We start from the raw sequence: 144,179 nt of genomic DNA on the forward strand, positions 1-144,179 counted from the left end.
GATTCCTGAAACAAAGAAGCTCCAGACAAAATCAAGAATGGATCTATATCACAATAATACTTGCTTGATGCACTAGCATATTTTTATTGTGACTGAAGCCTTTTTCCTAGAATCAGTGTGCTACAGACAGATTTTTTAACCAGAGCAAATTCAAGTGTAGCTTTCAGACCAGACAAACCCAAGAGAGAAGCAGGAGGGCAGCCCTTCCTCAGCTTCTCTCTGCATTAGCCTTTCACACGCAGCCTCCATCGACCTGTCACAGACATCACAGTGATTGACTGCCCTGACAGATGTGCCGCTATAACAGGTAACTTGATCATCCAGACCCATCTGTCTCTCAGTCCTCTTCAATTCACACTTTCAAAAATATTAGAGATTAGGGAGGGGTTGGACTCTTTGTTGTGAATGTTTTTAATGTAGGATATCTTTATTTCACAAAAGGTTATCTTTGGTAAATGAATGATGATGTAGTACTTGAACCATATCCTACTGAGAGAATCTTCCTAGCATTGTTCGGTGTCAGTGTTTGAGATCTGGGTTAACAATATCCAGAGAATTTAAAAACTTGTTTGTAAGATGTCTAAAATTAAGGACATTTTTTTAAAACCACTGTGGTAATAATAGAATGATGTTTCAAAGATAACAGTTCCAATGTGAGACAGATGGGCTGTTTAACTGTGCTCAGTGAGAGGAGGGGATCTGATTCAGTGGGAGTATTTTCACGTCTTCTCTTCAGTGCCCACAGCCTGGCAAATGTTGTGACATCATTAAGCTGAACTGCTGATTTTAGATGGGTCTGGAACAAGAATGGGCAGGGGTAACTCAAGCTTCCTGCTGAAATGTAGTTAACTAATTTACTCGTGTCACTATTTCTGATAATTACTTTTCACCAAAATATTTTGCTGTGCTTGTGTGTAGAGGATTTCATTCTACAAGTCAACACCCTAAGTGTTGTAGCCTCACAGGATCTATCAACAGCTTCTATTAAGACAGAATATAATCTTGGTGAGAGCAGTGGCTAACACTTCTCTTTTCTATTTCTCAGTAAAGTCTACTGCATACTCACTATCAAGGGATGTACATTGGCACAGATGACATAGTTCACAATATAAGGGGAAGTAACATACTGAAGCAAGCAAAACAAGGTAAAATGAATGACAACTGACAAAAAAGCAAGTGAACTCAGAATATTTTTTTTCAAATGAGAGGAATAAAAATATGTTAAGTGTGTACATAAGCAATAACACATGCAGAATAAAGAGAGACAAATACTGGGGGGATGGGTAGAGGACTGAAGAGCATGTAAAAAGCAGAAAAGACCCCTCAGGTGCGCATCTGTAAGGCTTTAAGGGATCATGCTAAAACCAGAAACTGTCATGATTTGGAAGATACAGAAAAAGAAAAGTTTTATGCCTTCCTGAAAATTATATTTAGCATCCTAGATTTAAAGCTTCAGTGAGATTTAAATCTCTCAAGCTGTGCCTACCATTTCATTAGAAAATGACATTGGTAAGTTTTGAGATCAGTAAGTTTTCATGGAGGAATCTGTAATTATGACTCTATTACTTTGACTTTGAGAATGGGGAAAAAACCAGAATTTTATTCATTTTTAGTATGTTACATAGTATTTATAGATTATTTACAATGCACAGTCCTTTGTGCCAAAGCCAGAAAACCAGGTAGTATGACAATCATCGCATTGTCATTACTCATTGGAGGAATCTAACATGCAGCTGAATGCAGACAGCTGAGTGTTGGCCCAGTCAAGGGGAGGTGTAAGGGAGTCATAAGTGATGACTACAGATGAACCAGCCTTATTTTCAAATGTGCATCCGTGAAAGATGGACACAATCTCCTCTGAAATGTAATAATTACTGTTGTGTAGGTAAGTAGGCCCCCAGTTTTTGTGACTGCTTGGTATTCTCAGGCTGGAGATAGGATGAAGAGTTGCAGTAATGTGTCTTGCCTAAATGAACTTGCTACGGACACTTTGTAACAGAGCTGCATGACAGTGTCTGGGTATTACTGTAAGGCAAGATAGGCTTCTTCCAAGAAAGATACTGCTTCATTTAATGCATCTTAGAAACATCTGGGTAAGTAATACCAAAACTGCATTGATCTGGTACAGCCATGTTCTATTTCAGACTTGCATAACACTTTCTGTAGATTTCAGATAAATTAACAAATGGGTTCCTTATGCCACAATGCTTAAATAGCAGCTAAGAAAATTTTAAAAAGTAAATGGACCCTAACTGAATTACTTATGTAAGGGGAAATGTGAAAGAATTTTTTTTTCTCAACTAAAAAGAAAGTTACCTAAAAACTAAACATTGGGACATGGTAGAAATTTCAAGAAGCTCTCTTGAAATTTTATATTAGAAGTCACATCCAAGAGAAATAGATTTATAACGAGATATTGCCTTAGAAAGCTTACAGCTTGATATGAGTCTATTTGCTCACCTAACTTAACAGCTAATGTGTTAAAATAAGTATGTATAGTATGGAAAATATAAAATGCTACATAGATTTGTACCGTGCTTAGAAAATAATGGTATATGCATAGAAGTAAAATTACATATAATAGTAATCAGTATATGACAGTTTAAAGACAATTATAGATATAAAAATGTGAAGTTTGATTATGAAAAAATATAATCAAATAATAATGAACTGTAAGTTCAGTAATGTAATTGTACTTCACATTGTTGTGGAAAATGACTGTCTTAATGTGTCTTTCATAGGTAGATAGCAGTCTTGCAAAGTAAATAATTTGAGCAAATAGCTACTCTCCAAGATTAAGACAGAAAGAGCAAGAAATACTGGAAATGTTGTGTTCTGCATATGATAAAACATAAGTAATAGCACCATAAAACTAGCAGCACAGGCTCAACTGGAACAGGAGTGGAAATACATTCATGCAAATAGCAGGACTCAGAGTATGTTTGTGGTATACAAATTTCCACACTCAGCCCTTTTACATATCTGGTACAATGGAGAAAACATTATTTCAAACTACTTCGCAGTCTTATTTCTTACTCTAGAACATTCAATAACGTTCACTCTATATTATTTTAATGAAGACACCAAAAGATATCTGAAAGGTATGGGAGAGTTGACTACACAAAACTAACAATGAGTTTTGGACTAACAGGTTTTGTTATTACAGAGCTCTCAGATATAAACTGAAATAAAGTTGCCTAGGCATATTGAAAGCCTCAGTCAGCTTCTTCATTTGTAACATAACATTTGCTGAATAACTGAAATGTTTTGTTTGTTCTCTTTTTGCACACACAACAATACTCATAATCTATGCAAACCATGAAGGCATTTAGATATTTTACCACATTGCAATTACCTGAACAATATTTATTTATTTTTAAAAATGTATTTTCTGTTGATGTTTTTCCTTTGAGAATTTAACAATCCACAGAATTAATCCAAACACACACAAGCTGAAGCTGTTTCTACGGTTGTTAAGTTTTAACATGAAATACATAAACAGGATGTGAATTAAGGGAGTAGCTACTTCTCCTAGGTCAACACTAACAGCTTGCCTAGATGTCTTGTTTTCTTATGGTTTTCTCCTCTCAGAACTTCAGTGAAAAGCACAGGAAGTGACTCTCCTACACTCAAGTTGTCATGCAGGTCATCTCCTTGAAATAAGAAAATGCAGGATTAGTCAATACAAGTAATGGAAGAGAAGGAATAAATTGCTTGCATTTTATATGAAAGGCAATTATATGAAAATGAGACCATTTTAAATTGTCTTTTAGAGGAACTAACAGTTGCACTGATGGGTTATATTGCAAGAATTTGTGGATTAGCTCTTGTGTAACTTTCAGGAATCCTGGGAAAGAAATATCTGATTTGTGGCACTGCCCTTGATTTTGGCAGAAGCTCACACCATATTCACCAAAATATGAAGGAGCTCTGGGCGTGATATGATTAAGCACCTCAAGAACTCTGAAGGCAAAAACATGAGGCATTCTCCACAGAGAAGAACTTCACATAAGAACTTGCTTATTTTGGATCTGGCCCTAGATTCATAAAAGAGTATTACATTGTTCACATTACTAGATTTCTGTATTTAACAATAGGATGCATAGTATCTCTGGAGATTAGAAGAAAAATGACTTAAGTAGTCACTGGACAACTGACAAGGTGAAGTGCACTTTAAATACTACCTTTCTCTGGCACTATAAATATTAGACTGGTCTACCATTCAGGTAACTTCCTCCCCCCAAGTTCCTGGTTAGATACAGAAGTCCCTCATTTAGCAAGAAAATGAGGAAAGGGGGGTAGAGTATTCTTTAAAAGATGGTTGGAAGTTTTAAATCAAGGTGACTTCCATTTGTGTAGTCTAACTAGTTAGAACACTCGCTCACGTTGTACACAAGTTCAATTCTGTGTTTGACTAAAATAACTTGACAGATTATATAGAAGGCTTTTTGGGGGGATGTTTTGGGCATGTTGTATCTTTACATATGTGTATTTGGAGTACCTTTTCATTTTGTTTAGAACTTTTCTATTAAGATATAATAGTTGTTGAACTAAAAAGGAAAATCTGAATAAACATATGTATCTGTCTTTTACCTGCAGGCTAGGCAACTCATCTATGAGAAAAGAAACTTCAGTTGTGTTTGCCATTTGGCATTTTCAACAAGTGCTCCAAATTACAGGCTTCTGGGGAGCTTGGCAATCATTCCTGGTGCCCAGAAGTTAATCCAAAATGAGAACTTTTATAAAACTGAAGTTCATAACATTGTATTTAGACACCTCTTACCTTCATTTCCATGCATTATAGAATTACTTCTAGTTCATAAGAGTAGTCCTGTGTCTTTTGGTGAGTAAATAGTTGGACTGTAGTGAAACTATTGAAAAGAAAGTATTTTATCTTTGGAATTTTAGAAGTGCCAGAAAAGGTATCTTCATAAGACAACAGCAAGTAAAACAAGCTAAAACAATAACAAAAACCAGTTTTGTAGTTACCAACTTAATATTTTTCCAAAGGACCTCTTCTGAATGATGTCTGGCTTTTCCAATTTTTATTTACTTCTGTTTTCTGAAAGATTTCTACAGGTCTATGCATATTTTAACTCTTTAAGCCCTTTTTAATGCTATTCACAGCTCATTATTCCAATACAAGAAGCCTAATGTAAATATGATTTTAGTGGTTTGCAATATGAAAAGTATCTATCTTGCCCTTAGTGTACACTAACAAGATCTGCACATACAATTATTATTAGCAAGCACTCCACCTACTGGTTTAAATTATGCCAAGCATGTAATCAAAAAAATAAATCATGTTCTAATAAGCTTTACTGTTTGAGGCTACATTCTGGGCACCAGTACATTAAGTATTTACACAACTCCTGCACAATAAATCAAAAATATGTGTGCCTTTAAGCTGCTATTGAAATTCATTGACAGAATACACCTAATTTATTTTCACAGATGTCTGTCCTTACTAATATTTCCCAACCTTAACTGTGAATGTCAAATGAAGATGTGTCAATAAAAAGGAAAAGTTATGAAAAACAAAATGATATGCTTTTAACTTTTCCTACGTATATGATATCTTCAAACAACTAGTTTAGAGAATGATTTTTTTAAAAATATATGAATAAAAATACAGCCTGGCATAGTAAAAGTAAGCACAAAAAGATATGTAAGAGCTGATTAAGCTCCCAATACTTAATCTTCATAACTTAATAAAGGCAATAAAGAAGAAAACATTGTGATGCAGTGGTGAGCTTTCTAACAGAATTAGGATAAAACAAACCAGTTTTAGCTGATGATTTATTAAAGTGGGCTTCTTGTTTGAAGGTACACATGTGCACACAAAGCAGCAAGCCGTCTCTATTTTTCAGTATAACTTGTTATGCTGCTATTTGCATATAGTCTACATAATGGCTTGATCTTGTTTCTTTCATATACAGATTTCCCACTGAAACCTATAGGACATTTGTGTATTCAAGGGAGGTACAATTGCTTCTATTCATGTATAGTTTAAAACAGCAAATGATAAGGACTTTATAGATGAAAAACAGACTACACATGAATGCAGAAGTAGGAGCACCACTAAAATAGCATTACTTTAAGAAACTGTGATGCAAAAAGGTATGTTATTTCAGGTATAAACGTGTAGCAGAACATATATGTCTCTTAAATGGTCATTTAAATGTTATTATCAAAATTCCATCAAGTACACTATCAATAACAATATATCTTAAGTGTGTTCACTATCACAGATATGAGGTCTTCTACTTTCAGCAATTTCATATGGTGTTAACTGAAACAAAAACTGATACAATATGGTGCCATGTGACAGGAAAGTGATTCACCAAGGACTAAAGATTGTCTCTCTTGCCCATTCCAGCTACTGCTTTTTAGTAGTGTTTAGAAGCACAATAGTATGTGTCAATACAGATGTGGACACAGTGATAGGAAAGATTTTTAAGAGGAAAAAATGTAGCTCACTAAAATAAACTGGAAACAAATAAACAAAAACAAAAACAAAAACAAAACAAAAAAGAATGAAGAAACACAGCACAAATCTACCCAACAAAATTTACCTGACCCTTTAAAGCTCACCAAAACATGACAGAAGGTCCTCTTGATAGTCTGTATCGTATATACATTCTGAGACTGTACTGCCCATATGTTCAATAAAACTGTTGAATCTCAAAGTTATAATAATTTTCAACAAGGTGCCAGAACCAATTATTAAATATCATATGATCCAACAGAGATGAAATAAAAATATACAGGGTCGATTTTACTGGCTCTGACTGTTATGAAGATTATAAAATACTTAGAATTGCAGTTTAACTTAAGGAGAGTATTAAGCACTTCCTTATGCTTAAATTTTGTTCACATCAGAATAGATGCCAAATGCAGATGGTATGTTTTTCTAGATACAAAGAGAAGATTGCCCTTATCATTAGTGATTTAAATATCATCTTATTAAAAAAAAACCAAAAAACCAAAAACAGAACAAAACAAAAAAACCCTAAAACAAAAGCAATAATAAAGATATGTCATTATGCTATTTTTTAATAGCATAAACTTTTGTTCAAAAGAGCAAGTGACAGCCAAAAGTGCAATTCCAGTGAGAAAAAAGGTACAGTGTGATTAGGTCAGTGAATGATAGCATCTCAGCCAAATAGCTGCCTATAGTGTGGAAAAAAGAAGACACTTAGGACTAAGTGTAAACAGTCATTATTTATTTACCATGACATCTCTTAAACATGAATGAGTGAATGTTTTAAATACTAGTTCCCATCTTTTAGCCAAGGTCAACTGTTTCACACTGGTCTGTGCTTTTCCTCAAGCTGTAAAATCTAGAAGATGATCTAAGATTTTCATATATTTTTAAAAATTGTTATTAAATATCGGGAAGGAGTGTCACTGAATTGTATATATGCGGAGTTCTCCATAAAACTACACAAATGTGCTTTCAAATTAACAACAGAACACCCTCCTACTTTATGTCCTTAAGAATTAAATATTGTATGATTCAGTAAGGAAAAAAGTATTTTTTTTCTATCAGTGAATGCAAACTTGATCTTAAAGTATTATGCTTGCAAGCATCAAAATATTGTTGCTTCGGGAGGAAAAGTATTTCTGCCCTCAATTATTGGAGCACTGCAAGAATAGAACCATGTTTGTCTATGTATGTTTACAGCACCTGTCAGCCGATACAGGAGAAACAAGAAGAGTAATGTAAACTGATCCCCGCCTTTTGCTGAATATTTAATGCAGTCTGCTGGAAAGAAAAGCACATACATTCTAGTTTTCCAAAGCCTGTCTTCCTTGCCCTCTTCTAATATTCTCTTGGGAGGGATGGGTTTCGAACTTGGTCACTGGTAGTAACCATTTGCTTCTGGATCTTTACTTTTCAGTCTTGGCTTTCTTCCTGTCTCCTGAAACTAAATTTACTTCATTTTAGCCACATAAAAGACTTGTGTGTATATATTTTCAAGGAAATTTAATTGTCTGCATAGATTTTTAAATCAGCTTTCAGATCAAATTCAGAAATTTGTAAACTGTTGTGTTTTTGCATCAGGCAATAGTGGAATATAGACCTCGAATGTTGATCACTCAATACTATAAAGTGGTCCTTAAATGAGACAACTAAGGCATAAGTAGATTAAAGTGGCCAATAATGGGAAAACAAGTGCCCATTCCAAGAGCAATTGTAAGAAACTTAAGCCTCAGGAAGTTGCATTATACATTTTATTAAATTGAGGGTATATTCACACTTACTGTGGCTTGAAATTTGAACCAGTATTTTCTGTCTTTGGTTTCCTTACTTTAGGATTCCTTAATGGGCCGAAGATGTAATGCATAATATCATATGACTGCTTTAAGTTTGCAAGTTAGTTTCTCAAAAGTTGTAATTTAATTTAAATTGACAACTCTACAATAAACCACTTGTTCTCTCACAGCAAACAGTATCTGACCTAAAACGCATGTAACAAGACACTAAGAATCTAAAAAAATCCTACTTCATTGCCAGTTTAACCTTGTTTGCAAAAGCAAGCATCTAATTTTGAGAAGTGCTACCAGTTGGCAGTATATAAAACATTAGCTTTTAAAAAGATTTAAATCATATTTGCATTCTAAATTTGCTGCTTTTTCCAATAATCAAAAAAAAAAAAAAAAAAAAAAAAGATTGAGAATCCCACTTATGTACAAAGAATGAATTTATACATACTCCAAAGGAGTCCTTTTCAAAAGAGTATCTTAAATGTTATCTGTTTACACAGGAGAATAGAGAAACTGATCAGTGCCAGACAAGATAAACTGTGACAGGGAAAATTACTTTAAAAATTACACACAGTGTACTATGCAAATTGTGAAACATAATTTCTACAAGACTAAAGATTTGATTAATCAAAGGAAATGAAAGAGGTGTGGCCTTTGCATTTTCCTGATGTCAGTGGTTTATGGGCTGGTTCAGCCAGCTTTGAACACTAATGGGCTGGGGGACCCACGGAACCAAGCCCTGGGGAAAGGGGAAAAGTGAAAAAGGGGAACAGGTAGGGAGATGGGCCTAAAAATAAAACAGTGGCAATGATATGAGGAGGAAAACTGATTTACTGAATATGATAGCGGAATGCAAAATAACACAAATATACTACAGTATAAATGCAACTGAAGTTAATAAATCAGTAAATCAAGTAAATAAACAAAAATAATAAAACCAAGACACTTGAATATTCAAAGACTCATAGGCTGCTTTGTCAGTCTCAAGACCAACCTCTCCATGACTGGTAGACATTCTGTAATGTAAAATTAATTCAAAAGTCATACTGAATCTGGTAGATTATCTATAGATGTCACTGCTGCTAGTTCCACATGGAAAATATAAAAAAAATTGTTTCCTATGGGTGCTGGATTGTTTATCATCTCTGTGGTTCTACCTTCCTGTAGCTTGGAAGTCTCCATAATGTATTTTTCTGAAAAGATGTTTTTGCCAGTTCCAATAGAACAGGCAAAAATGATTTAATCTCAGTCTTCCTCCTCTGGTATGTTAGTGAATTCCCGTGGAAAGTAACCTATTATCTTATTTATGCAACAATGTTCTGTTTTTCACTGCTTTTCATCAATATCCATATTGATGATAAATACACTAATTAGGCTTTAGGGGAAAGGTGCCACCAATTTCTGGGTGCTAGAGAGGAATATAGGCTTTTACAAAAGCCTACCTTGTATAGGAAAGATTTTCTTCTTTGAATGTCAGTACACTGTAAGAAAGAAAGTACTATTTCTCATGGGATTAACAGGAGCTTGTTTTTACAAACAATGTGTTTGTGGTCTAATTTCATCATGCAATTTGGCAGGAGTTTGAAGAGCTATTGGAATAAGAGTCGTAAAGGATGAAGAAACTGTTGAAACAAAGAAAAATATAGCACTAATTATATTCCAATTTTGTCTTCGGCAGTATCACATATTAATGATCTTTTCCCACAGTTAGTTTTCTATTATTGAGAAGTTAATCTATTAATGAAAAAAGATTACAAATTCATAGTTACATATATATTATTATTGCATGTTATTAGTTTTATATAAGGGTATGTATAATTTAGTGTCCAAATGCTTTTGGAGTTATTCTAAATGTTCATAGAAATTGACTATTGTGAGTTTTAATATGTTAATATCAAACAATTTATGGCATCATATACAAAATAATTTAAGATAAAGCTAAAGGTGAAAAAAGTCTGCAAATCTTTTACATAGATTTATAGGGATTTCTTTCTAGTATTTACTCAATTTCTGTATCAGTGTTCACTTTTGGTAATGAGATTATGAGACTTTTTTCATATTCCTGGTGAATATGCATAACTTGTGATTTCCGTGCTGTTAAATCCCAGTGTAAATCCCACTATAGGTGAGACTTTCGCTTGTAATAACATTCAAAACATTGTTCAAAGATGCCAGTCGCAGGAATGAGTAATTCACTGTATTGTAGCAAGGGAATCTGAATAGTGACACCCACCTATATATGTTTAGTTCATTTATATTTAGTGGCTGATTTAGGATCCTACCTCCCCATACAGTTAACAGTCTCAGAAGGCAGTTTAAAGTATCTAAGCAACCTCTGTCTTTTAGCTCTGCAGGAGATCTTTGATGAAGACAGCTTAATGTGACTTCCTCCAACTAAAATGAAATTGAGTTTTTACACTGTTTCAGAAAATACACTTTTGATGCTTGGTTCAGGTAGAGGCAAAGAATCAAAAAACTTGAATTTAGGACTTTAAGGAAACTGTTGCAACATTTTAAAATTTTGCTTTTTTTGAAATTAAATAAAATGAAAGCACAAAAACAAAACAAAAACCACACAACAAGACAAACAACTAAAAAACCACCACACCAAAACAATGTTCTTGCTTTTCTTATTTAAGAGAATGTTTTTTTTTGTTTCTGAATACCCCAAATTTATATTACCTACCCTTCATCCACAGATTAAACTGAGAAATAGAATATCCTCATGTGTCTCTAATAAAAGGCATTGACACTGAGATGTAATTGGAACAGGGCAGATTCCATACTCATCTGAGTCAATGGAAAGATTCACTGATTCCAATGAATATTGGTTCAGCTTTATGCTTTGTTTTCACTCCTTTCCTAAGACTAGTTCTCTTCCTTTTATTACTACTGGTAACCAGTAACAGTCAAAGAAAAACAGAGAGCGAGTTGAGAGCAATAAAAGAAAACACTGTATGTTAGAACTGAATAACTACTATCAGCATTATTTTTTTAAGGCTAAATGTTAACTTGTGAAAAATATAAGGAAATCACGCAGGTAAACCATATTTAAGCAAATGTGTTAGCGCTAAGATTTTAAGCAATGGAGAACAAGAATTCTTGTACACTGCAAATTATGGTTGTATTTGCTACTGCTTTTTTGAAACATGCACATCAGTCAAACTCAATTTAAACTTTGTACATGACTGTTTTGCTGAAGCTTGATCTGTGGTGGTAGGGCTTTGATCTGTGAAGTTCGGCCTTAATTGTTTTGGATCTAGTATGTAGGAAAAATGCACACTATTTTCCCCTTTCTGCTTGAAATCTTCCTTTTTGGAGTTCCTTGTTCCAAATACTAAGGTTAAGTCAAAATTTTATAGGGAGGTACGTATCATATCCCTGCCGACCTGCTGCTTGTTTTCTTGTTTCAGACATTTAATTCTAGGTGTGAATAGGAAGAAAACAGTAAGTGTGGAAGCATTTTCACTGGTGAAGGAAGATACTATGGAATCACTAAAATGTCCTTTTTTGGGATGTCATCTTCCTTATTATATTATTATTATATAACATTCCAGTAGGTTATGATTTAGATGACAATTAGGAAGAATATTCACAAAGCTGAATCTTCCAAGCTCTTTTATAGTTAACAGAAAAAAGGGACAGTTGGATATCTAAACTTTACCTTTTGTGTGAGTCACCTCCTGACGATTCTAAAGAAACAGGCCTACAGAGAGTGTTAACTTTTGTAAATACTCTTATAAATTCTTTATATATTAGTATTTGGAGTTCTCTTCTTTAGTGGGTTAAAAGAAAAAAGTATTGAACTTGTAAATGAGAATCTGAATAACAGTGCTAATTGAATCACTACTGCCAGCTTTCCAAAGCATCAGTTTTCTATGGATACACTTCTATGTCATGAAAAGCTTTTAAATTTACACCCTGGTTCAAGGATATTTGTTTAGAATCAAAAGTTTGTCTTCTGCTGAGTTATCTTTCTTAATAGCTTCCATTCTGTTCTGTACGTACTGATCACAGAAAAATTCTTGAACTTATAAAATGAAAAATATCTCATTGTGATATGTACTTTCCTCTCTAGCAATACGCATCTTAAAATAATGTAAGCAGAAATAGGTCTAAATCCATCCTGATGTCCACAAATAATTAGAAGCCAAGACAGCATTCTGCACTACTACTCATGGTCTCAAAGATGTGAAAGTGATCTTTTGAAATAGCCCTATGAATACTTAAAAATTTTACTGGGAACAGTGGATCTGAAAGGACTCACAAGAGATGTTGACTCCTCTTGACCTTATGCTACAAAGTCTTATCAGTCCACTCTCTAGAGAGGACAAAAGAAACAAACAACCCCTCCTTCCACCCCCAAAAAACCCATCAAAACAAAATCAAGTGCTTTAACTCCTAGACCTTGGAAACATCATGGATTTCAAAATAATAATGTTTTTTTGTACTCTTCTGAGAAGAAAAGTTACAGTCACAGATTATGGAAAAATTATATGCAGGTGGGCTGCCATAATTCAAGAATTTGACTTCATTTAGCACAGGAAGCTGAGGGTGTGAAAACATTAATGCTGACACACTATCCAGATGGCTAGTTTACCATGTGCAAGAAGACAGTACGGCAGAGATTATGCTGGAGCCAAAAATTACACGTGGAGATGGAACAAACTTCAAAAAGTCAGTCTCTTAAATGTGCCACTGTACAAATTAATCTAAACTGATATGTTCATCTATTGCCCTACTAAAATATTACCGATAGAATATTACAGACAAGCTGTTCTGAAAACCAAGATACTCTTCTATTTCTATTTTTATGACGCCTAAGATGATCCATCACAACCCCTTTTGTACATCTGTTCTTCACAATGTTGTATGAGAGGCAGCCTATGCACTTGAAATATATGAATACATGTTACAATGAGTATAGCAGGTGAAGTGAATACCAACACATTTTAATAGGCTTTCTAAAGAACACGGATTGTGTTACACTGACAACAAGAAAAAGAATATTAAAGGTACTTACAGATTCCTATAATCACTTGTACAAACCTGATAAGACTTAACTGGAAGTTCTGCTATGAAGCAAAATATCTTCTTCTTGGGCAGGAATGCTTTTCTTACTTATGTAAATAGTTTCACAAACTTAGAAATTTTAAGTTGATTTAGGGTACGTTAGTCACTGAACTGAAGCATTAACTTTGAAAATATTTCCCAGGATTATTCATAGAAAACTTTGAATTGGGAGAAATTCTTAATTTCTAAAGGTCACACTCCAAGAATAATGGTGGGATTGTGAATTGTTTCATTTCTGTTTATGCAAATAACATTTTTGAATATGACTTTATATTTTTTGAAAGGATATTGTGTGTCCACAGCAGAAGAAATAAAGGATACCCAAGACTAACATAATCGAAAGCAGTAGACAGAGGAATTCAGAACACTTGTTTTAGCTATATATTTGTTAAAAGGTTTTTTTTTCTCCTTTCTTTTTCCATTGTTTTGATGTTCACACAAACTTTTATCAGTGCTTTGACTCAAAGGCATCTTTTATTTGTATGTGCTCAACCTAATGGGATCCAATCCCAATGGAGGGATTATCAGAGAAATAAACAGAGTAGATGACAAAATAATTTTCTTTCTTAAATATATGTTTGCAAAACAAATAAAATTCTCATCAATGTAAATAAAATAGATATTGCATCAAGATATTTCACAGCTTTGTCTGATGCAGCCCAAAATGTCTCAATTTAGAGATAAAATTCAGTTACGTGTGAAGCACAGTTACATCAGCTTCAATGAACAAAATTGAGCACAAATATTGCAGAACACATTTCCACAGAAAACTGAAATGCATAGTGCTGAACCTACACTGGATAGTTGGTTGTTTTGGAAATAAATATATACATATTAGAAAGGTATATGATGGACCTGCAAATTTTGAAGATTTTACAAAATATTTGTCCGTAAAAAGCAAGAAGATTCACTTAAATAATCTCAAACGAGAAACTAACACAGCATCCACTGCAATGAAAAGCCTATGGACAGGTCAATTTCCTTAGATTTCTACGTTGCAGGTAAGTATATGGAGACTTCCTCTTGTCCTTTGAATGATGAAATTGTGTGTATACAAAGGAGAGTGCTAACTGGTATTCTGTTTTCCATTCAGAGCATACTATTCAATCTCTGTTTCAAAGAAAAAAAATCCTTTCTCAAAGGTCTTCTAGTAACATTTCTATTTATTTATTTATTATAGAAGACATAATGGTAATACTATTTTTTTTCCAGATTAAAATGAAGCAAATTTAGATTTAATTTACCTTCTAGCATTCTGTTACCTCTGCCTATAATGATGTCCAACAGTCATGTCTCATTGTTGAAAGGTATTTCTTCATTGGTTTCTTTATCTGTGTTTACTGACTTGTTAGAATATAAGCCTCTTGGGGTGGCTTGGGTTTTCTGTTTGTGAAGGACTAAATATAATGTGATTCCAGAGCATGACATTTAGTACAGCATTCAGTAAAGGAACTAAAATTGCCAGAAATTGATGTCTGTTTATCTCCTTGGTTTTGGAAATGTCTAAAACTATTTTAGATGAAATGTTTCAGTTTGAAACAGCTATTCACCATGAAAAATGCATACTAAAATAGTTTGGCAAACTTACACCTAATTCAAAGCAGCCACATAAGGAAAAATGTCAAGTAACTGAAAATAGGTCTAAAAAGCCTAATCAATAATAAGAATGCCAAAGGTTAGACCAGTTGTTTAGTAGTAAAAAATTTCTAGATACAGATTCTGAAGAAAGAATTAAAACTGAGGAAAACTGCTGCTGTGTCTGCCTGAGATCATTCTATCAATTCTAGTATGGCCATTTGCATGTATCTAGTTTAATTGAATCGTTCTCAGTTATTTCTGAAGGAAGTTTCATCATGAAATGTTTGCTATTCATGATTACCTACACAGTAGATATTAGCACAGAACCTTTTGCCATTAAATAGCAGTAGAACCACTGCTGGAAGATTAATCTATGAAAATTATATCACCTTGACCTCCTGTTTCAGGCCAGTGTCTGGGTTGCTTTAAGAGATTCCAAAGGTTTTCTACTGACCATAAACAGGAGAGGGAGCTCTAGAGATGCAAGAGTTGTTTATGATGTTTTATAGGCAATCCAGAGATGTTTAATTTACATAAAGAAAATGCTGCTAGAGGCTTTGGGTTAAATATCATACATATCACAGAAGTCTCATCTTGAAGAGTCAGTTGATTTTGTTTTGTTTTCATGTGCTTCGCCATTCTTACAATTCAAAGCTTGACTATTAACAGAATCTGAAAACTATGCACTGCTGCGTAGTTGCTGCTGATATTGGATAACTGTGGTTATCATTAGAATCATAATATTAATTGAGATGTGTAACAAACTGAAGTTTGTAATGCTTTTCTGTAATGGAAAAATAAATTACACTATTCCAAATACCATAAATTGTTTGATACTTACTTTTCCGGCCAAGCAGTGGTTTGCAGATCCTAAAATCTAAATGGATTTTATAGCTATAATAATTGCTCTTCTCTGTTATTCTTTTCATACACAGAATTAAAGTGTATTTGTTAGATCATGAAGCTGAAATATAGCACAAGAAGGAGATCTAGAACTACTGGTTGTTTGCCACAATGGTGGATCATAGAGAAGTTGTATAATGAAGAATGTTGAACTTTCCTCATTCTCTGATTTGACCCTTTGAGACGTGTCCTTCCTTTGGTTTGTGAAAGTTCTTGTTCTAAGCTAGTTTGTACTACTTTTTTTTCCTTTGTTTGTTTGATTTTTTATTCTAGCCTTTGGGCATAGTGCATTTTATAAATCATAATTGTGATTAGTTATCAGTTTTGCAGGAATAAGCAGGAACAAGTTGCCTTCAGAGATAGAGATCTACTACATAATGAAAAAAATGATAACAAAGGAGTATCTGGGGGGAGGGTAGGGGGAGTATAATTTCAGTGCCTTTTATCAATGTATACTTAGTATATTTGATTTTTCAGTAAAATTGTCACCACGGTCACCACAATTTTTTTGTACAATTCTAGCTTCACAGATCTATATCAAAGGTAGAGGAAAAATTCTAGAATAAAAAAATATGAATGGGAGGAATCCAGGTGAAAGGCTCAGAAAAGGCTTGTATTAAGTAGTTTTTTGGAATAGGGTTATAATTGGACCAATATTTACTTCTCCACCCCTAATTTCTAGGACTTCTTATGCAGTATGGATGAATTCATTCTTTTGAGAAAAGGATTGAATTAATCCTATCTCTCCATATTGGCTTTATGTATAAAACTTACTGAGTAATGGGAGAATATGTTTAGATGTGATGTTACAGACAATATTATCTTCCTACTGCTTTCCGTATTATGTGACATGAAGTTAAGTTTGAAGGCAGCAAATATGACTGTTCATGTTTCTTTACTAAAAATCTAGTGCTACATTAAATCTATTAAGTAAATAAGAAATGATGAGTATGCATCAAAAAACACTGTATATATGAAAATCTGTCATTATTATTCACTTCACTTTCTAAATAGTCAATTTTGCATGACTATTCAGGAAACTAAACCAAATTAGTCCTTTTGACCTCAGAGTCTTACACAGTTAAATATTTATGAAACATCAGAACATGATAGCAGCTATTATAGCGCCTCAATTTTAGCAATTAATTTTATTGACAGAACAATAAGGATTGCTTTTTTATCAGTGTAGGAACATCATACTTCACTTTCTATTTGTTTAAAAAGCTAACAAGCTACTGCATCTTGTTTGTGTGAAATGGGCAATCTCAGTCCTGATATAGTTCTATTAAAAAGCTGCGTGAGGCCAAGTCTGCGTTTGACCATATGTGAGACTGCCATGTTGTTGTAATACACGTTATGCTTTCCTTCTCAACACATTAAAGGTAATCAATATATTTTTTAAAGCACACAACTGTTCTTTAAATCAATTGAAAACTTTTTCATGCCATTTAATTTGCTTAATTTAATCCCACGAAGCATTCCACTGTTATGTTTTGATTTTACTTAGTACATTGAATGCTGTGTTTTGTTTTCAACAGATGTGACTTTGAGTGCACTGGAGAACAATTTATGCATTAGACTCAGACTTTTAAATGAACATACCCTCTAATGATTTCCTCAGTCTATGCAGACACTTAAAAAGTGACACTGAAACCAAGAAAAATTACTTAAAGGATCAGTTACATCTAAAATGATGAAATCAATAACAATATTTTCTCTGGGATTCTTTTCCTTCGATAAGCAAAATCTTTACTTAAGTTAAAAGCCACATTAAAATTTAATTACAATCTGTGTGCTTTAGCAATTGATAATTTCTGGACATCTGTCTTCTGTTTTGTTAAAGTCTTGTAATCCTTCTGTTTTTGTCTTGGTTTTTCATACCAAAATTATATACTTTGGAATTTTCAAAAAGTTAAAAAGGGTGTATTATTAAGTCTTGAAAATGTGACGATCTACAAGCCTTCATCTTCTTTTATAGCACATATAAATGTTACCAATTATTATAAATAAGTATAACCTGAAATAATCGTGTTACAAGATAACAAAAATATTAGCTCTAATATGATCTCCAACAAACAAGATTTTTTTTCCAAATTCTGTTTATTGATTCTATTTATTCTGAAAAGAAAATCCTTCTACTGCCAGTTCATACAAGCTGTTTTCTCTTTCTAAATGTTTTTCTGCTTTACTTTAGACAGTCTTAACAATAACTTAACAGTAACTACTTAGAGTAGTTTTATAAGCATAACAATGATATTAATTGCATTTATACATTTCTGAAAACTTTTGCCTTTGGATGCATAAAATCTAAAGACTTAAGATATTTCATAATTTAAGAGCAGATTTTATAGGAACAAGTACAACAATTACAGCAATCCCTAGCTTCCTCTCCACCTTCTGTTTCGGAGAAGGAGAATAAAGAAAGATTATCTTTCACAGAACTTCCTCTGATTACAGCTCCATTCTCTGATCACCTAACATGTCTGCAGAGACTTGCAATGATAATGTAGTATTTATTATTAGGAAGACTGTTTAGGAAAATCAATATGTTCAATGTAGGCTGTGCATTTAAGTCTTGAAGGCTGAAATAGCTGACATAGTGGTCATACTATAGTGTCTTGTGGTAAAACATTTTTCACTCTATTTCAGTGTGCTTGAGTTAATCAATAAGGTTAACTACATTTGTTAGGATTAGGGTCAGTAAAATTTGTACTTGTTCAATATCAGAAGTAATGTAAGTGCTTGTATTTACTTTTGTCATACTTTGCATCAGCTGTTAATTAATTAATCTTCTGCTGAAATTAATAAATAAGTAATAATTAGATACACACATTAAAAAACATAATTCAAAATGAAGCAGATTGCTGTTTCTTGAAAATATAAGATCCATATAGTATGTCAATTAAGAGAAAAACTGAAATATTCCAAATATGTCCACAATATGTCCAAATATGTCTGCAATATGTCCAAATGTATGCACAATATTACAAACTTCAGACGATTGCATATTTTAGCATATATAGTGTTTAAAATCTGTACATTAAAGATGATTATTCTGAAGTTGTTGAAATTGTCTACATCAATTTCTGAAAATATAATTAGTTGATTTTTTTTTAATTTTATGCATTAAACATCTGGACACTATAGCGTGAGATCTGAAACTGTAGTTTATAATAACACTGTCAACAATCTAGAGGAACGAAAATTATAAAAAAAAAATTGTTGTTCCTCTGCTGTTTTTAGATAATTTACAGTCATTTCTAAAATTAATAGTATTCTATTATCATTTCACTTTCAGCATGTTTTAAAATATACTCTCTTGTCTTAATTTTAGGAATCGTGAATATTTTATTTTTTCCTTTATGTGTTGCTTTTGATAATATTTTTCTTCTGTTTTTTGGAGACATCATACTTTTTCTACTTCTGAATAGGAGTGAAAATCTTTTTTAGAATATAAAATAAATATTGTATACTTATTATGCATTAGAAGAATAGGAAATGTAAATTCTTGAAGAATAATATCCCTGACAGTATTATTTCAAGCAAGCAATCACTGTAGAATCAGAACCTACATAGTCACATTCTAGCTACTTCTACTTAGGCTTACAGTTATTTTTTTTTCTAATACTAACACTTAAAGTAAGTCTTCTGTGTATTATGGTGTTACTTTCCTCTTAATATCTACCAATTTTGCTAATATTTACAGGAACCTTCCTTTTTTACTCAATAAATCTATATCATATTATCAGTTTACACTTTCAGATATAAACACAAACATATATGTTAAATGATTCATGAATACAAATACTTTACCGTCTTGTCTTGTCTTTTTTAAACAGTAAAGGAGACTAAATCTTTTCAAATGAATGCACTGTCTGCTTTTCTGAAAGTAAAAGCCAAATGAGTGGTTAAAAATACTGCAAGTTTGAAAATGCAAATTGTGTTATCCAAATACACAGCCATATGTCCACAAGACACTCACTTTTTGGAAAATTTGTAAAGCTTTGAAGAAAAAAATATATTTAGAGATTCATGGCCCTGCTCTCCCTTCCCCAAATGTAATTAGAAAACAACCATGTTAAAATGAAATGTCAATAGTACTAGTAGTGCTGACTTCATTGAATGTTATGCATTTTTTCATATAGTAGCACTGGAACCAACTGCTACATTATGCTATAAAATTCTATATAAAGATCAGATACTTCTATGGAAAGCATTTTTATTTTCTAACACCTATGTTTATAAACATCTGAGGAACTAATAGAATCTCTCCAGGCTTAAATGCTCACCAAACTTTAACATAAATTAGTTTGTGTAATTTATGCTGCAAAGTTTGTCTAACCTTTAAACAACTTTGCTCTGCTGATCACAGCATCAGTAACAATAGGGGATGTGAGGCCACAACCAAGTGGTTAAACCCCTAACAGGAAAATATCAATTAATCTTTTTCAATGGAGTTGAAGTATGGGTAATCCTCTCATTAAATAGGTTGAACTTTTCTCCCAGTAAACAAAAGAGGGATAATGAGTGATGTGGTCTGACTTGTTTACACGGAGAATCTTCAAGAGGCTTAAGCTCAGCTTCTCAACACAGGGTTCTTGTAGTCACTTGCCACTAATTGCCCTGTTTAAAGACATTTGTGTCAGCTCAGAAATTTAAAAAAAAAAAAGCACATTTTGTTCTGAGAGTGTTAATGAAAAATGCTGATATTTTTTATCAGGTGCACATTAATTTCATTGTTTGCAAATGTACAAATTCATTACTTAATTATATAATTTGTTGATAACTTTCAAAACTACTGTACAACATTTCAGTGACAGCTCAAATATTTTATGTAAATAGCGGTCTTGAAGAGATCCTTCAGGGTAGTTCATTTTCATTCTAAGTATTAATGGGAAAATATATTTTCTGACTTAATTTTTTTTACACAAAAGGACTTTATTTTCAGAAGCACAAATTTAATTTACGCTATTTTGCTTACCTCTCAGACTTAGGGTCCAAGGTCTGGATTTTGCTTTAGCTTCGGCTTAGACAGTTTTTGCTAAGAATTCTGAAAAAAATTGCCAATTGCTTTTAGTTCCCTAAAGGTCCTTTCATTCCTCTTTTGAAGACATATTCTCTCCATCACCAAGCTCAATTACCTTGGAACAAGATACAGTATATTAATATTCAGATATAAGAACAAATTCAGAAACAGTAAAGTTGACTAATGTCACTAGGGGCTTTGCTGTACCAATTCAGAACATCAGAGCCAAGGATCAGTCATCAGTTGCAAATGCAACTTTATAAGAATTTCTTCTGCAACTGCAATTGGTACTTATGGTGCAGGATGCTGTAGACACTAAACCATTCACAAAGTAAGGAGCTTCTCTTTCTTCTAACAATCCTATTTTCTGCTTTTAAAGAAATTAAGCAAAGCAGGAGTCCTTAGCCAATATTTTTTTCATTAGATAGAGAAAAAAAGTTTAGCATACCCTACAAAAAAATTAATATACATAGTTTTGTCTGCAATGAAGAGTACAATGTTAAAGGGGGAACTTGAGTCCCAGGAAGTTTCTCATTTCATGCCACTTTCATATGTGGAGAAATGGAGGCCAGCATATTTTGCAAGTTTCATTTAACAATATTGCATGAATGAAAATTAAATCACATGGGGACATTACATGTTATGCTTTCACAGAAGAATGCAGTGAGTTCATCAAAACTCCTGTACAGAAAACCAAGCCCTGCTTAGATCAACAAAAATATGTGCTCTACCTGTTAACTGTATGTGTTGAACATTTTTGATGTGGCAATGTTCCTTTAGATACATCTGAGCATCTCTAGCAAGTCATTAACATGCTGCACAGAAAGCAAATTATATATAAGTATAAAGTATAAACATAGAAGAAAATGAGTGAAAAAATATAGACACTATATTCCATAAAATTATTATTAACTTTCAGTGAGTTGCAGGAAGAGATTTTTGAGGAACAGTCCTGAGGACCAAGCTGTTCCAACAGCTCTGAAGGCAGCTTTCCTTAACTCTATTTTCAAAGAGGTAAAGGGGAAACTGCCATTGCAGCTTAGGGACTAATTCTTTTGCACTTGTTTAGTGGTGCTTAATATATTGTATCAGTAAGCTCAGAGATTTGAATCTTAATATGAATTGTATTTTAAAAGAATTCTTCTTTAGTAGTGAGCACAAGCTTAACAATGCTTCCTCCATTGTCCAGAAAAACTGGACAGTCCATGTAGAGAAACCAGTTTCCTTGATATGTTCTTGCAGATTGAGAAGAAAAAGCTAACCAGTCATTTAAGTTAAGGAAAAAACGTCACAGCTGTCGTTTTCACAGGGACAAGAGCTGCAGGGTATAACTCCTGCAGTAAAAGTGAAGGTGATTATTCTCACTAGGCAAATGTTAATGCTGTATTTTCTGAGGAAAGGTCATGATCCTCTGTTCCATGTACTTTGAACAATGAGCTCTAGCCTAAAGTAGACTTTAAACTTTCTTGTGTGCTCTGTCTGACCAGAAAATTTGTGTTGAATCATCTTTGAGTTTTGCAAGACAATATACAGATTTCCCTGTAACTGTAGCAGCATTACCTCTGATGGAAAAATGTTTTCTCTTATTCTTGTTCTCCTCCTCTTCTTCCCCTTCCCTATACTTCTTCCCCTTCCATACAAGTCAGTTACAACATGCCTATATTTGAATGCAATTTAATTAATTTGAATAACTAATAGAATAGTGTGGATTTTCAGAGAACAGTCATTGCATTAACCACAAAGCTCCTTAGACAACAGGAGTTAGAACTGCTTTTTGTGAAGACATTTTGCATGTGATATATGTATATTTAAATGTAAGTAGGAATATCTGATTTTTTTTTAAAAAAAAACAACATTAAGATGCCTTCATTATTTAAGTAAATTAGACATCTCCCCCAGTACCTTGTTTTTCAACTATCATATCTTACCCTCCTTGAGCTGCTAGGGTATCTAGAAGATCTCTTACAAGCAGAAAATACATACACTGTCCTCCTTATATTGTTTTACTGATGTTTTGTTACCTGTATTCAGTAGTACCTATACTCAATTTAGAGGGGAAAAAAAGTGAATGAAACTGTATAAGATTTAAGAATTAGATTAATGACAATTAGTCCAATTGTTTTGGGAATCGCAGTTTCTGAAGTCATATTCCTAGGCTAGTTGAGCATTTAACCTGGAATTTATCTACACATGTTCTTGTGTATGAAGAACTAAATATTTATACCACAGTCCAGAACCTTAGTTTTAATAAAAGTAATGAATTAAGGTTGCACAGATTCTTGCTTATGTCAACTGATGTGCATTAACTCATTGACATACAGACTGAGACCCAAGACTCTGGAAAAGGGAAATATTAGCAAATAGTTTTGTAATGGTTATGTAAATGCTGAGTACTCAGACTTCAAAAATCCTTGACTAATCTAGGTTTAGTAGGATTTTTAAATTATTCATTATCTTTGCCTGCTTGCTATTTAATTTAGTAAAAGAATAACCTCTACCCTGCACTTTACAACATCTGTCTAGTCATCTAGCTACACAGTTAGACACTTAGAAAACTGATCTTAACAGTGGTTATTTTATTAAACAGAGGTATAACATTTTATTGTCAGTGTAATTTCTGTTCTAAGTATCTTCTTTTTCAAATTTACTTTTTCAAATATACAATCTCACTTGCAGCATATGCTCTTAATGAAACTGCTTACTATAACAGCTCTTCTAAGGCTTTACTCTAAAACATAAAATAAATATTACAATAATTTCACCTTTTTCCTAAAAAAAAGATAGTTGCCTAAATAAAAGCGAATGGCCTACTCTCTTACCAACTGCAATATATTTTACTTAATCTACATAAAAGCAAACATTGAAGCTAGTCTTTCTGCTGAAAAATACTTGTCATTACCTCGATTTAAGGTAACAGACATGGTTACCAAAAATTTGAACATGAAAACTATGATGATGACCAGATGCAAAAAGATGAAGTCCCTCAGCTGCCCACTGGTAATATCCCATAAGCTTTTCCAATCAACTGTGACACTTAAAATTTTTGCATTGAAAAAATTGTTTACTTAGTCTGGCAGAAAATTTTACATTTATTTTGTTGGGTTGGTTTTCAGCTAGGCTGGTGAATTGAATAAGCCCAAACCGGAGCATGAAAAACTCAGGATTCAGCAGAGGGGAGAAGCAGATGTGAAGTTCATTTCCCATCTTTCAACCTCTATAATCTGTCATTTCACCCTGAGTAATAAAAATATTTTACATATTGAAAGCAATGATATATTATCATAACTTCAAATAAAGTTAAAGAAAAGAACTAACCTGATCATCATCTTTCTTTCCAACACTAGTTTGTTAGAAAAATACATAATTCCTGTTTTGTGAAATTTTGGAAAGAGATCATGAGATCAAGAGATCATTAAGGAAAAGGATTATTTCCAAATATTCTTTGTGCTATATCCTGAAGTATAGCATATGTCTGAAGACAGTGTTCAAAGAATGCATGCCAGTGATGTTGTATTATAGCAGTGTAACATAGCCTGTTCTATATCCTATGGAATGATCAAAATGGTAATGTAGAGACTTGAGCTCTTTTCTGAGTTCTGTCTTCCTGTGGTTCACACCACAAGATTAAAATTTTCCTATCACAGACTAAAAGAGTTTGTTTTTTTTTTTCTGTAAAACTGCATACCTATTCACTCTCCAGATCCACAGGAGTCTCTCAAGATCAGTTCACTGATTACATGATCAATTTTCTTTATTCATCATTGAAGAGTAGCTACATCTATTAGATCGTTAGCTAGCCAGATATTCCACATCTTCCTTGGCTCTTGAAGTATTGGCATAAGAGATGTTAGTCAAATAAAATAAGAAGTTAACTCCTTTCAAGAAGCTTATTCTGGCTCAGTGACTACCAATTTGCCCTTTTTCTTCTGATGGACAATGTTCAGTTTCATAATCTAAAATGGTCAGCAAAGGACCACATAGATAAAAAGCTGATTTCAAAGGAGAATAGGATAGCTTCCTATCATTTTCAATTCATTTCTGTGTGAATAAAGCCTTAGGTAAATCTTGTTTATAAAAACCAAATGAACTCAATCCCAGAATGCTCATTCCACCCTAGTAATTAGAGTTGCTGATTAACACATCACGTTCACAGCACTTGCATAAACATAAACCTGAGCAACAACAGAAAGTATCATTAGGACAATCTTAAGAACAAGAAACCTGTCACCTGCTGCTGACACTGGAGTTTGTTGATTGAGCTAAAATATGTTTCTAGTGTACAATACTGCAAAGGTCTGCTGCAGATGTGAAATTGTAAGTCACTGGGGGACTATGGATGAACAGTAAAAGAAATTCTGAATTTGGAGCTGATTTTGCCCTACATATTCACTATCCTTGCCTATCTTTACTTTGAAAAATAATTGAGAATATATGACATTTTGAGATCTGCCTTTTGCCGTTACTTCTGAAAGCTTTCCCTTGGAAAAAAAGACAGAAACTGATACATCCTTTCTTATGTCTAATAGACTTTTCTCATAATATGATCTCTTTTGCTAGTTGAAGTGGGAGCATTGTGAAATCAGGTCCTTATCTGTGTCCTCCTCAACACACTAACAAAGAAGAGATAGCAATGCGTGTCATTGAATGTCCAAAACTACAACATAGATGGAGGATATGCAAAACACAATTTATTAAATTTGTTTGGGCTTCTGGTAACCTAATTGCATCCTTTTGGTACCTGAAGGGAGCCTATAAACAGGAGGGGAGGCAATTATTTGAAAGCGTAGATAATAGCAGGACAAGGGAAAACAGTTTTAAGTTGAGGGAGGGAAGATTTAGGTTGCATATCAGGGGGAAGTTCTTTACTATGAGAGTGGTGAGGTGCTGGAACAGCCTGCCCAGAGAGTTTGTGGATGCCCCATCTCTCAAATGTTCAAGGCAAGATGCATTCTCATTATACTCAAACTGAGAATGTTTTCTACAAAATGAATAAAAGCTTCAGGTAAGAAAAAATGAGTACATCTGAAGATCAGAAACTAGAAGAGCACACAGCTTAAATCACTGAAACTCATCCCAGAATAGTCCACACCAGACTGCAAGGTTGTTGTATAATGATAGCAGTGGTTTTCCAATATAATCAAAAACACGTCAGGGTAAATAACTCAATTTAACGTAAGTAGGGAGGAAGAGAACAGACAGAATCATAGAATCATTTGAGTTGGAAGGGAAGTTAAAGATCATCTACTCCAATCCCCCTGCAATGAACAGGGACATCTACATCTTGATCAGGTTGCTTAAAACCCCTATCCAATCTGAACCTGAATGTCCACAAGGATGGGGACAACCTGTTTCAGTGCTGCCCTAATTGTAAAAAACCTTTTTCTAATATCCAATCTAATTCTCCCCTTTTCTTAGTTTCAAACAATTTCCCTTTGTCATATCACAACAGTCCCTGTGAAGGAGTCTTGTCCCCTTCCTTCTTGTAGCCTTCCTTTAGATACAGAAAGGCTGCTATCAGGTCTCCTCAGAGCCTTCAGGTCTCCATGTTGAACAGCCCCAGTTCTCTCTACCTATCTTCACATAGGAAGCATTCCATTCCTTGGATCATTTTTGATGTCAACTATGTATGTCAACTGTACCACACAGCTGGGTGTCATTCACAAACATGCTGACTGAATCCCACTTTTGATGGTGTTAATTAAGGTGTTAAAGAACACTGGTTCTAGTACTGACCCCTGAGGGATACCACTCATCACTAATTTCCATTTGGACACTGAGACAGTGATCTGCACAGAATTTCACAACCAGTTCCTCATCCACCAAACATTAGACCACTAATCCAATTCATATCTTCCAATTTGGAGAGAAGAATGTTTTGGGGGACTACATAAAAGGCCTTACTGAAGTCCAGATAGATGAAATCAGTGGCCCTTCCCTTGTCCATAGATGCAGAAACACCACTACACACCACTAAGTTGGTCAGGAAGCACTTGCCCTTGTTGAAGTCATGTTGGTTTTCCTGTATCACCTCTCTCTCTTCCACGTGCTTTAGCACAGATTCTAGAGGGATCTGTTCCAATATCCTCTTCAGCACAGAGGTGAGACCGACAGGTCAGTAGTTTCCTGGGTCATACTTTCTCCGTTCTTAAAAGTGCGGCATAGACTTTTTCTCAGTCACCAGGGACTTCACCTGATTGCCATAACTTTTCAGATATCACTGAGAGTGGCTAGGCCATAACTGAGATGAGTGAAAGAATTTGATAAATAGTCATTGGCATTTGACTTTTCTGCTTGCTTTCCAAATTCCTTTCTAAGCTCTTTAAGGATTGTTCTATTTAACTTTTCATAAATTCATAGGAAAATGACTCATATTCAAATCTGAATTTTTAATTCTAAGAATTTTGAGATGCCTTAAGAACCTTGTAATTACCTTAAAACTTCATAGGTTACCATGCTAGCTGCCCATCAGAAATCTAATTCTGACATTTACAGAAATCTAATTAGAGCAACCTGGTATCAGTGGGAATTTCACCGGTAAAAGGCAGGACCCATTTACTATTTCTAATTTACCTGTATATCTCTTGAGTTAAATTACTGTCGCTCAATGGTTCAAATGAGAGGTGAATTCCATTTCTGAAACACAAAGGGTAAAATAGCAAATAGGCTGCGTATACAGGTAACTCTGGGTTATTGGACATAATAAATCCACACTGAAGAAAAGTCAGAATAAAATGTATTTTCTAATTTTAATTTTGATTCATATTCTGATTTAAACTAAGATTCTTTGAGCCTTTCTTTTTTTTAAATTATGAGTAAAAATGAATTGAACCACTTCTGAAGTAGCGTTTATATGGGCTTTTTTGTCTGTTTGTTTTAATGGACTTCAAAGTATATAATAAAAATTGAGGACTCCCCATATCACATGACAGAGTTATTATACTCACTTTGAACGTAGTTAAGTAAAAGGAATACATATTTCAATCGAGGTCATTCAATAAATAGATGGCAAAGATACAAACAGGAGCTGGGAGTTTCAGCAATTAGTCTTTCAAGCTAAAACCTACTTAGTTGTCTTTCCAAATTTTCAAGGTGAAAATATATGAAGGATATAACATACACATTCTTAAATAACAGCTTGTAATCTTGTCTGTTTAAAGGTTAATGTAAGGATTGATGGTTTGACAGCTGGTTTTTTTGGTAGTTTCTTGTAATCTTCCTTGTTTGGAAACCTAAAATAAAGTTTCTCACCAGCTTTACTAATTCCGTTTCAATCTCATAGCTAAGAGAACTACAGTCAACAATGACAGTTATACTACAGTATGGGCAAATATTGTGGAAACAGAGGTGAAAAAATGAATTACTTTTACTCATAGAGCCTCTTCCAAACCACATCTGAAATAGTAATGAACACGTTTCTCCTATAATATTGACTCAATCAGATCATATGGTGAAACATTTCCAGACATATTGATAAATTCATTGATTCTTCCTAATCTTTTGGTCACTGGACTATAGAAAAAGAGATCACTAGCCATTTGACCTTCATTGTGTATTAAATAAACACCAGATGGTAAGGATTCATTCAGTAAATCTATTCTTTCTTCCTCATAGTCATGTTCACACTGTTGCTTCCCACTGAGTCTTTATCTTTATTTGTCATGGTGCCAAAGCTGCCTCTATAGCACCTTTCATGCATCACAGCTTTCAAATCTCATCCCATTAGTTTCATTTTGTTTCTATCATAAATAATCTACCACTTTCTCATACACTCTTTCATTACCTAATAATGTTCAGTCTTTGTACAAAAGGATAAAGCATTAAAAGGTTAGTGAGTACAGTTTGCCCATTAGTATATACTCTGTGTGACACTTTATTAAAGAGAAAAAATGTAAACCACAGGTAATAATTATGAATGCTATGAAATATCTACTCTTTCAATAACTAGGTATATTTTTTTTCAGCTTGAGTGACCCTTCAATTTTAAACATGTTACTATCTAGAATTTGATGTCAGGAAATTTTACCTAGCTACAGTAAGATAACTGGAATTAGCTATTTTTTGTATCTGTCCATTCAACATGTTTTTGAAAGATGTGCAATTAAGAAGGATTTACAAAATCATAATTAAGTGCAATTTGGATCCAGTTTAGATTTTTAATGACCCAAACTTGGAAATAAATAAATAAATAAATAAATAAATAAATATTTTGGTTCAGAATTATTATTAGTTCAAATAGATGAAAAAGCATAACAATGCAATTCAAAAAAATTCACAGAAGTGTAGTAAGTACTCATGTGAAAAAGATGCCCATGAATTTTTTCTCCTTGACTACACTCAAGAGATAGAAGGGAAGCATCATGTGTCATCACCTCTTAAATCTGTTACTGACTAAAATAATCCAAACATTAAATAGAAGATATATAGCATTAGAATTGTATTACTAGTAAAAAGTGTATACAATCTGAATCATGAGAACAGCTTTTCCATATTGTGAAAACAGCCTTTTGCATAACTTGAGCAGATATTAACTGAAGGGCTGAGGCTTGTGTGAATGTAAGCTCAAGAACAGAATGCAGAGGTGGCCACAGAGATGGTTGTCAAGTGAAGATGGGAAAGTAGAATCAGTGTCCTGTTGTTGAAGACAAGATGGCAAAACAGATGCCTCAGCTCAACATAACATGTGTGGGAACTGGTTTGGGCTACCCCCCCTTAAAAGGTTGGAAACTTACAGCGAGAATGCATTCCATGATCACCAGAGATCTTAATTATTTCTTTCTTGGAATTTCCGCCCATGTCCTTGGAATGTAATGAATATGTGGTTACTGCTTCTCTCAGCGTGCATGTTTGGTGGGAGCAATCCCGTATGCACCCAGCACTGTAATAAAGGGAATACCTGTTTGACATAACTTACTGTCGTGTCTTTCATGTCAAATTACTTTGTTGGTTTTCTCAGCCTCAGCCAAACTCTGGTGGTTATCTCAACTGTGAAAGCATTACCTCTGCCTGCAACTTGAAATTCTGTGCTCTGAGTCATAAAGTTCACTAATCTTTATGGGTTAGTTTTTCTGGTGATAGTTCAGTTGTATTTTTGTTTGTTTTTGTTTTCCACATTTAGGAATTGTAGTGCAGATATACTGAATAGGAAAAAAAAATTATTGGGAAAAACTTCTGACTCAGTAGCTTTCTGATAGTAATCAAAAAACAGACAACTGTTATCACTCCCTGAGCATGAACACCAATGCTGCCAAAAGCTCCTGATGCTCCCAGGATTTCAGAGTGTATTCTCTAAATTTGAGAGTAGCGTTTTTTTGTTTTTTTTTTTTTTTCCCCCCACATAAATAAAATCACAGCAAATATTCCTCTGTCCCATCAATACTGAATCTTTTGGCATTAGGAAACAAACACTGAGTTCCATATGGAAGCTTGCTCTCTACAGCTGAAGCAGAAAAAACAATAACTGAATTGAGTGAGAAAAGGAGATATGCTTTGTGAAGAGTTTTTTGTTTTTTTCTTCTTCTTTATTTCCTCCTTATTCCTACCTTCCCTTTGGTACTGCAGGAGTCTAAGAATAACAGAAGAGAGAGATAAATGACCAGCATGTATAGGTCATACCTATCTTACTGTCTAGGTGACACTAGTGTACAATTGTCTGTTTTCAGATGTTCAGTGAATGTAATGACTCAGCTTACCTGCAGCAAGCAGTGCTTAACACTCTGAGCAGAGTTGGTAGAGCTAGGTAAGTTAGCAAGAACAATTAAGTTTTCAATGCATTTCTTAATCATGACTTATTACTGTATTACCACTACCGAAGCTTAGAATATTTTCGGGATTAACCCGAGGAGGCTACATTTTGAGGGGGGAAAACATGTTGTAAATACATGCATCACTGTTAATGACCTGGAAAAATGTTTTGTTTAATAGGATAAATCAGTAATGCACACTATGTCTTTGTATGAACATTTTCAAGTATTACTTCCTAGGAACTGCTTATAAAATCAATCTATATTACAAGGAACATAAATATGACATTGAACTAAATGGAACAGAAGAAACTGAGACAGTGTCATTGATGTTCTCTATTGTCTAACAGCTGTGTTTTCTTCAAAAACTTGACTAGAAAGAAACACAGGTTTTATTCTTATCCTAGCACCAATACAGAGATAACAATGCAGTAGTTCTGTTTATTTTATCCATTGTGATGATTACTACTTCAAATCTGTTTAGTCTTGGGGGGGTGGGGAGGAGCTGTGGAGGTGATATTAGTCATTCTACTTACATTTTATTTTCAAGTTGCTAACAGAAAGAAATTATGCACTTAAAACATACTATTTGTCCTATGGAACATCTCCTCTGATTAATGTTTAAATTTAATACCTGACACAAATGCGAGTCAAAATTCATATTTCAGCTTACATTCTTGTAGTTACAATAAATGTAAATAGTATCACTCGGTCAAGATTATGTTGTGTCCTTAGGTAACAGAGCAAAAATACTTGGTGGAGGAGGAATGATGTCACTTAAACCTACTATTTAGATCTAAGAGCTGGAAAAGGCAGTGTAACCCCCTCATGCATAAATATATCACCTTAAGTTTATATTTCACTACTTTTAAAAAGTACCAAAGAATATGCCACAATATGTCTTGTTCTAGCAGCTGAAAAATTATGCTATGACTAAAATGACATCATTCTGCCTCCCACAGAATGTTTTGGCTCTGAAAGCTCAAGGAGCAGATGAAATTAACATAAAATGTCACTCTCATAAAGAAAAGAAGAAAAATATATTACCATCTTGTACGTATCTTTCACAGGTTTGAGTAGGAGGTCAGCATAAAGCATGTCACAAGAGCTTGAAAGATGAATGTAGCCTTTTGCTGAGGGTCAGTACAATGGACATAGTTGATGTTTTCAAAATAGGGTTTACTCTTAATCAAGATACCTGTAGGATTTGTATTTCTCCTTTTCTCTCAGATTTGCTGCACAGAAATTTTTCACTTGTCTTTTTAGCCAGTTTTAAATGGTTTGAAGTTCAGCACAGAACAGTCACTATCATTCTAAAACTATTTAGTTCACCTACATCACATATTTCTGTGTTTGATTTTTTTAAATTGTTTGTTCTGTTGCATCTCAGAATTGCTTACAAAAATTAAGTGCCTATTGTAGTAAGTTATTCTATGGCCAAGCAGTAAGTTATCTCGGACCTAAGGAGTTTAAATCCTAGATATCAAAAAGGACATGGTACACTAGAAAGAAAAACAGACAGAAGGGCGGGAGGGCAAAGTAGGAAACTAAACTTACAAAGAAAGACTAAAGCCTCAGCTTGCAATAATTAACCAGTGTGAAATGGAAATTTTTCTGTGGCTATCACAAAAGACTTGTGATTTGAGAGTCAATATTCCTTTTCTTTTTAATTTTAACAGAATTTGCCATGAATAAAGTCGATGTATTCAAATCTTGATGCTGCTTAACCCCTTATCAAGAGGTGGCCTGGATGTGAATAGAGAACTGAGTAAGCAGGAATATATATAAAATGGAAATCAGAAAATCTGTTCTAATCATGCTAATCTAAAGTGCAAGCTACACATTTGAGAAAGAGCAAGAAGGTAGGTCACAGTCTTGGATGTGGGCAGGTGTTCAGTCAACAGCTAAGATTGTGAGATCCTGACATAAAGAATGAGGTGCAGAGAGTGAAAAATTACTGATCAAGGGCAGAGTAATAGGGGAAATATACTGAAAGAGCGAGACTAGAATAGGAGGGGCCATCAAAGTTATTGAAGGAAATATGAGAAATTGGGAGAGAATCACTAGTGAAGGAAAAAGATGGTAAGATTTTTGATGCATTTTAAAATAACCACATCATGGTAAAATGAAGCAGAGTTATACCCAGAAAAAAAACTGAACGGCGCAGATGGCATCAACCAGGGACTTATTGACAGTATGTTTCTCATTATATTTTACTGGTCTAGATAGGACTGAGGAAACAATATTAGCCACCAAGTCCAAAATAGTGTTGACTTGATTGGGTTTTTACAGATGTTTTTCATCTGTTTTATGGAAAAATAGTCACTACTAAGACAGGGAAATAAAATGAGACTTGTTTTTTATAATTTCCTTTACTGATAATTTTGATAATTATTGTAGGATGACTGCAGTTACAGAAAATGTAATGCAAATAAAATGCTTCTTTAATAATTAGCTTTTAACCTAAAAGTCAAAATTATTAGAAAATGTCATATTTTATTTCCTTGGTACAAACTTCCTCCCTAATTGATTTTATTAATTAGTGATAAAGACAACTATTTCCAATGTAGCTTCTATTTTTCCTTTTTTCTTTTTTCCTTCTTTTTTCTCCTTTCTACTCTACCTATATCCCCTCTAATGGATAACTATGTTTAGGGAACTAAGTTACTGAAACTGGGGCAACCAAATTCAAAAAATATACACTAGCTTGACCACATATGCCAAATATGCATTTGAAGAGAAGTTTTGTTGTTTAAGTTCTTCCTCGACAGAGGCAGAAAATATTTATAAAGAATAGAATTACAAATCAAAGTTCAAGGGATTGGTCAGGAAGGTCACCCAAGTAAGCAACATCAGTGGCATATATGCAGTTTTTTGACCTTCCAATATGCTTGCTCAGCAGATAAATTATGCCTAATAGGAGGGAATAAATAAAAGTTAGATATAACATTTCACAGAAGAACAGCACGATTTGTTCAGGTATCAACAATGTAGAGGGAGTTTCATATACTTGCTGAGGGTTATGTACATGGTAAGAAAGCTGAAATGTTGAAAAAACATGAGAATGGAAGACAAGGATTGAGCCTCAAGAATTTGATGGAAATCACAGTTATGCTGAGAAACTATAAGATGAAGCCAGTAAAGAGAAGTGAAAGTAGAGAGAAACTGGTCTTTGGAAAATGAAGTTGACCAGGAACTTAACTGATTCCTAAAACTGTCCAGAGTGTTTCCTGATGAAAGATTCAATATGAGTCAGTGATGCACACCTGCAGCCCAGAAGGTCAACTGTATCCCTGGGTTGTATCAAGAGAGCTGTGACCAGCAGGTCAAGGGAGGTGACCTGCTCTCTTGAGGTACTCTGCTCTCATGAGTCCCCACCTAGAGTACTACTTCTGGGACTCCCAACACAAAAAGGACATAAAGCTGTTGGAATGGGTCCAGAGATGTGCCATGAAGATGACCAAAGGGCAGGAGTACCTCCACTGCAAGGACAGGCTGAGAGAGCTGGGGCTCCTCAGCCTAAAGGAGAGAATGCTCCAGGGGGACCTTAAAGTGGCCTTCCAGTACCTGAAGAGGGCCTACAGGAAAGGTGGGGATGGACTTTTTAGAAGGGCATGTAGCGACAGAACAAATGTCGCTACATGGAAGAGGGTAGATTTAGACTAGATATCAGGGAGAAATTATTTATTGAGGGTGGTGAGGCACTGGAACAGGTTGCCCAGTGAGGTTGTGGATGCTCCCTCCCTGGAAACATTCAAGGCAAGGCTGGCTGGGGCTTTGAGCAACTTGGTCTAATGTGAGGTGTCCCCACCTATAGTGGGGGGGAGGGGCGAGGAGGGGTTGGAACTACATGATATTAAAGTCCCTTCCAACCCAAACCATTCTATGATTCTATGGTTGCTTGCAATGCTTACAAAAAATAATAATAATCGTCATCCTACTGGATATTCATTTGTAAAATAAATGGTATGTGTCATGTGATTTCACATGAGAAGAAAAAAAAAGAGTCTTTCCTAACTCTAGATTTATAGCAATAATTAAAAAAATCTATTCAAACTCAGGATATTGAGGATGGGTTGAACAAGTTTTAACACTATCCTGAGCCTGGAGATCATAAGTCTAGGTTACAATAGCTAGGGAGTAAACAGAGGTATGATGCTAATCCTATATTTCTTGGTGACTATGGCAACACTCTACATCAGGTTTACCTTTTGTGATGGAATGTACAGTTTGAAAGTAATATAGCAACATCTTCCAGGATACTAATTATGACATTTGGCCTCTATTGAATACTTAAAATATTTTTAGTACTGAAGTCATTATTTGAATAGTAAAATTAAAACTCTAGTGATATCAATGCCTGAAGATAGGTAAGGAATATACCAGGCCCTCCAAAAGTTCCCTGTTTTAATTTTGTCAGTGTCATATCACCAAGAGCCATGCAGAAACAATACAGATTGTGAGCTCATCCAAGGGCACACTCATGCCACATCTGATTTTTTTAGCTATTTTAATATTCCCTAATTTGCATTATATAATAAATATTTCAAAGAGAATATGGGAAGGAAACAGAAGCACATAGACTGTCATAGATAGTCTTTTAGAAACAAGTAGTTCTAAAATTATTTAGATCTCAACAAATGGGAAGCATGGAATATTTCTCCATTGTCTTATACAACTTTGAAAATTTACCACTCTTTATAACGTTTGCTTTTTCAAGGGTTTTTCGTATCTGATATTAGTCTACTTTAGCATGATTAAGTTTCACCTATATGTATACATTACAAGACATACACAGGTTGCCAGATCCTTTATTTAAATATTTCCTTGCTTTTAATTAGCTAATAGGGAAGGATTTTTTTTTTTAACCTGTGAGAGAAATCACAATCTGATCAATTGGGTTTATATATTACTTGAAATCATATTAACTATTTTAATTTTCTAGAGAAATTTTGAATTAGATATTAAATTGAAATTGTTTAAAATTTTGCTAGCTATTATCCTTTATCATATATATGACATACACAACATAGCACATGAAATATTTAATATTGTAAGACTTGGGAAGCTTAATTTTCCAATTTTAGAATGAAACAGAATAAGGAACATTACAGGAACATTACTGTATGACACTGAAGTCAAATTATGCACTGCTACTTGGCAAACCACAAGTTTAAGGAAAGTCTTCACAGTAATCCAGATCATTTTCTAGAAGCATTGAGAACTTTATGAAGTGGTTTGTTTCAGAGCTCACAGAAAACTCTATGCCAACAAACAAAATCCCTTTTACCATCACTTCGTGTCACTAACAATTTCTAAAACTATTACAGAATGGGATGGACTGATTAGAACTGAGAGGATCTTTTTCCCAGCCAGAAATTTCCCCTGAGACTTCTCCTCCATGTGAAATTCCTAATGATTAATGGGAAGAGAACAGGATCTCCCATATTTGCTGCGTGCTTAATTTAGGAAACATTATTTATATTTGGTGATCTGTTTGTATTAGAGGTTTCAAAGTTAAATATTAACTGGATGATTTTTTAAAAAGAGGCAGCAAAATAAAAAACAAGCTATGAAGTCTAATGCTCAGTTTTTCCTTGTTCAATATTCACTTTTTAGTAACTTCAGTGTAATTCATATAAATAGTGCTAAAAGACTAAAATGTTTATCTTCTCCTCACCACACCTCCTTTCTATTGTGATGTTTTTATTTCTGTAAGTGAAAGCTACAGCTGGAATATTGTTTTACTACAAATCTCACACCAGCACTGTCAGTTGTGATGTGACACCAGAGATTCTTATCTGTAGGCTGGGTTGGAATTATTAAACATTCTCACATCGTGCAAAGTGTTGAAGATGAACAGCAGTGCAGTGAGGTGCATCCAACACTTCTGTGCTTTCCACCTGATCCTTGAAATATAACTCCTTTAAAAGGCTAATATTTTCTTTACATTGAAGTGACAATATTCATGTTTTAACATGTACTAGAAATATTTCTGAATTTCTGCTACATTCTTTTTCAAAGCGATTTTTTTTTTTTTTTTTTTCCGATTGAGGGGATTGGGGGGTGGGGGGAAAAACGAGGATCTTTCAAATTAAAAGGTATCATTTCTACCAAAAATATCTGCAGCAGTTTTATAAGAGGAGAATTTTCATTTAACCTAAGTGATAATCTTTCTTGGCAGTGACATATTTTACTGTCTTTAAAGATAAGGATCTAAAGAGGGAAGTGAAAATACATTTCTGAATGGAGTATCTTATTTTATCTGGCCAATATCCATCTATTCAATCTTGATTTTCATTATAATTATAAAAAACACTATAAGCATAGCTTCAATTTGAATCAACTTGAATAATAAATGTGTACTGTTTTTATGGAAACATCAGAGTAACGTGTAGAAATGAAGCGGCAATAAACTAATGTTTCTGCTTTAATTATGTATACTTAAAATGCATTAACTGAAGTTAGCTCATTAATTCAGTTCTACTGAGCAACTCTATACCAAATCTCATGAATCAGATCTTAAAAGGATAAAAGGGCTACAATAAAATAGTTATCATGAACATACATAGTAGAAATCTGGCAGAACACTTAGATACTGCAAATGTTTGACAGAGGTGAAATGATTTGTTTCATCATGTAATATATTCAAATTCAATAAAAGGCTATGGGAACAAGACAGAGTTCTCCATCTTTCCTTTATATAGTACTGCTTGGAACTGGCTGTTTGAAAGAGAATAATTGAGATGAGAAAGAGTGGTTAGGGAAATGATTGCTAAAAAACCCCAACAAAACGAAACAAACTTTCTCCATTGTTCTCTACAACATTTGTTTGTTTGTTTATTTGTTTTCCTAGTCTGTGCTTATAAGATTTGCAAGATATTGTAAAAAATATTACAGAACAACATCACAGTAATTTATCCTTCCTCTTATATGTACATCTTCTGGCATAGCTACATCACCCAAAATAGCTGAATAATATTGTACTACTTTGAAACCTGTATCAGCTAGAAATATAGAAAAAAAGTAAATCTAACACAATGAGCTGGACATAGATGAGATTCTCCCCCCTCCACTCTTGTTGGAGTTTAATCAGCAGCTCAGCATCACATAGCCATTTACTCACTACCTCCTCAGTGAGCAAATGGCTGTGTCTGTCATTAGGAACAGAATGGAAAAAAAAAAAGTAGAACTTTAGGAATGAGATAAAAGCTATTTACTAAAACAGAAAAGTTTAATGAAAACAATATACATCCATACTTATCTGTAATGTATTTACTTACCACCTGCTGATGCCCAACTAACAATACAATTGTCTATGAACTGGTAGACAAAGCAGCAGCACCCACAGCATTATGACCTTCAGCGTAGTGTCACACCATATGGAATAACCTTTGGTCTAATTCAGGCCACCTGTCCTGGCTCTGCTCTACACCCTGTTGCCAGGCCATAAAGGCAATGACTTCTGATTGTTGAGTGGTTTGGTTCTTGGTATGTCTATCACATGATAGCAGCCAATTTGCTATTAATACTGTTTCAACTGAAGCTAGGATAGTTATGAGATCCTACCTGGAAAGACTTTTGGTCAGAGTCTGTAGGATAAAAGGCAATTATTTTAAATTGAAAGAGGGTAGAATTAGTTGAGGATGACATTTTTTTATAATAAAGATGGTAAAATGCTGGAACAGGTTGCCTAGAGAAGCTGTAGATGCCTAATTCTTGGATGTGTTTAAAGTTGTCCTGGATGAGATTTTAAGCAGCTATATCTAATTAAAGACATTCCCCCATTGTGGGGGTAGATGACTTTGAGAAAAACTTTCCAACTGAATGCATGATCCTGGGAATGTTTTCTGAGCATGTTTGCCTTTCACATGAGATGCACTACTATATGCGTAAGTATGACATTTCCAGGGTTTTTTCATGAAAAAAAAAAAAAGAGGCCATGAAGTGAAAGGCAAAGCACTTCAAATTTACAACCAAGAGCACATAAAAATGCAAGTGAAAAGCTCTAAGTTATACTGCAGTGTCATTTCGAGAATATGAATCCAAACAGCATCGCACTTTAAAGTTTACAGTCTATATTTCTTAAATCAGTCTTGTAAATATTCAGTCACTTGGTACTTTGGGGTACATGCTATTTTTAAGAAAATTAGTGTTGTCATGGCACTGGGAAGTTCTTAATTTTAGATTGTGTTGTGTTTTAACCTGGCAGGCAGCTAAACACAAAGCAGCCTTCTGCTTGCTCCTCCTCTCCCAGCAGGGTGGGGGACTATTTACTATTTACTAAGACAGAAAAGGAATAGAGAAACAGCAGTAATTATAATTAAATACATATTAACAAAATAAGTGATGTTCAAAGCAAGTACTCACCATCTACTGACCAGTGTCCAGCCAGTCCCGAAGCCCCTTGCTGCCCCTGCCTGGTGAACACACCTCAGATTTATAGTTTTTTCAGATGAGATCACATGGTATGGAATATCACAGAATCACAGAATCACAGAATTGTAGGGGTTGGAAGGGACCTCCAGAGATCATCGAGTCCAACCCCCCTGCCAAAGCAGGGTCCCTACAGCAGGTATCTCTTTGGCCAGTTTAGTTCAGCCCTCCTAGTGTCTTCTCCTAGCTCCTTGTGCTCTCCCAGGCCTCTGGCTGGCAGGACAGTATGAGAAGCTGAGAAACTGAAATGTCATTGGCTCCACAGAGCGCTGCTCAGTAGCAACTAAAACATTGATGTATTACCAACATTGTTTTTCTCCTAAAGCCAAAACATTGCAATATGCCAGACACCCTGAAGGAAAAATCAAGTCTGTTCCAGCTAAAACCAGAACAGAGTGCAAACAATTCATAGTTCAGTTTAAATCATTAATTCAGCAAAAAGAGTACCCTTGAAAATAGTTTTGTGGCAATAGAATTTATAATCAATGTTTTTGACAATGTAAAGTTGAGCTTAGTAAATGGAGTTGTTTGTTCCTTGTATAAGCTTACTCCTCTTTTACTGACTTCATCATCTTCTGAGCTTTACCATTCTATATCACAAATCTCCTTCTGATTTATGTTCCTGGGTGGGTGGAAGATTCAATTTGTACTTTGCACTAGTAGCAATACCGTTGTTTGAATATGTTTTTGTCAGGTTAATAGTTCTGTTTTCATAAACAGTTGGTGCCATAATACTACAATTGGTCCTGGTGAACTAATTTATCCACATAAATTGGACAGACTTGAAGCAAAGTGAAGTAAAGCTGTAAAAGTGGATTGTATCAATTAGGTCTATTCTAACCTTAGGAAAAGTAATGTCTGAAAAATCCTTTTTTAAATTATTATGTAGTCAAGTTCTGTCTTCTAATTTAACTTCAGAAACATACCTTTCAAGGGGATATATATTGTATGCACTCATTAACATACATAGAAGAGCTATCAAAGACAACAAAAGGAATATATATGGTAAGTTAGTCTTTTGATATTGTCACAAATCCATGCCTGTTGTTCTGTTACAAACATGTGAGAATGTTTCAAGAAAATGGCTGAAACTTATAAATTAAAGGTTCTTCAATATTGCATCTGGCTGTAACATCTAATTAACATTTTAAAGGCTACAGTTTAATTTAAATGAATGGCAGGCCTTTGACTGCATAAGACAGCTCATGAACATGATTACAACAAAGTAATTTCCTTTTGTCAGATAGAGACTTTCAGTAATAGTGTTCTCTTAGCTTAATAAAGTTAAGCACCACTTACAATCGGCACTTCATTTTGCTTCGTTCTATTATATGGAATGGTGGTTGTTCAGTTCTTATAGCAGCCATCTGCGTAGGTGTTCATTTGTACTCTCCTGCTGTGTGGGTACTCTGTCTAATTCTCAAGCTTCTAGCTTTATAATAGTTTCACAAAATGCTGTTTGAATTTTTATAAGCTAGTTTTCATTATCATTAGTTGAATGTTCCAAAGCTTTATACTGCCCAATATGGTTCTATTTTGACTCATGTTTGTATGCATTGATAATTTCTCTGTGCTGTAATATTAGTGTTACAGTATCCACTTGAAAAACTTGTTGTATAAGTGAGCTGAATTTTTAACATTATAATTTATTCTATAATCTTCCCTATCCCCCTAAATTAAATAAAATTAGAGATATACTTCAAAATCATGATATAGTTTTCATTTTGAAGTTCAATTCCTTTTCAAAACAGCTGTGAAATTTGTGCAGGTTAAAGATATCCTAATGAGTAATGTATAAGCTAATAAATTGGAACATTCTGATATGATTTGTTGCTATCCAAGACCCCTTGTTGCTGTTCCTATAATTCTGCCTCAGACAAAAGGGAAGAATGTGATGGAATGGTATTCTGCCATTTTTACTATATTACTTTTCCCTCCTCTCTCAAGTGAATTCAGCCATTATTACCCCTTAGCTTCAACTCTGTAAGAGTATTCCACAATAGAAGGTTCCCCTTGTGTTTCTCAAAAATGTCTTGCATTCCCTTGGAGAGGCATATTTGGAAGAGCAATTAAGCATTGTTGTCTGCAGTAGAAAGTAAGGCATCTACTGGTGTTCTCTACTTACATTAGGCGCTGCTTCTTAGAGTTGATGGATGTTTCAGAAGTACTCATTAAGTTTACAACACTAGCTGAAGTATGTACTTTACAGATGCATATTATAGTTATGGCATGGACAATCAAACAGATTCCTACAAAGAAAAAATGAAAATTACTTTTCGTTAGTTTTTCTTTTAAACCGAGTGGCAAAGATGGATTGGAGTTCTCAGGGCTTTTGATATTTTCACACAGACGTGCAAGAGTGAGTCATATTTTGCATTAACAGTTTACTGTTGGGAGAACAGATATTTTAAAAATGTATTACTACTCAATATAGCGTTTTAAAACATCTATCTGAAATAGATACAAACTCAAGAAAATTCAAAATTAAATCAGTGTTTACATTTGTGAATGTTGATTAGTTGTAGGCATCTATCTAATTTATCTTTTCCACCCTATGTTAATTCCGTGACTAAAAAAATAAGTCACAACTAAATTGGAGCACAAAATACACTCTTAAAGATAAGATTTAAGATTTATCTTAAAGATAAAATAAAGATAAGAGCCTGTAACAAGCTCTTTTGCTATAGGGGAAGGCTAGAGGAGACTGTAGAATCTATTGGAATTTTGGTGTAAGTCTCAATCATTAATTCTGTAACTTAGCTGAGAATCCATTTCACCTATATGTGTGGAGTACATATGGGGAAAAATAAAAAAAAAGAAAATGGAAGAAATACAGGTTTCTGGATGAATTTGAGTGAAAACAGTATTCCTGAATCTCTCAGTTATTGTTTCATGCTATGATCATAGCATAAATTTTCTTCAGTATAAATTCCTACAGGAAATGATACCATATATCTGTTAGTGATATTGAGAATAATCCTTAATTTTTTACACATTTTCAGAACATTAATGTTTTCGTTTTCCTTAAAATCCATCATAGAAATTCCAGTCCTTTGTTTGTCACTGCAGCCCAAATTTTACTTTGTGTTCTTCACTTTAATATCTGAGAATTAAGTTTGCATCTGGTAATAAGCACTACACAGTTTATCCTGAGGTAAGAAGTTCTGTTAAGATTAGATCTTCATTGGTCTGGTTTTTTAAAGAACAACAAAAAAAAGAGCTCTGTAAATGAGCCTGAAATTGAGCAGATTTTTTTGCTCTAGTTCTGGATTCAGTTCATGCTCACTAATCTAAAGAACCCTGCATGAGCTCGAGTCTAATTAATTCAATGATCTGCAAACTTCACAAGTCTTATTGTGGCAACAGCTACAGAAGATGCTTCTTGAATGTACATGCTCTAGAGTGCACTTAATAGCATCAGAACAGTCACAGAGAAGAATACTCAGTTATGAAATTTGTTTCCACCAGTAATCGAATTGAGTATGATACCTACCATAGCGGACACCTGCCGTCAGAAAAAGAATATTTTCTTATTGAGCATTATATTTTTCCTGAAATGTGTACAAAATGATCATACAAATAAGAAGGTCTCAAGGAGGAAAAACCATGTGATGCCGGGTTTAGCACAAGACAATTTATGCAAATAGCTCCATGAAGAATGATGGGCATTTTGAAAATAAATGTGGAAATATGTACTGCAGCAATCTGACTGCCTTGACTTAAAGTGAAATGCTCAGGAGTCTTTGTGAGTTATTTTACAGCACAACTGAATTTTTGTTTCAGTCCTTCTAATTAATTCTTAAGCTTTCGTTCGTAATAAAAAAACAAGTTACACTTAAATTTATTATTTTTTTTAAGTGTTTGCTGAAAAGGACTAGGACAGCATCCAAATTTTTAAAGTACCAATGAAACAAGTACACTTTTTTTATCTTAGAGTCTACTCACAAAAAGTGCAGATGGCACCACCAATAAATGACTGTCATGGACCAAGATCTTTTCTATGCAAATGACTAATGCATCACTACAATTCTGTCAGAGCAATAGAAAGAGGCTGCCAAAAAAAAATCATATTATAATCAGTGAGTGTTCTTGATTGTTCACTGTTTGTGGCACATATGGATCTTCTGAAATACAGAACACCTACCTAAAAGAAATACTAAAATCATTATGCATCATGAACTTTTGCATGTGTTTAGAATGTTTTAAGGAAACTATTTAGTCTACAGTAAACAGACATATTTTCCCAGTGTCATTACAGCGATTGCTGTGTTAAAAAAAGAAACAAAAAAAAAACCCCAAAACCAGCAAAGCAAAACCAAAACAAAAAAAAATAAACAGTACATTCAAATTCATGTTTTAATTTACAAAGCAATAATCAGGACACAGTTTGAAACTGAGCTGTCTCAAGCATTTCTCATACGCTTCTTGAAATTCTGTACAGCATGAAAACTAGATATGTAATAAATATTTGAGGAACTGGAAGGGAGAAGGAGATAATTATTGTAGTTTCTGTTGTATTGATTAGGGAACAGAGCTAACTTCTAACAATGCAATAGTGTCCAGTGTGAAAGATCACAAGACCCCAGTGTCTACACAGAAATTAAAACCAAATCAGTTCGCATAAAAAACAAATGCTTATCGAAAACGGCTTGGAGAGCAAACACACTCAGAGGGAAATAAAATCACAGAATATTTGAAAATTATCTAAAATAAAAAAGAGAAAACCTCTGGCAAATTTGGAAAAAAAAAAAAGTCTCAAAGCAAATATTGTATAAAATGGCTCTATTATTTTTGAACAATTATTTAAAACTGAAATTTATGCTCAGGTCGACTGTGAGTCCCAATAGCACTGTGAGAAGAGCTTGACACTTCCTTTGAAGGCAGCAGAGTTTCAGAATAGATGGGTTTGATTAGAGAATGAGCCCACAGGCTTGCTCTCAACATTAATACTCTCGTGGAAATTATACCAACTTTGGAAAAGAGGTAGGTGATAGTTTGTTTTCCCCGGAATGACAGGGACATGGGATTTAAGAGAGTAGTAATTACTGCTGGCAGAATTAGTGCGCCACAATAGATCACATAACTGTATTGTTCTCTGTAATGAAAAGACCATTCCCCAATAATTGTTGATATCTTGAGTCATCTGAAGTTATTGCAGTCAGGCAGGCCTCTGAGATGGAAGAGATTTTAAAGATACTTAAAATAATTTTGCCAGAAGTAACCTATTTTTTTAGATTATAGCATATTCTTCAAAACGGTATCGCATCTTTTTTTAAAGATTTGAAGCTATGAAGAATTTCTTTGCTCCAACTGTGTTACACTTTCAGTGTAGAATTCATGTCCTGTCTGGATACGTCTAGTTCTTCAGTTTTCATTCACTGAATCATGTAGGATTTTGTTTTGTTAGAAAAAGAAATCAACTATTTTTTCATGTTATATATTCCTCTTAGCAAATACCTTTTAAATCTACTTTTAGATAAATAAACAAGATTTAGCAGTTTACATACTGATGGAGAATGCGTCTGTATCTCAACCTGTTCTTCTGCTATGTGAATTCTTTCCTTTAATATTTATTTTTTATAAAATCAGAACATCTGTAGGTAGTGATCCACTCATGTCTTCATTACTGCCATGTAATGAAATTGTCTTCCTATTCGTCTTATCTAACAATACTCAATATAAGATGAAGTATCTGTTCCAAACTGATCATGGTTCTCTCAGAAATTAAATGAGAGGGAAAAGCAATTCTACAGTGTCAATCATTCTGTTTTAAGTAAAGATGACTCACCCGCTTGAATATTTGTATCTCTCTCTAAACTATACCAGGATCCCAGACTGCTGGTTAAATTAGATTTTTACCTTTCAGGCAACTACAGTAGGTGAAAAGACTCCCAAATATATGGTGAGTTGTTTAGTTCTTTCACATGAGATGTAATTTGATTAAATGAATTAAATACTATAATGAAAACAGATGGGAAAAGCCTGCTTTGAAAATCTTTTTGAGATTTTGGCTGTAACTGCTCAACAGCTTCAGGACTTAAGCAGTTGTGCATACTGCCACCAATTTGTATTGAGGAAGCTGGGGCACTTCACGTGAGAAAACACACGTGAAGGCAGATAGTTTTGTGTGCCTGCCTCTTCAAGGAGCTATGCAAAATAATCGTACAATTGATTTATCTTTTAAATTTTTATAGCTTAGAAAAACAGAGATAATATTTCTCTTGTGCCTTTTGCATTTGTTTGGTTACTTAAGACTTAGCTTATACCTATTTTGAACAATGGCCACCTTTCTCCTCTGTTTTTATGATACCTGAAGGCATTAGAACACAAATAATTGCTATCTATATTATTTGACTATTTAGACTTTGACATATGTTTTTTTACAATATCAAGTGCAAGAGAACTCTAATCTCTTTTGCTACACACATATTGGCTGTAATGCAAATAACGATAGTATTAAGGAGGTTTCTTTAGAGGTCTGAGTACCTGCATATCAACAATGCTGGCGTGTGACAGACCTACTCACTCAAAATTTTTGTGGTGTTCCTCTCTACTACATATGTGGGTATGTTTCTTTCCATGATTATTCTTGCACTGGTTTGTGCCTATCAAGTTCTTGCAGCATATTAATAATACAGCTAACTAATTTATGTTCTAGACTTGAGTTTCATTCAACTACCTGCATTGGTCTTTTTTTTTCTTTTACCAAATTTAAGCATTAGATCTGTATCTGTTAATTTATACCTATGAATCAAAATCCTTTATTGTTGAATGGATTTTGATCTTTGAGAAATAGAAAAAAGAAAAGCATGTTTTGCGCTGTGAGTTTGAGCAACCAGGTTTAATTATACAAGTTCTCAAGCAATCAGGGAGATGATCAAAGTAGATCTGCAAGTATGCATGGCTCTGGGACACATATACAAAAAAAAAAAAAAAAAAAAAAAAGTAAAACCAAAACATTCCTAGCATAACCAGTCCTGAATGTTTTAATTTCTTAAAAATTATTCTGGAAAAATTCCCAGATCATACATCTGCCATGCTAATTTGCAGAGGCTGTACTCTAAGGAAGAAGCACTGAAAAGGATCATTCTTCCTCTCTTCTCTCTCTGTTCAGCATGATTATTCTCTACAGCACCCCTCCAACATTGCTCCCCCTCCCCCACCAGAACAAAACAACTACAAAAAAAGATCCACAACAAAAAATAACACAAAAGTTTTTTCCTGGCTAGCTGGCAAGTTTAAGCATGAACACCTGCATTCTAGTTAGAATTTGCTGTATGGTGATAGGTGCCATTGTCAGTCCATCTGCCCAACATATTTTTTAATGCAGTGCCTAAAATCTCATGGTTAATATTTGTAGATGGAATCTGTGAAAGAGAAGGAATAAGAGACAACATATTTGTTTCCCACCTCACCTGTGGTTATTGCTTTAAAACTATTTCTTATAGTTTAGCTTATTCTTGTCTTCTCTTAAAATGCAGTTATAGCATTGTAAATGAAAAGTCATCCTCAGTCATCTTGAAATCAGTGAGGGTTAGTTCTGATCTCATTTACATGGGTTCTGTGTCAAATATGTGTTATTCTTGATTGACTCTGGTTTCTGCAGCCAGAATAGAACACGTAGTTTAGATAGTTATAGATCCTCCTAGTTTACAAAAGCTGCTTGAAAGGTGTTATTTTCTTTTTATCAGTATCCAATCTGGCTGGTTGACAATCCAGTATAAAAAGATCTGTCCATGATCACTTTGTGAATTCTTTGTTTATAATTGTGTATTTTTATTTAAGAAAACTAGTTACTAGTTACTGATAAAGATGTAGTAAGTGTCACAATGCCAGGGAAAATGTTCTAACCCCTATTACAAAATGTAATAATGTTCCATCTTAACACCAAATTAATTACACTTCATTGGCTGACTCCTAAATCAGATTTTTGTGTCATTTTGTTGTCAGTCTAGTTCAACAGACACAGAAATATCTCAAATGAGGTTGCCTGATAAATATAGAAGTTCAGTTTAGTATTCCAATTTTAATCATTCGTAATGCAGTTCTTAAGTAGGCTTAAATTGCTCAAAATAATTATTCTTTTTTAATATTACTAAAATTTATTCTAATATGATAACACAAGTTGCAAAACTAATGTCAGCAGAAGAGCTTTACTTCAAAAAAAGTAAGTTGTTTTGTACTCAGAGCTTAAACTTTGATTGACACTGGAGGCTTTGTAGCATTGTCTGGTTAATGCTAGAACGGAAGGTTTTTATTATTATTATTATTATTTTTTTAATTTAATTAAGTACCTTAGAAGAGTAGATTCTCTTTTATAAAACATGTTTGAACAAATCTGGAGACATGTCCAGTTCTGATGTCTCTAGTTTAAGAGCTGCAGCCTTAAATGGGACAAAATACCCTCTGTAGAATGATTTGAGAAAATAAAACTATTTTCAAGTGTCTATGCTTCCTATGTAAGCAATATGTACATATCTATAAATACATATATAAACTCCACACACTGAATGCTGCCAACAGTCACTATGAATGAAATGCAGTGAGAACAAGTGAAAAAAGCCTGGTTGCTGTCTTATGGTTACCATTTTGTTACACTCACTTTTTTTTAAAATTCACAGATGTACTCTTTCATGATGAATTCCCTTAAGTGACACACACTGGTAGAATTTAGACATTTAATTCCAAAGCTGTGTTACTGAAATTCCTGTTCACATGCCATGTAGTAAAAGAATTTGGATTTCAGTGGTGCTTCAGTTCTGACCATGCTTTTACCTGCAGCTCTGTTTCAGAAATTGGAGCCTACTCTGTGCCTAAAAAAAAATGAAAAACACTGGCATTTCCTATATGTTTGTTCTGAGAGTTTTAATTCAGTGGATTGGGGTACATATACTGAACTGGGGTTCACACAAATCTCAAATGGTACTTACGTTTTCAGCAAACGTTTCTAGGGCTCACTACAGAAATGGAGTGCCTGAGCTTACAGTTTCACCATCTATTAGGATCCCTTTGAGAAACTGCCCTTTTTGTAAACGTAATTAAATGAAAGCTGACAACATAAAGAGAGTATCCATTTGCACTAAATAGAGAGCCATTCTATATGCTATTTCAACATTTGCAATGCCTTGCTTCTCATTTATTAAGAATTTCTACCTGTATAATAATAATGTATCAAAGTTTTAGAGATGTACTCTAAAAACAGCTCTAAAAACAATGGAAAAACCTTAGAACCAACAACTTGCTGGCATTGAAAAACAGAAACATTACTACGTGTTGCTTCGTAAATGTTATATTAGAACACTGGGTTCAAAACATACACATAAAATTAATTCAAACGCCAGTATTTTCATTATTAATAGAATGAGTGAACTGATGTTTGTAACGTTCTGCTTTGTATGTAACTTTACATGGCAACAGATACAATATTTATAGTAAAGTCTATCACCGTTTATTAATGGTATAAATTAGAGTTTTGATACTTCAAAGAATGATACGTTAAAATAAAATGCTGAAACATTTTCAAATAAAACAAAAGAAAAATCTAACAATGTATTAATTGTATTTTATTGTTTATATGATAGAGCATCATAAAGCAGTGAATGAAGCAATGTAAATGTATTGATTTTACCTAGGCTAATTGTTGTAAGCTTTTAAAAAGCCTTAATGAAGCCTCAGGGGAACAATTTTTTGCATTCTTGTCTAATAAATATCCTACTTATTTGAAACTTCTTTTTCTGTTAGCTTAAAAATTCTCAGAGAATGCATGTTACATGCATTCTAAAAATATTTTTTCCAGATATTATTTATTAGTTTTAACTATTGAATGAACAATCTAATTTTCCTTGAAATGGGTATACCAAGCAAAAAAAAAAAAAAAAAAAAAAGCAGTTCTAGGGGCTAATAATGTACTGTAATTGTAAGATTTAAAACAGCTGAGCACATTTCCTCATAATCAATTCTGGAAGTTAATCATATAATACTAACACACTAGCAGTCAATTTTCATAGGAAAATGGCTAGGGTTTTATTCTGAGGTGTCTTTTATGTAGAACTTGAAATAATTCTATTTCAAAGAGTTATTATTTCTATTTTTTAATTAGAAGATGATTGATAAACAATCAATTTTTTTTTTTTTTTTTTTTTTTTTGCATTGGCTGCACAAAATATAGCTAACAGATATTTGAGCTGGACAACACCTGTAAAGTAATGACATGCAAAATAAACAAGGTTTGTAAGTAGTGCAGATTGCAGGGAAGTCCCAAATCACTTTCAGTCAGACGTTTGATTTGTATTCTCTATGGAATTCACTCAGGCTTGACAAGGAATAACCAACCTTGTAACCCAGCAGGATTTTATTTTTCATTTATGAGCTTCCTGAAGCTCCCTTTTGCTAAAAGGCCATTCAGGGCATTTGTAAAGATGAAAGTTTAGTTGTTGATGAAGAGGATGCAAGTTCTTGCAGCTGGCATAGGGGTGGAAAAAATAACAAAAAAAACAAACACCAAACCACAGAAGAATGGTTAGTTGCTTTAGAATATGTTCTTGGAACGATATATTACAGCTGCTATATAAACATCTTCAGTTTTAAAATGCTATGATTTAGTCCTAGTTGGGAGAACAGCTATCTATAATCACCATTGGAAAGTTGCATATTATTTCTTCATGTTTGAACATCTAATCTGTCCATTTTTCCCTCCTATTTGTAAAGTCAACATTATATATTCTACTTTCAGTGTAAATGTCTGGTAGCAGCATACCAATATAAATAAAGATCCTGTCCTGAAAATACATATTTAGAGGCTGCAAAGATATCTCTTTTATGGACCTCTATGAAGATGCAAAACTTCTTTCAGAAACAGAAACTTAGTAAACAATTTGTTGATGACTTGCAAGGTAGAATATAATATTTTCTGGGGCTGCATGTTCTCTTCATTGTTGACAACAAGAAAAAAATAGTAGAAACTTGCATTATAAAATAAGTAGAGCTGGCTGAGAAAATGAGCAAGGTTAAATATTCTTTTCATTCACCTTTTTTCTCTATTTTAGTCTATGTATTCTGCTGAAATAGTCTTGTGTCAGTGGACCTGATAATCAAGCTAATGTTATTTTCATTTATGAAATAATTGATGACTTTAAAATCTAACACAAGGCATTATAAAAACTCTCACTTCTCAATAAAAATACTTCTAAGATTATGAGGGAAATACTAATAGGTTTGAATTAATCATTTGAAATCACTTCCAATTTTTTTGTTTTTGCTCTTGTAGTGATTACCACATGGAAAAAGTGGCTTGCAGTTATTGGTTAAATTTGGATCATAGCTGCAATGTGATGGTGTAGCCAGATAAGACTTTTCTTATTGCTAGACAATAGATATGCAATTTATTTCTGTAAATCATATGACAAATTTATTTACTCAAGTTCTTAGTTTTATGTTATTTTTCTTAAAAAATTGATGAACTTAATCATTATTACTCTGGATTTTGGTAAGATAATTTTACTCAGAAATTTGAAAACAAATGCAAAAATTAGGAGATTAAAACTTATTGCTTCAGCAAAACCATTAGCTCTGCGGGATAAGTAAGAAAACTATTCAGGAAAGCATAATTTGAATGTAAATGAACAACTACCTAAGTAAAAATAGCTAGTAATGCAGCTGCCATTGTGTTGACCTGGCAGCCTGCTATCAGCGGCACTTGCTTAATTCTTCTTTTCAAATCTTTTGAACAGGTCTATTAAACAAAATAAAAATTATCCAGAGTTAGTGAAATGAAATCTTTAAAGATTTTAGAATGAACAGATCTCAGCATTTCATAAATAATCTCTTTACCTTTTAAGTTTCTCATCTTGAGCAAAGAAAACCAAACACAATCATTCTCCTTTGCAGCCATTGAAGAAAGTGGCTTTTTACTTCAGAAAATTTAGATTCAGGTGCCTATTCAGTTTTTCTCAACCCTATTGTTTACTCAAAAAAAAAAAAAAAAAAAAAAAAAAAAAAAGTCAGAAGCTACTATATACGTATTGAGTAACATTCTTATTTAAATGATTTCCACATGAGAAAAGTGGATCTTGGAGAACAGATTTTGTGACTATGCAAATAAAGAATAGAACATTAATATAAGAGTTGTTTGTGACAGATCTGGTTCTACAAAGATGGCGCACTTGCTTACAAAGTCAGATTACCAATTGTTTATATATTATTTGAATGCTGTATAAAAAGTAGTTTATAGTCAAAGTTCTCAGATATGTATTAAAATACACTCTTCTCCAATCAGGTGAATGTTGTTTTCATGTATTTTAAAACATGATGATATTTAGGAAAGCTGAGATACTTCAACTCTCAAAAGGATTAAAATAAATCTTCTGTTTTGATCAAGAACTTAAGTGTAGACAGTATGTGCCAGAATGGAACGTCACCTCTTTTCTGTTTAGTTCTTTTTGTCTAGTTCTGAAAATGTGCATTTAGAGTTCAGCCACTTATGAAATTCATACTAATTGCAAATCCTATAGGCTCTGGTGATTTTCCAAACACGTTTTTGTGGGGACTGAAAGTGGAAACAAATGAGAAATATTAAGACTGTTGGATTTAAATGCAGTTTGTGACAAGGTACTCTGCTTTGCAGGTGGCTAGAGAATAATCTTCAATGTTTGATTTCAGAACATCTATGTACTCTTACTTTCATTCAAAAATTAACAGTTGAATATCACCAATCAGCTCTAAACAAGTTTTAAATGTGAAAAAAATCAGTATCAAACAAGACTAAATAATGATTCGAATCTGAACATTTTAAGGGTGAAATCTGCTTCCTGTGAAGCAGAAACTTCTGTGTATGTTTTTCAACATTTTTTCTTTGTTTGATCACAGTTCTCCATGCCCCCTTCTGAATTCTATTATCATTTACAAAGGTGTATTTATGTGTGTTTTCATTCCTAGGCTCTCTGCTCTTCTGTAGAAGCAGATTCAACTATCACATTTGTGAATGTTACTAACCTAGCATCAGGTTACATGATGTAGGAAAGTAATCTCTAAAACTATTAACAAAAAAAAAAGAGAGATAAGGACCTCCAAGTCTGGTTTAGTTTGTTGGAAATTGCATTGTCATAGTTGCAAGACCATGGTGCAACTTGAAGCCAGACAATTTCTGACTTAAGATGAAGCACCCATCTTAAACAACGAGAATATGCAACTATTCAAACAACTTGATTGGAATGGAAGTCTCTTTTGTAGTCAAATGGATTGTTTGGAGTATTTTTGTAAGCATACTTGGATAATTTTCTGAGACATGTTTTTAGTTCCAATACATCAACTTAGAGAAGTCTGTAGTTAATACCTATATTGAAGTTAAGAGAAGAGGACCACAGTGATCTCTTTCTACCTTATATTTCCCTGTAAAAAAAGTAAAATTATTCTGACTTTATTACTCTGTCAAGTTTTATGTCACCTGGAAATTTTATCAGAGTAATGTATTTTTACTTAAATATTTGTGATTGTCTTAGTTTCATCTGGGACAGAATTGTTTTCTTCAGAGTATCTAGTATGATGCTATGTTATGTATATAATGAGTGATGCACAGGCAATTGCTCATTATGCTCACTATTTCCAGACTGATGCCCAGCCAGGCCCCCAAGCAACGAAAGAGAGATGAACTCCCTCCCCCTTCAGTACTTCTTCCACTTGATGTCGTAAGATATGGAATATTCCTTTGGCCAGTTTAAGTCAGCTGTCCTAATTCTGTTCCTTTCCAGCTCTTTGGGCTCTTTGCTGCAAATGGCCTTGACTCTATTCAACATTGCCTAGCAGGCAACTATAAACATTGGTGTGTTATCATTATTGGACATCAATATTCAATAGAACTAAAACATAGCATCATACCAGACATTCTGAAAAAAGCAATTCCGTCCCAGCTGAAACTATGACAGTGATGAAAAGCAATTGGACTTGTTCCAGTCCCCATGGAACTACACTGGAAATACTCTATTTTTGGAATCTATCAGTTGGCCAGTTCATTAATACCTAACCAAGTCTAAAGTTTATACAATTCATGCTAATAAGGAAACTTGAAATCTTGTCAAAAAATGAAATTGCTTTTGTCTGAAAAGACATCTTTCTGATAGACTCATGCTGACTGTAGTTATTATATATTAATTCTTTGACAACTGAATTTCCTATCAGCTTTTTCATAAGCTTTCTATATTTTAAAATATTAGCGCTTTAACGTAGTTTGGGTTGCTTCACTTCTCCTTGTCACAGTGTTATAATATTCCTACACTTCCTGAAGATCCATCCCATGAAAAGTAAGCTTTAGGAAAATGGATATGTGCCTGGATCATGGAAACCTATATGCTGATAAACAAAAACCCTGAAGGTTTTTCCTTGTACGAGTTTCTAGCACAGCAGACTAGAAATACTCCATTACTGCTTTATGAAAAATAAGGTATCAGACAGCTTCTTTCCTACATATTAGAAATATTGATATAAATACTTTCCATGGTCTTACTCTATTGGTCAGTAATATTTCCCATATGTAGGTATCATTACTATAATTTATTTTGTAACTAATATGCTTTTAATCCTCACATTTCATGGAGTCATGCCAGATATAGAATTTTCTGTGATGTATTTTGCTCCATAGGTAACTTTTTTAATTGTCTGACTTCTAATTTGCATTAATTGCATTATTTCTTCCATTTTACATTTGCCTTTTATTGAAAATTCGTAAGTCAACATAGCCTATGAAAGTTTGTTACGCTTGTTGGACTGAAAGTGATAGCTTCCTGGTTTACATCATTATCAGGGTATCATCACTACAAGATGGAGTCAGAATGGCAGTCCATGAGGTGGTGATAAGTGAATTCCTTGATAAAAAAAATAATATTAAAGATGCAACCATCAGTGGATAAAGTGATGTACACTGTCATTTAGGATAGGAAAGGGGTAATCCTTCTGAATTTTCTTGTATGTGGACAAATCATCAAATCTGACAACTACATTGTGATGCTGACTAAGCTGAAGGTCTGAGTGTCCAGTGAAGTCACAGAGGAAAAAGACTTTTCTCTTTCAACACAATAATGCCTATATCATTTTGAAGACTGCACATCAACAATCATGGCTGTACTGGTAAATCTCTAGCAAGCATCTAATTTGCAGCCTGGGTTTTTAAACTCTGACAAAACTATTGCAACTGCTGTCCATGCAGTTGTGTAAGTACAAGGAAATGGTGAACACTGTTTGTTTTAATGTGTCATCATAGGTGTAACAGGCTGAAGACAATTGAAAGGTAAAGCAGACGGAGATATAGTAATCAGTACAATTTTACTGAGATAAACTTTGGCAAGCCTGCCCTCTTGTTATCCTAATTATCTGTATTTATTACAATCTTAGTAGGCTTTACATTATTCTCAGAGAAAAATTTTTGATCACTCCATGTTACTGACTGAAATTAACAAAATAAAAGAGACTACCACTTTACATTTTAAACTTAATTTATTCATATAAAGGAGCACCACATTGAATACTGAAAAGTCTTAATCATTATCCTTTCATATAGGAAGTACAGATATATAGGTGATTTACATTGAAAACAGAGACAATTTAATGTGTTTAAGTTTTCTACTTTCCCCCTGTAACCATAGGCAGGAGATTGCTTTAGTAAGGTATAATTCACCAGCTTTGGATTGTGACTTCTAGCATTTTAATCAGATATGGTAGGGTGTTTTGCATTTGCTGGTATAAAAGACTGGTCAGTATTTGTATGTTTCCCTATTTTGTTAAGCTCAGTATGTCTAACATGGATTAGTATGCACATAATCCTATCCTTAATATATTTATTAGGTATTAAACATTAAAATCTTTATTGATTATCTGTATTAGGGCATTGAGCACACCCTCAGTAAGTTTGCATATGACACCAAGCTGGGAAGAAATGTTGATCTGCCAGAGGGTAGGAAGGCTCTACAGAGGTATCTGGATAGGCTGCTGAATTGATGCACTGAGACCAATTGTACAAGCTTCTACTTGTATGACTGAGTGTCAGGTCCTGTATTTTTGTCCTAACAACTCCATGCATGGCTACAGTTTTGGGGCTAGAAGGCTGGAAGGATGAAAAGGATCTAGGGATGCTGTTTGACATCTGGCTGAACATGAGCCAGCAGTGTGCCCAGGTGGCCAAGAAGACCAATTACATCAGAAATACTGTAGTTAGCAGGAGCAGGGACGCAATTGTCTGACCATAGTCAGCACTGGTGAGGCTGCATGTCAAGTACTTTGTTTAGTTTTGGACCTCTCACTACAAAAAAGACATTCACGCAATGCAGCATGTCCAAAGAAGAGCAGTGAAGTTGGTGAAGGATCTGGAGCACAAGTCTTATGAGAAACAGCTGAGGCAATTGGGATTTTTTACTCTGGAAATAGAGGCTCTGGGAAGACCTTATCACTCTCTATGACCTGAAAGGAAATTGTAGTGAAGCTGTACTCAGCCTCTTCTCCCAGGTAATTAGCAATAGGACAAGAGATAATGGCTTCAGGCTGGACAAGGGGAGTTTCAAGTTGGCTATTTGGAAAAATTCATTCTCTGAAAAAGTATTGGAACTGGCTGCCCAGGGAACTGATGGGGTCACCATCTGTTCAAGAAACAGTAAAACAGAGAACTGGTTTAGTGGGCATAATGGTGATGGGTTGCCAGTTGGACTAGACAATCTTAGGGGTCTTTTCCAACCTTAGTGATTCTGTGATAATTGATTTGAAAGAAAAGAGACCATGTTACTCTATCAGCAATAACTATGTGTCTGATTTTTTGCTACCTTAATTTTAAGTACTCCACTTGATTAAGCGTACACATAATGAAAAAAAAAAAAAGCATCATTATGTATACACTTTATACTGATATAACAGTTCTGCAAGCAGAAAGGCAGGAAACAATAAAATTTGTTCACTTTTACTAGAACTTACATCCCTAAGAGAACTGAAACCAAGCTGGCTTTCCATCTAATCACATTTCTTGGCACAGTCAAGAATAAGTTGACTGTAACAGAAAACAGATGAATTTTTACAAAGAAGGTATTGCTTAAGATATGAAAGCAAATAAGGCAGCCGGTAGCACCCAGGTCATGTTCTGTTTTAAATAAAAAAGTATTTTGTTTATGTAGGGATTCTTATCCTTCGGACTAAAATGAGCATCTTTAAAGAAAAATATTATGATACAAACTGTTTAAACATCTTGTTCATTGTTATATATCACAGTAAGATTAAATTCAGAGCTCAAGTCCATATGAACTGTTTAAGACAGTGGCATTGGAACAGGTTGCCCTGAGAGGTTGTGGGTTGAATTGTGTGAATGCCTTGGAGGCATTCAAAGCCAGGCTGGATGGGGCTTTGAACAACCTGGTCTGATGGGAACTGTTCCTGCCTGTAGCAGGGGGTTGGAACTACATGATCTTAAATGTTCCTCTCAACACAAACTTTTCTATGATTCTATGACTCTTTATCAGCATGGCATTCTATCTTATGAAAATGATTTATTTAAAAGCAGACAATCAGAAAGATTTCTATATGTATATCCGTAGATTTTTATTTACTGCAAGACAGTATAGAGAAACAAGTCTTGGAGCTTTTCTTCTGCATTTAAAGCTGAATGAAAAGAGATGGAAATTTGTTTTGGGTATGTGGTAGCAAGGCACACCACTAAATGAAATCTGTAGAAACTGGATATCCTTACTTGCATGTTTAGGATTTGGTATTTCATTTGCAGTATGCTTTGCAGGAAATAGTTTCTTGTCTTCAGTACTAAGAGAGGAAAATATCTAATGCTATGGGTAATGGCAATGGCAGTAACATGCCATTTCAGAGGTTAAAATTCCATCTTGTCAGGAAGAAGTAGCTTTTGCTGTAGAACTTAATTCAAGGAATTCTTTCTGGATAAGAGGAAACAAGAAGTGTAATTATTTCTTCAGCAAAGCAAAGAGACAGATTCACTATAGTCTACTTGGTATGCCCATTGGTATTTGCCCAAATGTCTGTTGTTTGAGTATTGCTTCATGTGTGAGGGAAAGAAAATAGTCATCAGAACTACTTGCAACATTTTTATAACCAAGTATAATTTACTAACACATTTATAATTAATACAATATGTTGGGTACAGATTACATATTAATGTCTGAAGAGAAAAAGTGCACTAGATTAGAACATGTTAATTAAGTCAACATCATCAAAAAGCCGAAACTTTAGTAAATATATTTAATACATATTTTATAAACACACTAATATGTGTTTTGTATTGGTTTTTTTTTGTTTGTTTTGCTTGTTTGTTTTTTTTGTTTTGTTTTTTAAGATGGAGCACTCTAAACTGTAAAAACACTATATTGAACAATATTTTTAAAAGAATAAATTGTCCACAACACTTGGGTATGAAAATAAGATAAAGAAAAGGTCATCTGATCACAACTTCAAATGCTGGTATTGAAAAACTGATACAGAAAAGTAATACTTAATTTTACTACCAAAATATTGCTTTACAATTTTTTATTCTTCTCCATATTAGATCATTTTCTGTTTTTCTGTTGTAATTTCTCAGAAATCCCTTAAAGAAAATCCTTTATGTAGTGTTATATATGCCATAAGACAATCTTATTTTACTGTCTCAAAGATGCTTGCACCATTTGGAGCACATCTATCATCAAAACTCAATTAAATAGTGCCTATCTTCAGCTAAAACAAACTGTTTACTTATATTTGTTCAGTGTTTAGTTCAGAAAAGGTAGAAAACCCAAATACAACAGTAAAATAGGTGTCTTGGGATATAGTATGGGTCAAAAAATTTAACCCAAGGAAGAAGCTCTAATCTTTTGGTTGCAAGTGTGCACTTTTCCCCCTGCCAAGTAAATGGCAGCACTATAATGTTATTCATACCTCACGTGGTGTCCTAACAAATGCTCTATTCAAGCTGTAAGGGCTATATTCCCTTTGTTGCAAAGTATTAAATTTGTCCCTTGAGATTAGCATGTAGGCAGTTTTAAAGGATGAAACAGGATTAGATAAGGTTACTCACTGAGAACGAGTTCTGAAACTATGCTGCAAAAACCTCTTGTGTTACAAGTGCTGAAAAACATCCTTTGTTTTAACAGTGAATCAAAAGTCAAATTTATTAAATCGTTACTTGACAAAACGTTTCTTTACAATGGTTCACGAAAGGCAAACTAAGTACAAATAGGGAGAAAATGGCAGTTGCTATAATAGTATTTGAAAAATTGTAAAAGAAATTTATTTGACATTTACAATTTGAAATATATTCCAAAATATAATATAAAGAATTATTAACATATGTATGTTAAAAATTAGGACAGATAAATGAACTGTATGTCGCTTTTACTTAATAAGCTGACAAGAATAGGAAGTTCCTATTCTTTATCCCACAGATTTTCCACAGGCTTCATAGACTTTGGTCCAATCCTACTTCACATCCCTGCTCTTGATTATTACTGCTGCAAGAAGACTGTACAATCTCACTTTGGTATCCACCAATGGCCTTCCCTCTAGTCCTCAGAAGAGTGAGTGATATTACAGAGTCCCATTCAAGAGAGAAGTGCACTGAACTGCAGGTTTTAAAGCCTTCTTAGGTTATGAATGTTGACTTTTAATCATCCTTCCTTCTTTTCCTACTGTACAGTTCTTCTCTGTTCATAGAGTCTACTGAGTATATCCTGATGGTAACTCGTGAGCTATCTCCTTGTCCTTATCTCAGCTTTTTTCATCATATTTTCTCCCCTTCTTCATATGACGAGGGGAAGTGAGTGAGCAGTTGTGGTCTAGTTTAGCTTCCCTTCAGAGTGAAACCGCCACACTCTTACATCCAGCCATGAACTGGAGTTCATCATTCCTGATTCTGAGTGCTAGGCATGATCAAATGAATAATTATAGCTATAATTATAATTATAGCTATGTTTTATTGCTCAAAAATCATTGTATATTCTATGTATAGAATATCTCAGTGAGCTATTCTGACATAGTAGCATGACTATTTAATCCTTTAATTTTCCCCTTTTAAATGACAATAAAAAAAATAACTCCAGCAGATTAAAAAGAACATCACCTGCAATTAGTTTTTTTGCACCAACACAAGAAAAGATGGTGCATTGCAGCCAATGCCGTCTGCTGCTAAAATGTATTCTTCATAATATGTATCAAATAGAAGTTAAAACTATAAATATTATTGGAGATTGGAGAGGAAAAGAAAAGATGTTCAGTTGTTCAGTGTTCCATGCATTCAACAAAATCATAATACTTTAAAATTAGTTGGATGACTTGCACCTTTTTTCTTTATGGTAGACAGCAAAATGGGACTCCTTCCCACACAAGGCTACTGGATCATAAAAATGTATAGCATTAATGAAGTTAAGTGGCACTGGGTTTGTAATTTTCAAAACACAGATAGAAGTGGTATGCTGTTATAATTCATGGAATGTAATAATAGATATATTACCTTAAAGTACTGCTCTGGAATTGCTATACCTTCAGTTTCTATAGCTGGAAGAGAGCTCTTAAAAAAAAAAAAAAAAGTCACCTAAGAATATTTCCAAGTACATATATAAGGAACTTTTCTTTGCATACCATCAAGATGACATAACATCATTAATAGGGAATGTCCAATGTGCAACAAGCATTGCATGACAACATGCTAAAGTAAAGGAATAAGATCTTATTTGATTGACATCTTGTATTGTAGTGCTACAGTCTTTGTATATTTCAGTTAACCACTTCAGAGAAATCCAAGTCAGAATATTTGAGAACGTATTATTTTTCAGACAATGCATTTCCTCAGAACATTTAGGCAAAAAGCAATCAAAACAGTAATCGGGGCAGGAACTGTGGGATAAACGGCAACCCTAATGGATGCTCAGGCTCAAACTCACTTGGTTTGCATCATTTGTAATGTGATTATCAGCATTGATAAAGTTTGGACTGCACGGTGAACCAGTCCCTTAGTTTAACTAATTCCCTCTTTGTCCTCAGGAAATTCAGCTTTATGCTACAGAAGTATTTTTTTTATATCCAAAATGAGGCAGGAAATGGTGTGTTACTAGGAAAAAGTGCCCCAAATATACTCTTCCCATTGCAAATGCATATAGAACAAAACAAAGTTAGTTGATATTCACACTATAAATGTCTGTGCTACTGTCATACAGTGCAGTATGTGAACAAAATAATAAAAGATGATCTGTCAACAAGCTGCTCCCTTAAGTTGGTAATTATTTTGAATGACATCGTATCACATCTAAAATAAATTTAAACAGTATCAGCAAAGTACAGATACAACAATATCACACAGCTAAGATTAACAGCATTCTAGTCAATACTTTTTGTAATATTTAGTTATTGTTTGGAAGAAAACCATTACCACCCAACAGTTTTCACATTAAATGTAGACAAATAGTTTAAATTAAACATATGATATTTCATCATTTTACACAGGAAGTCATATATTTAGGCATTTAATTTCTTGAATTACAGGACACAATGAAAGTAAAGATATTCCTATATTTTCAAGTTCTCTTTTGATTGGTAAGGGACAGTGGAGGCCCATCTGTTTTGCAGCAAAGAAAGCCCCAAACCATCTGTGTAGAACCACATGCCAGCTAAAACACAGAGATATGCACAGTTTTTTGTTATGAAAAATTTTGCAGTATTTTTTTCCTGTATTAGTGTGAATAAATTAGCAACAACTAAATTAAAGAAATCTTCTGAGAACATATTAACTTTCTAGTGCATACTGGAAAATGTATCCATTTAGAAGTCATGAAACATTCATTGGCAAGATGTGTTCTTCTGACTTTCTTCTTTTTTGATTATTAAGACAGAGAAACCTTTATTTTTTTTTAATATAAATATTTAGCATTGTAATGAAAGTTAATGTACCTAAATTTTATCATTTATCTGCACTGTCTTTCAAGAAAAAAAAAAGAAATCCCCATGTAATTACAATCATGCTTATATATATAGGCCTAATAATAGCAATTAAAAACTTGGGTCCGTATGTTTCTCTTCTTTGTGAAAATAGAAAAACAACAACAACAAGAAATGAGATAGAAATGGTAAAATTATCCATAAGCAACTACAGCACTGGCTCACCTGCAGATTTGCATCACATTTAGATGAGTGAAAAATGAAATCTGAATGTAGAGATTAGTCTCTCAAATATATTCATAAAGACTGTTGTGCAGAGATCTGTCCCTCACTCGCCCTTACACAGGCACAGAGTTCTGTGTCATGTAGAGGTAACCCTGGGAGCTTTGTTGACAGTTCATTAATGTTCAATATTTTCTTGAGATTGGAGCAATCTTAGCCAAGTGGCCTACAGTAGTCCTAAGGATGTGATGTAAAGAGAAAAGTTTTTTTTTTTAAAGTTAACAAGGCCATTGGTTTCATTGTTTTTTTTTTGCTTTTTTTTATTTTTAATTTTTAGTGACAAGCCAAATGATATCAGAAGCTTCTAGCAAAGCTTCTAGATTTCATTAAAGCATTAAAACTTTCACCTGAATAGTGAGCACTTCCATATATGCAATAGGAGCATCCTATGAAAATGGCATGATGGTTAATATTTCTCATCTTCCTAGAAATCTTGTGTGATGATTTTTTTAAATCTGTTTTTACCCTGGGCTACTGAATACCCACTGTAGAAAAAAAAAACAACCCATAATATTTAGAAATCTGAATTTGGAAGACTTACAATAGAACTAAAATCTTGTCTCCATATATGTGGTTTGCATCAGCTCTAAGCAAGGAAGACAGCATTTCCAGTTCTAATATTTGTGATTAGAAGGCTACTGGATTACAATCCTAATTCCTTTTGGCAACCTTTTTTTCTCCATTTATGGAGTAATGGATGCTGACTGTATTTATTTTGTTTCAGAAAAACAATGTCTAAATTCTGAATCTGGAATGGCATGTTTTATTGCAGCAATTATTACATAACTGGTTAAATATTCATAATTAAAGTTACACTTAGTAATACCGCATCTCATAAAGAAGAGAAATTACTCTTAAAGTAGAAAACAAAAACAAGAATAGCAACAATTTTCTAATAAAGAACTCTGTGACATAGAACTTTTTTCTGATGTATCTGTAGGTAACACCTCATAGATACGATGTCCAGATGACTTGGATGGTATTGTAGAGAATTTCCTCATCTATGTGAATCAGAAGGCTCCATCTTCTTATACTCTGTATTATACCCTTTTTTCTACTACAATTACATCACTACAAAAACTGTGGCTTCAGTTGACTTTGTGCCATGTGCAGCTCTTAACAAATCCACAGATTTGTGTTTCGTAGCTGCTATCTACTCTTAAGCTTTCTCGAAAAGGCAAGCTTTATGTACTGGTGGCCCAATGGTCAATTGCAGATCATTAAACTTTTGCCTGATAGCAATACATAATTTCTATTACAATTACTGGTGAGAGATGAAAGTTTGTATTACATCGGTATACAGAGTTGTATTTCAATACTGCATGCCCTCCTGCATATTTAAATTATACAGAACTAGGTGTGTTACTAAATTTTTCTATTCCATTAATTTAGAAATCAAAAGCTCTATTGTAATTTTATTATACTTCAAGGTAAAGATTCATTCAGATTAGACTCAGTCATCTTTGTGGGTCCCTTCAAGCTTAACAATTCTATTCTATTTTTTCTACTAATAAAAGTAACAAACTTACTTTACTTACCAGACATTCAAAACTAGACTCAGCAATTAACAAAAAGAAGAAATATCCCGAAACCTTCAGTTCAGTAGCATAGGTTACAGACTCAAATAATAACAAAATACTGATTGTGATTTAATTACTTTGTTTGTAGCAGTTGTTTTACACTTAGCTGTGAAAACTCATCCCAGGACTTAACAGTGTGAGTACTAAACAGCTCGATCCATTCATGTGTGCACATATGTCCTAATACTGCAAACACTGTCAGATACTAAATGGACTTTCATGTTAGAAAGCAGTGTAGAACCTTTCAACATTATCTTAAGCTTCGAGTAGCCATTTTGTGTAAGTGAAAAGTAAAGGAAATATAAACAGAAATAGTGGCATCTTTGAACATACAGTTAGGGCAATGATAGGTCACCTGCCTCCTACATCCAATAGGATGAATTTGTGTAGATGGGTGAATAGACAGACACAAAGTGTGTAAATTTTGTGACTTTTGTTACTATACTCCAAGCAAATTGTCAATAGAGTAAAAGACTACCAAACGAACGTCAATTTTTGTAGTTCTTCATAAAGAGAAATGGCACCAATTCTAATATGATAAACTAAACTGAATGTATTTAAAAATATGTATTTTTCAATCAATAGGTACAGTACTGTCATCTTGTCTAACACTTTTCATTATGCTATACAAGATAACTTTGAGTTCCTATAATTATTTTTACATTCATTATTTTAGAATGCACAGAATTTTCCCCTCTTGCTAAATAATGAATGACCTATTTTGAACTGTACAAGAGTTTTGAAAGGAGAAACTATTCACACATGAAGGAGTTGAAAAGCTGTGTTTTTCTGTTTGACTTAAAATCAGTTTATGATTCAGTTACAAGAAGGTTAATCAATCTGAACTGAAATGGAAAAGAATATACTTAGAAATACAAAAATAGATTATTATTGTTTCAGAATAATAAATTTAGATGCATACAAAGTGATGAGACATTTTCAGTTTATTCAGTTTATCTCAGTCATGAAACCTCTAATTTTTTTGTAACATCTTTGGTCATATATAACTGAAAGACTGCTTTCAAATTAGACCCTATTTTGCAATATGGCAGCTCATGAGACAGTCTTACACAAAAAAACATGAATTAAATAAGGAAGCAATGTAGCACTTGATATTATTGCTTTAAAAGCAAATCTATATAAATGATTTCAAAGCAAAATTAATTAATAAGCTTGATATATAAAACAATAAGCCAAAAATATACAAAATATTTCTATTTTAGAAAGCAAACTTATTTCAAATTTCAGGTTCCATTAATATTAGCTCTCCTGTTTGAAGAAAATATAATTATTTTTCAAGTAAGAATATGCTGTCATGCTTCAAAAAATTCTTTTCAAAGTTGTTCTTTGAAAAAAAAAAGTCGAATTATATATTTACCTGTATTAGTCAAGACTGTACCCACATACCCACAGTATTTGCTTGTAAAAGTCTCCCAGTCATTCTAGTCTTAGGGAAATAGTGCCCAAATGTACCATATTTAGCATCTATCTCAAATCCTCCCGAGCTGTCAATTTAGGTGTTAAAGGGACCATTTGTAAAGCTTGGCTGGGAATTGCCATTATTGACTGGAATGTGTGTTTATCATTACATTCAATGATGAAAGTGGAACATGTAGCATATGAATAAATGTCAGCAGATGTTTCTTTTAAATGGCCTGATTTCAACCTCCTGTTGTTTGTCTTGAATACAAATATTAAAAAAGAGAAAAAGGCAGAATTTTTTATGACATAAGTACAAGGGTAGTTTTATTTATAAAAAAAAAAGGATGAAAAATACTGAAGAACAAGGAAAGTATAATTAATAAGAATTATTTTGAAGCTCTCATGCTATTATCTGGTACATTATTAAAAATTTCAATGTGGGCTGTATCATTCCCTAGTCACTCCATAGGAAATCAGGCAGACTTATGGAGTCTGATCCCAGGGAAGAATTGTTTGAAGTTCTATTTTTTTAAAGATCTTTAAATTTTGTAGCATTGTTAGAAAACTCCTCAGTAAAACTCAAATCCACATAGAAAAGTGGGTCACATGGAAAAGAAGTCTCTACAGACGTTAATTTATACTCTTAAAAGGAACATTCCTTTTAAAACAATCATAATTGGAACCCATGAAAGTAGTTACAAGTAGGACTCACCACCGAAAAATTAAAACTGGAATGTGTCTTCTTTAGAGAGCAGAAATGCAAATAAAGGATTTACATAGATCTCCCATTTTTCTTCTTTAAATATATATATATATATATATATATATATATAAAGGAACAATATAGTAAGGTTACTATGAAATACATTATACAGCTGTCTGCTACAAGAGTCATATTGTGCTGCCCTACTTCACACTGACTACCCTAAGAGTAAAATGATGCTCAGTGCGAGCAGTGGATCCAGATTCTGGAAGGAATTAGTATGCATCTCTGTAAACTCAGCAGCATTCCAAATAAATCAATAAAGTGAACAGAGACAAAATTAAATCAGCCTTGTGTTTATTGGCATGTGTTGCATTTTGTATCATCTAAATCACAATATGCCATCGAGGTGTTGAATATCTGAGGCTCTCTGCCTTCACAAAGAGATACAGGTGCAAAATGCCACTGTAAATCCAGTTTTTTAATGCCTTTACCATGATTACAGTATGTATTTGGATGCTATCAGAAATCTAGTGATTAGAGAGAGGTTTTAGGAAAATCAAACTTACTTTGATGCAGGACATTGTTTCAATAAATTCCTATGAAAGTATTTTGTACTTTGAAGTATAAAATAGTAAGTAGCTGAGAAATTTCTACGAGACCATATCTAATGACTGTAATGGACTTGTGTTTTGTAGTAATATAATGCTGAGGAATATCGCCAATTCCTCTACTGCACAATATTATGCATTTACTAAGTTTCATGAATATGAAGTGTGAAATAAGACAGAAAGCCTAGAGTATCCCCCCTTGCTCTGTATTATTCTGTGCTGATCTTTTGTGTTGATTATGTAATTGGAACAAGTGGAAAAGTATTTCCCATGTTACATAGGCAAGATAATGACTTTTACAGGTATGAATGTATAGATAGGTAACGCTTAACATACCAGTAATACGTATCTTTAGCAATGTATAGCCTATGATTCTTAATATCTTCAAAGATCAAGAATCAAGAAATTTACCAGTTTGTCTGGTAACAGTAGTATTGGCTGGTTGCATTTTGGATCTGGTAATAGTAATACTGGCAGCTGCTTACTGGAACTAAGAGAAAATTATTTTACATTTATTCATTTTCCTTCTGACGATGACTTCCTCAAATCTCACTTCAAGGAAATTATTTCTTCACCTAAAACAAAGCAGTGGGAATGCCTAAAACAAAGGTGTGGGAAGAAGTGAGATTAGAGCGTACTTCCTTCCACCTGCAGTCCTTTCCCAGTATTCATGATGAGCTGAGAGATGAGCAAGTATCTGTAGGTAAATATAGAGTAATGGAAAAATATGGTAAAGGAATGCATGAGTAAACATAAAATACAATAACACATTTTAAATGAAAATATAAATACATTTGATAATATTCAAGACTAACCTCAAGTAATGAGTAAGAAAGTGGAGGAAGGATTCCAATTTGATAATTTTGGTCTTCATTCTGGAATTTAATAATGATCTCATTAATATTATCTCAAAAATTGTATCCCAAGATTATCATGTTAGTTGTTTTTTCATTTTAGCATTTTCTCTTTAGATGCTTTCAGAATGTTTTCAGACATTTCTGTTCTCCGGCTTGGATTTATCAAAACATTAAGCTCATACTTAGCATTGTTTCTGTAGCATAAGTAGCATGTTTATAAGTATGTATAAATATTTTTTGGAGTATGGTTGATTATAAGCATGTGAAATGATTTGATGAATTTGAAACAAAAACTAAAAAAACAATGTAAATTGACAAAATAAGCTGTTTCTTTTGGAATATTCTCAGATCAGAGTATTTGAACATGAATGAAATCCATGATATAAAAATATATGAATTAGGATATGTTCCCTATGGATAGAGAATATTTAATTCCATATGCAGTATTGAATGTAGTTTTCTTTCCTGTTTCAACTTCAGAAACCTATAGGTAGTGTTCACATACAATCAAAAAATAAGAAAGAAATAGAGAGACTCCATTTTCCTTATCTGTTTAGATCTTGGCACATATTCTCTTCAATTGTGCCTCACCCTTCAGATAAGCTTGAAACCAAACTTCAGCCTTTCAGCACTATGCACACTTTACACATTCCTTCACTTCAGCAGTTAACTCTTGCCTCCTTGAACCAAACCAAAATACATACACAAAAGTCCTTCCATGTTCTCACTTCTAAAGATGCACTCTAGGTCAAGGTTACTTCAGAATGACTTAAATTTCTCTTCATTTTTCCTTTTTCATAAATTATTTCCCTCCCTCTTTTGCCAGAGAGGCTTTGGAAATATTTGTGTGCATTTCGCACAATTCCCCTTTAATATTTTAGACTGCTAAATAAAATATCTGAAGAAATCGTTTTTTCTTTTTCCTTTTCATAGAGTACTGGAAGTGACAAGGACTGTCTTGTGGAGTTGTGGAATCTGTGAAAGCAATAGTCTGATCTGAGAATACACCAAATAAAGCATCATCTTTACTGGAGACTTCCTTGCGTTGCCCTGACTAAGTACACTAGATTTTGCATCTAAGCAGTCTCAGATACAAAACAGCAAAGGTTTTGGATGATGGGTTGAATATTAATTAAACAGCTTGTTATTGGGCACAAGTCTAGGAAATCTCCTTCCTCTGTTTCTCCGTCTGTGCCCTCTTGAAAGGCCACTAGCGGTAGAATATTTAGTTCCATTAAATTTGCTGAGTATTCCAGTTCTTCTCAAAAACTATTCCTACATAATGCTTAGCATCCTGATTCATAGTCCAACAAAAAGTATTTATATGCATTATTGTGTAAACCGCACAATGCATACAATTTATCTATGAAAAACTAGAGATTTATTGTTACAATCTTTCAGTCTTTGTCCAAATCTTAGGATCTTAGACTCATAGAAAAGATCTTCAAGATCATCAAGTCCAATTGCAACCTAAGCATATTACCCTAACAGCCCTCCACTAAATCATGTCCCTGAGCACCACATTCAAATGGTTTTTAAGCACATTCAGGGATGGTGACTCAACCACCTTCCCGGGGAGCCTACTCCAGTGCTTAACTACCTGTTCAGTAAAGAAGTTTTTCCTGATATCCAAAACTTATCCTAGTGCAACTTAAGGCCATTTCCCCTCATCCTGTCACCTGTCACCAATGAGAAAAGACTAACCCTGCTCTCGCTGTAAGCACCTTTCAGATATTGGAAGAGAGCAATAAGGACTCCCCTCAGCCTCCTTTTCCCCAGACTAAACAGCCCCAGTTTATTCAGTTGCTTCTCGCAGGGTATATTCTCCAAGCCTTGTGAAGCCTTCTTCACAAGGCTTGTTGCCCTTTTTTGGACCTGCTCCTGCCCCTCAATGTCCTTTCTAAATTGAGCTGCCTAAACACAGTATTCAAGGTGAGGTCTCCCCTGTGCCAAGTACAGGCACAGGATTACTTCTCTGTCCTACTCCTGTTTGTATCCTCTTGTACCTTGTGAACACTTTTCACAAGAAGTGACTTTTACTATTCTGAGTATATACAATTGTATTTATAAAAAAACACATATACACACACACTCAAAAAAAAAAAAAGAAAGAAAACCTAGCCAATGTTTGATATGCATATGTATATACTACTTTCATAATATTCAAGATACATATTGTTCTTCTTGATCTTGGCTTCTGTTTAAAACTGTGGTAGTTTAAAATAGTTACAGTAGAGCTAATGCAAAAAGGCAAAAGTAAAAAACAAGGGCATCCACTCCTTTTTTTCCCCACATATATCAGCTTGTTGCTTGTAAGTTGCAAATATCACTTGCATCTTTAAAGCCTATGATTCTTCTGCAGAGCCTTTCAAATTGTTATAAACTAGCTGAAAGTTGCAGGACTAAGCAAAATTCACCTATATTCCTACTATATTTCTATTTTTAATGGCTGAGCCAGAATTCAGAACTACCTGAAAATACCTCCTGAAATTCAGGTGACAGTTGCAGAGAGAAGGATTTTCTGATATTAAGAAAAAGAGCTGAGATTCTGGGTCTAAGATATGCCTCTTTTCTCAAGTGGCAAGGGATAGAATCCAAAGATTGGATATCAGGAAGATTTTCTTCACAGAGGTCATAACAGATCGTTATGTTTGCCCAAGGAGGTGCTGGAGTCCCCATCCCTGAAGGTATTTTAGAGATGTGTGAATGTGATGCTTAGGGACATGGTTTAGCAGTGGACTAGTAGTGTTAGATGACTGGTTGGACTTTATGGTCTTGGAGGTCTTTTCCAACCTGGATGATTCTATGATTTGAGACATCTACCATGCTAGAGTATTCTCCTAACATGGTGGATCTCCTGTTGAGAACCCATTTCCTAACTAAAAGTTCCAAGCAGCTCTGTGATCTATGGGTAGGAAGAACATAAAACAGATTTACATTTTATTCTTGGAAACATGCACAGTGTTATAATAAGCAAACAATCTAATTCTTACATATGTTAAGTAAATAATGTGGACCAGAGGAAAGGAGGTCTAGAAAAAACTTAATCAGGGATATGACAGTTCAGCCTCTCTGTAAGAGACAGTACTGAAGTACATTATCCCTTATTTTTTGTGCACATGGCCTGATGAAAGTAGTTTTATGTGAATCAGTACGCTTCTGTTTCAAAATAAAATTAACTATATTTTCATTTGTTGTAAGCCACATATTTGTCAGTCTTGTTTTGAAATGCATAGATATGTCACTCATGCACCCTCTCAAAGTAAAAATGCCATTACATTACAGTGTTTCTATGCAGGAAATCCATAATCTAACTTTGCAGGAATTTTTATGCTCTTATGGAATTACTATCATTTTCTTGATACATTTGACTTCAAATTGTAACTTTTCTTCAGTGTGCTTTAAACTTCTCCTCATATACATTTGAGTGTTTTCATCTATCTTCCCTGATACCTGACTTGTAAGGTTATTTTATCCTATTACCCTTATTTTTCTTCTTTGCATATGCTACTCCCCTCAACACAGAATAACTGTACTGAATGAAGAATAGACACCTTAATCCTGCTTGGAAAGATTTCCCCTTTAAACTTAAGTCCTGACCAGGCATGTGAAGTGTTTGGTGACCTTTTGAACCAGGCCAATCAGTCCATTGTAGTCTAAAGTAAGACTTCCTTTTCTTGGCAGGCAGCAAGGCAGAGTTTGTTCATGAGATCTTTGAAGTACGTCTGAAGTCCTGAGCAAAATAACTGCTAAAGCATAATATTAGAAGTAAAATTTGCTACTATTTTTTTTTTCAGTGCAGTGTAATTTCAAATACATTGAAGAATTCTGAATGTTTAAAAATTATGTTCCGTAAAAGGCTTAATGAGTAAGACTCCGAACATGGATGTGTATTTCCATTAGATTTGATTCTCCACGTTAAATTCAGAAGTAAAATGTTGATAACTTTATAGGTCTATTTTGAATAGGATCAGTGTAAGAGTCAATGTCATTCTTGTGTCAATATGTAAAGCACAAACCCTTTTTAAAAGTCAATTTAACTCCTCAAAAGGTCTTAGTAGGAAGAGATTTGGTTGCTTAAGAATTGTTAATGTTAATAAGCCCATTGCTTTCAATGCCCTTCATTAATACAACAGAGGTCTTAATATCCTGGGAGACAAAAAGGAATAATTATCTGTGAGATCTGTTTCATACTAACTAATATAACTGTTCCTCTGCTTTTTTTTTGGAAGAAGGTAGGAAAACGAAATTAAATATTTTAACTTTCACTGGGAATGTTGTCTATATTGTAAAAATGATTTCAAATAGTCACCACCTTCAAAAAAGAAATGATCTGGGAAAGAAATGCAAAATACTAATTTATATGAACAAATTGCTAGAAGGAGTCTAATAGTTTTCATTATCTCTTCATGCACTTTTAAGTTCTGGTGCTCAGAATGTTTTTTGTGAAAGAAAAAAGCAAGAGTACAGAATCAGTTATTTGCAATATTTTTAGAAAATCGTCACAACTTACTACCTTGCTTAAAAACATGCAGTACAACAAAACACAAATATGATTAACAAAACTAAAATGGTGAAGCTTAAAAAAATAGCTTGGTACCAATTCAATATAAATACAGTTGGTGTACAAGAATGTATTTTAAGGATATATGATCTTGTCTAAATGGGCAGTTTGCAATGTAAGGATGGGACAAAACAGTTGTGGGTTTTTTGTCTCTGATTCACAGCTCTTATTCAATTCTCCTTTTCTTCTCTCCTAGATCTCCTTCTCTCTGATGATGAATTTACTGTCTAAAGCTCTCCTACTTCCTGTTGAATGTCATTCTACAGATAGTTCTTGCTATTTGATCATTTGATTTATTTCCTTTACCTAAAAAGGATTTCTATCAGTAGCTCAAGTTATACTGCAAAATGGAGGAACTATACATAGAAAAGAAAGACTAAAAACATGCCAAGACAGTACAGAGCCTGTGTTACTTCTCTCTGTTAGTTGTAAATACTTAGGATCCAATGGGGTGTGTACAACCTAATGAAACAATAAAGGGGTTCTTTCTGTGTAGGTGCCCAGATGCTGCTCTGGGCTTGTAGTGAATGATATTGCATAACATTATTCAAAATCAAAACTATTGATTTTTGTGATATAGCAATGTGTGACTTCGTGTTTCACACCAGATAGTCTGAAGATGGTGTTCTTCTGTCATCCTACATGAAACTTTTAAAACTGAGCATACCTGCTAAACTACTTGATTACTCAGGTCTGTTCATCTCTGGGATAATGCACAATGGCATTATGGCAAAGATTATTTTAACCTCTTATTTCTATGAACTATCATGAAAAGCCTATCACGTTATACCAGATGTATGGAATATTTGGTCATGTTTTTTGATGGGCAGGAGGACCAAAGAAGGGGAAATGGAAATGGAGTTAAACAAGCCATTCCATATAGAATACAATTCTCTGATTTTCTGTAAATCAGTATTTTCCTATAAACTTTTCATGTTTGTGGCTATAAAGATATGTTTTTCATACAATAACACATTTTGTAATAATAATGAGATCCTCAGATCATTTTCCTCCCTATTATTGGATAGCACTTCCAGCACTTTACAAGTACAGTTGGCTACCCACGGTCCCTGATGCCAAGTTGTGGAGGATATTCTGGTAGCAGTGACAAATAGCTTGCTGGTGGGTTGTGCAGAATGTTGTTCTGGCAGCAATGAAATTGTCTATGTGTCTGTCACTTGGTTAAGCTATTTCTCTGCCTTTGGAGAACTTAGCTTTAAACTTACATGTTTCTGATGAATTAGTAGGTTTGACAGCAAGGTTCTTAGCAGACCCCTCACAAGTGTTACATGTGAGTACCTATACGATGAAAGAGAGAAAAAATCTTCACAGTGCCATACTTGTTTTCCATACAAACCTACATGCTGCCATTACAGCCACCCACATACCGTTTGACAAGTCACTTACGCATCAGGCATCTTAATGAATCAGGACTAAACAACGCAGTGTCCCTGCGTAAAGCCACATATTTTCAATGTTATTCTGACTTTATGTCTTTCCGTTGAAAAATTTGGTTCAGCTGTGTGATGTGTAAACAAGAATTCTGGGACAAGCTCTGTTTTTATTCTTTCTCATATTGACAGCATTTTGTCCTATTGATTACATTTTAAAAACGTGATTAGTAAAATCTGATTATTGTAGAAGAACACAGCAAATCTTACTAGATAAATTAGCTTGTAGACATATGCAGGCAATTTATACAGTGCCTTTTGATGTCCTAATAAGTATATACTAGACAATTTATGAGTAAAATAAGAAGCTGTCACTGCTAGGTAAAAAAATAAATACTCTTCCTATTGGTACTTATGTATATATATATATATATACATGATTTATAGTATTTTGAAACAGGAAACAAAAGTAACAATATTTGTATAAAAATGCAAGAATAATTTAAAATTCTTTTGAACAATAGCAGGTCTACTATACAGAAACTCTAATGAATGAAATAAATCTAGATGAAGTAAAAGGAAGTAAATGCTATTTTCATGCAAGTCAATATACAATGGCAGTGTTTTAAAAGGGCCTAGCACACTCTTAATCTTATAAAGGAAATAAATGTTTATTTTTCTTTTTTCTGTGTATATAGATGTATTTGCTGATTTGAGTATTCATATTGGCAGAGTGAGTTAAATGGACTCTGAAACAATATTGCATTATTTTAGTGCATTAAGTCACTGTATTGGTCTTGCATTTACAAAAATCTTTCTAATACATTTTTCCAAACTCTCTAAATGAAAAAAAAATTCTACTGCTGTTAACTAGAAAAATAATTTCAAAAATCTACATGTAAGAACTTAGAATAAATGCTGAAAAGTATTTTAACATCTTAATGGTTGAGAGAGGAAATTTCAGCTAAAAGTGATGTTTGAGCTAGTTTGTTTTCATTATGACTGGTGCTAGTACTTAAGTCAGCCTTCTAGACTACATGGGTATTACTAAACTAAACTCATCAAATTTACAACTATATCTTTGCCAGAAACATTTTTGAAAGGAGCCGACAACAGAGATTTTCTAGCTTTCATCACTTAGAAGCACTGAGTGAGGCTATTGATCCTAAAATTGCTGGGATTTTCTAAGTAGACTGCTTGTTTGTTCTGTGCTGTTGTCACTGAAGTGGTTAAAGCTTTGTTTGTTTGTTTTGGTTCTGAATGGCTCTTAATGGATTAAGCTTTCCAGCTTTCACCAAAGCTGAAACTGTTTATTAAAGTATCAAGATATAAACTAACCTCTAAGAATTTTAACTAACTATATAAAGCCATACTGTCCTAATGACCTATCCATGTGGATTCTTTAGAGGGCTTTGATGTGTTTGTTTTTGCAACTCTTACCATGCCGAATTACTTTAGTTATTTTGGGGAAAATGTTTATCTGAGACTGGACATTGTAATGAAATGCTTTTCCTCACAGATTCTATGTGGATTCTGTAACTGCATTATCAAATCATCATCATGTGTACTGTAATGAAATATTTTTAGTGTTTTATATGTGCTAAATGTTTTGGTATTTATGTTATTTATTCTACAAGTGACCAAAATAAGACTTTGATTGTAATTGACCCAACATACAAGTCCTTTCTTTCTAAACAGTCAAAACCAAAAAGCCTCAGTAGACACAGACAGGGACACTTCAGAGCTAAGTAGAAAGTAAGGAAAAATGAAAATTTGCTTACGCTTTTCTTTCTAGTTGGAAACAGCTGGCCCCAGAAGATATCCCCAGCAGTATTCTGTGCAAATGGGCTGCCATTAGGCTTCTTCACTTCTTCACTATTGACTATTGTACAGTACATGTTATGTGGAGTCTGAAAAGAGACCAAAATAAAGGTGTATAATGAGGAATCAATACATCTCTTATTAAACACTTGTATAGCTGTTCAGTTCCTGCTAGTGGTAGTTTTATACAAGACAACATCCAGATATGCAGCACTTTAAAATGTCAGCACAAGGTGGATTTGAAAAGATAGTGCCCAGGTAAGAATATGTTTATATGGGAAAAGTTGTTGGATATACACTATTCAATGAGATTATCATTATTTTTAATAGTATTTCACCACACTTGATAGATATTTCCAATATCTTCTGTGAATACTTTCGCATTTGCACAACTTTTAATATGTGTACCTTTATATTCATATCCACATCACTGAATGAATGTATCCAACTTCTTTTTCTCTTCTTTATCTATTTAGTTGTTCCTTGACAACTGGAGTTTTAGAGTTCTATCAATAAATAGTTTATACATATATTTGGAAAAACTACGGTTTTTTATATATGCACATTGCACAAAAACCTTGGAATTGTCAAGAATCACTCAAATGTCTCATTATTATCAACTGTCAATTGAGTTCAAAAAGAAAAACGTGGAAGACTGGCATAGGCAAAAGTTCTTTTGAATGAGACTATATTTGAAGACTTACTGATTTCATTGTAGGCAAATGATGTTATGACGCCTCTTATTTTAATATTCATTGTAGTATGGTCATAGCTGAAATACTGTAATATTTCAGATCATAATGTTAAGAGATGTTGGTTGAGTAGAGTAGTAGAGTGATGTTGCATAATTACTTTTTTTTTTTGCTTGTATAGTAATTCAGGAAGAAAAAAATAATTATTCCTGAACATTTTAACAGAGGCAACATCATAAAACCTCTCATTCCAAACTTGTTAAAAACTTTTGAAACATTAAAGGCAGTTTTTCTTCATTTTTATTTTTTATTTGTTTTATAAGAAATATTAACAGCATTAGGATCTGCCATCATTTCTGTGTGCAACTACTGTCAAAAGACCGTTTATTACAGATAAATCATTACAAACCCTCTAGAGGGAAAGTCTGAAACAGAACAAGATGTAATCCATATGATCTATTGTACAGAAAATACACAATCTGAAATCTCTGAGTCAGGAAACTTGAGGAAAAAAACAGGCTTAGAACCTGGGAGCTCTTACAAACTCATATTCTAAGTGAACCATCAGATGATGCATGTTACACTGAATGAGTTGCATATCCATAAGTGACACAAGGAATAGGAGAAAATAATAATGAATAGAACCTAAAGTTTTGCAGATGTTATTATCAAAACAAGTGATTTGCCGTGTGAAAAAGAACTTGAGTGCAGTTATAGGACTGTGCCACTAGAGAATCATATTTTATGATTCCATTTTCTTCCTATCACACAAACCTACTGTTTTTAAGAACCTTTAATACCAAGAAAAATGTGCAACAACCTTTCTAAAAATAGTCCTATAATTTTTTTTTTTTACATCATTCTAATCTATTATCAGAGAATATAAACACAAGCAGTTTTATTAATTTTATTCTATTAATCTCCAGGAAGATATAGAAAATACTTTGTTAATGTTATCAGAGATGGTGAGAATTTTTGAAGCAGCTATGTATATTTATTATTATTTTTTTATTTTTTATTTTTTATTTTTTTGGCTACAGCATTAGTTACAAACTTTTGTTTGGCTTATGTTCAAAGTACTCTTGGAGAGTAAATGTTGTAAAATGAAAGAATGAGAAAGGGAATAGAAGTATGGTCTGTAGTTCAAGCAAAATGTTAAAAATATACATTTATCTTTCTCTTGTTTCACAGAATCACAGAATAACATAATGTTTGAGGTTGGAAAGGACCTCTGGAGACCTCAAACTCCACCAGCCTTTTATTTGCACTGTCTTTTTTTTTTTTTTTTTTATTTGATACTGTCTTCTGAACTTTTTCACTGTATTTGTGCAGGTGATATTGCAAGCACTGTCCTTACACAGTTCTGATCTTGTGCTTTTCTGATCTACATTACTGCTTGATCTGCAATTCTCTGCCACTTATTTAAACTTGCAAGACAGAAGTCCAAGGCTTTTGAAAACCAAGGAAAGAATTTGATGTTTGAGGTATGCTGGGGAGTATAATCCTGGTTTTCTCTTCTAATTATTCTAATTAGAAAATGTTGCATTATATATTGAACATGAAGTGTTCCCTGTTCCCTTAATCTAACGTTCATATTTTGGGGGGAAAAAAAGATGAAAATAAGCCTCTCTTGAAAGACTTACATAGAGTGGAATATGTACTAAAGTGGATTTCTATTTGGCAGATAAGCAGAGAATCTCTTCTTCAAGGCTTTGTAACGTATAAATGACATTCAGTCAGATATTTGTGTTCCCACGCTGAGTGATATTCCCATTAGCTATATTCATGTTACATTTTCCATATTGCTTAGAAAATATCCCTTATATACTGCTAGGCTTCTTTGTTCTGTTTAATTGTCCTGCCTAGCATATTGCAATTGGTAGAGTTTTCTTAAGATCATGAAAGTAGTAGAAACAACTGCTTAGTTTTCTGTCCTTGTTTAGGACATGCAAAGATAGAAATATTACCCTAGCAAATAAGAGGTGTAGCAATCTTGGTTATATAGTATTCAATTTCCTGAGACAAATTTCCTGTTTTTCTTATTATGGACATGGAAAATTCCTAAAGAATAACTGTTTTGTTTTCTTAGATGTAGGATTTTGTTTTGTTTTGTTTTGTTTCTGATAGGATGTTTTTCCTGTGCTCATCAGACTTAGTTAGGACATGGGAGAGAGCATAGGAGAGAGAAACAGACACAATATGTTGTAGCTTGAACCAGCAGGTAGCTAACAAGCACTGCACAGTTGTTTGCTCAATCCTCCACCTCCCAGTGGGATGGGGGAAAGGACCAGAAAAAAAAAGTAGAAAAAAACACAAGTAGTGGGCTGAGATAAAAACTATTTACTAAGATAGAAAAGGAAGAGGAAAAAAAGGATAACAGATATTATATACATATATATAGTATATATATATATAATATATATACACACACTCACAAAAAAAAACAACCAAACAAACAAACAAAAAAAAACAACAAACAGATGATGCACAAGCAGTTGCTCACTACCTGTCGACTGATGGCCAGCCAGTCCCCAAGCAGCAGCTACTCCCCTGGCCAACCATTTTCAAGTTTTTTTCACATTATGTCATATGATATGGAATATCCCTTTCACCAGTTTAGGTCACCTGTCCTGTTTTGTCCTCTTCCACCTCCTCATGCCACCCTCAGCCTGCCTCATTGGAAGACAGTATGAGAAGCTGAGAAACTGAAATGTCTTTGGCTTTCTACTGCACTGCTCAGCAGCAATTAAAACATTGGTGTGTTGTCAACATTGTTTTTCTCTTAAAGCTAAAATATAGTTTCATACCAGACACTATGAACGAAAAATCAACTACATTCCAGCTGAAACCAGGACAAGAAAAATGAAAGACTATTTCATTGCATATGTGCTAGACGATTTTTTAGGTCCCTTCCAACCCAAGCCATTCCATGTAAGAAATTGGAGTGTGAGTGCAACAGAGCAAACACCGTAAATTTACATAAAGCCCTTTCTTTTCATCATGCAGCTTTAACTGCAGCACCATGTTCATGCATGGTTGTAAAAGAGGATGCAGTTGAAGCTATATAAATCTGCATCTTTATGGTTTTGGCCATTGATATTTACATGGAGGCAGGACCTCTAGTTGTTACCTAGGCACTGGAGGGAGAAGAGCATTCACACTACCCAGCTCATGATGTTAGCATGCTACTGATCAGATTCCCAACATAGTCAAAGGAGTGTTACAAACTTCTTCAGAGGATGTTTCAGGATATATAAGTTAGACTGCTTCTCTGAATCACCATGAAGAATTCATCGCCATTACCTCCCACTCTCCATTTCTATCCAAGGATCTCAGGAAGAGATAAAAAAAGCTAAACATAATTTCCCAAATACTAGCAGAGTGTGTAGTGTAAACATTGTGAAAGGATCATCCTATCATCCCAGGGACCAGGAGTTAATTATTACTACTGTATTTCCTTAGTAATTCCTATTCCTTATATCTAAAGAATTGTGAAGAAATTAAAAATCCTTACTCAACTGGTTTCCATGCTCATCCAAAATACTGTGCTATTCCTAAATAAATCCATAGGTTAGTCATACCAGCAGTCAACACACAGATGCAATTCCAGCATTATTTCATGGTGAGAGACAGGAGCATCAAACTTTCTGATGCATAATCAAAAGCCTCTTAGAAGACAAATAAAAGTGAAGTGACTTCTGGAAACAATTGGCTTCCTGGTCTTTCTCCAAATGCAGAAATTAAAATTAGGAAAAGGGAAAAAATTTATTATTCTCATCATCCTCCTGTTCATGTACTTCTTCTGTTTATTGATAAAATGCTAGGTAACTCTGAAGGCATGTCTTATCCATCCCTTCTTTACTCCAGTTCTGATCAATACATCTTAATATTTTTACTAAGATTGCATGGGAGAATTGGGTTTCGTGTTTAGCTACCAGTGGAGCTTGTACATATGAGAGGAAGCAAAGCTATATACTGTGATTAGTAGCTAAATATGTCAGAAATATTCATGAATACATTTTCTCTACTAAACCAATTAGTGTGGATCCCAACATAGGGGAAGAACTAAATAGCAAAACATAGGAAACACAATGAGGAAGGTTTATCTTTTAGATTCAAAATCAGAAACATAATTATTCTTCATGTTTATATAGAGTTGACTTACTAGTGAAGATGTAATTAGTAAATTTTATGAGATTCAGGTTACTAATTCAGAATTTTTGTGGATTAATTGTGAAAATGTCTGTGAGAATTTTGATTGCAGTGCGAGTTGATCGTGGTAGCAGTCCAAGCCTGTACATTTATACCTGTTCATTTATTTGCCAGTTTTCTGAAGAAACTAATAAAAATTAACCCCTCAAAAATACGCTTTTATGAACATTATTCTCCTAGTTTAAAAAAAACTATCATTGATGCTTGTCCAAATTTTCTTTAGTATGCTACCCCCAATAGATCAAACACATCTTTAATTGCTTCACTCTATTTCAATATATATATTTCTTTACAAATTGCTATTCCCCTGTGACTTTGGACATTTCTGGCTCATGTCTGAGGTTCTAGAGTACATGCAAGCTAGTAGTTGCCTTTTAATTTTGTGGCCTTAAGCCTTTGACCAAATGTAGTGTTTGGTGTTCACTAGATTGAGATTAAATGGAACAAGCACTTGTACATAATACCAGACCCTGACCTTAAATCTGTAAAATTTGAAAAATGAAAAAAATGAATTGGCTACTGGCTATCACACTGTTATGACCAGACAGTTCTCCTGAGTAGAATGGGCAGCAAAAAAGTAACACAGTTTATAAGCACTCAGGTCTGATAGCTTTTGTTTTTTTCAATGTTTTTGCTTTTGTATTTTTATTTTTAATTTTATTCAAGCAGGTTATTTCTTTGACTTTCAATCAGGTTTTGATTACATACATTTGATTACATACATTGAATCTCACAAAATAATTACAGGTCACTGTAGGCACTTCAATTTTGTTCTTCATCATGAAGGGTAGGACTTGTTTCTGCTGAGTTTTTCCCCCTCCCATTCTCACCCTCCCCAAGTATTTTCACAGCAAAGTAAAAAGACAAGGCTATAATATAAAATGAAAATAGGAATGATATAAGGTTTGCATTTTATTGCTGTATTTGAGTACATTTCAAATGAATGTTTGTTAAACAGGGGGAAAAATCAGACTAGCATTGTCACGATTCTAAGAGAATTGGGTGATGCAGGAACAGGAAGAATCTGAGTAGCTTGCATTTAATTAGCACTTACTGGTTCAAAATAAATTAGACAGATTTGTCTTGTTTTATGAGCAAGATCCTGTTTTTCTATTTCATTTTCTTTGTGCTTTTGGTAAGGACAGATCTGGCTCTTTGGATACTAAATAGGCAACTAATTCAATTGGTGCTTTCTCCTAGGGTCTGCTTGCAAACCAGTGCCAGGCTCACAGGCTCTTTGTGTACTGCCCTCCCTGCATGAGTCTGTGCTCCCCTGGCTAGTCAGTTTTTTTGTCTCTGATGGTTAATAAGCTTTGAGCCCAGTAGTCAAATGTGGTGGGAACGGGGACAAGACGAGGGTCCTTAGTGAAGGTGTTTGTTGTTAAATAGAACAATTCAGCTGTCTCTTTAGAAAACTTGACAAAAGGAAATGCTCCCTGCTGAAAATTTTCTTAGCCTGTTGCACAAAAGATGAAGTTTGTTTAAGAAATTGCTGCTAAAGAAAGCGTCAACCCATTAAGGTAATTATATGGAACCTGTGCCGTATAACAGCTTAATTGATGTTAATGTTTGTCTAATTGGTGATTGGGAGAGTGCAAAGGACTAAAGGTCTTCATAGCACTTTCAGTCATGGCTCTGAAAGGGGTTCTTCTGGTTTTCACAGTTATAACAATGCCTGCGCGTCTTTCTCAGATTACGCCTTGTTTTCAACCCCTTACAGCATTCTGCTCCACTACTTAAAGCATAAAATAAGGGTGAAGAGCCATTGTCTAATGCAGCCTTTTTCAAAGAGTGTTTCTGACAGGGATTGTTCTAGGAATCAGGCAGGAGAGAGGGGAGTGCGAGAGGTGAAAGCCACTATCACCCACTTGTGTCACATCCCCAATGAGCAGCAAGAGCCGCCTAATTGCTGCGTGGTTGTTGTTGTTGTTGTTTTTTCCTCTCTCTCTCTCTGTCATCTTTTTTTTTTTTTTTAACCTCCAAATGTCTGTTCTCTTAAAGATCCTTGCACCAGTGCCACATGTTCCTGTGGAATCTATCAAACAAAACAAAACAAAAAACCCACCCCGACCTTTCCTGACATTTTTAAAAAACTACGCATAAAAAGAACTGTTAGGGAAGCATTTAAGCCAACGAAAAACCATTCCTCTCTCATAAAACAAACAAACAAAACAAAAAACAACTACAACAAAAACACTGGAACTCTATTGCAGAGTATGTGTTTTTCAGCTTGCATACAGAAGTATGATCTCGTATGATGTAAAAAAAGGTAAAGGGTAGGTGTAAGGTACCTTTTAAAAGATAAGTCTTGTATTCCACTTCCTCTACCCTGTTGTTGCACAAAGAAGACATGCTAACAAGCCAGTGGCAGTTCCTGTCCTGGAGTTCAAAAGCTTTCTGCATTTTGCCTGTTCAGATGAAATGAAAAAGTGAAGCCCCCGGTAAACTCTTTTCTCTGTGTTTTTCTTGTGTTTGCATACGCATACACACAATAACTTTCTTTCTTTCTCCCCCAGAGTTACAGATCCAGGCTTTCTCGTTTTAATATTTAACATTCCTACATTCTAAGGGAGTGCTATTTTCCCATTCTCTCTCCTTTCTAAACAGGATCACTCAGATTATATTCATCCACTGTCCTAATGAGGAAATGACGACTTTTATCAACCTTATTAAACATACTCCCAGAAGATATCCATTTTAATAAGAGGCCAATTACTAAGTGTGTCTTCAGTTAGACAGAACGTAGCTTTTACCTTGTTCTCTGGCTTTCTATGTCTCTAATTAATTGAATCTTGAAATCGTTGGACTTTCAGCTTAAGAGAAGACTGAAGAAGGGAACTTAACAACACTGCCTATTCCTTTATGTCTATAAAGGGCTATAAAAAAAAAAAAAAAAACCAAAAAAACCCAACACCTGTAATGCTAAAAGACTCGAGCTTTTGTCTGTTTCTAATATTACTTTTCTGCCTAATTGCCATCACTGCCACGTACATTAGGCCCTTTTTCAGCAGGGTTAAAACAGGGCCAGTGATGAATGGAAAACTGATTGTACTGCTGTCAAACTTGAATGTGAGGCTTATTCTGGAGATAGAAGTATGAGGAAAAGGACAGAGAATTGCACTTCATTAAAGCTCTACCAAGCTGATTGGAGTGGAGGAGGTAATTGAGATTTAAAGTGGCATTCCCATCACACTGTCCCTTTTTCAACTTAACAACTGTCATTCAAGCCACATAGGGCAACAATTGGCCAGATTTCCCAGCTCTTCTGAGTAATAAAACAGACACTCACCTTCTGGCTATTCGTTTTACTTACTTTGTTCTAATTTCCAATTCATGTGTCATTAGTGAACGAAGATTGACAAGAAATAGCTTTGACCTCACAGATTTGACCTTCAACCTCAGAGACCCAACTCTAGACTGAACATAGGTTGGAATATGCTAAGAAACACCTTTCCTTTGCACAAGAATGAATGGCAGTTTTTTTCATCATTGTACCACCCCCTGCTTGCCACTACATTTAGACTATGAGACATGTCAACTGCCTGTCACAATTACAATAGACACAGCAAACCAGAATTTTACCCAAATCCAAGGGGAACTTCCTGAACAAAGAGTAAATTTTACTGCACAGATTTTGGAGACCTCCAATTTGTGTAGGCATAATGAATGTAGCCTACAGACAAATAGGTAGTTGTTAATTATCCCAGCAATTTCTTTTTTTTAATGTGCTAACAACACAGTGTGCTAAGCCTTCATATCTTACACTGTTACCTGATGATCTCATCACATTTGAAAAGATGGTAGTCAGGAGGAAGGCATAATTATTGCAAGTGTTCATGATGATAAGTTACATCAGAATTGTCCTTATTTTTTATCATTTTATAATGTGTGTCAGAATAAAAAGAGTCAGATTCTTCTACATCTTTTGCAATAGGCTGAAGTTTCCTACCAATATAGTACCCCTTTATGTGTAACTTAATATTTTTATTTTTTTCAGGCAATTATCCTAAGTCTTGTGTACACTAATTTAGTGTCATATTACTTATCAGAGCATTTTGTGGATGAATAATAACCACAGGGCAAGACCTATGACCTTAATAAGAACCTTCAAGGAATTTTAGAGTAATTTGTGCCTCTTGCACAGTGATCTTTTAGAGCTCTACTGTTCTGAACAGAAACTTGATCCCAGTAAGTCTATTGTATTTAGAACATTGTTTTTATTCCTTCATATTTAGTGAATAAATATTTGGATGGTCTTGGTATTAAGCACAAATAAACACAATAATTGAATACACTGAGACATTGTCAGATGTTTAAGAAGTTGATTGAGGATTTTTTTTCTTGTTTGTTTGTTTTGTTTCATTTCTTCCAGGTGAAACATTTTGAAAACACAGGCAGTTTTCCTTACTGCATTGACTTCTCTTTAATGAGAAGTCTCTTTTCTCCTTTTTCCCCCCATGTAGTATTCATTCTTCTATGCATAAAGGAAAACAACATGGGCAGGTTAACTGGATTGACTTCACTCGAATGTGAGACACAGTCATTTTGTTTTCTTCTGTAATATTCTTTCTTCTATTATAAAATATATTTGCATAGCTCATTGTGCTGCTCGGTGTTTTCTGAATTCCACATTCACATTGCTGAAGAAAAAAAAGAATAAAATACACTCTATTTTCTAACAGAAGGAGGTATAAACTTTTGTGAAGTCTCACAGTTGTCACCACGTCTTTTATAAATACTGTTACAATCCTTTACCTTCCTAAAATTTAAATACAATTCAAAGAGCTGGCTTCTATTGAAAGGATACTATTAGCATATAAATAAAACAGAATCATTTTGTAATAGTACACATATCCAGAATATGACATGGTAAAGAATTTACTTGTAATTACAAAACCCGTGAACTCTACTGAGTGTACAGTAGTGGTCTTTATTGAAACCATGTTACAACTGTGTAAGAAACACTCTTTTGTGCTGATGAAAGTAATTACTTTACCATCACTCTGCTTTGTTTATCAACTTAATTATTACACAGTTAAAATATTACTCTGCATTAGTTAGAACAGAGTACATTCCTTTTATATAGTTTCCTTTTCCCAGGGGCAAATTTTAATGCCCTAGAAGGTCAACAGAGGTCAGGACTTCTTGGCCATATCTCAACGGTGCATTTTGGGTCATCAAAAGAAATAAGCCTCTGACCACTGGTAGCTGCTGTAGGGGTTTCTTTTATCCTGCACCTGTGACAATTACCCTGTGTTAGTGAAGCTAGCAGGAGTCAGGTTGTAGGTTAAGGGTCAGGGCACTGTCAAGAGGAAGTTATTCTTCAGTCCACTAAATCTGTTATCATTTTCATCTAATGTGACATCCATCTGTCAATCAGGGAATTTAGGCAATTGTCTTATTCTAAGTGCTGCACTTTATGCCTCAACCAGCTCACATTTTACAGCTTTTCCTATAATTACGTTTTTCTACCCCTGAAAACCCATCTACAAAATAAACAGGGAAAGTCTTAATCATTTTGAAGATCCAGGCTTTTTATGCTGAAAAATTTTTCACTTACAAAATTGAGTGATTTCCTGCAAAATTTTATATTCATTTAATTTTCACTAGTATGGCTTTTTAACATGTTAAAAGGGAATAAAACTCCTGTAACTACATGGATATCAAAATAAGTTTTTATGTTAAACTCCAAATGCATGCCAGCCAAAAGGGGTATGCATCGTACTCTTTAAATGCTGTATGTGGACGAGTTTTTACAGTGAACTTTTGTGTAATTAAAAGCTAGCATGCAGATGAATTGACTATAAATGAGCAAAGACTTTGAGCAACTCCATGTATAGCGCCATGGAATGGGGTTCCAAACTCCACTAATTCTAATTCAACACTGCCCGTAAGGATGTGCTTAATTTCAATCATGTGAACAATCCCAGTCTAGTTACCAAAACACTACGTAAGTGGAAAGGTATGTAAAGACATAGGTGTAAAGGTAAATGATCTACTGAATATGGGTGATATTGCTCATGTATTTCAGCTTAGGCATATTTTTAATTGCTTTGATGAAAAGGAATCTAAATACCTTGCCAAGCACAAAAACCAGTGTGGATGCAGTTGAGCCAATCTAACAGCTTGTTACCGCTGAAATGAAAAGGATGGTCCTGTTCCCCTTATTTCCTCCCCCTTCCTTCCCACCCTAGATTAGTTTTCTGCTGGGTTAGCAATTTTAATTGCCTCAGAAAGTGTTTAGGCAAGCATGCAAGCCAATAGGGACAGTGACAAGAGTATGTTCCTGGAGAGAATGTTACTGGCAATCCATTTTGCAGATCCAGTCATGTTACTGAACTGTACTTTCTCCTTTCACTTTTGCCAAAGTTCCCTGTTTTAAAAATGAAACTTAGCCAAGTTTCATTTTCATTATTGATTTTCATTTCTTGACAAGAAACATTTCAGGTCCTATGCTGCTATGATTTTACTGATGCCAAAGATGATATTTATGAGATGTTCTCATACATTCTAGAGAACTTACCTAGATACATTAGTAGCAGCATTAATAGAAATTTGCTTCTGGTATATTTTATTAGGAATGCTTGAAAGAAGGCTGAGCTCTTATTCCTCTATTACAAATAGGGAAACAGAGATGCTACCAGGTGTTTGTGGTGGTATAAATTCATTAGCAAAACTAGAAAAGCACAATCATATCCTTAAGTCCATTCCAAGAGTACGTGCTGCAAGCCATATTATTCTTCCTATTAACTTTGTGGACTTGTCTATAAATTTTTCATGACAGACATTTAAAAGCTGCAGTTTGGGTTCCTTGCAACACCCAGCATTTCTTGCACTCTTCCACTTTTACCAGCACAGGTTTCCTGTAGTCCATGCTCTTCGTGTATTTTTTGTTTCAGGGATTCTCTTCAGCTACTCAAGATGTTCCTTTCTGTAATCATAAAATAATAGAATGGCTTGGGTTGGAAGGGACCTCAATAATCATCAAGCTCCAAGCACCCTGTTGCAGGCATGACCACCAAGCGCCAATCTAATACTAGACCAGGCTGCCCAGGGCCCTATCCAACCTGGCCTTGAACACCTCCAGGGATGGGGCATCCACAACCTCTCTGGGCAGCCTGTTCCAGCATTTCACCACTCTCTCCGTAAAGAACTTCCCCCTGACATCCAACCTAAATCTTCCCTCCAACTTAAAATCATTTCCCCTTGTCTTGCCATTATCTACCCTTGTAAAGAGCTGATTCCTCTCCTATTTGTAGACTCCCTTTAGGTACTGGAAGGATTTATTGTGTTTGACCCCAGCTAATTTCTCTAGAATGGATTGGATATGCTTGCCTCCCAGACAGAACTCTGCATTTAACCCTTTCTGCTTTCTAGCATTCATCAAAAGCATCATAGTTTTGTCAATTAATTCTATTAGTACTTTTTTCTTGTTCATTACTTTTATCTTGCATGTTGCAATAATTGAAAGATGTTGCATACAAACTTCACAGCAGTAGCTTTTATAAGACTTTACATCATCAAGACATTTAATTAATAAGAACTCAGCGAATGTAGATTACACTGCAGTGGATGTGTTAATGAGGTAAAAAATAGCACAGTTGTGTACTGTTTTGTCCAGAGAGGAAGGTCAGTGTTTGTCTACCTCCACTACTGGTGCTGGTCAGCACACAGCTCAGAAGCTGTAAGGTTCAAAGTCCAAGAATGAGGATATAGTAGAATTATTCATGTAAGAGAGAAGTTGTGCAAAGCTGGATGCAGTGTGGTGTAGTTCACTTAAATATCTTGCCCTCGTGTAGTGGAAAGATTGGGTTGTATATGTAGGTTGCTCCTATTTGTTTCCACAGAAAATACAACACAAGCAAAGAGAACAAAAAGGCTCTGATAGAGCAAATTTCGAGCTACAAAGCACTATTTTTCAATATAGTTACCACCATTAGCAAAGCATTTTCACCAGTCTTGAGTATTTGTCCAGGTTCCAGGAAATCCAGAAGGTTCATCCCTTTCCTGTCCCAAAAATTACTTTATGAGGGCTGCATCCTGAACTTTTTGTTTGATGGGGAATTCATGTGACCACTCCATGGACTGCTGTTTTGATTCTGGCTGGTGGTGGTGACACCGTGACTCATTATTGGTGATCCAGGAAACTGTCACCTTCAGCCTCATATTGGTTCAATAGATCCTGACAAACTTGAATAAGCTATTCTGTCTTTTCCTGTGTGAGTATTTGTTGGACCCATGTGGTGGAAACTTTGCAGTATTCCAAAGGTGCCACCATAGTTTCCTATTCATCAAAGCCAATATTCATCTCTGTACACACTTCTCTGATTGTAATCCCCAATTTAAGTGGATTAACTGATCGAGATGGTCTTCATTTCATGATGTGACAGCAGTTCATGGCTGTTCAGAACATGAATTGTCTTTCATGTTGCTGTCACCACTGCTGAAATGTACAACTCCACTTTCCTAATATCTACTGTTGGTTCTCCATAAACGATGGGCAAATGTAAATTATTCCTCATGGAGAAATTCAATTACATACTTTTTTGTCAGCTGTCATTTTGTCAGACTGCCCCTCTAACAGAATATTGGTGGGAAGATTAAATCTCTATTACCATACACCCAGCATTTGCCTCTGACTTTGTGGGCCAACATAATAGAGTAGGAGGCATTACTTTTGGAGCCCTTATATATAACCTGGGAGTAAAAAAACAGTTTCCATTTACTTGGTATATAAGTGTGTAAAAATTTCAACATAAATAATAATTGTCTAATTACATGTCTACGTGCATTTTTGCTGGCAGAAAGAATATTCTAACGCTCTTTTTTTGCCCTTTGAAGTACAAGTCATTTTCAACCCAAAAACCTATGGTCCTGTCTAATACAGCTCCCACTCAAGTCAGTAAGGCTAAACTGTGGCTTATGTCTCGTCCGCTATTGTCCAGCAATCTTCTCAGTTCAGAATGCTGTGTGTATTCATACATACCTACTGGCTTGAGTTAGCCAGACAGTATAAACTATCCCCAGTATGAGACATGCCAATACAGGATTAATAGATGAAATCAACATTTTGAGCATGAAAATTCATGTTCCAAAATTGTACTTGCGTTTTTTAAATAAAATTATTTTTAATTATTTTAAAAATCATTTTCAGCCACAGATTCCATATTCAAGGACACAAGGAGAACACAGAAATGTGTTCTCTCATACTTTAATTTATCTGATATTCATATTAAGTAAAACATTTCACAAGAAATAAGTCAAATTTTACATAAGGGAATTCTGGTATTAATTTGAGCTATTCCTATCAATTATATGCTCTGTTTACAGAAAATTCTTTTACAGTTTTGGTTCTCAGCTTAGTACCTCTTAAATGTTATATGCACTACCCTAATGCAAATAAAGCTACACATTCTGTATAACCAAATAGTAATAGTTTTCCAGTAAATTTCAACAAAATCTCAGTATTTGACATCACTGAAATGCAGTAATATCCTGTACTATCCTCCAATTCCATTCCTCTTTGGTACTTAAATTGAAAAAAACCACTCATTTATGTCCGTTCTTATAGATCCTTCCAAAATGAGTAAATTCTATAGAGAAAGAATTACGTCAGATCTGTGTTCAGCAAACCTAATTAGACAAATATTATTTGGTTTCCTCTAATGAAGCTGTGATAGTATATATTAGAAGGCAGCATATGAATGATTTTGGTTTGGGTGGTTTTGATTACTGGTAATTTAACTTGAGTTCAAGTATGTTTGAACTTTCAAATAGCAAGGAAAATGCCAACATTTAGAAAGGAAGCTGCGGTTGTTTCAGTGCCCAAGTTCTGCATATTTATATAAAGAACAAATAGAATATTTTCAAAATTGAAGTGGGAAAACAGTTCCTGCTAAAGGAAGGCATGGAATTCACAATGATCTAGAATTAATTTTCCCACATTTTATACACAGAAACACTTTGGTTCATTTGAGTGAACCACTGGAGAAAGGCAGACTAAATTTCAGAAATCAATCACTGAAAAATTTAAAGGCAGACCATGAGTAATCTCTCTGCTATTACATTATATGTTATAAAAAAAGGCAAAAGGCAATGTTTTTGAAAAATATGCAGTAAAATGGTGATATTTTCTGCTACTTATTTAAGCAACCTGTGAAGGCTGTTACTGTAAAATAATATGTTTTAAGATGTAAAAATTATGGTAGAAGAAAATAACCACAACACCTTACTCAATATTAAAAACTAAAAAACAAAACAAACAAAAACACTAATCCACTAACACAGATTTAGTGTCTGTAATTTCAAAATTACCATATATTTTGCACTTCATTTTTTAATTGATCTAACTTTAGTAAAAGATTCTGATGTTTGGTAGATTATTTCAAATGTGTGAATACTTTTGAAAATAAAAGCAGAAGTTCATTCAAACTATATTAACTTTCTGAATTTGATTATTTTTGGCTACTCAATCATAATAGATGTTATCTATCTATCTATTATGTCTGCATATGTTTATATAAATACCTAAACAAAAAGGAAATCTGTGTTAGCTCTTAGTGACTGTGAAAACTTTTCAAACTGAAAAACTGAAAAACTCAAAAAGTGTGCAACAACCATGAGGTCAAGTCAGGAACACTATCATATGCTTACCTTAGGCATTTTGAGTTTGTGTATAGACTAAATAATTCTTGCAGCCTGTCTATCCCAGGGCAAGAAGAAAAAAATCTAGAAATATTTTTCTGTATATTTGAGACAATATTTTAATTGGCAGAAAAGGAATAATTAAAATAGCATGGATTTGACTTTGTTGTTACCACCTCACTGCCATCTGACAACAGCTATATAGGCAGCTATTAGAGTCTATTGGTATCTATTGTGTTTGTGTAACTAAGTGGGGAATATCTGGCTACACTGAGCTATCAGAAACTTTGAGCCCACTGCACTTCCAAGTAATTATTAATCTAACACATTAGCTTTTAAAACTGTGGCTGCTATGCATTTGCATTGGTCCTGAGTTCTGTAGTAAAAACAGGTTAAAATAAATGGAAGTTTCAATATGTAAATTCTTCACAGGAGTTCTGTGGTAATCCTGTCCTTGAGTAAGAATTGTCTTCACTTTCTTTGATTTCCTACATGTACTTGAAATTTGGAAATAATTAAGGAAGAGACTGTGTCTCTTTTATTAGTAGTCCATTAGCTAGAGTCATTAGGCACTAGTAATAACAACAAAAGATAATTATTTCTGGCATAAAACTATTTACTCCCATACATTTGGTTGGAGATATTAAGATAGAAAGTGTTAGTGTACACTTCAGTAACTATCTTCATAACAAAAAGCAAGAGGTTACTGTCTAAGAAGTAAGGCTAACTATTCAGAAAACAGTAGAAACTGTACTCAGGTACACTCAGCTGAATTTTCAATGCTTTATGATTGCAGATTCCCATCAACCCAGCAGAAAAACATCAAAATAGATGGAAATGGGACATGCTGCAGTCTGAAGTAACTGTCTTCTTATTAGCTCCTTAATAACCCATCGGTCACCACAGCGTGCTACTGTAATGAAACAGAAATTCTTTGCTGTTGTTGTATTTGTTTTCTTAGAAGGAAATAATTTCTTCACTATGCAGTAAACGTGGTTGCCAAAAGCATTGTGTTCCTTACTTTTGTTTCAAGTTTTCTTAGAGTTAATTTAGTGCCAAAGGCATCAGACTGTCAGTACAGGAATATGAGCCCTGAAAACTGAAGCCCTCTGTTTATTCACAGAATGGTTGTATTATGTGTCTGATTTTGTTACCCTGTCATTGTCACATGCTAGAAGCAAGATCTATTAATGCAAGGGTAAGAGGTACTTTTCCCCAATAAAAATCTCTGTTGAGACTACAAGCAATCACAACTGCCATTATCTATTGTAATGATATTTTTAATTTTGCAAATGCCCAGCCATTAAAGCAGGACTGAAAAAAATGTTCTAATTTTACGTATCTGTGTTAACGATTGTCCAGAAGTGAAAATCTTGAGGGAAAGGATTTTAAAATTGCACAAAATTTTCATAATTAAGAAATTAATTTCCACTGCAAAACGGAGCAACGTAGAGTCCAATTCAAGTCTTGAGGTGACTAGACACATGGCTTTCAGAAATCACAAGGGAAGATCTACACAGAAATAAATCTTATACATCCTGTGAGGCAACTCCTATTTTGACTTCTGATGAGAAGAAATGTACCTTCCATCTCTGTGACTCAGTAGTCTTCCTGATAATATGACTCTTGAATTTACGTAAAGCAGAAGCACATTAGAGTGACTGAAGATTCTTCTTGTTAATTTGTAGTGGTCATTAAAGTGGCATAAAGCTTCTCTCATATAATTTCACTTTCCAATGACTGCAATCCATGTGTACTTTTTCTGCTAGCCAATTCAGAAGGGGGGTTGGAACTGGATGATCTTTAAATTCCTTTCCAGCCTGAGCCATTCTATGATTCTATGATCTTGCATGACATACATCCTCAAATGATACATTTTAATTCTTTGAATATAGCAGGATTCAAACATTTAAATATATATTTAGAAATTTAATCATTTATCTTAAAATCTGCCAGCTCTTCATTTGTATGAAAAAATGTTTCTGTTTTTTTATCTCACAAAGGCACTATGAAGTTAAATGCAGTAAAAACCATGAAGTGGTTAGTAATCATTGCAGTGGAGGTCAAATATCCCAGATAAATTCTTAATCGCTGATATTTGTAAGAAATAAAAATAAGCTTGTATCTACTGATCAATGAATAACAAGTAAATTGCTTTTAGTTAGTGGTTTCTAATACCAAACTTGTGTGCATTTAAAATATTTTGAAACCTCTCATTTCTGAGCTACAGGATCATAGGTACAACTGTTTTCATGCCTTAGTAAGGAGGCTCTGCTAATACAGCATTTTTGAGTCTTTGTGATTATCTTCTAAACGACAAGTCTTCCTCAGGAGCGAGGGCATTTATATATAGATGATAGATATATATAAAACATTTACTTCTAGGCAGTGTGCTACTTCTCATTACTAAATCAGAGCTTGAAAATTGACTTGCAACTGTACTGGCAGAAATAATTTCCACATATACAAAAAATGTCATTTAACAGGAGAAATTCCTACTAAGTCAAAATCTCCTCTGCTGTCCCATTTATTTTTGCTTTAGAGTAAAACTTGATGTCACCATTGCCTTTGGTTTTTTTTTTATTTTTTATTTTTTTTTATTTTTTTTTATTTTAATGCTGAAGACGGTATAGAAAAATGCATGCAGTAGTCAGAAATTTTGCTTCTAAGAAATCCAGAGACAGAAGGGCAAAGTTTGTAAAGTTTGAGAATTCACTTTCTCCTCTCCTTGTTGTCTTCTTTGTTACTTACCGTTTTCAATGAAAACCTAATATCCCTTCATTTTCAGATATGCTTCAATTGAGTCTAGGCTATTTGAGCAATGGAAGACTGATAGAAAAAGAATTTGAACCTATGTCCTCTTTTTAACACTTGGTTTGTCTAATCTTCAGCCTACCATCTACTCTTTTTTCTTACTCTTCCTAGACCCTTTGTGAAGGCCCTGATTTGTTTCTAAGGCAGAACAAGAAAAATAACTGAAATATTTTAAAATTCAATGAGACGGAAACAGTGTTTATGACCAGCTTTAACACTGATTCATTCACAGCAATAAAATCAGAGGGGTTTGGTTTTTATTCAGTACTCTTCACAATATTGTCACAATGTTATCCTCACACAGTCCTTGAAAATAAACAGTACTTTGTGTAGCCATTTGTAATAAGTTATTTTGATGTGTTAAATCAAGTTTATTGTTCATTAAGGAAGAGAAATGCTAATTTTGAAGTCTATCTTCTCTGGAGCAGTAGTGTCTAGGAAACACCTGCAGAGCACTTCAAAAATTATTTTATAATATGCGCAAGTTCTGTTCTGAACTTAGGTAAGATTTTACCTTTGGCATTATTTACTGAATAAAGTTCCACATTGCTCCACATTCATTATATCTCATTTGAACTCACAATTATCTAAAAGACCTGTAAATTTCTTGCACAAAAGTATGTCTACATTTTAAACTTTCATAAATTTATCTTTAGTTATAAAGCAGAAAATGAAGCACGGTTCCAGTTTGAAATAAATAGACTATTGTTAGTTTTTAAAAATCCATTTATCCTTTGATATTATTCCTATTTATCTTGACTCATTATTTATTTATTTATTTATTTTCGTTTCTGTACATCCTCCTCATAATCCTACTGGAATTCCACAGCTATTGCCTTTACATCCACTGCATACTTGCAGAATTCCAAAAGGTTTATTTTCTACCATTTAATGTAGCAAAAAGAAATCTTCCCTGAATACAAAACATATCTGTTTTGATTATGCAAACTGTTGTGTGCAATTTTGCATCTTCTTTCTATATCATCATGTCCATTGAATCCATTTTAAAGGAAATCATTTTCTAGACTAAAATGTTATCCTAAGAGCAGCTCCACTTTTGCTGGCATGATTATGATTAGGAAATGTAGATCACTGCATGTGAATACATTACGAAAGAATTTTTCTGATCTAAACTCTACAAGAGAACAAAATATACCACAAATAAATAATCAAGCAGCTAAGTTTAAAAATAAGTCATATATTGCAAAGTTTAAAAAAAACATAGCAGTTTGATCTGATAAATAACATATCTAATTTACAGCAGAAAGAATCCAACAACATCATTTTTTAATTGGCTAGAAGAAGTGCTAAGGTGACAGGACTGAGAACAGGTAAATCATCTAGGAATAGAAATGCTCTAAGACAGAAAGCCAGCTGGTGTAGTGCTTCCTTTGTGTCAGTGTTCCATGTTGCATTCTGTAATAGGGACTGTTCAGACAGTCTGTTGCACAGCTGTTCTTCCTTAGAAACAAACAGTCAGGTCCGTTAGTGGTATCACTCTGCAGGTATTATAATGACAGTAGGGTGTTTTTGGTTTTGATTTGGTTTCCAATTTTCTTTGAAAGCAGTATTAATTTCATTGAGGTGAAGCTGAATCGTGGGGATATGAATAGAAGTTGCTTTATGTTGCCCTCCACACTGGATTAAGTACATTTAATGTAGCTGTAAAGGGAAACTGTTGAAGGCCATGTATTTTATGATACATATTTTTATGTCGCTATTATTTTGGTGAATAGAAGGCATGGGAAGATATTATTTTGTTGATAGCTGTTATTAATATTAGACATAATTCATAAAACACCTGCATCTTCATGACTTTATTTAGGGAATTTGATTTTTCAAGGCAAAAATTTGGTTTCTGTTCCACTTACTGCTGCAGTGGTTCATGGAGACAGAGAATTCCCAGAAGACACAGGTTACTATAATGCATTGCAGACTATTCAGTATACCTAGAAAAAGAAAACAGCTGGAATAAATCTCTGACTCCTCCCACGTGAAGAAATGGTCTGGATCATGGACTGCCAGCTACTATGGCAAGTTTAGACAAGTAGTCCAAACCGTTTTCAAGAAAATTGGCAATGTTCTATATTCCGAACACAGTAATTTTCCTCCAAAGCATAGAATCAAACCATAAAGAATCGTAAATATTTTTAAAGTCATAACTGAACTATGTTACACCACTAATTAGCTGATTATTTTAAAAACAAACACAAAATTAATTATGTCTGCTAGTGAGAGATATTTCCCCCTCCCTCCACAGTCCTCATAGAAGAAATGTGGAGAAACAAATTTAACAGTGTTAAATAATAATGTTCCAGGACTAGGCTGCCCCTGAAGTAGTCCCAACTGTGTGTAAAATAATGTTTAAATTTTTGGGGTCTGTACCAAGGATGAAACAGGAATGCATGGAGCTGAAATGCAAAGTGAGAGGAGTGATAATAGGTTTAAAATGCTCTGGAAGTAGAAATGGTTGAGATGTTAGATGTAGAGCTGAAAGGAGTTTTGCTGTTTATTGTCAGGTTTTGTTTTTTTGTTGGTTTTTTTTTTAATTTTTTTGTTTTTGTTTTTTGGCTTTTCTGTCACTATAGTAGGTTGAGTAACTTCACTGTGTTCCTTCTCCATTACTGACTCTGGACAAAGAAAGCTACTGAAGATACTACGTGACCTTGACGCCAGACCCAGGCTTATGTCTAAGGCACTGCTGAGAGGAGGACACTGCTCTCTTGTAGTTAGCAAGAACAAACATGCAGGTGCCACAGTCTAGTCCAGCTATACTGGAAGCATTGTGACAAAAAAGAAGCCGAACCATGATCAACTGTGCATACTGTTTGTTATCCAACACATGTGCACATCTTGTTGACTATCATTTTTGGGTGTTAGAATTTATACCACAATACAGACTGTTGCCTGGATCCAAATTCTGGGACTTGGTACTGTGCAGGCAGGTGACAATTTCCAAAGAGAAATATTAGATCCAGTATATTCCAGTAAAGGAATCGTAGAATCTCATAACCGCTTGCACTGGAAGGAAACTTAAAGATCATCTAGTTCCAAACCTCTGCTGTGGGATGTGACTACAAATCTTTCTTAGTTCCTACTATGAGGTGATATGTGTTCCTATTGACAGTTTCTCTAAGCGACAACGGGTAGCTCCAAAGCACCTCGGAATTTAGATCTAACCACAGTGAATGTTGTGACTGAAAAACTCAAAATATAACTTTCAGTTATTATTATACCAAATTTCTCCACAAACATTTTAATTGAAACCAGATTGATATTGAGAAAAAGTTGGAGGCTTTGAAAAATCATTTCCATGATCAAAATAAACAGCTGTTAGGTATGCCAACATAGAAAGAAGCTCCTTATTCTAGTGCATTTATTATGATAAAATTTTTGGCAGAAACAGGACAACAAGGATACGATATCTCACATGGTGACAGTGCTAAATTGTCATTAGCCAGATAGGAGAAATCATTACTGTTACTTTTCGAAGTGAGAAATTAGGGATTTAATCCAAAAGCAACTGAAGCCCAAAAAAAGACTAATATGATTGGTACATAAGAAAGGAACATAGATACAAAGTGCCAGAGTGAAACTTATTTGCAGATTCAGTAAGAAGGTATAACATTATGGAAGTTTTGGAGGGTCATTAGGGAGAAGGCTCTTTTTTCTTTTTGTCCTAAGAAGCATTCTTTTAAGAAGAAAGAGTTGCAAGATTAATAGAATTATTCTTCTTTCCCAAGATGACTACAAAAGTACATACCGTTGTTTTAAGACACTGAACTGATCACCAAGCAAGTCAAAGGAGAGAATTAAAAATGCGCATCAGTGATGGGATGCTGGTATATAAGAGGATGTTTATCTCAAGGAATTCCCGTTACTTAAATTTATTTTAGTTTAGACATTATGTGCCTATGGATTTTCTAGAGAAGTTTATAAGATAATGAGTGTGTCCATTATCTTACATGGCATCATACTGTGAAAGTCTCTTTAAGAAATACTGCTTTCCCTGCAGCCCTGCTAATTTAGTTTGATATATATTTTATTTAACATTGTTTTTTGCTGTTGCTTGTACATCTTTTAAATAAGATTAGGGTTCAGCAATTCCACACATAACCAGAAAAACTATTGCTTTCTTCTCCATTTTTTCCTTTTCATACATGCTTTTTATAGCAATTACCAGCCGAACTAGACTGATTTGAGTATTATATGAAGTGCTTTTATTGGCCTTTTGATCTTGACCAAAATAATAGAATATATAAGGAACTAAAACTTTTGTGTTTATTGAGTTGGCTTCACAATTGACTGGAGATGGATAAAGACTATTACTCTTCTCTCTCGATACTTCAGGAATATTTTTTCAATGTTTATCAAAACTTAAATATTTATGAAGATAATTTTAATAGATGCTGTCCTTTTTCATTTTTTATGTATTTGATTTATCATCAGTAAAGCCAAATAGACAGTAAAAATCTATTAAAAATATAGTCATCTTATAGGTGATTTAATTAGTGCATGTATGTAGAAAATGTAATCTGTGGTAATTACCTATAATTATGTTTTCCCTGTAACTTAAAATAACTTGTCTTTTTCAGTAGGGAACAACCCTCTTTTTCATTTTCCACTGCCTTGCATAGCATTCTACTGCACAGCATATCAAGAAAGAATTCACTAGAATTTGAACTAGAAGAAAACCCAAAGAATTCACAGTTGTTTATAGTTACTCAGGTACAGAAACAATGAAGAAGGTATAAATACGGAGGTCTAGAGGAGTATTTTCTATTGAGAAGATTATGTGTATACTCTCATGTTCATCCGAGATAACCAGAAAAATTCAATTTGAATTTGGTCCAGTAATATGAGATATTTCTTTTCTTTCATATAACATCCGAATTCTCTTTCCTGAGGTGCAGTGAGCATCCTGAATATGAGCACATACCAACAGTGGATTTTTTAAGGGCTTTTAAGAGTGAAGTAAAAACTTTTGAGGAACTTTGCCAATTAAAAAAAGACTAAAATAATGCCAAGAACATTTAACAGAGTTCAACTGATACATAAAACACATATTACAATAAATGTAGTTTCTAAACAAATTTAGTTAATATTTTGTTTCCCAGTTGTAGACAAATATTTTGGGTTTGGTTACATTTCTGAAAATTCATGGTTTTCTTTTAAAAGCTTGTCTAGAGTGAAAAAGTATTTTCTCCTTGAACTAAGCTGTCTGACTGATTTGAAGAAACATTATGCTCTAATGGTCATCTTCATTCTTGATGCTTAATACGAGGAGAAGTTGTGCATGTTGGTCTAGCGATACAGTACACAGTTATGGAAGGAGAACCCATGGGTTCCATGGTTTTCACTGCACCTCTTTTCCCATAGGTACACATCTCTTCTCTGACTCTCAGGACAGTGACCAAGACAGCACACCACCAGTGCCACACACTTCTCTCTTTCATGAAACTATCTCATGACACCATCACTCAAACTAAGGCTTCCTTTCTTTCCACCACTTCCCTTTTTGCTGCATGGAAGTAAAACTGAGAATCCCATAAAATTTTTACTGAAGAATTTGTAACTTTTCCAATTAAGAGCCCTAAGGGAGAAAACATTAGCATACACCTTTCCAATAAGAGATTCAATGAAATGCAGCCTAAAATGTGTTTCAGTGGTGCTTATTATTTGGGATGGTACTTTTATAATATGAAGTAGCAGAATATTTTATCTTTTATTTCTTTTATTTTAATATTAATTAATTTATTTTAATATTTATTAATAATTTAATAACTATTTTTATTTTAATATTAATTAATATTTCTTTTATTTTAATATTTTGTGTACACAATAGATCTTATCTGTATGTTTGCAAAAAACGTGTTATATTCTAGCAGTTGTCCTTTAAGTAAAACAGGAATGTGATTCTGGAAGATGTAAGAGTTTTAAAATATTGGAATAATAGTCATGACATCCTGAGATGTCCAGCACCTCAGTTCAGTAAGAGCTAGAAACTTTGTTTCCAGTTTGATTTAATCCACAGCTAGTATATGTCTGCTTGCTCTTTGTCAGCAAGTCTTAAGTTCATTCTTCCTTCTGATATCTAATGGAAGAATCTATACATAGTAATTATCTTCCCTCTTTCAATCTTCTAGAACAGACAAAACAACAAGATCTTTCATCACTATTTAGGTAAGACAGGTTTATCCATAATCTGTTCATTTTACTAGGCTTTCCTTTCTCCTTTTCGGTTAAAATTTGGTATTTCTGAATGTTAGTGTCCAGAAAGATAAATGTATTTCACGTGAGCTTACATATATACATGTAGATTGTTTCATACTAATATTATTATACATATTATACTGTGGGTGTATATACATAATATACACTTATATTATTAAACGTATAAGTTACTGGAAATGAGCTCAAACTCATATCCTAGGTTGTCTAACAGCAACTTGAATATCATACTAACAACTCTTCCTCTCCTTGCTTAATTTAAGCATTAGATGTAAGAAGACCAGAGAAATCTTAATTTACACTGCAATTCTTTTGAGATATTTGGAGGCATACTTTTTCTCTTATTCTATGAATATCCATAAGTCTAGTTGTGTTCTATTTCATATTTTTTTCTAAAAGATCAGTTCAGCTCTCTGTAAAAATTCAATATTGTGCAGCTCACGTTTAATTGCACATAACAATAAATCATACACCTTTATCATACCACTCATTCCTACTCGTTGAATACATAACTGTCAAGAAACAGCTATGCCGTCATATTTCAGTAAAACGATCTGATTTTATTGTGGCTTTCACTCATTCCCAGATTTCCTCCCTTCCTTGAAAGGAGACAAGCCTGGGCGATGCCAGATTAAGATGAAATATCACCACCGCAACGTATTAATTTTTCTTTGAAGATCTTAAAATAGCTTTCTTATGCTTTTGCTGGAATATTTTCCATCTCGCTTGAAGGGAAAAAAAAATGGATATGAAAATCATCATCATGACTTGAAGCTGAGTGGTGTATCCTAAAAATGCGGGTTGCAAATTTAACTGCAGTGGCACAGACACTTTGCAGAAATAAACAAATATATACTGTTATACTGGGGAAAACTTGTCCTTTTTGAAGGCTGCACCCTTTACACACAAGTAAAAAGCTGAATGTAAATCAGTAGTATTTTCCAGGAATATTTATGAGGGACATGCAAATGAGGTAAAAAGGCAACATCTCTTAAGCGAATCAGAGCATCATGGGCCTGTTTTCTGAATCAGATATTTTTTACTTTTAGAATTTTTTTTCTTGCCCTTGTGAAATACTTTATGAAAAACTTCAAAGTGACATTGAATTATAAAATAAAATAAGAACAAATGATTAAAAACTGTTTGTATTAGCCCAGTACTTTCATTATCAGTGAAGATTTATGATTTTTCTGCTATTTTACCATGGGAAAATACTTCCCTTTTAATAGCTAGTTCGCATTTGTTTCAGCAATTTTCTGTGTTCTGCCCATGTTTCTCCATCCGGAATCATTCACTTCCTTGGTAAAATAACCAGTCTTAGACTTAATCCAGAAATATTTTCATATTATGCTAGTTATTTTAGTAAGTCAGGGAGGGGTCTTTTAAGTAGATAAACATGAAGAAAGAAACAAAAAGCTGGAGGCAGCTTACTCTTCTTCTTTTTTAACCATGAGCATACTGTATCTTACTGTGATGTCTCTTGTGACATTCATGGCCTAACTGTATACTTCTCAACATCTTCCAGAAGAGACAAGGGACCTCTTTTGTGTAATCTAGTGAAGCTCTGCTCTGACAGCCTCAATGGGGCTAGCTCTTCACCTGCCTTGTGTAGTTGAAATGGATGGGCTGAGAAGTTAATGTACTCCAGCCTCCCAGTTTAAGTATTTGACATGACTGCTTCTTGTAGAATGCTTTAAATCACAGTTAACCTGGAGGTCAAATGCAAATACAGGCAACCAAAACAGACAAAGCAAGTCAAATGTTTATGGAAGGGATGAAGAGACAGAAAGAAGAGCCATATCTCTTCTGACTGGACTAAGAATAAATGACGTGTCTTGCTGCCCCTCTCTTTTGCTCTCTTTCCTGCATTCAGATGGTTTTACATTTTTCCTGAAAATGTGGCATTCAAGGCCATGAAGAGAGAAACGTATCTGCAAGAAAGCTACTACCTGAAAATTCCATCAGAGAACGCTTTCAGGAGCACTCTCAGAGAGTCATCTTCACAGGTACATTCACGTTCCTGACCTTAGTTCCAACATGATATGATGTTTAACTGCTCACCATCACTAAAAGTGGCAGAAAGAGGGAGAGAAGGATGAGAGCAAAGGAAACTGTGGCTTTTTTCTTTTGGCAGAAATGATCTGTTGTATCAAGGTAACCGCCCTGGAGATGGTAATCTTGTCTCTTACCACCCTGAGATAATCACATTTGGGAAACATGTATTTGGTTTTACAGTTCATCTACTTTTGAAACCCTACTGTTTTAGGCAGGATTTAAAACCAAGAGTTTTAAATTTTTATGAAGTATCACAATTATAACATTGAATTATTCGGTAAAATGTAATATTTGATAAAAGAGTCAAAGCAGATAAGAAAAAACATTAGCAAGTGTTGGGTGTAAGGGATTTTATGTGCCGTTCAACCTCACACTGAACTTAGGCACATCACACTTTGTATAGTACAGACTTTCCTAAAAGATCTAAAATTTTAACCTATAGACAGAAGCACTTATTTACCACAAGAATTTGCTAGGCTAGATTCAGATATTGTATTTGTGGAAGCAAGAATAAATGCAATGATGAAATTCATGAATGTGGATATCCCCCATAAATACGAAAGCCATTAGAATGCTATATTAATATGAGACCCAATCGTCTACTACAGTAATGATCCTCCCTTACCAGCACTGAGTTCTCCTCCTCCCCCTGACTGTCCAGTGTCTCTTGCCTTCCCCTTTTTCCTATAAATAATGTCCTCCCACCTACCCATATGGCCAGCCAAGAGATACAGTTTTCATCAGCTGCTTACAGCTGAGAGGTTGGTTAAAAGCCCAGCCAGGATGCACACCCTGCTTTTTTATAACAGTACACACTGCTGCTAAATAGCTGGCGTGCTAGAGAAATTGCTCTGCAGGCCGCATGAAGTCTCTGAGCCGTATGTTATGCATGTCTGTTCTCCAACTCATTTTTGTTTATTTTTCTGCATGTCAGTGGAACTGTGGATGTGGAACGGTGATCTGTTTTCTTGCAGAAAAATATCAATAGATGTGAAAGGCAGAGTAAAATCATTATTGTATGGATGCATTATCATTTATTTTTAATATGATGTTTAATACAGAGTAGTCATCTCAGACTGATCAACAGATACGTACATCTGTATTATGATTTAGGATTGATGCTAGAATTTAACAATAATAACAAAACTTGTCAGAAACTTTAATGATGACTAACCTGACAAGAAGAAACACTCGAAGCTCAGTTCTGCTTGTTAAAAACAATGACTGAAAAAAGTCCATACTTCCAGTATATGTATAGTGCTACTAAATCTAAGAACTTAGCACGTATTTGGCTTTCATTATTCTTTTCTTTCCCCAGACCATGCCTTCCCCAGCTTTGAATAAACAAGGAATAAAAAAGAAGTTATTATTACAGTATAGCAGCTCCCATTGAGCATTTAGCTTTAGTCCTGAAGGAAAATAGAGACTTCCTATCACTGGAACTCAGATCTTGGTGTTCTAGAATTTCTAAGCCTCAAACAAATGCTCAGCATTAGCTGTGAGGTATCAATCATGAGTTGTTAGTTCTGTTGTAGGAGTTCAAGCAGTCCAATCTGTTTCAGTAAAAATTATTATTCCAGTGAGGAGAAAGGCATAGTAGGATAAAGTAATAGTAACTGGGACAGCAAGTGACAGAACAGTATGGATGAGTACTATGCCTTTTAAGAAAACAGTGTAGAGCCAGAGGACTTTCTGACCATCTCAGACTGTTGAATGAGACATATTGAAGCTTAACATATTGATAAATAAAAGCTTTTTTTTTTCTAGCTAGTTGGAAATAGAAAGTATTCCCATCATTTAGTGTGTGGTAGCTCATCGTTGACAAGATAGCCATGAGCTCTTATGACCTGAATTGCTCAATTGTGTGTATCACAGTCATGCTTCTAAGCAGTATAATTTAACACTGTACAAAATGGCTTCTTTATATCCTCCATTATTTCTAGTAAAACCATGATTTAACTAAAGTTGAGGCAACTAGTACAAGGACAATTTTATAATTACACAGATGTAGCAATATAGGTTGCATAAATATGATGCAATGGGAAAGGAAACAGTAGTAAAATAGGAAAAAAAGTAGTGTAGAAAAAACTCAAATTATAATTTCAGAAGATTCTTTCTCCTTATCTATGTAGGTCATTCTGAAAGTAATGCCTCCTACTTATCCTATGGAAACTACAATAGCTACAAAGAGCACAACAACATTTTTTGACAGAGCAAATCCTCGGTTCAACTTAGTCATCACCATTAGCTATGAATATTCACTAGTGATGAACAAGAGCCTGCATGCCATACTCATAAAAATCTGTATGACTGTTTGGAATGTGACTTGTCTTCCACGTTGTTGCTGCTGCTGCAACACACCACCCACAGCCTCACTGTGCTCATATCTGCTGTTCGGTCTCCATAAATGTTCAGCAAGTGTGTATGAATGTCAGTAGTTGCAATTTATTCTGCATAGAGGAATTCAGTGGCACACCTTTCTTCACATGCAATTCAATTTTTTATCAGGTTATCCCTCTGCTGCCATCTGTCACACAGCAACAAAATGTCACAGAACATTGGTGGGAAGGCTCGACCTCTAGGGCCATATCACTACCATCAGCCTCTGATGTTATGAGCCAATGTGGTGAAAAACCAAAACATTACTTTCAGAGCATCCTTTGTGTGAGTATGTCTAAAAAACCACGCATTTGTTAGTTCGCAAAGAATGTATTGTAGGATTGTAACAGCGCTAACAAGTTGATCACCTTGGTCAAGTGTTTTCCTTATTATAAGCAATAAGAAAAGTTTTCTTCTCACTTTACAACAAATAAACCATGATTTTATTATAAAGTCACAACAGAGTAAAGTAAATTAAATATGGTCTAAGAAATCTTGAGTACAGAAAGATTAAAAGATACCTTATCAACAAGATAAGGTAGGCATTAAAACTTTGTTCTTGTTACCTACTCTATAATAACTATACACATTTGTATGCGTTTGGTGTGGTACAATGCAGCATAAGCATGTTGCAGGCAGTTCTGCAGAGGATTCTTAAAGGATAGGAGGCAGCAGATACAGTTCTGGATCACCTAAGATAGGAGTCACAACCTGGTACATTAAAGAAAGAAGGAATAGCGCTTACCCTTTTATGAGGATTTAGGGCCCACCAAACATGGAAAAAGAAATAATCTTATTGCTGCCAGCCTTTAAGTGAAGTTGGGGAGTGGTCCACTCCTTTCAGTCACACAGGTGAATTGCTTCCACCTGTGCTCCCTACGTCCCTTTACCAGGAGCTCAATCACTGGTTCAGACTGTGACTTAACTGTTCCTATACAAATGGGAAGTGAGTTCGGAGGGTAACTCGTTCATCTGCATGCACCTTTAACACCTCACAAATTGTCCAAATGAGGGATGCATACAAATAAGACAAAATAATTATGTGAAAACAATTCCTGTCACATCTGTAGCCGACTATAGAAAACTTACTGCCAGGAACATGAACTAGCATCCATTTTAAGTAAGACTTGTCCACAGAGATGTATATTTTCAGTAAGTGAACTTCATCTACATTTCATGTTCTAAAATACACTGTGTACTGTGTGAATTTTTATTTTGTGTTTCTCACTAACAGTTTTCACCCAACTTTCACAAATTCCAGACTTCTTAAATACAAAAGAGCATTTATAATTGTATCCTAAATCTCATGCACTGATAAAATTATAACTATCATGATTGATGAATGAAGAAAAAACCCTTTTCTTATAAAAATGTAATGTGGACAAAGAATCACTCGAGCCTGTGTAGAAGGAGAAATTATTCTAAACTGTAAGTAAGCATCAGAACCATAATATTCTCATTATTTTTTTGTTGTTGTGTTTTGCAATATGCTTTTAATGATTTCCAATTTTTGTATAAAATAAATCCACATTATATCTTGGGACCGTCTTATGGTCCTGAATGTACACATTGCATATTGTTTGGTAATTAGACTCTGCTTTGACTTTCTACTATTACTCTTTTACTCACATATCTTCTCCTACTATTATTAAACTGACTGGTTGAACTTAGACTCAAATCAAGTTGCAGATTCTTTAACCTAGTAGTGTTTATGATAGAGCAATGAAATGTCATTCTGCCTCAAACAGTGGGTAAGATATATATACTAAATATCACCAAGTAATTCTTATCAGGAGGATTCACATGAAATAGTCTAGAAAGTGTAAAGTCAAATGCACATAGCCAAAAGAGGGATGATGTCATGAAATTATCTTTGTTCCATTGTGATCTGTTGTTATGGATTTTCCCACTCATTGTTGAAAAGCTTTCAATTCACTCTTCACCTGAGTAATTCATAACAAACTGATGAAGAACAGATCTGTCCTTATTTAATCTGAGCTGCTAAGTGACTTAAGCATATTGCATAAGTGTAATATATAGATATTTAAATGGATTGAAAATTATGACAAGAGTTTCTACAATTGAGAACCTTTCAAGCTCTGTATACTTAATCTGAATGAAGATCGGTAGAAGGTGTAGAAAGTTCAAACCTTTGCAAAAAAAATCTTTAAATAATCATAGAAAATTGATTTCAAACTGAATCTGTAAAACACTTTACTGAACTTTAGTCATATCAAATAGAATGCATATTTCCTCAAATTGTCCATTTTCTTTGAACACTCATGCTGAGATCTGCATAGCTAATTTACATCTATTTATACAGCTCATCCAAATGATTTTCTGTGTCTTTTCCAACTGTACGTATTTATTAGAAGAGTTACTTACAATTAACAAAAGTTAATTACAATTGCATTTATTTTAAAGACAGGGAAGCTACCAAGTTAAAGGAAAAAGTAATAGCAGTGACATTTGTATGAAGGATATTTACAAAACTACTAGTTCCTACTTCTAAATGCAAAGTCTATTTTTATGAACTTTCTCCAAAATGGACAGGAAGGCTACAACTATTGATAATGGTGATTGCCCAATTTGAGAATTGTTTTCCAGAATTAATGTTATGTTTGACAGTCTTACTTAAAAACAGTTAGTTACAAATCAAGGACAGGATAGTGAAGTTAACCAACCCCATACTGCTTTCAGTAGCTGCAAACCCATTAGCATTCATGCAGGAGCTTCCGCTGACATTATTTTCTAGGTTATGAATATTAAAATGATCCAGGATAAACCATGAAAATAATAGATTTTTTTTCGCTTACCTGCTTTGTCAACCAAACTCATTTTGATATAAATTAGGAAATGGTAGCACAAATAGTTTAACCAGTGGATCTGGCAAGGCAGCGTTCTTTGGCAAGAGGATGGCAACAAACATTTAGAGGTTGGCTGAAGTAGGTAATCTCTTCAGCTGGTCCTTTGGGAACAGTAATGCAGAAACAATTACACAAAAATCCCAACTGTATCTTCCTTTGAAGGGCATAATTTGTTTTTGTCCAATAGTCTTCAGCCCCCTCATTTATTACCAGAAATAATGTGGTGGTTTCCTATATCTAATTTAAATGTAGGTAAAAGAAAGAACTACATATGCTAAGTAAATTGACCTCACAGAATATGTCACATTAGATCCATTTGTATTAAGATAATATATTTGTAAATTATAACGAAACAATCTTTTAGTTTACAGACTGAATTTTTGCTAAAGTTTGTTACAGAATGCTAAAGTTTGAAACTGAATGCTTTCAAAACTCAAAAATATTTGATCTACTGAGATATTATGGGAGAGCTCTTGGAGCTGTCATAGGCAAACAGAAGACAAACAGAAAGAGAAATGCTTTACCAATACTTTGTTGAATAGTCATTTTGGAATCTGGTGACAAAAATAAACCAAAACAAAAAAGAAAACAGTCTATCTTTCTAATGCTTAAGATTTAACTAGTCTGAATACTGCAACTTAGTAAATGGTGCAGCAATAAGCTCACTGATAGCAAACTTGTTCTAAAAGAGAAAATCTCAGCAGTTTATAATTTAGTAACCTAGTTGTTTGCCATTTATTACTGTTACTGTCATTATATCTAGCTGCTTTACAAATTAGGATAATGTGATCTTTATGTCTTGATCATCTACAAAGAAAATTTGTGGGTAAAATAATTTTGCCTTAAAATATTTTTTCTTGGGATCAAAGTTCAGGAAGATTGAAGGGGAGTTTTGCCTTGGATTCTTAAATAGCATTTCAGTGTACAATTTTTTAATTAATATGTCAGTGTAAAAGTATATTAATTATTATTATACATTTTTATAAAATTGTTGAATTTTTCAGAAAGTATGGATAAGTTATTCAGAAAATCTGTAAAAGAAATTCTACTTAGCAAAGTTATGATACTGCTTTAAGTATTCAGTCCCACACTTGCAAGAGCATTACTTTTTTCTATCACATATTCAAGAATATTTTCATAATTATATCAATCACAAAGAAGATTTGAGCCATGAGTTTACTCAACATACTTCTGTATACATTTTTACCGAATGTTTTGACTTTATTTCTTCTGGAGAAATTTCATAACACTTTTAACTATTCTTTTATTATATAAATTTCAATCTATTTCTAATTAATATGAGCAATCAGAGGACCACACTCTCTTCTCACTGTGGTGAGTAGCCTTTGCTAGTAATTGGTCGCCTTAAACAAGGTGAGGTCATGAAACTTATTTATCTAACATGAATTCTACTCCTATGTAAGAGGGAAAAAGGATGGTTTTTTTTGCCCCCAGGGTATTAGTCATGGTCCATAAGTTCGTGGGAAAAATGTAGGAAGTCTCAAAAGTTTGTTCCTATTATTTGAATTTTTCTTAGACTTCATTTGAATCCCAAAGTGAATTTGCTATTATTCCTTTGAAGGGTGCATAGGAGGGTACCAACAGTCTTTGAGGAGCAACACCTGCAGTTGCATTCAAAGGCATGACTTTTCCAAGCAGTTTCTGAGCTGCCTGGTATTGTCTCAGGAAGGATAAAGGCCTAGGTTTTTTACCTGACTGGCAGAAGCATTCCACCACCAATAGAACTCTAAACATTGTTTTAGAAGTAATGAGTCCTGCTGGTTTCATCCTGCAAGACCTTGAAATCCCACAGGGCAATGTGGTTAGGAATAAAACAGAAGCCTGAGGCTTTAATGAGTTTCCTATCCACAGATGCCATCAAGCTTTTATACTATTCATTTTATTTCTACAGCTTCAACAAAGGATCCCAGAGTTGTGGGCAATACTCTGACAAGCACAGTTCAGAAACTTGGCAGAAATCTAGACTTTAGACAATAAAAGATCATTGAAAGAAGTAAAATAAAATGCATAATAATAAAAAATGAACTTAAATATCGGATACTTTGCTTTTAAAAGTGAACACAGTGCAATTCATACAAGCTAAATTGCTTGGAGCATAGAATGAGGATATGAGTGTGGTTTTCTATGATGTTACTGAGGTTATGATGACAAAGAAAAGTGAAATGAATAGGGCCAGTGAGAGGTCAGTGTGCATTTTGTGAATGTTCTTCATGTAACACTAAATTGATCATTCTCAACCTCTTCACTGTATATAGGTATTAACTATTTGAAGTCTACTCTACAGTTAGAGAAAAATGAAGAATGTTAATGAAGAAGCAGTTTCTCTTTTTTCTTGTGAAATAACAAGGGTAAAAGCATCTGTGGGTACGTAGGGAGATGTAGAATATGCTTGTGTGCATTTATGAGACACTACATTTCATTTCACTTTTCCACATTTCACATCTCTCTTTTATCTCTTTGACCTCTGTAGATCTCCAGTCTGGATTGGATAGTATCATACAAGCTGTTCTTGCTTCCTCCCTAGTAAAATATGGACCATTTTAACTTCACAAGTTAAAAAACTTCTACTTCATGTACAAATATAAAAGAAATAGAGAAGCACACACACACACACACACACATATATATATATATATATACATATATATATATATATATATTTCAGTAGTTTCTTCTTGCAGCTGTCATGAATAAGTTCAAGTTTAGGATGGTCTGAATCAGTTCGTAAGCCAGAATTTAGTAACAGTAACTGCACCTCATTTTACAAAAAGAACCAGTTTTCTAAGATTTCCAAAACAACATTTTCATCTTGGGGGCTTCACTAAAAGGCTTAGATATACTGTAATCCCAACATCCATCAAGAATAATTTCTAGCTATTTTAAGTTGTACTTAAGTTGTGCTTCACTGGGATTTAGATGGAGAAACTATTGATTACATACAAAAACTAAAAATTTCTTAAATCAATAATGGCATGAACTCCTCAGGTTTACACAATGCACAGCCTTTTGACTTAGTCATGGCCAAGTATGTTGAAACAGAGAAGAGTCCACATACCTTAAACTTCCATGTATTAACTTTCTACAAATTTTGCAGGGCTCTCAGAAATACTTACACAGTCAGTATTCCCAGCTACGTATTTTGGCACTTCTCAAATCTGAACATCTCTCTTTCTGTCCTCCATTAGTGTTTACTCAAATTAGCTGTACAATGTTGAAGTTTTACTATTCAATATTGAAGGGAAACTACCCTTCCATCCTCATGCTGTCTTTGAAATTTGTTGGTTTTTTTTAGTACATCGTATGTTATTTACAATGCTGTCACAAAAATTGCATTTAGCGGTGAAAGAATTGACTTTCCAAAAGACAATATGTAATCATGTAAGTTACATACACATATATACATAATCATACACATGGTTACTGTTACCGGATCTCATTTGTACAGAACAAAATAATGAAGGATTATAGTGTTTTGCCTTTTAAATGAAACTTTTAAGCTGATCATAAGTGAAGTCAGATAGTATCTAATAGATAATGCTGTCAGTAATGAATAACTAGACATCCACTGACAGTTCCCAATATTTGTTATCTATTACAGTTTTTAAAAATAAAATTGAAATTAATTTCAGCTGACATGATAAGTACATAGACTGCAGCAACTACACATTCTTACCACCTATACCTAAATGTTTACTCCCATATTCCCCTCTGCAGGGCCCAGTTCAACAACTTTTGAAATTAATTGGCTCTTTTAAAATGACATTTTGACATTTCTCAAATCCGAACATCCCTGTTAGCATTTGACTAACAATGAGCAAATCATGCTTATTGATTGTACCATTCAGTTTTATACCAAAGTCTTAAATTAGATTCCAGTCCTGTAACTGAATCTACAGCAGCATATTGTCTTCTCAGCAGTCCAGTCCCTTCGAGTTTGGTATAGACTCTGGTTTGGTATAGAAACCTAGAGCAGAAAATTTGTTTTTGACAGTTTGACATTCAAGGCATAAACTAATTTCCTAAATGCTTGTATATTTCCTTCTGTAATTCTGGTAGTATCCTGAAGAAAAGCTATGCAATATTTAGTAATGATAATAAGAGAATACAAATATTAGATGAAAATCACAAATGGATTTTTTTGCTTGTTTTAAGCTTACATAACTCTTTATGGCAAAGCAAGTTAAAAATCTTTATGCCTTTCAGTATACTACACATTTTTTAAAAAGTTATATAATAAAGAAGGTAGAGAGAATCTTTTTTAAAAGATAAGTTGAAAATTATGCTTTTTCTAGTTGAATGCAAGTTTAAGTGCTAACTAGTATTTTCAGTTCTTACCATGACATATCAAACAGCATGTGCTTTCTATTTATATTGGTTACCAATCTCAATATTCAGAGGAAGAGTGTATAAAGTTAACAAGCAATTATTTGGCAAATTAGTACTCAACAACCCTGAGTAAATAGGAAGTTTGAAACCTATCTGTTATACAGCTACTTTAATTTGCATAGCACACTGGTGTGTTTGCTTTGCAAATACTTTGCAATGAATCATCATTTGTACTATACAGTCCAAAGAAAAGCAATCAAAATTCACAGCAAGACAATGATATTAATTATAACTGTTGAATTCTGTGGTGGTAATTCCTCCTCATGCAGGAAGATTAATTGCATTGCACTTTCCTTGCACTCCACTAAATGATCTGATGAATGTATAATCATTTACAGATTTCTCAAATGCTGAAAATTGATTACCTTTGATTAGCTCTGATCTGCACAAAGAGCTCTGACAGAGTATCAGTGAAACATTACAACATTACAGACAAAGTAACAAATGATTTAATTACCAGTGTGCTTATTAATGTTAGATTCCCTGCAGTGATCCTGGCAAATCAGGGGCCTGTAATAGACCTGTGGGTTTCACTGAATTCCATTAGGGTTTAAATAATATTTCTCACTATTTCTCAAATCCTTCTTTTCATGGCTTCTTAATAACTCTAATTAATTCTAATTTGCACAAAAATCCATTGCATCTCCATAAACTTTTAATTAGATGTAAAGTAAGATAAGTCACTGCTTTCAGAGACTGGCAAAAATGCAAACCACAGCTTTATATGCTTCCAAATAAGTTTTTCATTGACAAAAGATATTTCTCTACAAAGCTATTTAATGAAAGTTTAAACCTAATTTTGAATTTGGCATGTGGTCCAGCCATACTCTTCTAGTTGCAAACATAATAATAGTTGCTCAAACATGAAGCAAGTGAAAAAACAGGATGGTAAAATGTTTATCTAACTAAATGGTAAACATCATTTTAATACTTTTTTTTAATGTATTGCCAATATATACATTCACTCATTTTGTTAATTGTGGTAGATAAAACAGTCTGATTAAGCAGCTACACTTTATGCTGAAAGACTATTTGAAAATGAGATAGCAAGGGAACGCTAGCCCAGTTACAGACTATGCTGAATGCTGTTGGCAGAAACAAATCAGGCTTTTCTACATGAACACTTAGATCAGTTCACACTGGCAGCTTCCTTAGTTTTCCCTGGTTTTAGGTCATTATATATGACATTAAATTATTATGAAGCAGTGACAATGAAAACCCAGATGATCAGAGAAGTCAAACAGAGCTCAAATTAAGCTCTGTTTCTGCAAGTGTTTCTTAGAATAAAAAATGAATGTAGGTAATTAAAAGCTTATTTAGCACTGAAGTACTAATACATAGACAACTTATGATAACATTTTTGTATTTCAATTGTGTAGGAAAGGAGTGACTGTAATACTGCAGGTGTTACTTTGTCATTCTTAATGTACAAGATGGAAAACTTAAAAAACAGAAATATTCAGCCCCCAGTGTGGATGATTACATTTATTACATTCACTGCTGTCAGCAGCTGAAAAGCTATCCATCACACCGAAACAGTGATGAGAGTCAGAAGTCTCATTTTGTGGAGAAATATTGAAGTCAGATTGTTGATGTCAAAAGTCAAACTCTAGTTCAGTTATCTGTTTTAGGAATCTGACTGAGACACATTGTGCCTGTGTTCAAACTGATATCTAGCAGAGCTCATTTTATCAAATGTGTGATTTAGAAGTCAGAAAAACATTTGTACCAGCAAAATATTAAGAGGAAACTGATAGGGCACTCAACTGCTTTTATATTTAAATATCGCATCATTCAATAATAATGTATCATTTATTTTACTGACAGTTAAAAACTTATTATGTATGATACAATGATATTACTGTAGCTACATTCAGTAGTCAAAACAGTATTTTGTAAGTGCACAAAAACAATTTGAATATGACTACTTTTACCACATCTGCATAGACTTTTGTTGGCATCTGAATACTAATTGTTCAACCGATTTTGCATATACACGCACACACATATATGAGGAACGATACATTTAGTTTCAAAAGGAAAGGAGAAGACTTACATGGAAGTACACTGACAATAAGGATGAAGCAGTGCACATACAGTAGCTGAGTGAGAAAATCCAGTGTAGACATGATGAGAAAAAAGGAATGTTTTAAGCACTGAAGATTGAGTACATGCTCACCATTGGAACTGTCTGTCATTACTAACAGTAGTTACGATGCGCTGTACTTCGATAGCATAAAAAGGATTCTTAGAGAAGCAGTACGGAATAAAAATATCTAGTGCAATGTATTTTCAACTCTTCCTAATTCTCCAGTGCTAACTTCCGAAAAGCTGAACAAAATCAGCTAATTCCTTTCATTCCATTGGAATTTTTAAAACACAATTTTACAAATAATTGTGATGAAAGCAAATTTTTGGTAATAAATTATACTGCACTGAAAAACATTAAAGTTAAATCATGAAATGTACTCACAGCTTGGGGAGTACTACTAAATATGAGTCTCTTCAGTAGTTTACATTGAATATTTTATAAGCATTTCTTAAGGAAGGTGCTTTGTAGCTGAGAGAAAACGTATGCACTACACGTTGTTGAACTTGCTACCGTCACTGCAGATTTTGTTCTGTTTAACAAAAACAAGCACAGTTTGTGAATTCAAGTCAGGGAGTTCCTTTTATTTTTGCTAATTTCACCATCCTTTCTCTTTTTAAGCACAGCCCTCAGGGTACATGATGTAATGGTCACCATTATAGAAAGAACAGGAAAAAAGGGTATCATGAAATGCAGAATTGAATAGTATTCTTAGAAAAGAAAAATGTATGCCAGATTTTTTTCTAAGGGAGCTCTACTCAAAAACAAACAAATATGCAGATAGTGTACAAAGCTTCTTGAGTTATCATTAGTGGTTAGGAAAAAAAAATTGGCAGAAAGAAAGTGGATGGTTAAAAAAAAAAAAAAAAGCCAAAATGGAAGGACTAATTCAATGATACCAGATGTAACACATGACTGTGGGGATTGAAGGGTCATGAGTTTGAGTCAAAACTCAACTTCAAGTTAATTGGCTGGCAGTGGGGCTGCACAAATTGCAGAGATAGAGTACTCATTTCTTAGTGCAGGAGGTCAGCCTTCTTATGCATTTGCACTCTTTACATGGCATCCAGAAACTAACACTTGTATTTGCTATAAAAGAGCTTGCTTGCTTGTCATCGTTTTAAGCAGGAGAATAAGAACTGGCTGAGCATAAAACAGAAAGTCACTTTTAAATGATTCAAAAGCTGTTCAGTCATCAACTATGTGTATTTTCTTCCCTGATTTTTCGACTTCACAAATAATCCACGACAGAAACAGTATACAATATTTACAGGAAGTATTTTAGCCAGGTGCTATGAATTTATTGCTATGAAAAGCATATAAGATATATGATCTTAACATATTTTCCTTTTGAAAAGACCAGTATAGTTCTTTCCACCTTGATCAATTTGAAATATTATGTTTAAAAGAGGAAAATAATTGTGGTTACTGACTTTGATGGAAAAAGAGAGACTTGTTCCTTAAAATATTTAAAAGGGGCAAGTAGGAAGATTTTTTATTATTTTTTTAAAACAGCTCCTAGCTGCATGTATGGATATTCTGCCCACGATGTACAGCAAAAAACAACATATGGATCTCACCAGTTCCTAAGATCCCTTCCACAAAATTCATGCCACTCCTTACCACAATAAAATACCCCACAGAGGGGTGTGTTTTACACCTCCCAGGCAAAACTCAGTAGTCCACAATTAGTCTATATATTGAAAGGCCAATGTACCTTACTGTTTTACTCGCTGTATAATTATCTGTTATGATGAACTGTGATTCTAAGGACTATTGTCCCCAAGAGTGGATATGTGTGTGGATCGACAGTCTGGCAGAGACCCAGGAGTGGACCTTCCATTTAGACTCTATGCCTGAGTGATTTCTCCAGTCTCTCTCTGACTGGCTGAAACAGGGGCTGTTTCTGCATGATTTCTTGGGTTGATGAGAAGCAATTATGCCTTAAATGAAGTCATTCATGTCTGCCATTTTGTTTGCATATTTTTCAGCATTCACCTGTTATTAGACCTGTTTTTAAACTGTAAACTAGTTTCAAGCAGACTTTTGTGTCTAACGTGGTTTGGTAATCAGAAGAAAATATATATGTAATGTTTTCTTCACAAACCACTCAAGCAGGAAATCTAATAGGGCAATTTAGAAGTACCAGAGCATTTAAGAATGTCCCAGGCATTTCAATTCTGAAATGATAATATATAAAGATAATCATTTTTGAGATATTAACTAAGATTTTTAATGGAAACACTTTAAATAGCCTTATCCAGAGGAAAATAATGCCACAAGAGTTACTTCACAATATTTAAAGCCAGAATCCAGCAACACTGCTATCTTAAACAGATTACTAATTTAAGAATGTTTGACTGTTTGCATGTGAAGCAAGTTATTGTGTGCCTCGTGCCATTTTTCATGATTCTTTTTGAACTATACAAACACTTTAAATAGCCTTTTTTACACAATGCATTTATTCTGACGTGCCTTAAATGGTTAAAAAAATTCATTTGCTACATATAAGAAGTATTTGTCAAATAATTTTCTACTTTCATTCCCAGTATCTGTAGAGATTTTCCACAAAGCAGTTTCCAAGGTGATGTTAGGTACAATGCTGATAAAAGGGAGTCATATCATGAAAACAAATACTGTAGAAAAAGCTTTGTCAATTTTTATTAAGCTAGATATACGTGATATTAATTAACCAAATCTTCTGCTGATTTGTCAAGCTTCTGAATTTTTATTTTTTAATGAAAGTGTGGGAATTTTTGTAGATGCACTTCATGTTTGAGAACCTCCTCTCAGGAAACAAATTACTTTCTTGCATTTTTCCCTGTGTTTCCCTAAGACCAATTTTCAGATATTTGAATGAGTTTTATGTGTAGATCAATGATTAAAACTGTAAGTATAATTTGAGAAATCCTCTTTTCTTATCACATAATCTCTACAGATATAAATATAATGAAATTAAATGGACAGTATGCTTTGAGGTTTTTTTTAATGTATATAAAACATTGGTACGAAGTTGTGAGCAGTTTTGATGTATGTTAATTGTCTGGGTGGAAAAGGGGTTTTTGTTGTTGTTGTGGTTGTTTTCTTAGAAGATACTTGTACTAAGGTGACCTCTACTGTTTAAAAAAAGGCTTGCAAAAGCAGCCCTCCTAAATCATCCAACAATCCCAAACTGCCAAGACAGATATGGATACTGCTGTGCTTAAAGGTATTTGCTTAATTCACTGCTGTTTGGATTACTACAAATGATTTTAAGGTTTCTTTCTCATGCTTTGGAAAGTTCCCCTGCCATTTACTTCATAGCCATTTGCATGCAAATTCTGTCTGTACTGGGATCACTGCCATTAAATTTTCTTCACACTGAAGGGTTTTCTCTGCTCCTGGCGGGGCAAAGTCATGACCCAGAAAAAAATTGATTCATGAATTCTCAGAGTGCAGCTAAAGAAGAGAGGAAATATGCCTTGGCTGAGCTCTTACTAGTGACAATTTAAAACCTGTAATTAGTTTGGATTCAAGCTGCAAAAGGAATCTGAATTTAAAATGCATTAATTCAAACTGATATATTAACTTTAACAAAGTAGATTTCCTATTACGTGGAATGATTACTGCAGTTTGTTTTGCTAACTGTTGATTTCTAGACTTTATTAACTTAAATTTTATTAGAAAAAGTGAATAATTGCTGGTGAACATTTTATCTATGTGATGGTTTTCCTGGTGAAACATAACTTTTTATTGGGGTTAGTTAGCTTTAACACCTCCGCTATGGATTCTATTTTTGCAAATTCCCATCATCCACATGCTGCACAATGACTGAGGCCACTTACCCCCTGCTGCTATCAGGACCCTACATCCCCTTTAGCTAACTCCCTGACATTTCTATGAACTACACAGCTGAAATGTTATACAGTAATTAATGTTGATCCTAGCACACACACAGCCTCCAGTACAAATTAGGATAGAAAAGGTTATCATAATATTTTGCTAGTCTGTTTGGTAGACTTGAATTGCTCCCTGTGGGGGACAAACAAAAAGGTATTTTTAAGATTTGCATGAGGAAGGAGCATCCAGGTATTTTTATTCAAATAAAGTAAAAACTACTTTTAAAACTTTGCCTAGGAATATATTATCTTACTTTTTGCATGTTTTGGTATCTACCATCTTTGTGGTCTGTCAGGAGTAGGTGATAGCACTGTATGTATTTTTGTAGACAAAGGAATATATCGTGACTGAAAACCCTAACTAAAACTCTGTTATCTTGTGGAGTTCAAATCCAGGTACAACCAGCAGCTGGATCCTCTCGGACTGTCAGTGGTGTCTGAAAAACACCCAGAGACTAAATAATTTAGATTACACTATTCTGACCTGTATAATTGTTTAAATGAGTAATGCAGTCACTAACTGAAAGAGGTCAACCATCTGTAGAGGAAACATAGAATTTGGTTTCATTTCCAAACAAACTTTTGAAGCGCTGTGCTGTGGGAGGTAGGAAAAAGTCTGATGACAGATCAACGACTTATCTGATACACCAAGGTTAAATCTTCTATCACTTGCAGAAAGCAATGTTAATAGAAAATGCTCCTGAGAGAGTAGATTTTGTGCAAATAAAGTTTGATCCATTCAATATGTCATTAATTGCATTTTCTGTGGTTTGCCATGACCATGTCTTAAGCAGCAATGATTAGCACTGACATATTCTCATTACTCTTTACAGAAGATCACAGTCTTATTTAAATACTTTTTGAACAAATTAGATTTATCAGGAAATTACTGAAAAATGCATGTGTTGTCAATTTTCATTTCAGAAAAAAAAAAAAAATTACTTCTGTGTTAGGAACTACAATTCCTCATTCATTCTGAAAATGTTGACAGAAAAGGCTCCTCATCCTGAGCCAGGCATTTATGCCCAGTGTCCTGCACTTTTATTACTTAATCCATGTAAATAAATAATATTTGTTTTTCTTCTTGTGTTATTATGCACATTTTCCTAAAAACCCAATTTGATACAATATCCTTTCCATAATTCTGATAATGCATATAGCTACATCAAAGTTTTCCTCTCATTTTCTGTCTTACTTTCTTTTTATTATAAGAGAGTATATTTTATATGCAGACTGAACCTTGCTTAACACTGTGCTTAACACTGCTCAAGATTGCAACTTGACAAACATATATTATTGAATGATGCCATTCATCACATTCAGAAACAGAAGTGAAGGCCAATTCCATTTAACAGACAGTGTGAGGACTGTTACTGAATGCACAAATGGTGCTCTGTAAATGTTGTCCCACTCATTTAGGAAGGCCCTTTTTAAAAAGATCTTTTCTTTGAAAATAGGAGACAAGAACTTAAGATTTCATATTAAAATTCAACAGAAATACTTTTTTTTCCTTGAAAACTTGCTCAAACTCATATAAACTTGTAGAAATTAATATAAACTGACGAGTAGGGAAGACCATTGTACTTTCTCACCCAGTGGTGAAATTCGACATTGTGCTTATACAGATACATTCCTTTTATACAGTTAACGATGCATTTGATAATTATCTCTAAGGAATGTTTACCAATTCTCCCTCAAAATTCTTACATCACAGGATACTAGGATAACATGCATACAAACTATACTAGGAGGAAAGAATCATGCATCTGCTTGGAAAATGTTGCAACATTCAAAATCAGAACTTTTCAAAATTAGTTTCAGAATATTTGAGCAGAAAATATTCATCACAGGGTTGTGAGCTAAGGTTACCTTCTGCTCACTGTCTCTCTGAACCTTTTATTGTTTTATGTCCTAACCAGAAAAGATAAAGAAAAGTAAATCCTGTGCCACGTGAGTCTACTTTGTCACCAGATGCAGGTTTTAAAGTAGGTTTGTGAGAACAGAACTCATATTCTCCAACTTCTAGTTAAAAATTCAAATCATTATAATATAATGCTTGAGAAACATTTTGGCCTTCACAGATTGTTTTGACACAATGGCCTATGCAGAAAAGACTCATTTGAGACAGTCATTGAAGAATAGAAGTTACAAGCTTTCAATCTTAGTCTTTCACAGGCACCTATCTGAAAATTTCAGAGAATCCTGACAAGTGGATCACAAGGAAAGTATGTCACAAAGATATCTTATAGGAGATTGACTACAAGTAACTATATATGGTAGAAATCCATTTATTTTTCTTTTTCTGTTTTCTAGAAGTTAAAATTACATTATTTAAGTATTATGACACATTGATGTGTGCATGTATACATACACAATTAAGTATGCATATATATATAAAAAACAAGTTATTCCTATATCTATATAGACTTAAATTTTCTAGAATTTTCATTTTGAAGGAACAAAACATAAAATATTAACTTATTAGTGCAAACACAGCACTGATTCTACCACTTTCAATATTCTGTGCTGTAGTGCAGATTTAAAATCGTATAAAGAATAGGATTATGCTGTTTACATTGCCTTAAACGAGACTCATTTGAGATATTTGGATTTTAACTACTGTTACTGAAAGAAGAATCTCTACTGGAATACATATCTTTTATAGTTTAGTGCCTATAAGGTTGGTGCCTATAGATTAGTGCCTATTGTCACATCTTTAAAAGTGGGGGTTGAGCAGCTTCGGGACTTCAAAAAATTGCTGTCACAGAATCTGGACACCTGATAGCTTGAACCACGCAAGAAAATGAGGTCTAGGTAATGAATATGGAATTAGCACAGGAAGGCAGCATGGTCTACAAAACTAGCCGTGTTAGGGAAGCAAGGAATAACAGATTATGATATTTAAGCACAGACATTCACTGCCTGTTCCTCTGTCATTTTTAAATTATGCTAGATTTACTGAAGTAGAAATTAGATTTGAAACTTACAGTCCTTATAATATTTTATGAAAATATGAAATTCTTAAAAAGAAATACTTTTGAAAATATCTTCTGGTTTTGTTGATTTGTATTTCTCTAGTAACAGCAATAGCATGTAGAATAGTGACATAGGTACATAAACTAGCAAGCACAAACCTGATAACCAGGATACGCTCTTAGGATATTAAGTTATTTTCTGATGTATGAATGGATACTTCTTTTGTAAGCTCCAAACAGAAAGCAGTCTCAAAAACAAACAAAAATCAACCAGGAAAAAATAAACATACCACGAACAAACATCTTTTAGTTCCAGTAGCAGAAGTATATGTACAGATTAAAAAAGTTTGTCCTTTTCATGGTGTATTCTTCTTTGATAGTTGAGGCAGTGCAGTCTCTGTCTCCACAGAGACACAGTCTCCATAGTTCTTGTATATCTGCATTCCTAAACTAAGGATTATGAACATCACGAGCAACAAATGCAGTGCTACTGGTGTTTGGCACCATCTGATTTATACATCACCAAAAACATGATGTAGGAGTGTCATGTTATGGTACGGTACTGTCACATTTAAAAGATAAATATTTTAAAAGATTGGTATTTTAAAATATTTTGAGGTATTATATTAGATTTCCCATCTCCTAATTGATGAGTCAGTTTTCTGTTTAGAAGAAGATTGCTGTAATATGATAAATTCAATTGCACATTGTATCCTTGTATTCTTGTATTTTTATACAGAGACCAGTATATGAAGAAATGAGAGGTGCAAACTCATAATTCAGGGTAACCACAAGTACTACCTGCTTCTTAGGACGTTTGCTACCTAGTTGGTGTTTTGAAAGGATAGCTCTTTTTAAATGAGTTGCAAAAATGCAAATTAAAATATACTCACATAGTTGTGGTGACACTTTTTCCATTTTGTCACACTTTTCAATATTTTGTATTTTTCTTCAAGCATAATTTTGGAGACATTTAAATATGAGAGACTTTAAACTCTCATTTCAAAAAAGTGTTTTGGTAAAGAGTTGGAAGGCCTTAAAGACTCAAGGAGGCAAATGAAAGGAAACAAACTTTCAGGTTTCATATTTTTCCAGTTTTTATTGAAACTAATTGCAATACTGAATTATTTACACTGTGTACTAAAGGTATGAAGACCTGAAAATGAATAATGTATAGTCTGTTGCATTGGTCTTAAGGTACGATTTACTTTTCCATTATTTTATGCCATAAATATAGTAATCAGCAATGATCATGAGATTCTATATGAGTACAATTTCTTTAAAACCAAGAAAACATAAAAATAAAATGTTCAATTCCTAATGGGAAGAATCTTACTTAATAATTACAGTATACAATTGTATTTATTATGGAAAAGTTATTTTTTAAAGAATTTTAAGAACTGTATAAGCCACTTATAAGTTGCCAAACCTGAGACCTCTTATACAAAACTGTGCCATCACATCAGCATGTAAGTGCACTCTGCATAAAAAAGGATGGGGATTGATTTAGGCCACACTACGGAGCCAACCCCAGGCTGAGAGTAGCTTTATTCTCTGCTTGTTTTCTCAGCTTTTTATTCATTTGCAATGAGGGAGTGTGGTGCTTTTTTGAAAATGACTCTCTTGATGAGGCCTCTGATTGTAAAGTACTTTCAAACTGGGAACTTCACCACCTTTGTTGCTGAGTGGATAACTTTTCCATTTAAAAATGCGAACCCGCTTTCCACCAACTCCTTTCCTACTCCTCATTATTGTTCATGTGCATCAGAAGAGACCTTTTCTGCCTGACTGCATGCAGGAAACTAGCAAAAAGGTACCCATGTTCCTGTGCAATTGCCTAGAAGAAAACTCTTTTAATTGCCAGACAGTACAAATAGCAGTTCTCTAAATGCAAGCTGAGGCTTCATCTAATCCACTTTACCTCTGCAGATCTCCTATAAGCTTCCAATTCCCAATTTCCTCCTCTTACAGTACATTTACACTAAGCACGTACATATCAAACCATGCATTGAATTTTAGTAACAAAAGTGACTGACTTGATGACAGACATTCAGAGAGAATTAGTCCCTGGAAATGCTTGCATTCCTCAGCTTCCCTTTCTCCCCACACCTAAAAAAAAAGTGCAAGAATTCATTTTATCAATGAAGACCACAAGCAACTAGTCATTATACTTCTGATCTTCTGATCCATCTGCTCAGGCTGATCCCACATTGACTTACTTTCTTATTCTCTCTCAGAAGTAGAGCAATTCCTTTGCTTATGAAAGTGGGTTGTTTTTTCTCATCACGATTTGGAGCTTACCTCTCCTATACAATAACTGTTCTTCCTACTATATTATGGCTATAGCTGTCAGATCTTCAAATCAATGGCAATTTACTGGAAAAAAAAGATAGATACTTAACATTTTAGCAAAAGTTTGGGCAATATTTAGCACTTGAGTGTTAAAAGAAGTGAGAATTCAAATTGTCAGCACTTAGCACTTTCATTCATATTCACTAATCTCAGGAAATTATGTCCTGAGAAACCAGTACATACTTAAAATTGAAACTGGCAGTTTAAAAAAGATTCTGCATGGCATCATATTGTTCAGTATTCAAAGAAGAGAGTGATTTTTTTTCTCTCATTAAATTTGTGATTATGTATCTTAATATTTTATTGCTGCTTTGTTTGCAGCATCCCAGGACAGAATTTCTCGCAACCTATTATTGGAAGATATTACCAAACTCAAATTTGAGTGTGAGGTTATGTTATACATTATAAATTACAGCAGCAGATGTTCTTTTAAAATGTTGTGGTTTCTTTAAATGATCTAGATGAGGCAAATCTTTGAATTGTTGTGGTGAGAGGCAAAATTGATGACAGGCTGATTTAGTGGTGCACTTTTTAATCAGCATTTTGGAGAGATTAGGAGGTTGTCAGAAAGATATCAAGGTAGGTAAAGAGATTTATTTCAGAAGTTTTTTTATATTAAAGACAAATTGGTAGGTTTCTTTGAAAACTGAATGGAAAACCAGTGATAGCAAAACTTTTCATTTAGTATTATTTTACTTTTTTTCTCAGGAATATAATTTCTGGATGTCCAGTAATCTGCTAATTTCTCTCTCAAAAACAAAACAAAACAAAACAAAACAAAAACATGAACATTTATTGATGATCCCATTAATTAGTTAAGTTTCTTAAGTAATTCTTCATCCCTGAAATATGCTTAAACCTTAACAACAATCAAAAGTGTCTGTCAAGTTAATAGATAGGAGTATGTTTGATTTGAAAGAAAAATGTTTAAATAAAATGTGAAATTCACTTAAGAAATAGCAAATAACATCAAAAACTATATCAAAAATATTTTTAAAATGTATAGCAAAGAGTGTTAATGTGCAGGAAATGTTACTTAAAATATGTTTATAATTATAAAAGAAAAGTTCTTATTCAGAAATTGCTGTCACTTAACACGACATAAGTTACATTGATAACTTGATTTGTGATTTATCACAGCAATGTTTCAAACATTATAAATGAGCTGTGTTTTGATAATAATATTGGAGTTGTTAACCTGAAGATCCACAATTATTTTCTGCAAGGAGAATCTTTACCCAAGCATAAAAAGAGGACTGGGAGCTGCCTGAGAATTTTACTCATGCATGACTCCAGACACTGGCTTACTGCATGCTTTGCGTTCTTGAGTTGTACCCAAAATCATCTCCCTTGAGTTGTTGGCCACACATTTTTTGATGCAGCCCAGATTATGGTTGGCTTTCTGGGCTGTGTGGGCACATTACTGGCTCATGTCCACCTTGCCATCCACCTCCACCTTGCCATCCACCTCCAAGTCTTTTTTGCCAGGACTGTGCTTAATCTTCTCGCCCCCAAGCTTGAATTGATAGTTGGCCTTGCACCTGAATTTGTTGAACTTCATGGGTTCGCCTGAACCTACTGGTCAAGCCTCACTGGTCTCTGGTCTCAAGGTCTCTGAATGGTATCCCACCCCTCAGATGTGTCAACCACGTCACACAGCTTAGTGTCATCCACAAACTGTTAAGGGTGCACTTGATGCCAGTGTTGATGTCATTGATGATATTAAAGAGCACTGGTTCCAGTAGTGACTTCTGAAGGACACCACTCATCACTGATTTTTATTTGGACATTGAACCATTGACTACTACTCTCTGTATACAACACAGCCAGTTCCTCATCCATCAAACAGTCCATTCATCAAATCCGTATCTTTCCAATTTGGAGAGAGGGATATTTTGAAGGACCACACATCAAACGCCTTACTGAAGTCCAGATAGATGAAATCAGTGCCTCTTCCCTTGTCCATTGTTACAGTTTTGCTATCATAGGAGGCCACCAGTTAAGTCAGGGAGGACTTGCCCTTTTTGAAGTCATGCTGGTTGTCTTGTATCACATCCCTGTCCTCTATGTGCTTCTAACACATAGATTAACATTGCTTCTAGGAGAATCTTTTCCATGATCCTCCTTAGCACAGAGATGAGGCTGACAGATTGGTAGTTCCCTGGGTCATCCTTTCTACCCTTCTTAAAAATGGGTACAAGATCACCTTTTTCCCAGTCACCAGGGATTTTATCTCGCTGCCATGACTTTTCAAATATTGTGGATTCAAATATTGTTAATATTCAAATATTATTGGTTCAAATATTGTGGATTACTGACATTAGCCAATTCCCTCAGAGTCTTGGGATGCATCTCATTGGGGCTTGTAGACTTATGGATATTCAGGTTCCCCAGGTGGTAACAAACCTGATCTTCACTTACAGTGGGAGGGACATTGGTCTGCCTTTACTTACCTTCTGACCCGCCTGCTTGAGGGTGTTTTGAAGAGCAGTTGCCAATGAAGATTGAAGCAAAAAATTAGACTACCTCAGCCTTCTCTTTGTTGTTACTAGCTTGTCTCAATTGCATACAAGGAGGGTATGGCTTCTTGAACTCTCCTTTTCTGGTTGATGCACCTGTAGAAACTTTTCCTATTCTTTTTTGTAGCCCTTGCCAAGTCCATTTCCAGTTGGGCTTTTACCTTCCTGAGCCCATCCCTAAACAGCCTAGCTGCATACCTACATTCCTCTCAGGTTCTCTGCTTCCACTGCCTGTGCATTTTCTTCTTACTCTCCAGTTTGATGACCAGGGCCTTGTTCAGCCATGCCCATTTCTTGTCTTCCTTTCCTGACTTCTTCCACCTGGAGATGGAGAGATTTTATGCCCTAAGGAAAGCTTCCTTATAGATCTGTCAGCTCTGCTCCACTCCCTTGTCCTTGAGGACAGTTTCCCAGGCTTTTTTTCTTGTAGTTGTTATTGAAAGATGAAATCAGCTTTCCTAGAACTGAGTTTCCTGATTTTACACTTTGTCTGTCCCACACCTCTCAGGTGTGTGAAATCCACCATTCCGTGATCACTACAGCCCAGGCAGCTTCCAATCCTAATGTCTCCAATCAGTTCCCTTGCATTGGTGAGCAACAGATCCAGTACATTAGCATAGCTACAAAAATTTAAAAAAATATATCTGAGTTCAAAGTCTTGTCTCTGCATAGTCTGCCTCCTATAAGGAAAGCTACCTTACAGAACTCCTGCACAGAATATGCTAAAATAAAACTTGGGAAGAGGAGGAAAATAATAAAAGCTTGAACTGCACATTCAAAGAAGGAAAGAGAATCAGTTTTTATATACCACAAAGAGAAGCTTAAAGTGGGATTTAGGGTTGAATAGGAAGAGGCAAGGAGGAAAATACAACAAAGCAGAGCAGTCCAGTCATTAGGGTCTATATCTAGAACTGAAAGAAATAGTCCAGTGAGTCCAGTTCTTCTGTGGTTAGACATGAGGTATGAAATTATTACGTTATAATGATTCAACCAGGACCAATCCTGGTTCACATAAAAAGTTAGTGATTTGACTTCAGATACCAGAAATATTATTGTTCTAAAAGGCCTACCTCTAGATCTTGAATTCCAATATTATTTTAATTTGAAACTGTTCTGAACATGAAATATTTGTTTTCTCAGTTAATTAATAAAATTAAACATATTGTATTTCCTATAATAATTAATATTTCTGCATGTATGTATTATAATGCAGTCCTTCATTGGACATTGATCCTATTCTATTTCTTCCAGAGCAGCTGTGTTTTTTTTTTGAGTTAAACTAATTATTTCTCTGTTCCCCAGATTCTCACTCACAGGCAGGGAAAATAACACTATCTATCTTCAAAGAACTTTGTGAAGATAAAGTCATTTACTTTTTATATCCTTTAGATGCTTTAATAAGCATAACAGAATTCATTATGAAGAAGAAATCTGTAGTACTGCAGAGAATACTAATATAAGAGATCACTGAATAACTAGTCAAACACTCAGTAACTCGTCATTCATTATTAATCATTCATTAGAAGAGGCAGAGAATGTACAAAAACAGATAGGTTCAAGTAAAGAAACAGTGCATAAATAGTCTGAATTAACAATGATTAAACTGCATTAGTTTTGGCTTGACAGAAGTTACAACAACACTGGAATGGGCTGCCCAGGGAGGCATCATCATCCCCGAAGGTGTTCAAGAAACTTTCAGATGTTGTACTAAGGGACATGATTAAGTGGGGAAATACTGGTGGTAGTTGGATACTTGGACTGGATTATCTTGGAAGTCTTTTCCAAACTTGGTGATTCTATTATTATATTCTATGATTTTAAGTTTGTTTTCATATATATATCCTATTTTATAACCTCCAGATTTTGTTCTATAGCTCTTTCTCTGTGTGAGGAACATATATTGCCCACTATACTAAAGCAAATGCTTTGAAATCTTTTTACTTGTGTTCACAACATATTCCCTTGAGTAAGGCTAGGACTATTTCTCTTATTCCGCTTATTTGAAACTACTTATGAATATTCCAGAGAGCACAAAAATGAGTTTGGCCTCCCATTTTCAACTTTTATCTATCAGATCACACTTCATTCTGTGTTTGAACCTATTTTAGAGGAGTGAAATGAAGTAATGTGTAAAAGAAAATAAAGCACCAACAGTTAAAGTACTATACTAAATAAGGAACTGTCATATAGGAATTGTAAATACTCCTTGTACATTAGAAAGGAAATGATGTAATGCATGGTGGTCTAGTCCATGTTCTTGCATGCTTTTAGTAAATCTAACAGCAAGGAAATGAGCGAGTGAGTAGAGGGCATATTTATCTATATGCCTGCGTCCTATGCTTTAAGAACAAAAGACAGTGAAAGGAAAGTACCATTAAGGATGTTTGAAGTGATGCAGCTGGAAGCAGAGTAGTGCTCTTTCTAATAATATAACCTTATTCATATAATTATCTTCTTCAGCCTACCCCTACTGCCATGCAATAGTTACAGTGACTCTTCAAAGTTTCCATTAAAGTGAAGTTTAACTAATTAATTTGCTCTTAATTCTACTATTCTGTATTTTATGCTTATATAATGCAACTTCTTTTGCATCCTGCTGCAATTCACCACAAAGGGAATGTAAATTATGGCAGTGTGAAAGCAAGTTCCATCTTTTATTTTGCTTAAAAATAGATCAAGCTACTTAGATCTCAGTATACCTTAGTCGTGTTCATATTATGATTAACTGCAATAATGAATAGGATTCTCAAATATTTTTGTGGGATGTGTGTTCTGCCATCCATCATATCTGAGTACTCCCATATGATTTTTTCTTATGCTGTGCCATAAGCTACACCAAAGCAGAGGTTGCGCAACCTTCAGAAACATACCCAGAACTGGGACTCAGCTCAGGGTCCACCAGCCCATGCCATCAACCCACTATGACTGGAACTACTGCTTGCTACCACTCACTGTTCTTCATATTCCTATACTACCTGACTCCCCATACTGTACAGCATTTTCCAGCACTCCCTAAGTGCTGCAAAACCCACCAACCGTTTCATTTTATACATATAATATACATATATACATTTACTCCCACTTTACCCACAAAGGAGTAGCAGAGCTGTAGGCATGCAAAACTGAGACAGCCAAGATAGAGCGACTGAGCAGAAGGTAGAGATGCAGTGTAAAAATCCAGAATAGAGAGTCTTCTTGAGAGTAGAGATCAGGTGTAGGCATGCACTGAATAAATCCTTGGCCAGACCCACTCTGAGATCAGAAAATTCTTATATGTGACAGAAATCCGTCCAGTGTCTCAGGACAGGACTGAATCCTTTATCTCTTGCCTGGAGGTAAGACTTAGAAGTAGCTTCCTTGTTAAATTTTCTGCTGGTCAAACAACTTTAAAAAATCAAGTGCTGTAGGTAGTCCAGGAACATCTGTCAGGGCTGCTATACAATCCAGGAAATTGAAATAATGTCAGCAGAGACTGCAAAGACTTTTTGAGCTGTAATGCAGTCATACTGATCTGTTGGGATATTGAGGATGAAAATTTAGTGTACCATCTACACTACTTAACATTACTTAGTCTTGTGGACATAAAATAAGTGGGCCCAGAATTATTAACATACAATAACCCTTTGGGATGTAATGGCAAAGATCATGTGTGTACATGTGCATAAGACCTAGACCTTTAGACCTAACACAAATCACCTGCAAATCACAGAATCTACATTTAAGTCAAACCTGCTTAATCAGTTATTCAATTGTAAGTTCTGCGGCAAGTAATATTTTCTAGGATCATTACTTCACTTTGGACATGCCAGGACATTTCAGTTTCACAGGTGACATACATGCATTTAATTAGAACGAGCTTACAAGTTTTTTCTAATTAAACATTGTCTTCTTAGTATGATTGTGCTTTTTAAGACATATATTATTTCTTTTAAGAAATGCTGGAAGAGAGAAACAGAATCAAATGGAGTTTATCACGGAATGCAGTTTCCTTAAAGATTCCACAATTCAGGTATAGGGACTTTTTACATTCTTTTGAGAATCCGGGGATTCCTGTGGGTTTTTGTTTGTTTGTTCTGCTCAGAATAGGTGCAAGACAGAAAACAAAGAAACCTCTGAAATCTGGGTAGCCACTTTTCAATAATTCAAGTGACCCTTATTGCCCCAGCTATACCTTCTCTACTTTAGATGTCATTCCATAATCAATACACAAAGCCACAAGAGTACATGATAGCAATTGGGGATTAGCTTCTCTAGTCATGGTCCCACTTGTGAAAAAAAATGTTTATGGGAAAACCAAGGATTTCAAGTCCAAGAGGACAAGAAAAAAGAAACTGATAGGATTCAGCATCTAAAACAAGGCTTGTGTCTTGAGCATCTTCCTAGCCTAGTTTGAGCAATCAGCTCCAAGTAATCAGTAACAGCAGTTTGGTAAGTCTATAGTAAAGTAGGATGCTACAGCATGTGTTTGGTTCAGAAACAGTAACTCTGCTTCAGCTGGGTTTTAAATGTCTTCCTACCCACTACATAATCCTAGCTGAAGGCTTTCACAGAATCACAGAATCACAGAATCACCCGGGTTGGAAGGGACCTCAAGGATCATGTAGTTCCAACCCCCCTGCCTAGCAGGGCCACCAAACATACACATTTAGATCAGGTTGCCCAGGACCCCGTCCAACCTGGCCTTGAACACGTCCAAGGACGGGGCATCCACAACCTCCCTGGGCAGCCCGTTCCAGGGCCTAACCACTCTCCTCGTAAAGAACTTCCCCCTAACATCCAACCTAAATCTTCCCTCCTTCAACTTGGATCCATTTCCCCTAGTCCTGCTATTGTCAGCCCTTATGAAGAGTTTACTCCCCTCCTGGGTGTAGGTTCCCTTCAGGTATTGATAGGCTGCAATGAGGTCGCCCCGCAGCCTTCTCTTCTCCAGGCTGAACAAGCCCAACTCCCTCAGCCTGTCCTCATAGGGGAGGTGCTCTAGCCCCCTGATCATCTTAGTCGCCCTCCTCTGGACCCTTTCCAAAATCTCCATGCTTTGTTGAACCAACTGGTGTTTATTTTGAAACTGGCGTCTTAATTCCAGTAATCTGGCTGCTCATAGGTCATTATCTCCCCAGAAATGTGTTGACCACTATGCAAAGAGGTGGAAAGGGTAAAGAACCTTTAAATGATACTTGAAAGTCATACAGTTTTTTTTTTTAATTACTGTGAAAGTTGTATTCATGTTTCTGTTTTCCACTCTACTGATCAGTTGTTTGTAACTATGCTAGAAAAGATTCTCTCCTGGCTTTAGCCCAGCAGATTGGTGCTCAGCTTGAGAGGAACAGTATTATTTAACTTTGAAAATATTTATTGATTCATGTTTTAATTAGCAGTAAAAAGCATTTTGTTTATTTTCAGAACATTTTCCCCCTCACATTTAAGGGCAAATTCTACTCGTTTTGTGTTTCACTTGCATAAAGGTGACATTTTCATAGATGCTTGCTTGGCACGAGGCAGAATCATGTACTTGGTATCCTGCCCTTGCTTTTTGGAAGATCCAGAATTGGCAGCTATGGTTATGCGTGGGGGGTTTTTGCTCTCTCCACAATTTGCTACCCAGATCAAATATGGAAATTTTTAACCCATATTTTGTAGTTTTATTACATTTTTGCATTTGTAGGTGTTTTTCCTGTAATATGCTTTGTTCTGACATTTAAACACAGAACAGATACGTTTTAAATGCTTATGCTTAAAATACCATTCATCGTGTTTCTAAGTTTGCACAGTACATTCTAATGAATAGTTAACATTTTGATTCCCAAAATAATCTCTGCAGAGATCCATTTAACAGAGAAGCCAGGAAAAATGGTGGCAAGTAAATCCAGGATTAAATAATATTACACTCTGATTCAAAATCATGCATCTTGTCTATCTCAGCAACATTCAGATTAGGATCTTTTAACAATGCCATTAGTGTTAGTGGCTCTTGTGGTGAATACCAAGATAGAAAGTGTTAATTATTATCATTACAATCTTGAAAGTTGAAGCAAGGTTATTTTATAACACAAATGAATCAAGCATCCAATGCTGCTTCTAAAACAATAGAACTCAGCAAAATATTCATAAAGTAGTCTTTATTTATTTGTTTTCAATAACAGCAAAAAAATGTTTTCTAATCTTCAGTTGATTTAGAAGAATACAATTACTTTTTCAAAGTCGTGAAATTTCATTAGTCATGATGTGGCTATTTCCAGAAAGGTGAAAAATATGTCCTTTCATACTCATATTTCTACTTGTGACTTTTAAAAAATCACAATGAAGTGCATGGACAGTGAGGGCTAGAAAGTTTTTGCGAATTGCAATCGTACTTACAGCTAAATATTTTTAACCAGACTTAATGTACTGGGAAACTGATGCTTAGACAAGCAAAGACATGTACTCTGCATGTTACAAGTCTAAGCACTTCCAAACAAATTCAAATAGTTTGTGTTGCATTGCTACAAAAAGGAAAGTAAAGGACAGCACGGGCCTTGCCTGAACAACTGTTTCCAGACTGGATGTTAGGAGAGTTGCACACTGCTCATAGGGTGCCTGCAGAAATGTTCCAACTCTGGGTGTGGGTTTACGAAACTCACATGTCCATTTACCAAAGGTGATTGCCTCAGTAGCAGTGATGCCGGGAGGGCTGGGATGCCCTCTGCCATCATTGCAACTTACTATAAGACAATGCACAGCAAAACCCAGGCTGATTAATGCAAGTCTGCAAGGCTCCTATATCATAATTGTCCCCTAATATCTTTCAACTACTGTAATTCATTACAGACTGTAGTGTTTCAATGAAAAAAATTGTGAATTTACTATTTTCTTTATGAATGTACCAGACTGACCCACTGAATGAGAAGACCTCTGGAACAAATCAGCCCACTCAAAATTATTTGAGTTCAATAGGACAGTAACTCCTCTTAAGCCTTTCACTTTCTCATCTCACCATTCAACCTCAGATGTTTCTAACGTTCTTTGACTAGCAGAGAGGTTCCAACACTGCCATTCTAAATGTTTCTTTTCCCACAGATGGGTTCAGATACATTATCCATTGAGTTACCAATCTTTGTCATCCAATCTGTCAGCTATGAAGTCATAAATTACAGCATCCAAAAATAGTTTCTGTTCATACTTTTTCACTATTATTTAAAAAAAATATTTTAAAATATTTATTTCAATGAATATAAATGGAAATCTGAATTTAGCACTTCTTGCAATGAAATTTCTTATTCTCCCATAATTCTCTAATGATGGTGATGAAGAGGCATAACCATGGAGATTAGATAAAGTCTTACTTGAAAAAAATATTGCCACTCGTGAGAGTTAATTTCCTTTAAGAAAAGACTTCAGATGTGAGGAAGGGTTGTTTCATTTCTTTAGAAGCTTTTCAGTTATGCTGTATAATTCCATACAGTTATACAGCTAATAAACACATAAAGAGGAAATGATGTTAGCCAGCATATCTATACAGGCACTGTTTCCATTAGATTTTATTCTATATTTATTGCTACGTTTCCTGGAAAGAATCTTCAAGATCACTGAGTCTAACATGCCAGCACCACAAAGACAAGCATTATGTATTATCAAGCCCTTAAAACCAGATAAACATCTTTCCTGGATGTTCTATTCCTGATGTTCCCATATGGTCCTGAGTTGTCTGGAGTTGTCTGGAGCATTTATGTGAACTATTTCTGCATAACCCTGACAATCTCTATTAATCCTTTCCTTTAAGATCCACTCCAGTCATCCTAGTGGCTCTTCTCTGATTTCAGTGAGTTTAACTTCAGTGATTATGGATAACCAGAACTATATATAGTAGTAAAATAATCATACTAGGTTCTTGTGTATAAATTCAAGGATCAAAAGTTGAAGATTTCTTATTTCAATAATTCTTTGCAAAGAACAATAATCAATTCAACCTAACAAGTTCTTTTTTAATTCATGACATTATTTCTAGATAATGATTTTTTATATACCTTTCATTGCCTTTCTTTAATTTCCCTCCTATATATTTGGATGCACATGAGCATAATATTTTAATTCATTTCTTTTTGTCATTGGAAAATTTCAAAACAAAACTTATTTTTCCAGCAGTTATTAATGAAAACACTAAATAACATCAGATCCTAAACAAGTCCTAGAGAAAAATGGCAGTCAATTTAACAGTTCAATTTCAGTACTGCTTACTGTCTCTTTTAAGAGCCCTGCATTCTTTTACTTGTTTTTGTGTTATCATGCTTCTCCAGTTAAGACAACCAATTAAGATAACCAGAGCTGGTTATGGAAACCTACTACATTTTTACATGAGAATGAGTGTGATGACTGCTTTGCACAAATGCAGAGGTTTGGAGAAAATCTGCACTGTTCTGATGTCCTGCCAGCCTTAACTTTCCTGTCGAGTCCTAGAAATTCCTCGATTTTCTTCTCCTATATTTTCTTTTTTCTTTCTGTCTTTCTTTCTTTCTTTCTTTTTTCTTTTCTTTTTTTTTTCTTTTTTTCTTTTTTGGTCTCATTCTGTTTTCTCCTTTCTTTCACAGTTTCTGTATCCCATATTTACATCAATTTTTCTCAATTCCTACTTCCTGTTTCTATTTCTATTTCTGTTCCAAGCCAAACTTTTTTTCTTTGTGAATCATACAGCCTACCTTCTTTGGACACTTTCATTGTGGTTGTTCTGTTCTTGCTTCTCTGAAATAAAAAACTTAGTTATGTCACAGACATCTCAGAGAAACTACTTTTAGGTGAAGTTTCCATTCTTATATTGGTGACACTTTAATTTTGTTTATGATGTGATATCTCTGATAACCGCCTGTATTTAAGGTCCTTTAACAATCTGCTTGGCTCCTCTAGGTAAAATATTCTAGAACTATGACAACTATTAATTTCAACCCATTCTTCCTTAAAGAATCACAAATGTTACAAAAAATCTGAAAAAAAAATCACATTTCTTAAGTTTGTAGATCTTCAGCCTCTGAGATTTACAAAGTGAAGAAGAAAAACTATCAACTGAAAAGTTTTCAGTATGCAAATAGAGAACAGCAATGCTTATATGTATATGCACAGTATATATATATATATGCATATAAACCTATGATATTCTTAAACTAGTTTACTCCAAAATATTTATAATGCGTATTCCATAAGGTGTCACATAACATTCAGAGAACTAAAGAGGATGCTATACAAGATAATATACAATTTGCATCTCTGGAACTTTTTGTGGGCTAAGAAAGAAAAGAGAAAGCTGTCACATCTTTTTTTATTTAATTTATTTTTATGTTGAAAATGGTTACAGTATTAAGACCCCAGTCTCTATAAGAATGCTTTGAATATGAGTACTTTAAATATAGTCCAAGTAAAATAGCTTTCAATTAAATGTATGTTTATCAAGATCACAGTTAAGAAATTGTGTCTATTTTCTTTTATCAGTAATGCAATTGTGGCAGTCGGTGAATTAGGTCATTTTATACATTACAGGAGGTATTTGTAATTCAGGATTCTAATTTAAATAGAACACTGCAGATTATCTGGTCTGTGGTTATCCTGGCGGCAACCTCCATGATCTCCTTTTGTTAAATGAAACAACAGCTGAAGAGTCCTGAACCTGCCTCCCGAACCAGGGCATTGTCAACACTAACCCCTTATTCTCAATTGTCTTTTATGCAGTGGTTTATCAGGGTGATTCTCGTGAGCTTCAAAGCATTTAATTAACTCTAAACATCACAGAGAAATACAAATAAATCGCAATTTGAAGTTTTCACGTGTATAGTTTTTGATAATTTTGCATTTCTGTTACACAGCCAATATATTTAATGTGAATTCGTTTGACTTGGAATGATCTGATTAATACGAATAAAATAATTTTGATTCACGCAGAACATTTGGAGGAATATCTGGATTCACACTGCAGGAGTGAAAGTGGGAACTCAAAATGTCACATGACGGCATTGGACTACTGCAGCAGGACTGTATCATGGAAGGGTGTAACAAATGGAAGGTGTGGGAAAATTTTGACCTTCAATCGGACTACAGTGTGTAAACTTTGTCTTAAATATGGATATGAAATTTGTGCTCTTCAATAAACAAAATATAAGCTTTTCCAAAGGGAAAATTAATGTGGAAAATAAAAACCATACGATATAACCATGTGTGAAAATAATAACAATAATAATAATAATAATAATAATAATAATAATAATAATAATAAAAAGATTTCAGCCTTAAATATATTATTACCTACACCTCTGATTACTGTGGAAAAAAACCCTCAAATGTTTAAGCTGTGTTCACCAATCTGAAATTTTAAATCCACAATTTTTACTCTGGAACTGCACTCACATGAGACCATGTACATTCAAACAGAAGTTTAGGTCTGTTAGGTTCTGTTAGTTTGAATAATGTTTTTCACCCTGCATTTTCATTCTGTTCAACTCCCTGATTAAAAACTAAAACTTAGAATTTCCTATTTTTGGATCCTACTACCTCAGTATTTGATTATTACTACAAAGCCTACAGTTTATTTTGTAAGATTTCCTACTTAACACATATCTTTGCAGGATTTCTGTCAGAGTTCATGCAGTTCATGCTGACAATGTCTGTGTTCGGAGGAAAACTTAACCAAAAAGACATTCTCCTAGATAAAAAAAGAGACACATTAAAAATGTTATTTTGTCTTGAATTCTGGTTGTACATGAAGTACAGAAGTTATTTAGAAATCCATAGACATTAAAAAAAAAATTGTTTAATTTTCTGAACTTAGTTCTACACTTGGAATATAACATCAGCTTTTATTGCCTGATTGCTAACCATCTCTACAAAGTCTTTATTTAATTAGAATATTTATTATAATGTTCATCAAAGGACGACTATTTAATAACACCAATTAGCATGACTTTGAGCACATAAGATGAAATTATCTTAAAAAAACCCTTTTATTCACATGCTAGTCTTATAAATAACTAGTTTCTTCACCAACTATATATTGAATATTTATTTATAAAATTCAGAAAGAAAGAAAATAGTGTTTACTTGTTTCCCTTTTTTTTCTTTTCTAGTTGCATTTTATTTCCCTGGGTATTTTTCCCATGTGAAAAATTCATACTATATGAAATATAAAATTATTCCTAGAGAAGCCATTAAATACATTGCTCATGTCTCTCTCTTCCCTCCTTGTAAATAAAATATTAATGTAAATCAAATTTTTCCATTAATAAGTGGTGATTTAGTTTTCACATCAACAGAGAGTAATTCTCAGCATTCCCATAGTGAATGCAGAAATATGTCTTGAGTTAGTCCATAAATGCCCTCTGGTGACTGTCTCCATAAATGCAAGCAATTTTTTCCTTTGACATTACTATTTTCAATATCCAATACATTAGTTCAGCCAAAGGATGTTGAAGTCATAACTGAAAAGGAGACAGCAATTTTAGAGATCAAACCACTATGATTAGTCAGATTCTTTTAAGAATAGGGTCTGTTCTCTTTTGCTTCTCAATCCCGAAGATTTAGTGGGAGCAAAATCATTTCTGAGCTTATCGAACTATTACTTCACAAGGCCCTAACATTTTAAGACATAGTATAGAGTAGGTATGATAAATTATTTCAATTTACCTTAAGAACCATTTAAGATATGGATAAGGCCAACAGATCAAAAGGAAAGCAAAGCTGATACTTTCAGAAAAAAAAATTGTCTAAACCAACAAACCAACCAGCAAACAAAACAACAATGAAAAGAAACAAACAGAAAACATTATGGAATTTATACAAATGTTACACTTGTGAATGGATAGAATTTGAATTCTTTTAAATTTTACATTAAATAAAAAATGGCTTTAGGTAATTACAGCCTACTAGTTATTTCACTCATAAATTTCAGTATATATTACAAATCATTGCTCTTGAGGTTGTGATAAAATTACTGCATTCCTCTCCTTTGATCACCTGTGCACAGTAAACAGTTATGTTACAGTCTGTTCATATGGACATATTTAGATGTCCTGTACTGTATTTTATAAATGGAAAATAAAAGGACCTGAAAATGTCATTAGAAAAGTCAGTAGAATAGCTAGAAAACTCTCCACCTTGTAAGTACACACTTTGCTTCATCTGTATTTCTCACACAATTCAAATTTTTCCTTGGTTCCTTGGAATAGTTCCTCTAGTTTGAATCTTAGTCTGCCCCCAGTCTGCTCCATCATTTCTGAAGGAGGATCAAGATCAGCCCTCCTGGTTTAAAAGGTATGAAGCTGTATGGAGTGATGACAACAACTCAGAACTGTAAGCTTTCAAGAAAACTATGAATCTTGGAACTTGGAAAGGTAAATATGGTAAATAAGCAAAATAAGTAATTATCCACTGAAATGAACATGATATCCTAGCAACAAAGAATGCAATTCATCACCTTAGTTCTCACAAGGCCAGTGGGATGTTCAGCAGAAATTGTATCAGTCCGATAAATGTATTTCATGATCACATTAGAAATATTCTAACCAAACACTGCATGCACTAATACAAAATAAATTATTCTGCAAGGATAACTTTATCCTCATTGAACACATTTTTCCTGGAAATATGAAGGATTTAATTGAAAACAGTATCAAAGGCTTTAATTTATTTGAGAGTTAAATAAGATTGCCTGAGCACATCCAGAAACATTTCAGCATTTATTTGAGGAAAGGATTTTGTAACAATGTTTTTGATCTAAAATTTCTGTATTGAAATATAATCTCAAATTTGTGATAGTCTTTATTTACTATCACTAGTTATAGTGATAGAATTAATACGTAAATAAACACAAAAACAAATTCCATTTGAGGAATCTATTCAAAACCAATAAAGTATTGTTTTTCTGTGAGTTCATGAAAAAATGTCCATCTTTTAAAATTCTCTGATAATATACTTATTGAATAAGAACTTGAGATGTTCACGTCGAGAACTGATTTGATTTGCTTCATTATCTCAAATGCATCATTAAACAGTGAAAATCATGTCTTAATAAAGACATTCTAGCTGAGTCAACAACTTAAGAAAAAAAGAGCTTGATTTTTGCAGTGTGACAATATGCCAAATCATCAGGTTTCCTAGCATTACAAGATTTACAATACTCAAAGTGCTCTGGAAACAAAATATGGCTGAACTTTCTTCATCAAACATAAGCAGTGCCATGGCAGAAAACAAATGAAGGCACTGGTTCCAGCAACACCACTCCAAATAAATGAGTAAGCAAGAAAGTACATAAATAAGTGAACAGATAGATAAATTACTGTAATTACAAATGATAACACAGATAGTTTATGTTTACTTTTATTCTTTTAGAAGTTAGCTAAATTATCAGAAGGGCTCGTTAGGAAGAAAATATATTAGCATTTTAGTTGCCCCATGCACTGATCTTTGGACTAAGAAATAAGATGTCTGTGGTAACTGTGGCAGAAAAAATATTACTTTTTTTAGGAGTTTCTATGCTATCTAATGTCAGTGGCTTATGGGATGGGACAGTTTCAGTAGTTGTGGAGGAAATAATTGCAATAGGCCAGTAGGGGGGTAGTGAAACTGATCTCTGCATCTTCCAAATTCACATAAAAATAATTTTGGTAAACATGAGTTCTACTAGTGCCATCTCCACCTTCCCCTAGTTTCTTGCTGCTTAGCTAAATTCGCTAGTTTTTAACAATTTCTTTATGTTCATTATGGCTTTTATCTCTGCCTTTAACACCTTAGTGTGATGCTGAAACTGATTAATAATATTGTTAATTATACAGCAGGTGGATTGAAATGTTTCACAGAGACTGTAGTCCCTGGAAATGGTCAATAGTTTTCTTTTCATACAGAGTATATTTTTGGTGTTGTTGGTGGCATTGTTACAGACAAAGGAACTCTGCCCAGTATGAATACCATACTTTTATCAAGATGAATCTGGAATGATTCCTAGGTTATACATCTGCTTGCTCCATCTAATTTACATATCAGAAAATATGCTGACCAGGGGATACGGAGAGTAATTATATGTATTACAATTTGTTAGGCTACTATTTCTACAACTGCCAAAGACTCATCACCACCACCCCCTAAATCTAAACAAGCTTCTGGTTAGCTGGCTGTCAGAAGTAAGTTAAAATGCCTATGTGCCAGATATGACTAGCTTTACTATGTTTACACGCTATCATGGACATATTGCAATTCTTACCACACGGTAAACATTTTGCCACTGACCAGAGGACAATTAAAATTTGAACATTCTAACATTATGCACAGGTTGCTCTAAAAGTAAAGTCTCCTATTTATTTCCATGGAAACTACAACAGACGTCAAGAGCACAATAACACTGTGTGATAGAGCAAATTCTCAGCTGCAAAACACTATTTTTCAACAGTCACCACCATTATCTATGCATTTTTGCCAGCAGCGAACAAGAGCCAGCATGTTATGCTTGTAAAAATCTGTACCAGTGGAAATGACCCACTTGTCTCTGTTGCCACTGCAGAAAAACACCACCCACTGCCGCACTGTGCTCACATCCACTGTTTGGTTTCCATAAATGTTCGACAAGGATCAGTGAATGGCTCTGGGTGCCATTTTTGCTACATGGAGGTATTCAGTTCCATGTCCCTTCTTTGTATGCTCTTTATGTCAGATGTCATTTTGTCAGACTGCCTCTCTGCTGCCATCTGTCACTCAGCAACAACACGTCATGGGATATTGGTGGAAATGTTTAGCCTCTACTACCATACCACCATCAACTGCCTCTGATGTCTTGAGGCAACAGAATAAAATAGGAGGCATTGCTCTTTATGCAGTCCTTGGACATTCTATTAGATATTTTTTTCCTTTCATTGCAATTTCCCTTTTCTTTAACATTTTTCATTACACATTCATCTTGCATATGAGCTCCAGACAAAAGCAGTGAAAATAAATGACTTACCTTAAGGGTCAGAGACTCTTACAGTTGTCTCTATAGTTGGTGCTCCTGTGCAGTCTGACATGCAGCAGCAGCTGAAGGACAGTAAAAGTCCACTGTGTTTGTTGGTACTGTAACTCACACGTGTAGTAGCCACCCACAGTAAAGTCAGCACTGGAGCTAATCATGTAATTTTTTGCGACTGTGAATGTGATTTGATATGCAATGAACAATGAAGAAAATTTTTATTGTCTTAGTAAAATGGCTTGTATGTTTGTTTTCGGGAGTCTGAATTTTAACCTACTGATTCGTATCCATCAGTATTCAAGTCAATTAGTAGAGACTAACAAGGTTTAGAATGTTTCCGGGAGATATGGTACTAATCTTGATTCTTGTTTACTCATCCTGCCCCATCAGAAACAATGAAACATTAGTCTGGGTCTTCTGTACACACATATAATAAATATATAACATGGTGTCACATCCACAGTGTTTATGCAAAAGTTAGGAAAAGGAACACATAGGGAACACGTGATCTTAAGTAAGTGAATGTATTGCTCAGCAGTGAGTAAGAGGCAGCTGGTCAATGAGGAGTGGAAAGTTCAACACATTGATGCATCCAGTTAAACATGCATCTATATACAAACTTCTAATTGGAATTTGCACTGTATTTCATACTTGGCCAAAACTCTGTTTGCTACTGGCTAAATGAGAAATGTAAAACTAGAAATTCTCTTACACAGATTTTCAGAAGTATCCAGACAAAGCCAATTCATTAATTTTTAATGGACATAATTTTAAAATCAGCAGCTCAGCAAAAGGCTGTACTTCACCTACTTACTTGGCCAGGTGCTGCACATTGGCTTTAGTGCAGTAAGACATAAAATTGTCCTTACATTCCTTTTGAAGGACTGGAGAAATAGTAAGAAATGTAGGATCTCTAGCAGAAGTGCAGGTGAATTTTTATGTCTGTGTCCTTGAAAATATCAGGTTTACCCCAGGCTTAGGTTCAGGTGGGTCTACCATTTGATTTGATAAAACCATACTAACACTTCTTGCCTGCTGAATATGCATGTTGAATAGCTTTGGAATATAGAATTTGTCAAGGTAAATATTAGCAATATTAGCAATATTGTCAAGGTTAACATTAGCACCTAAAATTTAGGTCCTAAAATATCAGCACCTAAAATTTAGTTATTGAAAAAAAAAAACCAACCACCAACAGCCTTTATTTCAGAAACACCTAGGTAAAACTGTGAAGTTAGTAGGTTTCTTGTACGAAGTGAAAAAAGTCTTATAACTATCAATTCATATAAACAGTAGCCAATATCCAAACATTTCATTCATCTGATTCAAGCTATCATTTGCATCAGCTGAACATAAAGACCTCTAGATGAAAGGCTTATGTTTGTGATTTATTATTATATATTCCGTTTTGAATCATACTTACTCTTACATCCTTACATACTTACATAACATACGTACAATAATTTTTCCAGGAGTTGTGAAATATGTGCAGATACCTAAAGAGAAGACGCGTTACTATGTCTGATAATGAAAAAGTGCTTTAACTACTTAGGCCAAAATAAAAACAGGCTAAATAACAAATCCTTTTAAATTGACTACCACAGTTGTTCTGAAATCAATATCGAACAGTCAGCTAAGAGTTTTCCAAAATTTCAGAGTCCTAAGACATCAGAAATTGAGATTGCATTATATAGTATGTAAAGAACTCCTTTGTATATTCTGTATGTCACTCTCTTTTTCTCTTATTTCATTTTTTTTTCTTTATCTTGATCCTTTACTTACAGAAAGAGATTGTGGATCTGATTCTCCTGTCACTTACTCTGGTGATGTGATATGACTGATTATAATATGAAAGAAAATCTAGTGACTCAATACAGTCTCTGGATCAAATGTAGACATACAGCTCCCAAAAGAATTCTGTAACTGTCTCCTTTTTGTTTTTCTATATTAAATATATTCTTTAAAAATATAAAATATTCAGTGTTGCTGTGCAATCTTAGTTCGTATGATATCCAGCTCATTGTGAGACTTTATTTTTGAAAGTAAGAAAATTAAGACTTAAATTTCTCCAGCCAAAATGTCTTTGAATTTCACTTAACTAAACTGTGGATGTTAACAGAGCTCTATAAATTAAAAAAGCTACTGGTAATGCAGTACTAATGATCTTTTATGTATTCTATTAGCAGTTTCCATTTATAGCATTTTTATTAGCTATAAAGAGAGATTACCAAATGTACTACCTACATTATTTGAGATCCATCCAGTGCAAGTAACTGCATTAATTAATCTTTGAATTGCACAGTATTAAGCTAAAAATATTACCATCTCAGTTAGAAAAGGAACTCAGTTTTACAGGTGTCAAATTTTAATAGCTAAAGTGCCTAGAGTTAAAAGAGGTCTTTTTTTCAGACTTTAGAGATTTATCTTTATTCTTCAATAAATAGAATAGAAAATAAATTACTAAAAAGATTAAGTAGTTGCAAAATCATATAAAATGTTTCACTGATATTTTCTGTGACCTAATCTATTCTGTGACTGTATTCTAGAGGAAATTTATTATGCATTACTTTAAAGTATTTTTTCGTTTTGAATTTTCTTTACAGAAGTTGTTTATAAGACTTAATAGGATTTAATGGGTATGATTCCCAAGTTACATTTGGAAACTCTACAACTGTATTTAAGTAAACCATAAAAAAGAAAAAAACAACCCACAACCATTACAGATTTGTTAAGTATGGTCCCTGCGCATCTTAAGGAAGATTTCTTTCTTTTTGAGAGATTAAGTTGGCCCACTGTCCATGCTATAATATCATATCAAATTGAACTGAATCTTTACAGGGTATGCACATTAGCGCAAATAACTGAAGGGTTGTAAACACTGCTGATAACTTACTAAGTGTTTGTTTCTGATGTGTGCAAGAGAGAGTAGCTGTACTAGAATAACGTTTTTCATGAGAGTTTAATGTAATGTTTATTTTGATGTAATGTGCTAGATGTGTCTTACAGATTTATAATATTTGTTGTTGACATGCATTTACAGCTTTAGAGTATCCTAAGAACAAGCAGGATTTATAACATTCTGCAGCTGCAAATTTTAGTGCCTTTCCTTCTCTGCTTTTTTCCTTAGCAAATCTTTGCAGTACCTTTATTCATATTCAGGTATCACTTCTGTCTAAAGCATATAATGCACATTTATTTGTATATATATACCTATTTCTTCAATGAATAAAATTAAAGATATGATCACTTCAGAGAACAAGTACTTGATTTGCAGTGTTTTAATAGGGTTAAAGTAGTAAGAAACATCTGGAGGAACAGATAAAAAAAGAGGTAAATGTTTAGCTTTGTTATGAGAAACACAATAACATACGATTAGGTTGTAATGGTTGTAATTTAACAGAACTGTTGTATGAAATATTTTGTTTAGCATTCATTAAAAACTGCTAATGTATTTGTGGTTTTTCGTGGACTATATTTTTATGCATATTATTAGTGGAATACAAATATGCAAAATAGAAAACAGTTTGGTGTTAAAATATGAAAAGAAATTTTACACCAATCTTATTTTTAATTTGTTTGGGAACAATTTTACCACAAATTCCATATTTTAATAATACTATCCCAACTCTATTTTTTAAACTCATTTTGTCACTGTTTTGTAACAGAAACACTGTAAATATTATAGATGTGGTAAACTATTATACTTGTTTTCTTATAAATGAAATGATCTGTGCCAACACTGACAAAATGAATTAATGTGTTACTAAGGCAACAGTCACATTATATGCTTTCTCTTTCACAGTATGTGGTAGAGCATATGGTTTACTCTTAATGGAACACTAGCTTCTCATTAACATACCAGTAGCAATGTCAGAACTTACAAACCAGCATAACAGGGAAATGGAAAAACTTATAAATTAGACCCTTTCAATATTATTGAGTAGGAAATGACTGATATTGTAAGATACAATATTTAGCTAATACAATGCCCTTTTCTGCACTTTTTATATCCCCCTCCCCCTCCAAAACAATCAAAAAGCCTCCAAATTTTCTTATAGATACAAATACTGAGATACATATCTCTTTCTTCTTCTGTGATTGACATTCTTATGATTTAAAAAAAAAACACAAAACAAAACGTTTCAGTATTTTTCTTACACTGTGTTTTACACAAACTTCCTTTTCTTTGGAAGCTATTAACACAAACCACATTACTGGGAATAAGTAATTCTCATTTCTGTAAAGAAACTATGCCTTCAGAATAACAAATAAGAGTTGTAAAACAAACCACACAGTTCTCTCAGCCCTTCAGGATCATGTAAAATAATTGAATACACCAAACTGTTGGATTATCCTGAGGGGAAAAGCAACTTATCAGAACTTTAATGCAGTTGTTTGGTGTTGGCTGCCATATTAAATTTTGCCCATATGCTAAAATTGCATCTTATTTATGCCCACTAAAGTATTTTCTTTTTCTGCTTAAGATCTCCTAGTTTAGAAGTATCTGTAGCAGGGCACTGGTATGCCATCACCTTTTCTTTCTCCTCAAACTGAAAAAATAACAGTGTAATGATGAAAAAAATAAGCAAATGTGCCACATTTCCTTCACTTCTGTCCTTTTATCTCTACATTTCAACACAAGAGTAATATTATCAGATGGGCTGGTCATAAGTGCTTATCTGGTATCCAAGTCTTCACTCCAGTAAAATTTGAATTGTTTGAGAATGAGACAATCTGGAGCTCTTTAGGAGCAGAAATCTGGAGCTGAAATTCTGACCATTTCCTGTGATGAACTGTTGAATCTCCAGTTCCTAAGTATGTCACAATTTTTGGTCTCATGGAAAGAAAAAGAAAGTGACACAGCTGTTGAGTTTTACTAGCAGTGAAATTATCATTTCAGAAAAATCTCTGTGTGATCCAGGTAAATTATACACTGTAACACTACAGAGCATAGAGAAAATCACCACAA

The sequence above is a fragment of the Tetrao urogallus genome (genome assembly GCF_951394365.1).
Source record: "Tetrao urogallus genome assembly, chromosome: 6".
NCBI classification, from domain to species: domain Eukaryota; kingdom Metazoa; phylum Chordata; class Aves; order Galliformes; family Phasianidae; genus Tetrao; species Tetrao urogallus.